A 119,719-nucleotide genomic window follows, 5' to 3' on the forward strand; every position below is an offset into this window, starting at 1 on the left:
TACATTCCTGGACTTCACTCTCTTCAAGGACTCGCTCTCTACCCATGAACTTTCTTCAAGACAACTTATGAATTCATGCTGTGTCCAGATATCGTCTGCTTTTTATAATTGGTATTATTAATTTCTCTCTGGGGTCCTGGATGGGAAGATACCTGCATATGATTTCCCTGTGTATAATTCCTATATGATTTGTATGTTTCCTTGTATTCCTGACCCTTTGCCCCCTTCTCCCTCCAAAGAAATATGTAAGGGGATCACCTGGCCTTCAGGAACAAAAGCCATTAGCAATTACAGAAACCCCCCAGCCAAAGACACTCTGGCATGGATAATAGGAAAGGATTCTTATCTCTAGCATCGGAGATGGCGCACTAGAGTAAAGAATTGTTTGGCAAAGTTTCTATCACTCTTCAAGTAAGATAAGGGGAAATCTTCCCCTCTGCTTTTTGTTTACTCCCCATTGATAGCATTAACCCCAGGCTGCCCTCATTGTTCTCCTGTCTGACAGCCAAGAAGGATCTGGATATTTTTACACATGTTGATTTACAACACTCAAAACACAATAGGTCAGCCCTGCTTGAGCTTTTTGTCTCACAGGCCACATAGCATTTCCTTTTTTTAAAGACTCATTCACAGATTCCTTTGTGTTCTATCGTCCCGCCTCCCTCTCTCCGGATTTGCTGTCGCCGCCAGGTGGCATTGGAACCTACAGACCAATGGAACCTACGGACCACTGGAGCTTCCTGATTGGTCCAGAGGCACCGGGGACGGGAGGGCCACCTCCCAGCTGTTCGCCCATTGCCCAATCACAGCGGGGAACATCAGGGAAGCCGGGGCGGGACGTTTGAACTCTGCAACTTTGAATTTACTATAAATATGACTGTATTGGTGTATTCTCCTCATACTCTGCTGGTGAATGATTGCAGCTCTGCATCCTTTTCAGCTGAATCGCAAATAAAACCTCGATGGCTTTTCTTCAACTTGGTGAGACCTTTCATTGGGGAATCAGGGAAAAATATTGGGTGCTTCTCTGTCTCGCCAGGGAAAAAGAACTCTTTGATTAGTCTAATTGGTCTCTGCCTCCTGGCAAAGACCCCTAAATTCCAGCTCTAGATCAGGGCAGTGTGGAAGGGGTCATAGGCCCCTTCTGCACAGTCCTATAATCCACATTATCAAAACAGATAATCCAGATTATCTGCTTTGAACCAGATTTTATGAGTCAATGCTGCCATATAATCCAGTTCAAAGCAGATAATCTGGGTTTTATATGGCAGTGCAGATTGGGGCCTTAGCTTCTCTCTTCTTCCTCATTCATCTTTTACCATTTTGACCATACTCTGATGTTGCTTAGCCACATATATCCCAAGCCAGATCTAAACTGTTCTATAATCCAAAATATCAAAGCAGATAATTCAGATTATCTGATTTGAACTGGATTATAAGAGTCTAAAGTAAAGGTAAAGGTTTCCCCTGACATTAAGTCTAGTCATGTCCAACTCTGGGGGGGGGGGGGGTGGTCATCTCCATTTCTAAGTCAAAGAGCCAGTGTTGTCTATAGCCACCTCCAAGATCATGTGGCCAGCATGACTGCATGGCGCGCCGTTACCTTCCCACAGAAGTGGTACCTATTCATCTACTCACATTTACATGTTTTTGAACTGCTAGGTTGGCAGAAGCTGGGGCTCACAGCAAGAGCTCATCCCACTCCGTGGATTTGAACTACCGACCTTTTGGTCAGCAAGTTCAGCAGCTCAGCAGTTTAACCCGCTGTGCCACCCATGAGTCTGGAATTTCTCCCATTCTCCAAGAACTCTCAAAAATGATTGCCAATGGTTCCGAGATTACTTCCGCTAGTTCCTTCAATACTCTTGGGTGTAGTTGATCTGGCCCTGGGGACTTGAACTTGTTTAGAGCAGCCAGATATTCCTAGACAACTTGTTTCTCAATTGGGGTTGGATGTCCTCTAATCCCTCATCTACTCCATCTTGCTGAGGTTGAAGATGACTTTCTTTTTGTGAGAAGACCGAGGCAAAGAAGGCATTAAGTAGTTCTGCCTTTTCCCTTTCTCCTGCCAGCATTGCCTCATCTTCTCCTCAAAGAGGCCCTGTTGCCTCCTTGTTCTTCCTTTTTCTACTGACATTAGAAAAGAAGCCCTTTTTATTGTTTTTAATGTTTCTGGCAAGCCTGAGCTCGTTTTGTGCTTTAGCCTTGTGAACCTTTTCTTGTGGGAAGTTTGGCCCAATTCTACATGAGTTGGCTATTTGTTTGAATTCTTTTTTGGTGATTTCTCCCTTTTTCCACTTCTTGTGCATGTCTTTTTTGAGTCTTAGCACAGTTAGAAGTTCTTTGGACATCCATTCTGGCTTCTTTGCACTTGTCCTATTTTTTTCTCTTTGTTGGCACTGTTTGCAATTGAGCCTTGAGTATTTCACTCTTGAAAAACTCCCATCCATCCATAACTCCCTTGTCTTTTAGTATCTGTGTCCACGGAATGCTGGCCAGACAGCCCAGAAAACTCACAGCAACCCGTTTCTGGTGTTGTTTTCAATTAAGATCAGGAACGAGGCAATTATAAGTTATAAAAGTTTTACTGCTGCAGCAGAAAACTAACAGGTGACTTGTGGAACAGCCAGGTGTACCACAAAGAACAAACAAAATGGCAAGAGTATTTACAAATTTTGGGAAAACACACCAAGCTCTACCTCTCAACTCCTCCCAGTTCTACAACCTGCTCCTGTCCCTCCCAGTTGCCACACTGAGCATGTCCAAAGTTCTTCAGACTGAGACCTATTGTTCATTCAGAGCTGCAACTGCCTTATCTTTATCGATTACTTCCCAAGACAAATTTAGCCTTGACTTGAATGAGTCCTGAATGTCCCTTTGTTTGTAAAGCTGACTGCTCACTCTTAACATCCCCCCCCCCCCCGAACCAACAGAAATCTAACAGATTTCATTTCAAAATTGCAATTAATACAGATTTCATTCTCTAACACAGCGTTTCTCAACCTCGGGATCAGGACCCCTGGGGGCATTGTGAGGGGGTGTCAGAGAGGTGGCCAAAGACCATCAGAAAACACAATATTTTCTGATAGTCATGGGGGTTCTGTGTGGGAAGTTTGACCCAATTCTATCATTGGTGGAGTTCAGAAAGCTCTTTGATTGTAGGTGAACTATAAATCCCATCAACTACAACTCCCAAACGTCAAGGTATGTTTTTCCCAAACTCCACCAATGTTCACATTTGGGCATATTGAGGATTCGTGCCAAGTTTGGTCCAGATCTGTCATTGTTTGAGTCCACAGTGATCTCTGCATGTAGGTGAACTACAACTCCCTAACTGAAGGCCAATGCCCATCAATTCCTTCCAGTATTTTCTGTTGGTCTTGAGAGTTCAATGCCATGTTTGGTTCAATTCCGTCGTTGATGGCATTCAGAATGCTCTTTGATTGTAGGCGAACTATAAATCCCAGCAACTACAACTCCCAAATGACAAAATCAATTCCCCCCCCCCCCCCAACCCCACCAATATTCAATTTTGGGTATATTGGGTATTTGTGCCAAATTTGATCCAGTGAATGAAAATACATCCTGCCTATCAGATATTTACATTTCGATTCAAAACAGTAGCAAAATGATAGTTATGAAGAAGCAACAAAATAATTTTATGGATGTGGGTCAACACAACATGAGGAACTGTATTAAGGGGTTGCGGCATGAGGAAGGTTAAGAAACACTGCTCTAACAGTTAATAAAAATTATATTACTCCACCCAGGTGTCTTCATTACAATCAAAAGGCTATATTTTAATAGTCTCTTTGCTTCCCGTCCTTCTCTTTGCATTCAGTGCACCTTTCTCCCTTCTCTCTGCTTCTCTGATTACAAAAATGTAATGTTTCTGGTGTTGGTTTTAATGCCAGTTTTTATTTTCATATTCACACTTTCCCCATTGCCAGAAGGGCACGGTGCCAGTTGGAAAGAGCAGCTGCAGAAAATCACTTTATGCTATCAGCTAACAGAACAGCAGTTTTGGCTTCTTCTTTTTCTCCCAAGCTTCATTTTCTATATTGCTGTTGTCCTTTAAACAAAGTGGCACACCAATGTTCGTAAACCCTGAAGGCATTCCAAAAGCCAGAAAGAAACAAGAGGTAGTACATTCCTATCCACTCTGAGGGCCCTTCCATACAGCCCTATATCCCAGAATATCAAGGCAGAAAATCCCACATTATCTGAGTGTGGACTCAGGGCCTGTCCAGACAGCCCCTTTATTGCGGAAACTTCCACAATAAAGAGGGGACTGTCCAGACGACGTTCTGGGCAGTCCCACATTAATTCAGCACAAACCAGGAAAACCCTGATTTGTGTCAAATTAATTTGTTAGTGGATTTATTCCGCACCTTCTTGGAAGGCGCAGGATAAATCCTGTACTTCCAGGTCTGGACTGCAAAATACTTACATCATTTATTTATTTTATTTATTTATTATTTAAACTTATATGCCGCCACTCCCCTGGGGCTCGGAGCAGCTTACAAGAATAGCTAAAATCTAACAAAGTTTAAAAGCAATTTAAAACAATTTAAAAACAACAATATCAAACATTAAAAGCCTGTCGGAACAGCTGGTAAGTCCCGCAGGGCACGAACCTCAGGTGGCAGAGTATTCCAGAGTGATGGTGCCACTGCTGTGAAGGCTCTGCGTCTGGTTGCCGCTAGACGCAAGGTCTTGACACTGGGGACCTCCAATAGATCTTGGTCCTCAGAACGGAGGGATCTCTGGGGTTGGTAGGGGGTGAGACGATCCCTCAGATACATTGGCCCCAGACCATGCAAGGCCTTAAAGGTGAGTACCATCACTTTGAAAGTGATCCGGTGCTCAATTGGTAACCAATGCAGCTGTAGTAAGATTGGTGTTATGTGGCATCTCATCGGAATTCCCGCAAGAAGCCGAGCAGCTGCGTTTTGTACCAACTTGAGCTTCCGCATCACTGACAGAGGGAGGCCAATGTAGAGGGCGTTACAGTAGTCCAGTCTTGAGATGACCGTAGCCTGGATCACCATAGCTAGGTCGTCCCTGGACAGGGAGGGGGCCAGCCGTCTAGCCTGCCGGAGATGAAAGAAGGCGGTTCTGCTCACAGCGGAGACCTGGGCCTCCATCGTCAGCAGAGGGTCCAAAAGGACTCCCAGACTCTTTACCAATGATGACGGGCGTAACGCCTCGCCATCCAGGGTGGGCAGATTGATGTCCCCTCTGCCCAGTCCACCCAGCCATAGGATCTCCGTCTTTGCTGGATTCACCCTCAACCTGCTGGCACGCAGCCATCCAGTAACGGCCTCGAGGCACTGATGAAAACAATCGGGTACAGAGTCCGGTCGGCCTTCCATCTTCAGCACCAGCTGAGTGTCATCGGCATACTGATAACACTCAAGCCCAAAACCTCGAACCAGCTGAGCAAGTGGTCGCATATAGATGTTAAACAACAGAGGGGAGAGAATGGCCCCCTGAGGAACCCCACAAGATAGATAAATAAGCCCGGTAAACTTTGGGAATACCCAACCCCGTTCCTCCAAGCCCCCAGGCCCTTTAGAAAAGTAGTAAAAACTTACCTAGCCTGAGAGAATGTCTGGAAGCCCTCCTACCCTCCCCCAAGCCCCCAGACCCCTTAGAAAAGTAGTAAAAACTTACTTGTCCTCCATTAGAAGCCTAAGCAAGCTCTCCCGGTGCACAGAAATGATGTGCCAGGAGAGCCGGGGGGAGGAAGCAAAATCACACACACCCCAGCCCCGCTCTCCTGGCACATCATTTCTATGTGCCTTGGAGAGCCATCCAACCCTGAGGAACCTTGTGGTCTCTGAACCTCAAGAGGAAGAAGTCCCTCTCTTTGTACTTTCAACCAACTCAACTGCCGTCCCCTTAAATCTCTCTCACAATCAACTCTAAATGGATTGCCTGTAGCCTCAATCTACTTCTGAGCCTTTTGTGGGTTTTCTTCTGGTGCCTATGCCCTTGACCCTCCCACCCTCTCTCTTCCTCCAAAAGATGTTGGCATTATTACATGCAAAGAACTGCTGCTTAGTCGTCTTCCTGTGTGTTCACTCTTTACAGGTCAAGTTTCTTTAAAACAGACTTTCTCAGAATAAGTGTGTGCTGCATTCTCATAAGGGTCCGTTTGACATTTGCAGCAGCCAGAGCTCTAAACTGGAATTCTCCGCTCACCTCATAATAAGAGAACAATCCAGGAGGATACAAAGGGATGCTAAGGAAGGTCACTTGGCAGGTCTCTGGGGAATCTCAGTTTCATACAAAAGGGGGGAAAATAACGAGAGTTGAAAGTTTCACCTTCAGAATTATATTGGTTCTGATTCTTTTGTAATTTCTTCATTTTCAGAACTGGGGCACCAAGTCACAGGGATGCTAATGCACTCACATTTTGAAAATATGCTATCAAGTAGGCCTGGGCGGTTTCGTTCGTTAATTTTGTAATTCGTTAAATATTCGTTATTTTTAACAATTACAAAACGACTACAAAACTTATTTTCAAACCCGGAAGTGTTTTTAAATATTGAAACGGCATCCTCCATCTTTTTTACGAGCTTCCGCCCGTTTCAGAAATGACGTTTTAGGGATGGAGGATGCTGGGTGCGCCGGGAGCCAATCCGGCGCTCCCAAGCACCGTGGCTCATTGTGATTGGGCGGGCTGCCCTTTAAAAGCGGCTCCGCGTGGCCGCATTGCTCATTGCGAAGGAGACGGGAGGTGCGGGAGGGAGGCTTGGTTGGCTCTTGGCTGCTTGCTTGCATTCATTCATTCATTCATTCATTCATTGCATTCATTCATTCATTGCTTGTGCTTGCATTCATTCATTCATTCATTGCCCTGCCCTGTTTTTGCCCCACAACAGGGCAGGGCAAGTGTTTTGTTAATTTTCCATTTTTAAATATTTCTGATAAATATTTCTTTTATTCTTAAAAAAATTCAAAAAATATTCTAAAAAAAGAAAAAAAGTGATTTGCGCATGCGCGGGGGGGGTCCGTCATCTTAACGAATCGATTCGTTAATAATAACGAAATTTCGTAAATACCGAACTTTTTTAAAGGAAAATTTTGTAATTCTTTTAAATAACGAAACGCAACCCCCCCCCCCCCAAAACGAATCGATTTTAGAAACAAATTTTTGCGTTGTTACCCAGGCCTACTATCAAGCTGTGTAAGGGTAATAAGAAGCTAATATGATTTTCAGCTCAAGTTCTATTCAGAAGTGCAGCATGAGGTGTAATGCAATATGCTCAGTATGAGGTTGTTGCAGGGCCGTAGCCAGAAAAAAATTTCGGGAGGGGTTGAAATTTTCTGGGGGGGGGGTTGAAAATTTTGCGGGGGGGGGGTTGAAACCTGCCTTCTAGCTCACGCTGAAGCAAAGAGCACAGCAGGGGGCAGAGTAGCCTTCCATAGCCTGCAGCTCTGCCCCTGTCAACCACCTCCACCAAGTCTGGCCTCCTTAATGAGAGCATTCAACACACACACACACAACTTGGTTGCTTCACTACATCAGCTATTGCTGCAAGTAATGACAGTGTGAATAAATTGTCAATATTTAAGGCCTTGCATGGTCTGGGGCCGATGTATCTGAGGGACCGCCTCACCCCCTACCAACCCCAGAGATCCCTCCATTCTGAGGACCAAGATCTATTGGAAATTCCCAGTGTCAAGACCTTGCACCTAACAGCAACCAGACGCAGAGCCTTTACAGCAGTGGCACCATCACTCTGGAATACTCTGCCACCTGAAGTCCGTGCCTTGTGGGACTTACCAGCTTTCCGCAGGGCATGTAAGACATATCTGTTTCGACGGGCCTTTGATCTCTGATATTGCTGTTTTTAAATTGTTTTAAATTGTTTTTAAATTGTGTTCGATTTTAGCCTGTTCTTGTAAGCCGCTCCGAGCCCCAGGGGAGTGGCAGTATATAAGTTCGAATAATAAATAAATAAATAAATATTTGCTTGAGATAGTGCTTGTAGTTCTGGAGGGACTTTTAATTTTTTGCATCTCCTAGACTTAGCTTGGGGATTTGGTTAACCAGTTAAAATTCATGTGTAAACTGGGTTTTAAAAAAAAATCTGAAAAATTTCGGGGGGGGGGGGGTTGAACCCCTAACCCCCCCCCCTCGCTACAGGCCTGGGTTGTTGTATCATACATGTTTAGCAGTGGTTCCCAACCTTTTTTTTGACCAGGAACCACTTGACCAAGGACCACCTTGACCAGGGACTACTTGACCAAGGACCACTTTGACCAGGGACCACTTGACTAAGGACCACTTTGACCAAGGACCACTTGACTAAGGACCACTTTGACTAGGGACCACTTTGACCACGGACAACTTTCCAGCATTAGTACCAAAAGGGTTCTCTGTATATGAACCCACAGAATCTCTTCGTTCATCTGGAGAGGCCCTGCTCTCGATCCCGCCAGCATCGCAGGCGCAATTGGTGGGGACGAGAGAGAGGGCCTTTTTGGTGGTGGCCCCTCGACTCTGGAACTCACTCCCTAAGGACATCAGGCAGGCCTCAACCCTGGCAGTCTTCAGAAGGAACTTGAAGACGTGGTTGTTCCAGTGTGCCTTCCCAGAATAATGATCCTTTAGCACTTTGTCCCTCTAAAGCACTTTACATTTTTAGGTCTGCTCGTATGTCTTTCCACAAACACCACTATCACCTTTTCGCCCATGTTTCAGCACTATTTCCAATTTTTAATTTTACATTTGGCCTTCCCACAGTTTTTAATTGTATGTTGTCTTATTGATAATGTTATATGTTTATTGTTTATGGTTTTATTTTAATTGTTTGTATTGTTGTGATTATTGCTTGTATTGTTGTGTTCGGGCTCGGCCTCATGTAAGCCGTCCCTTGGGGAGATGGTAGCGGGGTACAAATAAAGTGTTGTTATTATTATTATTATTATTATTATTAAGGGTTAAGAATCCATTTTTGGTCAACTTTAGATTCGGTTTGGGATGCGGAGAGGTGATTAGATGTGCCTGATAGTTTCCCCTCTGTTGTTGGACCACTCTAACCACCACCATGTCAAACTACAGAGAGAAGCAATTGAAATCCACAAGCACGTGGACAATTTCAACAGAAAGGAGGAAACCATGAAAATGAACAAAATCTGACTACCAGTATTAAACAACTCTAAAATTACAACAGCAAAACAACAGAGGGGAAACAATCAGGCACCTCTAATCACTTCTCAACAAAAGATTGCCCCAGGCACTGCCAGGCCATGAAATGCTAATTAAGGTGGTCAGTTGAAACATTCACACCTAGCTCCAGCAGACAAGAGTTCTTTGCCCCACCCTGGTCATTCCACAGATATATAAATCCATTTTCCTCACAACCTCTGAGGATGCTTGCCATAGATGCAGGTGAAATGTCAGGAGAAAATGCCTCTAGAACATGGCCATTTAGCCCGAAAAAACCTACAACAACCCAATAATAATACTAAATTTTTATTTTCAATGGTAATCTATATAAATAAAAATGTAATGTTCGTTTGTGGGATTAACAGAACTCAAAAACCAGTGGGCCAATTGACACCAAATTTGGACAGCATACAACTAACAACCCAATGTATGTCCTTCACTCAAATTTTTCGATGCCCAACAATTCACAAAATACAATGTACAAATTACAATATAGTGTCAACAGTTACTACTAGTTTAAACAATCAAAAACAATACCATAGCAGCAATAAAATCATCTTGTGGTCAATATTCGCCAATTCATAAATCCATAATCCATCTAGCATTATCATTGTCCTTTCCTACTCTGGTCGTCATTGTCTTTTGTCCAACTGCCAGCTTCCCCGAAGGCCTGGTCCCACATTCAGGTTTTTTAACTTCCTTCTGAAAGAGAGGAGGGATGTTGATGACCTAATTTCCCCGGGGAGTGCATTCCACAGGCGAGGGGCCACCACTGAGAAGGCCCTGTCCCTCGTCCCCACCAGCCTCACTTGTGATACAGGTGGGGCCGAGAGCAGGGCCTCCCCAGAAGATCTTAAACTCCGAGGTGGGACGTAGAAGGAGATACGTTCGGACAGGTACGCTGTGCCAGAGCCGTAAAGGTACCAGTAAGGCCTTCTTGGGAAGTCTGACTTGGCCACGGTGGTCCACGCTTTGGTTACATCCCGTTTAGATTACTGCAACGCTCTCTACGTGGGGTTGCCTCTGAAGACTGCCCGGAAGCTTCAACTAGTCCAACGTGCAGCAGCCAGATTACTAACAGGAGTGGGGTACAGGGAGCATACCACTCCTCTGTTGTGCCAGCTTCACTGGCTGCCAGTTAGCTTCCGAGCACAATTCAAAGTGCTGGTGTTAACCCATAAAGCCCTAAACGACTCCGACCCAGTTTACCTGTCCGAACGTATTCTCCCCTATGAACCATCAAGATTGCTAAAATCGTCTGGAGGGGCCCTGCTTTCGGTCCCACCGGCGTCACAAGTGCGTCTGGTGGGGACGAGGGACAGGGCCTTTTTGGTGGTGGCCCCTCGACTGGAACTCCCACTGGAGACTAGAACTGCCCCTTCTATCTTGACGTTCAGAAAACAGGTGAAAACTTGGCTCTGGAAACGGGCATTCGACGAATGAGTCAAGATCCTGTGATATGGATGGATGATGACCAACAATGATTTTAGGATGACGACTGACCACTGTAATTATGACTGTACTTTGCGATTTTAATGTTTTAATGTAATGTGGAGTATGATGTTTTAAGGATTGTAATATTGTTGTTGGAAACCGACCTGAGTCCCTCGATGGAGGTGAAAAGACCAATATACAAAACTGCTAAATAAATAAAATAAATATTCTCACGGACCACCATGAGAATTTCAGGGGGGGGTGAAGCCCCCCAAGCCCCCCCCCCCCCCCCCCCCGGCTACATGCCTGCCCACAAGCATAAAGAAATTACATATATTAGAAATCAACACTTTCTCATTACTGTATTTTCCAGATCACCACACTGGGCCACAGCAACACGTGGCCTGGGACAGCTAGTTCAAAATAAAAGGTTAAGCGGCTGAGAGGAAAGGGCCTGAGGCTGTTAGTTATTGTGGGAGTTGAAGCCCAAAACACCTGGAATATGGGCCCAAGTTGGCCCAGGCCAGATGTGCTAGAGCAGGATGTCCCTCCCACAGAAACTTTAAGAAACTTTTGCCCATGTTTTTATGATGGAACCAATTAAGAAATGGGCTTGACCACAAGCCAGGAACATAAACCGTGTTTGCATAGAGTCTAATCCAAAACAGGAAGCTGGGTAGATGCGGGGAATGCCGTGGATGTAGCGTACCTGGATTTCAGTAAGGCCTTCGACAAGGTCCCCCATGACCTTCTGGCAAGGAAACTAGTCCAATGTGGGCTAGGCAAAACTACGGTGAGGTGGACCTGTAATTGGTTAAATGGACGAACCCAGAGAGTGCTCACTAATGCTTCCTCTTCATCTTGGAAAGAAGTGACAAGTGGAGTGCCGCAGGGTTCCGTCCTGGGCCAAGTCCTGTTCAACATCTTTATTAATGACTTAGATGAAGGGCTAGAAGGCATGATCATCAAGTTTGCAGACGACACCAAATTGGGAGGGATAGCCAATAGTCCAGAGGACAGGAGCAGAATTCAAAATGATCTTGACAGATTAGAGAGATGATTGGCCAAAACTAACAAAATGAAGTTCAACAGTGACAAATGCAAGATACTCCACTTTGGCAGAAAAAATGAAATGCAAAGATACAGAATGGGGGACGATGCCTGGCTCGAGAGCAGTACGTGTGAAAAAGATCTTGGAGTCCTCATGGACAACAAGTTAAACATGAGCCAACAATGTGATGTGGCGGCAAAAAAAACCAATGGGATTTTTTCCTACATCAATAGGAGCATAGTGTCTAGATCTAAGGAAGTAATGCTACCCCTCTATTCTGCTTTGGTTAGACCACACCTGGAATATTGTGTCCAATTCTGGGCACCACAATTCAAGAGAGATATTGACAAGCTGGAATGTGTCCAGAGGAGAGCGACTAAAATGATCAAGGGTCTGGAGAACAAGCCCTATGAGGAGCGGCTTAGGGAACTGGGCATGTTTAGCCTGAAGAAGAGAAGGCTGAGAGGAGATATGATAGCCATGTATAAATATGTGAGAGGAAGCCACAGGGAGGAGGGAGCAAGCTTGTTTTCTGCTTCCTTGGAGACTAGGACGCGGAACAATGGCTTCAAACTACAAGAGAGGAGATTCCATCTGAACATGAGGAAGAACTTCCTGACTGTGAGAGCCGTTCAGCAGTGGAACTCTCTGCCCCGGAGTGTGGTGGAGGCTCCTTCCTTGGAAGCTTTTAAACAGAGGCTGGATGGCCATCTGTCAGGGGTGATTTGAATGCAATATTCCTGCTTCTTGGCAGGGGGTTGGACTGGATGGCCCATGAGGTCTCTTCCAACTCTTTGATTCTATGATATGATTCTATGAATGCACTGAGAGGAAATGGAGCCAAGGCATCCCAGAAGAAGGGTGGGGCCTTATCCCCTTTTCGGTTGCCAACAAGCCCTATGAGGAGCGGCTTAAGGAGCTGGGCATGTTTAGCCTGAAGAAGAGAAGGCTGAGAGGAGATATGATAGCCATGTATAAATATGTGAGAGGAAGCCACAGGGAGGAGGGAGCAAGCTTGTTTTCTGCTTCCTTGGAGACTAGGACACGGAACAATGGCTTCAAACTACAAGAGAGGAGATTCCATCTGAACATGAGGAAGAACTTCCTGACTGTGAGAGCCGTGGAACTCTCTGCCCCGGAGTGTGGTGGAGGCTCCTTCCTTGGAAGCTTTTAAGCAGAGGCTGGGTGGCCATTTGTCAGGGGTGATTTGAATGCAATATTCCTGCTTCTTGGCAGAATGGGGTTGGACTGGATGGCCCAGGAGGTCTCTTCCAACTCTTTGATTCTATGATTCTATGATTCTACGGGCCTGGCTGAGAGGAAAGGGCCTGAGGCGGTTAGTTATTGTGGGAGTTGAAGCCCAAACCACCTGGAAGGAGGGCCCAAGTTGGCCCAGGCCAGAAGTCGAGCAAAACGTGCTAGAGCAGGACGTCCCTCCCACAAAAATGAAGTTGTGCACTTTAAGAAACTTTTGCCCATGTTTTTATGATGGAACCAATTAAGAAATGGTCTTGACCACAAGCCAGGAACAAAAACCGTGTTTGCATTAGAGTCTAATCCAAAACAGGAATGCACTGAGAGGAAATGGAGCCAAGGCATCCCAGAAGAAGGGCGGGGCCTTATCCCCTTTTCGGTTGCCATGGTAACACCATCCCTGGTCCTTCCTGCGGGGAAGACTTTAGAGGGGGGAACGTGGACGCTCAGGGGAGGAGCCTCTCGGAAGCCACGCCCCCTCCGCCTCCTGGCTGATGCTGATGCTGATGCTGCTTCTCAGTCTGCTCCAGGGAAGCCAGGGAGGAGCGCCTCTGGCCGCGGATGGAGAGGAGGGCCTCCTGGATGTGCTCAGGTGAGGAGGGAGTAGGGAGGGAGGGAGGGAGGGCAATGCCTGGGGAAGCCCCAGCCTCCCTCTTGGGCAATCCTGCCTTGCCCCACAGAGGCTCCCTCTCGCGACGCCTTGGGAGCGTGGGAATGCGCGTGCACGTGGACACCCACCCACCCCATTGTCCCCTGCGCCTGTCTGTGCCTTCATCATATCATATTATATTATATTATATTATATATTATATTATATATATTATATTATATTATATCATATTATATTATATCATATTATATTATATCATTATTATTATGTTATATTATGAATTATACTCTGATTATTATGTTTTATTATAATATATTATCATTTTGTGATCATCTTATTCCATTATGATTATTATATTATATTATTATCTATGATTTTATTATTATGATTATGATCCATTATGATTATTATATTTTATTATTATACTAGCTTGGGGACCCGGCGCTGCCCGGGTTATTTGAGAAAGGAATTGTGTATAAAGGTTGGTCTGTATCAGTTATTTATATGGCTCGCAGTGGTCTCAGGAAGAGTTAGTGAAGGGACTGCGAATCCCATCATCTGTGGTCCATCCTCCTCCAAACTGCAGCATGATGGAGAGTGGGTCATGGGGGTCTGTGTGCCAAGTTTGATCTTTATTGGTCATTGTTGGGGGCCGCAGTGGTCTGTGGGAACTGAAGGGTTTGAAAGTACTATAAATCCCATCATGCATTGTGGGCCCTCCCCCAAACCTCACCAGGATGTAAAAGGGGTCGTGGGGGTTATGTGTGCCAAGTTTGGTGTTGTTCAGTCATTGGATGAGGGTCGCAGCAGTCTCGGAAAGCGAGTGGAGGTACTTCAGGTCCCATCATCCATGGTCTGCCCCCCTCCAAACTATAGTAGGATGTAGAGTGGGTCACAGGGGCTCGGTGTGCCAAGTTTGGTCTTCATCGGCCCTTGTTGGGGGCCACAGTGGTCCCTGGGAACCAAACTGTTTGAAAGTATTACAAATCCCATAATACATGGTCCACCGTCCCCAAACCGTACCCGGACGTAAAGGGATTCATGGGGGTTAGGTGTGCCAAGTTTGGTCCAGTTGTGTCACCTGTGTTGGTCACAGTGGCTTGTGAAAGTGGCAGCCAGTCAGAAAGCGGCCACATTCACTTCCGTCCTTCCTCCCTTCCGCCCTCTGCATACATACATACAAACATTCATTTTTAATATAGATATAGATTACTAGCCATCCCCTGCCACGCGTTGCTGTAGCCCACATGGGGGTTCTGTGTGGGAGGTTTGGCCCAATTCTATCGTTGGTGGAGTTCAGAATGGAAAGCCTTCAACAATACATTGAGTTCAGAAGGCTCTGTGATTGTAGGTGAACTATAAATCCCAGCAACTACAACTCCCAAATGTCAAGATTCTATTTCCCCCAAACTCCACCAGTGTTCACATTTGGGCATATTGAATATTCGTGTAGAGTTTGGTCCAGATCCATCATCCTTGAGTCCACAGTGATCTCTGGATGTAGGTAAACTACAACTCCAAAATTAAAGGACGCTGCCCACCAAACCCTTCCAGTATTTTCTGTTAGTCATGGAAGAACTGGGTGCCAAGTTTGGTTCAATTCCATCGTTGGTGGGGTTCAGAACGCTCTTTGATTGTAGGTGAACTATAAATCCCAGCAACTACAACTCCCAAATGACAAAATCAATTTTTTTGAGTGAAGGACACACATTGGGTTGTTAGGCGTCTTGTGTCCAAATTTGGTGTCAATTCATCCAGGGGTTTTTGAGTTCTGTTAATCCCACAAACGAACATTACATTTTTATTTATGTAGATTATTATTATATTATCTATGATTTTGTGATTATATTATTCCATTATGATTATTATATTTTATTAATATATTATGATTTTGTGATTTTCTTATTCTATTATTATTATATTATTATATTATAATGATTTTGTGATTATACTATTCAATTATGATATTATTATTATTATTATTATTATTATTATTATTATTATTAGCGGTCCCCTGTCACACGTTGCTGTGGCCCATTGTGGTGATCTGGAAAATAAAGTAATGAGAAAGTGTTGGTTTCTAATATATATAATTTCTTTATGCTTGTGGGTAAACACTATTTCTTGTTGTTACTTTGTCAGTGTTGATGTGGAGATTGTTTGGTTTGCCTACTCTGGGATATGCAACATATCATAGTCCTTCTTTGAGGGTCCCTTTCAAATCTATGATACTATATCTGTGTGTGTGTGAATCATATATATCGATCTATATCTATGGCTGGATGGCTCTTTGTCAGGAGGACTCTGATTACATTTTCTTGCCCTGGTGAAGGGAGTTGGACTGAATGGCCTTCAGTATTTTCTGTTGGTCAGGGGGGTTCTGTGTGGGAAGTTTCCCCCATTTCTGTCGTTTGTGGGTTTCAGAATGCTCTTTGATTGTCGGTGAACTATAAATTCCAATAAATAAAACTCCCAAATATCAAGATCTATTTTCCCCAAACTCCATCTGTGTTCATATTTGGGTATATGGGATATTTGTGCCAGTTTGGTCCAGATCCTTCATTGTTTGAGTCCACAGTGGGTGTAGGTGAACTACAAGTCCCAAATTCAAGATCAGTGCCCACCAAACCCTTCCAATATTTTCTGTTGTTCATGGGAGTCCTGTGTGCCACATTTGGTTCAATTCTATCATTGGTGGAGTTCAGAATGCTCTTTGATTGTAGGTGAACTATAAATCCCAGCAACTACAACTTCCAAATGACAAAATCTCCAGGGTCATGTGGCCAGCATGACTGCATGGAGTGGTATTGCCTTCCCACAGAAGCAGTACCTATTGATCTACTCACATTTGCATGTTTCCGAACTGGCAGAAGCTGGGTCTAACAGCAGGAGCTCACCCCACTTCCCGGATTTGAACTGCCAACTTTTTGGTCGGCAAGTTCAGCGGCTCAGCCGTTAAACCCACTGCGCCACCAGTGGGCCCACTAGAGAGTTTATATATTCTCTTTTATTATTTTATATTTTATTATTATTATCATTATTATTATTATTATATATATAAAAATGTATTTGTACCCCTCTACCATCTCCCCAAGGGACTTGGTGCGGCTTACATGAGGCCAAACCCACAGTACATCAATAAACAAAAGCAATAACAAAACAATCAAAGCAATAAAATTAATAAAAATCACATAACAAAAATAAACAATAAATCAACAGTAACACAAAAGCATTTAAAACCAATGGCTGGGCCAAATGCAATAGATTAAAATTAAAAATAATGCTGGACATGGACAAGGTAGGATGATCTGCGCCAGGAGCTCGACAGGGGGAGTGTGTCCCTGTTGGTGCTGCTGGACTTCTCAGCGGCCTTCGATACCGTCGTCCACGGTATCCTTCTGGGACGCCTCGCGGGAATGGGTCTTGGAGGTACTGTTTTACAGTGGCTCCGCTCATTCCTCGAGGGCCGGTCTCAGAAAGTGTTACTGGGAGACTCCTGTTCAACCCCACAACCTTTGTCTTGTGGGGTTCCTCAGGGTTCAATACTGTCTCCCATGTTGTTTAACATCTACAAGAAGCCGCTGGGTGAGATCATCCGGAGTTTCGGAGTGCGATGTCATCTGTACGCGGATGATGTCAAACTCTGTCACTCCTTTCCACCTGCTACTAAGGAGGCTGTTGAGGTCCTGAACCGGTGCTTGGCCGCTGTGACGGTCTGGATGGGGGCGAACAAATTGAAATTGAATCCAGACAAGACAGAGGTACTCCTGGTCAGTCGCAAGGCCGAACAGGGTATAGGGTTAGAGCCTGTGTTGGACGGGGTCACACTCCCCCTGAAGACACAGGTTCGCAGTTTGGGTGTGATCCTGGACTCATCGTTGAGCCTGGAACCCCAGGTTTCAGCGGTGACCAGGGGAGCATTCGCTCAGTTAAAACTCGTGCGCCAACTGCGCCCGTACCTTGGGAAGTCTGACTTGGCCACGGTAGTCCACACTCTGGTTACATCCCGTTTAGACTACTGCAACGCTCTCTACGTGGGGTTGCCTTTGAAGACGGCCCGGAAGCTCCAATTAGTCCAACGCTCGGCAGCCATGATACTAACTGGAGCGGAGCGCAGGGAGCATACAACTCCTCTGCTGCACCAGCTCCACTGGCTGCCGATCTGCTACCGGGCTCAATTCAAAGTGCTGGCGCTGGCCTTTAAAGCCCTAAACGGTTCTGGCCCAACTTACCTATCCGAACGTATCTCAGCCTATCAGCCCACCAGAACCCTAAGATCTTCTGGGGGGGGGGGGGCTGCTCTCTATCCCGCCTGCTTCACAGGTGCGGCTGGCGGGGACGAGAGACAGGGCCTTTTCTGTGGTGGCCCCGCGGCTATGGAACGCCCTCCCCATGGAGGTAAGATCAGCCCCCTCATTGATGGTATTCCGGAAAAGACTAAAACCCTGGATGTTCGAGCAGGCGTTCGGTTAACTCAGTGCAATAAGTGTAATGATTGAAGGACTGGCAATTTGGACGACGAAACTGGATCGCGATTTTAGTCAAGAGATGAATTGGATGGTTTATTGATATATGTATTGTGGATTGTGTTTTTATGCTTTTAAACTGTATACTGTTGTTTGTTATAAGTTGTTGTAAACCGCGTTGAGTCGCCGGCCAGGCTGAGAAACGGCGGTATACAAGTATAGCAAATAAATAAATAAATAGGATATAACTGGGGTAGAATTTTCAAGGAGAGATGAAGGAATGCAATCAATCCCAAATCAATGGTAAAGTGCATTTTGAGGGCATATTGCTGAGAGTTTTCCTTATTCTGGGAAGGCACACTGGAACAACCACGTTTTCAGGCTCCTCCTAAAGACTGCCAGAGTTGGGGCATGTCTGATGTCCTTGGGAAGTGAGTTCCAGAGTCGGGGGGCCACCACCAAGAAGTCCCTCTCCCTCGCCCCACCATTCTCCCTACAGGGAAAATCACCACTCCTCCAAACCCATGCTCATAGTGTCCCCAGCCACCTAACCCTCATCCCCGTCGTGAAAGCAGACAACACACTGATTCCCATCAAACTTATTATTATACTTATGATTTTTATTTATGTTCTCCCTTTCTCCCTGTAAAGACTCAAAGCATCTAACAAACCCACAATCTAAGCATAGCCATTTAACACAAAATAAATACGAAAAAATAAAAAAAATGAAATAGTATCAGGTGGCTGGGTATAGAATTAAAATACAATAAATACAATTAAAATTGCATGTAAAACTCTGTTACACACACACCCAAAAAAGCACAATGGTTTAAACCCTTGTCACAGCAGGACTGCTGACTGATAGGTCAGCGGTTCGAATCCAGAGAGAGTGGATTGAGCTCCCTCTGTCAGCTCCAGCTCCCCATGTGGGGACATGAGTGAAACCTCCCAGAAGGATGGTAAAACATCAAACATCCAGACATCCCCTGGGCAACATCCTTTCAGACAACCAATTCCCTCACATTAGAAGCAACTTGCAATGATGTCCAAATCTGTCCAAATCAGATGATGTCCAAATCTGTCACTCCTTCCCACCTGTCACCAAGGAGGCTGTCCAGACCTTGAATCGGTGCTTGGCTGCTGCGTCGGACTGGATGAGAGCTAACAAATTGAAATTGAATCCAGACAAGACAGAGGTCCTACTGGTCAGTCGTAAGGCCAAACAGGGCATAGGGTTACAGCCTGTGTTAGATGGGGTTCCACTCCCCCTGAAGACGCAGGTTCACAGCTTGGGAGTGATCCTGGACTCATCGCTGAACCTGGAACCCCAGGTCTCAGCGGTGGCCGGGAGAGCTTTTGCACAATAAAAACTTGTGCGCCAGCTGCGCCCGTACCTTGGGAAGTCGGATCTGGCCACGGTGGTCCACACTCTTGTCACATCCCGATTGGATTACTGCAACGCACTCTACGTGGGGTTGCCTTTGAAGACTGTTCGGAAACTCCAACTAGTCCAGCGAGAGGCAGCCAGAGTACTTACAGGAGCGTCATACAGGGAGCATATTACCCCCCTGTTGTGTCAGCTCCACTGTCTGCCAATCCGAGCACAATTCAAAGTGCTGGTTTTGACCTACAAAACTCTATACGGTTCCGGCCCAGTGTATCTATCCAAACGGATCTCCCTCTATGTCCCACCTCGGAGTCTAAGATCTTCTGGGGAGGCCCTGCTCTTAACCCCGCCTCTATCACAAGTGAGGTTGGCGGGGACAAGGAGCAGGACCTTCTCGGTGGTGGCCCCTCACCTGTGGAATTCACTCCCCGGGGAAATTAGATCAGCGACATCCCTCCTTTCCTTCAGGAAAAAAATGAAGACATGGATTTGGGACCAGGCATTCAGACAATCGGGCAGATAAAGAAGGACTTCGACAATGGACAGGAATTGACAAAATGGAGTGGAATTATGGAACTCTGAAAGACGAACGCTGAGTTTGAGATTAGTTTTTATTGATTGTGTTATATACTGTTTTAACTGTGATAATTGTTTGATTGCTGAATACGTATGTGTATTCTATGTAGGCATCGAATTGTGCCTTTTTGTAAGCCGCCCTGAGTCCCCCCTCGGGGGTTGAGAAGGGCGCGGTAAAAGTACTCGAAATAAATAAATAAATAAATTTGTCAAGTTGCTCCTGACATGGAAAAAAAGTGTAACAGGACCTGAAGGAACTCAGGCTTTCGATAGAAAGTTCTTCATCCAGGTTAGCCCCAAAGGTGTTTCTAGATTCCTTTTTTACATACCCCATTTTGAAATGATGTCACAAGGAAGAGAGAGCAGGCTTGTTTTCTGCTGACCTAGAGACTAGTACTCAGAGCAATGAGTTCAAATGACAGGAAAGGAGATTCCACCTGAACACTAGGAAGAACTTCCTGGCTGTATGAGCCGTTCAACAGTGGAACTATCTGCCTCAGAGTGCAGTGGAGGCACATTCTTTGGAAGCTTTTAAACAGTGTCCAGATGGCCACCTGTTGGGAATGCTTTTATTGTGCTTTTCCTGCATGGCAGAAGGGGTTTGTACTTCATCCAGTACTGCCCTTGGGATCTCTTCCAACTCTGCCATTCTATGATTCTCTCGTTCCCTTTTACACAGACTGACACATATATTGTATTTGTGTGAGAGAGAAATATCATATTTACTCAAGTCTAATACTCACCTTTTTTTGGCTAAAGGACCTTGCCAAAACTGGGGTGCAAATTAGATTCGTGTCATACACGAATAATAGTGCTGATCTCCCAGTGGCGCAATAGGTTAAACCCTTGTGCCAGCAGGACAGCAGACCAAAAGGTCAGCAGATTAAATCTGGGGAGCAGGGTGAGCTCTCATCTGTCAGCTCCAGCTTCTCATGCGGGGCCATGAAAGAAGCCTCCCACAGGATGATAAAACATCTGGCCGTCCCCTGGGCAACATCCTTGCAGATGGCCAATTCTCTCACACCAGAAATGACTTGCAGTTTCTCAATTCGCTCCTGACATGAAAAAAAAAGTGCTGAGCCAAAGCAAAAGTGGAAGTTGCTTCAGGAGCTCCTCTTTGAGCGATGTCGTCTCTAACTGTCTAGGGCTCAATGTTATGCCATCCTGAGATTTGTAGTTTGGTGAGGCACCAGGTGTCGCAACTCAGGGTACTTTCCACCTTGCTCAAGACACCACCACACACCAAGGCTGTAGGTTTTGTAGTTTATTGAGAAAAAGCAAAATCAAAACAGAGAAATAAAGATGCAAACGTTCAATAGGCAAAACAGAGTCTTAAATGCAAAGGCAAAGTTCCCAAGATCCAAAGGCAAATAACATGAAGCATAATCCCTTTGTAATGGTCAAACAAGAGTCCATGGTAGACAGATGAAATCAGGATCAAAATCCAAGTCTGAAAGAAGCGAGAAGCATTCTGCAAAAGCCAAAGTAATTTCACAGAAGGGAAGGAGCAACATTGGACTGACAGAAAATGCCTGTCGGCTACATCATTCAATAAGTTTCCCTGACATGAAAGCATTGCGTTGACCTTTGGCTTCACGCTTGCTGGCAAGATGAGTGCTTCTGCGCACTCTTAATTGTAAACGATCCTGTCTACCCATTAATTCACTATTATCTTCAAGGCTGGACAACTCCTTATCTTGGCCCAGCTGGGCCTGATCACCCTGGGAACCAAAAGGAGTCAAAGGAGTCTCCACCTGCAGTTATGGAGTTTCACTATCTTTATCTAAAGGCACATTCCTTTCTCCGGGGAACAGACTTGCTGTTTCTTCTTCAGAAGCCACACTATCAGCCCCGTCTGGAACATGTGCAGAAATCTGAAACCCATCAGCCTTCTCGTCATCCTGCAGAAAGTCAGGCTCAGAAGGTCCATCATAAGGCCCAGACAGTTCAGACTCAGACTGAGCCACAACACCAGCATTCTTTGTCAAACTACAACCTCCAGGATTCCGTAGCATTGAGCCAAGGCAATTAAAGTGGATTCATTCTACAGCATGGATGCACCCCAATGTTTTCTTTTCCATCGTGGGAGGTTTTGTTGTTCTAACACAATTGCTTATAACAAAGGAATTATAAGCAGGCAGAATAAGTAATACACACCCTTTTTTGGCCAAATAATGAAGAGTGCACTATTTACCACTGTGCACTGCATTTGGCAGCAAATACCTTTTTATTTTTTGTTTCAGGGTTTTAAAAAGTGAAGTGCACTGCACCACCAGGCCCACTGGTGGTGCAGTGGGTTAAACCCCTGATCTGCCGAATTGCTGACCAAAAGGTCGGCAGTTCAAATCTGGGGTGAGCTCCCACTGTTAGGTCCAATTTCTGCCAAACCTAGCAGTTCGAAAACATGCAGATGTGAGTAGATCTATAGGTACTGCTTCTGCGGGAAGGTAACTGCGCTCCATGCAGTCATGCTGGCCACATGACCTTGGAGGTGACTACGGACAACGCTGGCTCTTCAGTTTAGAAATGAAGATGAGCACCACCACCTAGAGTCGCACATGGCTAGACTTAATGTCAAGGGGAAACCTTTACCTTATTAGTTGTTGTTGTTCATTCGTTCAGTCGTCTCCGACTCTTCGTGACCTCATGGACCAGCCCACGCCAGAGCTCCCTGTCGGCTGTCACCACCCCCAGCTCCTTCAAGGTCAGTCCAGTCACTTCAAGGATGCCATCCATCCATCTTGCCCTTGGTCGGCCCCTCTTCCTTTTACCTTCCACTTTCCCCAGCATAATTGTCTTCTCTAGGCTTTGCTGTCTCCTCATGATGTGGCCAAAGTACTTCAACTTTGTCTCTAGTATCCTTCCCTCCAATGAGCAAAAGCTGGGTTGCAGCTAAACATAAAAAAAACCAAGATTATGGCAACAAGAATGATTGACAACTGGGAAATAGAGGGAGAAACCGTGGAGGCCGTGACAGACTTTGTATTTCTAGGTGCAAAGATTACTGCAGATGCAGACTGTGGCCAGGAAATCAGAAGACGCTTACTTCTTGGGAGGAGAGCAATGTCCAGTCTTGATAAAATAGTAAAGAGTAGAGACATCACACTGGCAACAAAGATCCGCCTAGCCAAAGCCATGGTATTCCCTGTAGTAACCTACGGATGTGAGAGCTGGACCTTAGGGAAGGCTGAGCAAAGGAAGATCGATGCTTTTGAGCTGTGGTGTTGGAGGAAAGTTCTGAGAGTGCCTTGGACTGCGAGAAGATCCAACCAGTCCATCCTCCAGGAAATAAAGCCCGGCTGCTCACCTTATTAGATCGATGGTGAATTAGACTTAAGCCAATACAGGTAGCTATTTTCACTATTGGGTCCCTTGAAGTCTTGTCTCCTGTCCAGGAAGGGAAGAAGGGAAGGGAGAAGATGGAAAACATAGACACCTGGATTGCTGCAGGTGGTGTTTATAAATGCAAGCATGATGCAGTGCAGGTTTTTGGAGAGAATGGACTCTTTTGCATCACAACCTGGTCTGATTTAAACTGATTCACTGAAGGGGATATTCCACAGTAAACAGTAGGAATATGGTAGGTTGAACTGTAATGTTTAATGTTCCATACAGTTCAATAGGAGGGCAAAGTGGTTATTTAGGTTTAGATCTATCGATCCACTTTCATACCCTTTGGCCTGAGTGTTCTGACCAGAATAGACCCATTAAAACAATGGGATTGACTCGTGTGTTGACTCACAATTCAATAATGGCTCCAGTGGGAACAAAATATTCTGGCAAAAGCTTTGTTTGTGTGTGCCAGGGGCTAATGGTTTCAGAAAAAGAAATCGACACATTTGTAGGTTTTCCCATTGGTCCACAGTGGGAAAATAGCATTAAGATAGCCCTCCTGAACTGATCATTCAAAGTGCTAGCTTTAGCCAATAAAGCTCTAAATCAGTGTTTCTCAACCTTCCAGATGCCATGGCTGCCTAATACAATTCTTCATGTTGTGGTGACCCCCAACCATAAAATTATTTTTGTTGCTACTTCATAACTGTAATTTTGTGACTGTTATGAATCGTAATGTAAATATCTGACATGCAGGATGTATTTTCTTTCACTGGACCACATTTGACACAAATACCTGATACACCCAAATTTGAATACTGGTGGGGTTGGGGGGGATTGATTTTGTCATTTGGGAGTTGTAGTTCCTGGGATTTATAGTTTATCTACACACAAAGGACATTCTGAACTCCACCAATGATGGAATTGAACCAAACATTGCACACAGAAGTCCCATGACCAACCGAAAATACTGCAAGGGTTTGGTGGATATTGACCTTGAGTTTTGGAGTTGTAGTTCACCTACATCCAGAGAGCACTGTGGGCTCCAACAATGATGGCTCTCGACCAAACTTGGCACGAATACTCAATATGCCCAAGTGTGAACACTGGTGGGGTTGGGGGTAAACAGACTTGACATTTGAGAGTTGTAGTTGTTGGGATTTATAATTCACATACAAAGAGCATTCTGAACTACACCAATGATGGAATTGAACCAAACCTGACACACAGAACTCCCATGACCAGCATAAAATACTTCGGGCCATATAGCCCGGAAAAACCTACAACAACCCATAAAATACTTTGTTTTCTGATGGTCTTTGGTGACCCACAGGATGAGAAACACTGCCCTGAACAGTTCCGGCCCAGCTTACCTGTCCAAATGTATCTCCTCCTATGAACCACCTATGATATTAAGATAATTAGGGGAGGCCCTGCTCTCAGTCCCACCACTTTCACAGATGCATCTAATGGGAATGACAGATGGGGCCTTCTCAGTGGTGACCCCTTGGCTGTGGAACTCCCTCCCAGTGATATTAGAGCAGCTTCCTCTCTCCTGGCCTTCAGATGTAAAGTTAAAACCTGGCTCTGGGGTCAAGCTTTTGGTCCAGATCCATCATTGTTTGAGTCCACAGTGCTCTCTGAATGTAGGTGAACTACAACTCCCAAACTCAAGGTGAATGCCCACCATTTCTGTTGGTTATGGGAGTTCTGTGTGCCAAGTTCGGTTCAATTCCATCATTGATAGAGTTCAGAATGCTCTTTGATTGTAGGTGAACTATAAATACCAGCAACTACAACTCTCAAATGACAAAATCATAATGTTTTGAGTGATGATCACTCCTTGTGTTGTGAGACTTTTGTTGCCAAAATTTGGTGTGATTTCGTTCATTGGTTCTTTTGTTTTTAAGGTACTCATTATGCACAGAGCATATATATATGCAGAGAGAGAGAGAGAGAGTATTATTATAATGTTTATATGTTTTAATGTGCATTTTAACTCTAATTTTAAATTTTAACTTAAGTGTATTGTACTTAAATGTATGCCTTATGTAAAGTCGCCTTGATTCCCCTTCAGGGTAGAGAAAAGCAGGATATAAATAGATTAAATAAATAATAAATAAATAAATTACCAGGATTTTCCATTATTGGCTATGTTGGGCATGGCTGTTGGGAGTTGCAGTCCAACCGCATCTGGAGAGCCACATGAATCCCACCCCAATCTATAGTACTTTGCGGTGCCTCTCTGAGTTTTCAGGTAAGATGCTTTCTTACCTTGGGATGTAGGGGATTGATCTGGCAAACCGTTCAGGTGCCCCATTATGGGTATAAATCTCCCCCTCCTAGTGTACGCTTTAAGAGACTAGAACATTTGTTGGTACAAATTGCTTCCTGGAAAAGGAAGCTTTCCAGAACGTCGGGGAATAACTAGATTGTGTTTCTGCTCGCATGAAGCGAATGTTTAATGGATTCACAAAATCTGGCTAGTAAACTGAGTGGGTGTACTTTGACAGCGTCATGTACCATTCAATGGCATCTGCTGTGCAAACCAAAACATACTGTTATTAAGACTCCTTCTTCTTCTCTTTCTCTCTCCTTCCCTCCTTACTTTCCCTCTTCATTTGCCCATTTTAGTCTTTTGCATCCATCTCTCTCTCATGCCAGGGGCCGCCGTCCGTCTCGGAGCAGGCCACAACCACTCTAAGCCGTGTAAGTAAGCTACCAATGTTTCAAGAATTTGTTGTCATATCTGTGTTGGTATTTGCAACCCACCAAACTCAAGGTAGAACATTCTCTTGAAACCTCTGTGAAGCAAAATATTTTTGTTGTTATTTGCTATCAAGTCAGGCTCGAATTATGGTAGCCCTGTGAATAGAAGACCTTGAAGAGCCCCTCTCCTCAGGTCTTCCAAATTCAGGGCCATGAGTTACCATATATAAGTATAAGCAGAGTTTTTCAGCCCTTCTTTTTTGGCTGAAAAAGCCCCCTTCAGCTTATACTCAAGTCAAAGTTATTTATTATTTTGCTCAATTATTATTATTATTATTACATTTATTATTTTACTCTAGTTATTATTGTTATTATTACATTTATTATTTTACTCTGTTTATTATTACATTTATTATTTTACTCTATTATTATTACATTTCCATTTTTACACTATTTATTATTATTTTATTACATTTATTATTTTACTTTATTATTATTGGAAGGATACGTAAGCACATTTACATTGAAGAAGGTGAGATTAATAGTTTAAGCAGAGTTGGACAGTCTTATCTTAAATTACAGTTACATGTAAATATTCATAAACATTTAACATTTAACAAACCCGAGGCACCTACACACCGCTCCCAAATTCATATAAGCCTGTGGACTCCAAAGATATGCAAAACCAGAGCTGCCGATATTTAGGAATGCCTTTAGGGTCGCAACATTTTCTCCTGGACTAGCTGTATGGAGAATTGCACATTACGATCAATTGCACGCAATTGTATGGGCTTTCTGCTATCAAATCTAATACAACACCCTCAAGTTCGAGACACTGAAGAGCAAACATGATTCCGATTTCTCAGATCTGCTCTTTTATGGTGGCTTAGTCCAAGTTTCCCTTTCCTTGGCTTCAAAAGAAAGCCAATTTCAATTCTGCTACGGCTCTGGAGAAGAGGTAGATTTCAACCCTCAGAGACCATTTGCTGGCAAGTAATACTTTAGCTGGAAGACGAAGAGGCTGTTGTTTATATGATACAGCACAGCTTCCATTCTTGTTCTGGCTGGTTGTCTGGTCCTGGCAGCAGTGGGCACCCGAGCAACAGGATAATAATGGTAAGTTTGAGGCCAAGTGACAGCATCCCATAACAGCAGTGGCAGAAGCTCTCAAGCATCTCTACAGGTTGTCCAGCTTCCTGGGAGCCAGAGGAGAGAAGTAGAATTATAGAATCATAGAACAATAGTTGGAAGAGATCACACAGACGATCTAGTCCTGTATTCTTCAACCTGGGAATTGGAACCGGGGGGGGGGGGGGTGGTTCGCAAGGGGGTGTCATATAATTCTGGTGGTCTTAGGAACCCTTTTGACAGAACCCTTCACCAACACCTTTTTGATGTTGGTGAAGTACAACTCCCAGAATTAAAAAACAGCCACCACCCCCCAACCCCACCAATCTTCAATGTTGGCCATGTAGGTAGTGTGCCAAGTTTGGCGCAGATCCATTGTGGGCTGGGTTTAGAGTGCTCTTTGACTATAGTTAACTATAAATCCCAGCAACTACAACTCCCAAATGCCAAGGTCTGTTTTCCCCAAAGTTCACCAGTGTTCACATTTGGGCATGTTGAGTATTTGTGCCAAGTTTGGTCCAGATCCATTATTATTTGAGTCCACAGTGCTCTCTGCATGTAGGTCAACTACATCTCCCAAACTCAAGGTCAATGCCTACCAAACCCTTCCAGTATTTTCTCTGGGTCGTGGGAGTTCTGTGTGCCAAGTTTGGTTCAATCCCATTGTTGGTGGAGTTCAGAATGCTCTATGATTGTAGGTTGACTATAAATCCTAGCAACTACAACTCCCAAATGTCAAGGTCTATTTTCCCCAAAGTCCACCAGTGTTCACATTTGGGCATGTTGAATATTTGTGCCAAGTTTGGTCCAGATCCATCATTGTTTGAGACTACAGTGCTCTCTGGATGTAGGTCAACTACATCTCCCAAACTCAAGGTCAATGCCCACCAAACCCTTCCAGTATTTTCAGTTGGTCATGGGAGTTCTGTGTGCCAAGTTTGGTTCAATCCCATTGTTGTTGGAGTTCAGAATGCTCTATCATTGTAGGTTGACTATAAATCCCAGCAACTACAACTCCCAAAAGTCAAGGTCTATTTTCCCCCAAGTCCACCAGTGTTCACATTTGGGCACATTGAGTATTTGTGCCAAGTTTGGTCCAGATCCATCATTGTTTGAGACCACAGTGCTCTCTGGATATAGGTGAATTACAACTCCCAAACTCAAGGTCAATGCCCACCAAACCCTTCCAGTATTTTCTCTTGGTCATGGGAGTTCTGTGTGCCAAGTTTGGTTCAGTTCCATCTTTGGTGGAGTTCAGAATGCTCTATGATTGTAGGTTGACTATAAATCCCAGAAACTACAACTCCCAAATAACAAAATCAATCCCCCTCCAACCGCACCAGTATTCAGATTTGGGCGTAATGGGTATTTTTGCCAAATTTGGTCCAGTGATTGAAAATACACCCTGCATATCAGATATTTACATTACAATTCATGACAGTAGCAAAATTACAGTTATGAAGTAGCAATGAAAATAATGTTACAGTTGAGGGTCACCACAACATGAGGAACTGTATTAGGAAAATTGAGGACCACTGATCTAGTCCAACCCCATTCTGCCATGCGTGAAAAGCACAATCAAAGCACTCCTGACAGATGGCCATCCAGCCTGTGTTTAAAAACCTCCAAAGAAGTAGCCAATACTAGACTTCGAGGCGGAGAATTCTACTTTTGAACAGCTCTTAAGGTCAGGATGTTCTTACTAATGTTCAGGTAGAATCTCCTTTCTTATCATTTGAACCCATTGGTCTGTGTCCTAGTCTCCACGGCTGCAGAAAACAAGCCTTCCTTATGACATCCTTTCAAATATTTAAACATGGTGATCGTGTTTCCTTTCAACCTTCTCTTCTGCAGGCAAAACATACCCAGCTCTTTAAGCGGCTCCAAGAGGGACCTTTGATCATTTTAGTTGCAATGGATACTCTGGCTTTGACCGAGTATCCAGTGCCAAAGTCAGGCAAGGATTGGGAACAGTGAGGAGATGGAAGCAGTAGCAGAGGGGAGGTGGGGACCAGCCTAAGCAAGGAGGGGTGGAACACCTCTCTTCAATGACTTATGAGTAAACTGCTTACTCACGATTTATTTATTTATTGTGTCAGGAGCACACCAGACAGTTGTATTTCATTTTTTTAACAAACAAAGGAACGAAGAAACAAAACACAGAGTTTGCAAACTTAGTAGTTGATTAAATGTCCTTTGACCAGTAGCTGGCCATTTGGAGTGCTTCTGGTGTTGCTGCAAGAAGGTCCTCCATTGTGCATGTGGCAGGGCTCAGGTTGCATTGCAGCAGGTGGTCAGTGGTTTGTTCGTCTCCACACTCGCATGTCGTGGATTCCACTTTGTGGCCCCATTTCTTAAGGTTGGCTCTGCATCTCATGGTGCCAGAGTGCAGTCTGTTCAGCGCCTTCCAAGTCGCCCAGTCCTCTGTGTGCCCAGGGGGGAGTCTCTCATTTGGTATCAACCATTGGTTGAGGTTCTGGGTTTGAGCCTGCCACTTTTGGACTCCCGCTTGTTGAGGTGTTCCAGCGAGTGTCTCTGTAGATCTTAGAAACTATTTCTTGATTTAGGTCGTTGACATGCTGGCTGATACCCAAACAGAGGATGGGCTAGAGATATCACTGCCTTGGTCCTTTCACTATTGGTTGCTACTTCCCGGTGGATGTCAGGTGGTGCAATACCAGCTGAACGGTGTAATTGCTCCGGTATTGTAGGGCGCAGACACCCCGTGATAATGCGGCATGTCTCATTAAGAGCCACATCCACTGTTTTAGTGTGGTGAGATGTGTTCTACACTGGGTGTGCATACTCAACAGCAGAGTAGCATAGCGCAAGGGCAGATGTCTTCACTGTGTCTGGTTGTGATCCCCAGGTTGTGCCAGTCAACTTTTGTATGATATTGTTTCTAGTGCCCACTTTTTGTTTGATGTTCAGGCAGTGCTTCTTGTAGGTCAGAGCACGGTCCAGAGTGACTCCCAGATATTTGGGTGCGCTGCAATGCTCCAGTGGGATTCGTTCCCAGGTAATCCTCAGAGCTCGGGATGCTTTTCTGTTCTTAAGGTGAAAAGCACACACCTTTCAAAGTGCTTTCTCACAAGTAAACAAAAACAAGCACTTCTCCAGCAGGAGTCTGCCAAGGAGATCCTTGCAGCAGTGATCCCAAGCAGAAAAGATAGCAAATCACGTTAGAGGAGAAGAGATAAAAACGGTGCTGATTCAGATTTGGGGTGTGGACAGCAATACCATTTCAGTGTAGGATATGTGGTGCTAACACAGTGAATCCAGGGCTGAATAATCTTGATTACAGCTGGGCTGTTTTGATGGTGTAAATAAGATCCTATTTAGTCGTTTCTTTATTCCACGGTGTCTTTTCCTGTGTGCTTTGGCTCACTGTGCTCTCCCACCCACAGATGAAAAGACCGCCCTGCCTTGCAAAAAAGAACAACTTCAGTGTGGCAATGGACCCTGCTTGATGAACTGGCTGCGTTGCCGCTACAAGAAGGACTGTGGCAAAGACAATGTGTCGATCACAGTGGCATGTTCAGGTGAGCAATTCTTTGGGTGGTTTAGTGCAGGGGTATCAAATTCATTTTAAATTCAGAATGCTCTATGGCATTCATAACCTTTTTGCAAAGAAAAAATGATGTCATATCTTTTTGGCAAATGTGAATCTCCATGAATATCTCGAGACTGCCTTTTGAAAACCACTAGTCAAGGAAAGGCATGACCTAGTTATTTATTTATTTATTTATTTATTTACGGCGCTTATATGCCGACCTTCTCACCCCGAAGGGGACTCAGAGCGGCTTACAATATGTATTTTCATACAATATATTATATTAACAAAGTACAATATCAGTATATATTACTATATTGCACTATACCATTATATTGTAATATTATTAGTAATATTACATGTAATTAAATATATAATCTATATATATAATAAAGAAGAGTGTTTGTATCGGACAGAGGAAGGGCGGCGGGCGGTGTATGTGGCAGCGTTCTGATTGGCTGCCGCTGTGGTGCTGGATGATGGGACTTGCAGTAACCTCACTCACTTTCTGAGACCACTGAGACCCTCACCAATGACTAATCAAGACCAAACTTGGCACACAGAGCCCCCATGACCCACCCTACATCCTGGTGCTGTTTGAAGGATGGACGATGGATGATGGGACTTGCAGTACGTTCACTCACTTCCTGAAACCATAGCGACACTCATTCAAAAACCAATAAAGACCAAACTTGGAACATAGAGCCCCCATGGCCAACTCAACATTCTGGTGAGGTTTGGGGAGTACAGACTATGGATGATGGGACTTCAAGTACCTCCACTCACTTCCCAAGACCTCTGCAACACTCATCTAATGACCGATCAAGTCCAAACTTGGCATACAAAACCCCCATGACTAACTTTCCATCCTGGTGCAGTTTGGAGTGGGAAGGACCACAGATAATGGGACTCACAGTAACTTCACTAACTTTCTGAGACAACTGTGAGTCATATAAATAACTGATAAAGACCAACCTTGATACATAATTCCTTTCTCAAAAAACCCGGGCAGCGCCGGGTCCCCAAGCTAGTATATAATAAAGAAGAGTGTTTGTATCGGACAGAGGAAGGGCGGCGGGCGTTGTATGTGGCAGCGTTCTGATTGGCTGCCGCTGTGGTGCTATTTGCATATGGTCTCTGATTGGTCAGCTTCAATAGGAGCCCCTGGTGGAGAAGAGGGTTCATGGCAGAAACGGTGCATGACAGAAGGAAATTTGCATATGGTCTCTGATTGGCCAGCCTCAAATCCAACATTCCGAGATGAGAAAGAGAGGAAAGGAAAGGCCAAAGGGGGCGGGGTCAGAACACTCCCAATACAGACCGAAATAGGCACACAGAGCCCCCATCACCCACTCCACATCCTACTGCAGTTTGGAGGACTATGAACCATGGATGATGGGACTTGCAGTACCACCACTCACATTCTGAGACCGCTGTTAACCTTATCCAATGACTGATCAGGACCAAACTTCGCACTGAGACCTCTCATGACCCACTTTATGTCCTGGTGTGGTTTGGCTGGGGATGGACCATGGATTATGGGACTTGCAGTACCATTGCTCATTCTTCAGACCACTGCAACCCTCATCCAATTACCAAAAAATACCAAACTTGGCACACTGAGTCTCCATGACGCACTCTACATCCAGGTGCAGTTTGAAGGAGGATGCACCATGGACGATGGGACTTGCAATACCTGCACTCCCTTCCTAAGACCATTATAACAGCCAACAATGATGGATCAGGACCACAATTTACACAGAGACCCAGCATGACCCACTCTACATCCTGGTGCGGTTTGGAAGAATTTGACAATGGATGATGGGACTTGCAGTCACTTCACTCACTTCCTGAGACCACTGAGACCCTCACCAATGACTCATCAATACTAAACTTGGCACATGGAGCTCCAATGACCCACTCTACATCCTGGTGCACTTTGGAGGAGGACAGACCATGGATGATGGGACTTCAAGTACCTCCACTCCCCAAGACTGCTGCAGAACTCATCTAATGACCAATCAAGACCAAAGTTGGCACACAGAGCCCCCATGACCCACTCTACATCCTGCTGCAGTTTTGGAGAAGGGTGGACCATGGATGATGGAACTTCCAGTACCTTCACTCGCATTCTGAGACCTCTGCAAACCTCATCCAATGACGGATCAAGACCAAACTTGGCACATAGACCTCTCGACCCACGTTACGTCCTGGTGTTGTTTGGAAAACTTTGGAGATGGATGATGGGACTTGCAGTCACTTCATTCACTTCCTGAGACCACTGAGACCCTCGCCAATGACTCATCAAGACTAAACTTGGCACATGGAGCTTCAATGACCCACTCTACATCCTGGAGCAGTTTGGAGGACGACAGACCATGGATGATGGGACTTCAAGTACCTACACTACCCAAGACTGCTGCAAAACTCATCTAATGACCAATCAAGACCAAAGTTGGCACACAGAGCCCCCATGACCCACTCTACATCCTGCTGCAGTTTTGGAGAAGGGTGGACCATGGATGATGGAACTTCCAGTACCTTCACTCACTTTCTGAGACCTCTGCAAAACCTCATCCAATGACGGATCAACACCAAACTTGGCACATAGACCTCTCATGACCCACTTTACGTCCTGGTGTTATTTGGAAAACTTTGGAGATGGATGATGGGACTTGCAGTACCTTTGCTCACTTCCTGAGACCACTGAGACCCTCGCCAATGACTAATCAAGACTAAACTTGGCACATGGAGCTCCAATGACCCACTCTACATCCTGGTGCAGTTTGGAGGTGGACAGACCATGGATGATGGGACTTCAAGTACCTCCACTCCCTTCCAAAGATTGCTGCAACCCTCTTCTAATGACCAATCAATACCACACTTGGCACACAGAGCCCCCATGATCCACTCTACATCCTGCTGCAATTTGAAAGGGGATGGACTTTGGATGATGGGACTTGCAATACCTTCACTCACTTACTGACACCACTGCCACCCTCATCTAATGACTGATAAAGACCAAACTTGGCATACAGAGCCCCCATGACCCACTCTATATCCTGCTGCTGTTTGTAGGAGGATGGCCCATGGATGATGGGACTTCAAGTACCTTCACTCACTTCCTGAAAATAATGCAGCCGTTATCCAATGACCAATAAAGACCAAACTTGGCATACAGAACCACCATTACCCACTTTCTCTAATAACCCGGGCAACGCCGGGTCCCCAAGCTAGTTATAATTATAATATTGAATTATTATTACTAGTATTATATTGTATTACATTATAATATTATAAATATTATACGTATATACAATATACTATATTATATTATTAGTAAAGACAAGATGGCAGTGTCTTCTGCTCCCCTCTGTCTTCCCTCTGGCCAGAGCAGTCAATTGGTGCCAGAAGGGGGAGGGGCCTCTGAAGTGATGATATAGGCAGAAGATGGCAGTGTCTTCTGCTCCCCTCTGTCTTCTCTCTGGTCAGAGCAGTCGTTGGTGCCAGAAGGGGGAGGGGCCTCTGAAGTGATGATATAGGCAGAAGACAAGATGGCAGTGTCTTCTCTGTCTTCTCTCTGGCCAGAGCAGTCAATTGGTGCCAGAAGGGGGAGGGGCCAGTTAGAAGTCAACCCTTTGAAAAAGCGATGTTCACAAGCATTCATGTAATGGCACACAGGTAACTCTTCTGTTAAACTGATAAGCCATGTCTTTGAACTGCCATGGACAAAGACATGCCACTGCACAAAAAACATATATTTATTTATTTATTTACTCTATTTGTATACCGCCTTTCTCAGCCAATTGGTGACTCAAGGCGGTTTCCAACAAATCAGTATACATAAAACGTAATAAATGAAAAACATTAAACAGTATAAAACATCATAAAAGCAATAAAAGCAACATCATCAGCATTGATCTAATCTCCCTAGGGAGGGTGTTCCATAGCCGAGGGCCACCACTGAGAAGGCCCTGTCTCTCGTCCCTGCCAAACGTGCTTGTGACAAAGGCGGGACCAAGAGCAGGGCCTCTCCAGATGATCTTAAAGTCCTCAGTGGTTCGTAAGGGGAGATACGTTCAGACAGGTAAGTTGGGCCAGAACCGTTTAGGGCTTTATAGGCCAAAATCAGCACTTTGAATTGGGCCTGGGAGCAAATTGGTAGCCAGTGGAGCTGGCGCAACAAAGGGGTTGTATGCTCCCTGAGCGCCGCTCCTGTTAACAACCTGGCTGCCATTCGTTGGACTAGTTGAAGTTTCCAGACCATCTTCAAAGGCAACCCCACGTAGAGAGCGTTGCAGTAGTCTATACGGGATGTAACCAGAGCTTGGACTACCGTGGCCAAGTCAGACTTCCCAAGGTACAGGCGCAGCTGGCGCACAAGTTTTAACTGTGCAAATGCTCCCCTGGTCACCGCCGAGACTTGAGGTTCAAGGCTCAGCGATGAGTCCAGGATCACTCCCAAGCTGCGAACCTGCGTCTTCAGGGGGAATGTAACCCCATCCAACACAGGCTGTAACCCTATACCCTGTTCGGCCTTGCGACTGACCAGGAGTACCTCTGTCTTGTCTGAATTTAAAATGTTTAGTCACTATCTTGACTATCTTGATAGTGACTAAACTGGGAGTTGTGATACAGCCTTCCAGATATGGCTGTATCACAACTCCCATCAGCTGTAGTTATGATGTCTAATGGCGAGGAATACAGGAGTTGTAGTTTAGCATCTGGAGAGTGACAAAAAAGGGCCTGGAGTGACAGATTTGGCCTGAGATCTTGAATTTGACACATGTGGTTTAATGAAATTGTTTGTGGCTCATCATATTTTAGCCATTACCTCTATCTAGCTATCTTATTTATTTATTTATCTTTCTTTCCTTCCATACAAACCTGGCCCAGAATCATGATAGGCAACTAGGCTACTTTTACACACAGGAATGCAGTAGTTTTACACACAGGAGTGCACTTTCTTAGCTGTTGTCAAAATGTGACCATAAGTCCAATCATTTGCTTTACAAGCACACATGCAGCACTCACATTGGTTTGTCAGCCAATCGGCGACTCAAGGCGGTTTCCAACAAATCAGTATACATAAAACATAATATAGATAAAACATTAAATATATGAAACATCACCAAAGCAGTAAAAACGTCATCAGCGTCTCATTATTATCAAGCATTGTCCAGTTCCATTGTCAGGTCATTCGATTTCCTATATTAGCTACTTTGTATTTGTGAACGCTTGCTCAAACAGCCACATTTTAACTTGCCTCCGAAACATTAAGAGGGAGGGAGCAGATTTGATCTCGCTAGGGAGAGCGTTCTCATAGCCAAGGGGTCACTACTGAGAAGGCCCTGTCTCTCGTCCCTGCCAAACGTACTTGTGACGAAGGCAGGACTGAGAGCAGGGCCTCCCCAGATGATCTTAAAGTCCTCAGTGCTTCGTAAGAGGAGATATGTTCGGACAGGTAAGTTGGGCCAGAACCATTTAGTTGTTCTATATCTCAGGATCTGATCCCAGATTATCCGGCAGTGTAGATTCATATAATCCAGTTCAAAGCAGATAATCTGGGATCAAATCCTGGGATATAGGGCAGTGTAAATCCAGAAGGTTAAAGCACTAAGCTGCTGAATTTGCTGACCAAAAGGTTGGTGGCTCGAATCCAGGGAGCAGGGTGAGCTCCCGCTGTTAGTCCCAGCTTCTGCCAACCTAGCAGTTCAAAAACATGCAAATGTGAGAAGATCAATAGGTACTGCTTCTGCGGGAAGGTAACAGCACTCCATGCAGTCCCACTGGACACATGACTTTGGAGATGTCTACGGACAACGCCAGCTCTTTGGCTTAGAAATGGAGATAGCACCAACCCCCAGAGTTGGACACAACTGAACTTAATGTCAAGGGGAAACCTTTACTTTAGATCCAGCCTAACATATCATGTAACACGCTGACATTTCTTTTTGCTTTGTTAAACATGACCAGGATATTGGTCATAGTTTCAGGTGGAGTGGGCAAATTTATGCACCCATTCAGTTCCATAGAAGGAGAGAGCGATTGCAAATGGTCAGGAGATATAAGGAGTATTCTGTGACAATCTAATTAAAGCGGAATGCAAAGCAAGCACAGTAACTGTTAGCAACCCTAGTAATTGACTATTGTGCCCTAGTAATTGACTATTATGTTATTACATAATTACACTATCTTTTGGAGAAAAAATACCGTATATACGGTATGTTGTTGTTCATTCGTTCAGTCGTCTCCGACTCTTCGTGACCTCATGGACCAGCCCACGCCAGAGCTCCCTGTCGGCCGTCACCACCCCCAGCTCCTTCAAGGTCAGTCCAGTCACTTCAAGGATGCCATCCATCCATCTTGCCCTTGGTCGGCCCCTCTTCCTTTTACCATATATACTCGAGTATAAGCCGACCTGAATATAAACGGAGGCACCTAATTTTACCACAAAAAACTGAGAAAACGGATTGACTCGAGTATAAGCCGAGGGTGGGAAATGCAGCAGCTACTGGTAAATTGCAAAATAAAAATAGATACCAATTAAATTACATTAATTGAGGAGGTTATATGTTTTTGAATACTTACAAAAATGGTAATTTAAGATAAGACTGTCCAACTCTGATTAAATGATTATTTACCTTCTTCAATGTAAATTTGCTTACTTTTCCTTCCAATAATAATAAAGAGAGCAACATAACAAATGTAATAATAACAATAATAAAAAGAGTAAAATAATAAATGTAGCAATAACAACAATTATAGAGTAAAATAATAAATGTATAATAGAGTAAAATGATAAATGTAATAATAATAAATAGGATAAAATAATAAATGAAATAATAATAATAATAATAATAATAATAATAATAATAGAGTAAAATAATAAATAACCTTGACTCCAGTATAAGCCGAGGGGGACTTTTTCAGCCTAAAAAAGGGGCTGAAAAACTAGGCTTATACTGGAGTATATACAGTATATTTCCCACAGGAGAGAAGTTCTGTTCTCAGAACAAAACAACATTGACAGCTCATTTTTATAATGTGGCTTCGAGTGAGGTTATTGGAGTAGACTTGCAAAAGAATGATACAGGTTGAATGGTGTTTTATATAATAATAAAAAAATCCCAAAGTGGGTTTGCATATGAGGAGGGAACAAGTTTGCTTTCTGGAGCAATGGATTCAAAGTGCCAGGAAAGAGATTCCACCAAAAAATAAGGAAAAACTTTGTGATGGTAAGAGCTATTCAACAGTGGAATATGCTTAGAATCATAGAATCATAGAGTTGGAAGAGACCTCATGGGCCATCCAGTCCAACCCCCTGCCAAGAAGCAGGAATATTGCATTCAAATCACCCCTGACAGATGGCCATCCAGCCTCTGTTTAAAAGCTTCCAAAGAAGGAGCCTCCACCACACTCCGGGGCAGAGAGTTCCACTGCTGAACGGCTCTCACAGTCAGGAAGTTCTTCCTCATGTTCAGATGGAATCTCCTGTCTTGTAGTTTGAAGCCATTGTTCTGCATCCTAGTCTCTAGGGAAGCAGAAAACAAGCTTGCTCCCTCCTCCCTGTGGCTTCCTCTCACATATTTATACATGGCTATCATATCTCCTCTCAGCCTTCTCTTCTTCAGGCTAAACATGCCCAGCTCCTTAAGCCGCTCCTCATAGGGCTTGTTCTCCAGACCCTTGATCATTTTAGTCGCCCTCCTCTGGACACTTCCAGCTTGTCAATATCTCTCTTGAATTGTGGTGCCCAGAACTGGACACAATATTCCAGGTGTGGTCTAACCAGAGCAGAATAGAGGGGTAGCATTACTTCCCTAGATCTAGACACTATGCTCCTATTGATGCAGGCCAAAATCCCATTGGCTTTTTTTGCCGCCACATCACATTGTTGGCTCATGTTTAACTTGTTGTCCACGAGGACTCCAAGATCTTTTTCACACGTACTGCTCTCGAGCCAGGCATTGTCCCCCATTCTGTATCTTTGCATTTCGTTTTTCCTGCCCAAGTGGAGTATCTTACATTGTCCCTGTTGAACTTCATTTTGTTAGTTTTGGCCCATCTCTCTAATCTTCCTTGGGGTCCGGTGTTGTTTCTTTCTCTGGAGGTTTTACGTAGAAGCTGGATGGGCATCTTTCAGGAGTGTTTTGATAGTGTTTTCCTGCATGGCAGGGGGTTGGATGCGATGGTCTTTGAGGTATTTTCCAACTTTGTGATTCTGTGGTTCTATATGAGTGTTTTCTGGAAATAGAAACCTTTAAAAATATATCTTACTAATGGTAGCAGAGTGGATTACCTCTATCTCTTACATGTCTCTGGTGACTGTTGTTGCCCTAGTTCCCAGAAAAGCATATTGATCTCTCTGTACATCTGTTTCCAGAAGACTGTACACCACAGTTCTCATTAGATTCAGTACTTGCTCTAGTCACTGCACAAAGCTGTATTTGTATTGGCTTTTCCTTCATGCTGATTTCAATTATAATGGTCATCACTATGAACCAGGGGAAATAAAATCCAGGCTTGGCAACATATATTTAAATTTATAGTAGAGAGTTCAACATTACGTAATATTGATCTTATTTTTCCCTGGATCTGTTTTCTCTTTTTCCTGTCTAATTCTTTTTTTTTTCCGTGTATTTCATACTTATTTGCTTCTCCATTCGGTTAAAATTATTTGTGTGTGTTATTGTTATGAACAGAAATGCTGATGTGAGGAGAAACAGATGCAAAAATGCAGAAAAGCAATCACACAGACTGTATTGTCGAAGGCTTTCATGGCTGGAATCACTAGGTTCTTGTGGGTTTTTTCGGGCTATAGAGCCATGTTCTAGAGGCATTTTCTCCTGACGTTTCGCCTGCATCTATGGCAAGCATCCTCAGAGGTTGTGAGGTCTGTTGGAAGTAGGAAAAATGGGTTTATATATCTGTGGAATGGCTGGGGTGGGGCAAGGAGCTCTTCCCTGCTGCAGTTAGGTGTGAATGTTTGGCTGATCACCTTCATTAGCATTTGAAGGCCTGCCTGAGCCTGGGAAAATCTGTTCTCTGTGTAGTCTGACATGGTGTAGGCTTCTCTGTGTAGTCTGACATGGTGGTTGTTGGTGTGGTCCAGCATTTCTGTGTTCTCAAATAATATGCTGTGTCCAGGATGGTTCATCAGGTGCTCTGCTATGGCTGACTTCTCTGGTTGAAGTAGTCTGCAGTGCCTTTCATGTTCCTTGATGCGTGTCTGGGCGCTGCGTTTGGTGGTCCCTCTGTAGACTTGTCCACAGCTGCATGGTATACGGTAGACTCCTGCAGAGGTGAGAGGATCCCTCTTGTCCTTTGCTGAACGTAGCATTTGTTGGATTTTCTTGGTGGATTTGTAGATTGTTTGTATGTCCAAAGCTCCTTGCCCCACCCCAGCCATTCCACAGATATATAAACCCATTTTTCCTACTTCCAACAGACCTCACAACCTCTGAGGATGCTTGCCATAGATGCAGGCGAAACGTCAGGAGAAATGCCTCTAGAACATGGCTCTATAGCCCGAAAAAACCCACAAGAACCTAATCACACAGACTTCTTTTTTACATTTGCAAACAGATGTGGAAATGGGTTGGAATGAACCTAAATGGGGTCAATGGGAATTTTAGAGAAAAAATATTTTTAGAGAAAACAAAAAGCAGGGATAAATCCAGCATTTAATGAGGAAAAGGGAAGCTACAGGGAGTACCTAAGCAAAGAAAAAGGTCATTGGAAATTGGCTTCCATGGCCAGCCATGGATTTAAACCCTGATCTCCTTGTGTCCTAATCCAGCATTCAGACCACTACACCCAGCTGACTCTACTATACTATTTCATTGCTTTTCCTCTGTCCGAAGCCCTTGGGTAAAGAAGAGACAGTATTTCCTGCCCATTTTACTGTATTGTTGCACTTTCCTGCACTCCTGTAAAAATGCATTGCACTCATTGAATCTGTACCTCAGCTATGTTTCTTTCAGCCGTATTGTTTTTATATTGCTTTCAATTGTGTTATTAGTTTTATCTCATGTTTTAATTGGTTAAAGTGTTTTACATGTTTGTTTTAATTGTAATCTTGGGCGTGTCCCTTGTAAGCTGCCCCGATTCCTCTAGGGCAGCGTTTCTCAACCTGGGGGTCGGGGGGTCACGAAGGGGTTTCAGAGGGGTCGCCAAAGAGCATCAGAAAACATATACTTCTGCTGGTCTGAGGAACCCCTTTGGCAGAGAAGGCTGAAGATCTCTCTGCCTATCCTTCTTTCCCTTTTCAGAAACAGGCGGTGAATCCTCCCATCAAAAGCCCTCTGCATGTTGTGACTCTAAGTGAGGAGGGGAGAGCAGGTATGCTCAGCGCATGGCGTGCATTTGCAAACGAGGAAGAGTGTGCAAGACTGGAGGGAGGCTCACATGAACAAGCCCCTTCAAGGCATGGGGGCTCTGTGTGCAAAGTTTGGCTCAATTCTCTCATTGGTGGGGGTCAGAATGCTCTTTGATTGTAGGTGAACTATAAATCCCAGCAACTACAACTCCCAAATGTCAAGGTCTATTTCCCCCAAACTCCACCAGTGTCCACATTTGGACATATCGAGTATTCATGCCAAGTTTGATCCAGATCCATCATTGTTTGAGTCCACAGTGCCCTCTGGATATAGGTGAACTACAACTCCAAACGTCAAGGTCAATGCCCATCAAACCCTTCCAGTATTTTCTCTTGGTTGTGGGAGTTCGGTGTGCCAAGTTGGGTTCGATTCCATTGTTGGTGGAGTTCAGAATGCTCTTAGATTATAGGTGAACTATAAATCCCAGAAACTACAACTCCCAAATGACAAAATCAATCCCTCCCAACCGCCAGTATTCAAATTTCAGCGTATCAGGGACTTGTGTCAAATTTAATCCAGTGAATGAAAATATATCTGGCATGTCGGATATTTGCTCTACTATTCACAACAGTAGCAAAATTACAGTTATGAAGTAGCAATGAAAATAACATTATGGTTGGGGGTCACCACAACATGAGGAGCTGTATTAAGGGGTCACAGCATTAGGAAGGTTGAGAACCTCTGCTCTAGGGGATATGGTTGGCGGGGTATAAAAATAAAGTATTTTATTATTATTATTAATATTATTATTATTAGAGAGGGCTAACTGAAGAGGAGCTCCCTGCTCCTCCCCATGTCCTCCTCAACTGTCTTCTCCATCTTCCCCAGTTGAAGGCAGAGATGGGAGGAACCCAAAATAAATCTATTTTCCCCTTCCATACCCCTAGAGAAGAAAGGAACTTGTGTGTACACTGAGTTGCCAAAGTACTCTGATTGTGACGGCATGCCCGAGCCTTTGGGAAAACTATACTGTCTGGCTTTACTCAGGGGCTATCTGTATACCTTCTGTTAAGATTGAGACCCTTAACACACAGAGGCACTTTGAGGCAAGGTGAAAAGATAACCAAATGAATTTACTGAAACAAGATGAACGAAGGGTTAACTCCACCCAGGAGTATCATAAGGTAACTCAAAACAACACATTACAAAGGGAGATCTTGTTGGTTGCAGGCATCTTTCTGGGGTCTTTGAAAGTCTCTTTTGCCTCTGGTGCAAAGCGATGGTTATAAATTGCCTTAATCTTCTTTTCTGTGAAGCTTAGGCTGGCCAAAAGCTTGTGTTGTCCTTTGGACTGTTGGTATAAAATACTTCTAAATGCTGCAGCAGAAGGTGCTAAGAATGCCTGTTTTGGATTGCTAGGCCTAGGATTCCAGACAATATCAAAACCTCTAAAAGACTGTAGTGCTTTCAGCACTTTTATCACTCTGTTTGTGTTCCGTCTCCCAGGAGACTGGTTTATATTGCTTTTTTGGTTGCTTGAAGTGGCTGCCCCTTGTCTTTCTCTTAGAAGCTGCTTAGAAGCTTCTCTTAGAAGCTGCTGCAGCCTTGCAGGGCCTGGAGTTTGCAGCCAAAGGCGGGGAAAAGCCAGTCTGCAAACTCTTTGCAGTGATTGGTCTAGGGAGCAGCTCTTAGAGCCCGCCCTTCCTCCTGGGGAGACTCTCCATTTTAGAATCTCCCTGCCCTATTCAGTTCAAAAGAAGCAATTGGATGTGCTGGAGGCCAAGAAAAGGTAGCTCTGACAAACCACCGCAAAAACAATTGAAATTTGAGAGTTGAGTTATAGTTAGGTAAGCTTAATTGAGAACAATTGAGTTAGAGAATTGAGGTAAGCTTAATTGAGTTATAGTTAGGTAAGATTAATTGAGAATTAAAATATTATAGTTAGAGTAGCTAAATTGAGTCATAGATAGAATTGAGTTTTATAGAGTTTATAGGGAGATAGACTGCATTGCTTTTCTCTAAGGCTAGTCTTAAGCCTAGATAGATAGGGAAAGGTTGGTTCTTTCTAAAGATAGAGGCTCTGGATTAGGGTGAGGGATTCCTGGACCCTTTGCCACTTGGAGAAGGCCGATGCAGTAACTGGTGGAGAAGAGAAAGAAAGAATATCTATTTGATTTTATCTATTGACTGTTATCCTTTCTGACGTTCAGAACTTGCAATAGACTCAATTGCTGATTATCTCAATTTTCTCAAGAAAGCCCCAGCAGTTTGCCCAGACATAGGGACATCACATCACAGTTTGTTTTTTATAAAGCATCTGGGTGTAACGGCACAGTTTGGTACTGTTTTATGATGTTATGTTTTATTGTGTTATGTTTTTTATTTGGTCTGTTTTGATGCTATCTTATTAATTTATGTTTTTAACTTTGTGCTCTCTGAGCTTGTCCCTTTGTAAGCCGCCCCAAGTCCCTTAAGGGAGATGGAGGTGGGGTATAAAAATAAAGTAGTAGTAGTAGTTATTGTTGTTGTTAGGTCTGCTGTAGAAAGAAGGAGGATTGCAGCAAAGAGCTTTGTGCAGGGAAAAGGAATAGACCAACTAAGATTGCCCTCTGAGGGGTGTTTAAGCTCCACCCAAAAACTAATACAGAGGAAGGTAACTACACTATTAGGAAAGCCTATGAACAGGGGAGAACTAAAGCAGAGGAGGGGAAAGCAGAACTAAGACTTCACACTGATGCTTAACACAGAATTTGAGACAATTTTGGTCTGTGTAAGAAGGATTAGATCAGATTTCTGGGGATAATCTTGGAGCATGCTTCTCCAGCCACACTCTAGGAAGGGTCAAAGTTGCAATACAAAGACACCTTGGAACTGACAACCAGCTAGAGAAACGTAGGGGGGAAAAACCCTGATGCCCCATAACTAAAATTCTTGGAGAATTTACAAACTAGCAAGTGCAGAGCACTGGTATCAGCAAGACGGTCAGAGATGGTTGATTTCATGCTGCCAGAAATGTGCCTCCACCTCATTTGAGTTCGGGCGCGCTAACAGTTTTGTTCCTGAGGTCTGAGGTGGTGGATCTGGGGTCTAATCTGTTAGCCATGTTGGCTACAGCTGAAGGGATGAAGTGAAGTCTAGTCCTTCAGCCTCTTTTTGGTTCCAGGAAGGGATTTTGAGCAGGTTATTCAGATCTCTTCCTCTGAGGTCTTGTACATTTCAAAGCTGGCCCAGCAAAGAAGGTAATGAGGCATGACGGATTCCGAACACAATCTGTATGCTCCACAGTCAGTATACCTCTGGATGCCAGCTTCAGGAGAAAAATAGATGGAAGAGGTCATTACTTCAGCAGACAGCTTAAGATATACTAAAGGACACATCTGATTGGCTGCTACTCATCACAGGAAACTTGGCCTGATCCCCTAAGACAGTGGTTCTCAACCTTCCTAATGCCACAACCCCTTAATACACTTCGTCTTGTTATGGTGACCCCCAACCATAAAATTAGTTTTGTTGCTACTTCATAACTCATTTTGCTGCTGTTATGAATAGTAACAGATTGGGGGAGGGTATTGATTTTGTCCTGTGGGAGTTGTAGTTGCTGTGATTTATAGTTCACCGACAATCAAAGAGCTTTCTGAACTCCACCAACGATGGGAACTGAATCAAACTTGGTACACAGAATTCCCATGACCAACAGAAAATACTGGAAGGGTTTGGTGGACATTGACCTTGAGTTTTGGGAGTTGTAGTTTACCTACATCCGGAGGGAACTGTAGACTCAAACAATGATGGATCTGGACCAAACTTGGCACGAATTCTCAGTATGCCCAAATGTAAACACTAGTAGAATTTGGGGAAAATAGACCTTGACATTTGGGAGTTGTAGTTGCTGGAATTTATAGTTCACCTACAACCAAATAGCATTCAAACCCTACCAAGGATTGAATTGGGCCAAACTTCCCACACAGAACCTCCATGACCAACAGAAAATACTGTGTTTTCTGGTGGTCTTTGATGACCCCTCTGACACCCCCTCGTGACCAGGGGTCCCAACACTGCCCTAAGACAAATCATGTCTTTTTGTATATTTATGCCTCCTTAGAATCATGATTCATAAAATCTACAATAATAATAATAATAATAATAATAATCTTTATTTGCACCCCGTTACCATCTCCCCAAGGGACTCGGTGCGGCTTACATGAGGCCAAGTCCAAAGTACATCAAACAAAACATCAATAAACACAACATCAATAAACAATCAATAAAATAAAAATCATATAAATCACATAAACAAAAATTATCAATAGTGACATAAACAATTTTAAAAATGGCCAGGCCAAATGTAATAGATTAAAATTGAAAATATGCTGACGTGAACAATGTACTATATAACTAGGATACAAAGAATACATTGTACTTATGACCAAGAGAAGTGTTTCTCAATCTGAGGGTCAGGACCCCTGGGGGGTCACCGGGGGGGGTGTCAGAGGGGTTACCAGAGACCATCAGAAAAAACAGCATTTGCTGATAGTCATGGGGGTTCTGTGTGGGAAGTTTGGCCCAATTCTATCATTGGTGGAGTTCAGAATGCTCTTTAATTGTAGGTGAACTATAAATCCCAGCAACTACAACTCCCAAATGGTCAAGGTCTATTTTCCCCCAAACTCCACTGGTGTTCATACTTGGGCATATTGAGTATTGCCAAGTTTAGTCCAGATCCATCATTATTCGAGTCCACAGTGCTCCCTGGATGTAGGTGAACTACAACTCCAAAACTCAAGGTCAATGTCCATCAAAGATGGAATTGAATCTGTTGTTCATGGGAGTTCTGTGTGCCAAGTTTGATTCAATTCCATCGTTGGTGGCATTCAGAATGCTCTTTGATTGTAGGTTAACTATACATCCCAGCAACTACAACTCCCAAATGACAAAAATCAATCTCCCTCAACCCTACCAGTATTCAAATTTGGGTGTATTGGGTATTTGTGCCCAATTTGGTCCAGTGAATGAAAATACATCCTGCATATCAGATATTTACAGTTATGAAGTTGCAACGAAAATAATGTTATGGTTGGGGGTCACCACAACTTGAGGAACTGTATTAAGGGGTCACGGCATTAGGAAGGTTGAGAAACACTGACCTAGAGAATAACAAATCAAGGTTCCACATACCTACACTCTAATAAAGGCAAGTTGCGTTTTCTCCTTGTAAATGCTTCCAGAACTGCTTTTCTGCTTGACTAATTCAAAGAATTAATCGATTTTCCTGTTCACCAAGACAGTCTGATGGTGGTAGCAGGTGCAATCTATGCGTTAAAGAGATTTTGCCAGAAGGAGGACAGTGGCGTAATATTACTGATGCTGATCTGAAGTAATGTACAAATCAACTCCAGTGAGTCATTAGGATTTAACCTAATATCCTGTTTTCATTTATTTAATGGATGGAGTAATGGGAAGAGCCTTTTTGTCCTGACTTTTAAAAGAAGCCAGATACTGTGTTGTCTGCTTGGAAAGGAGTCTTTGGTGCCCATCAGTTGCTGCAGAGGGTTTCAAGGGAAGTGATTCAGGAAGGCAGAATTGCCAAATAACTTCATAAAATAGAAACGAGAATGGTAGCCACCAGCTAAGAAGAAGGAGATGATAACAGTGGGGTGATTTGGTTCTCAGAAATAAACTTGAGAAACAGTTATGATAATATTTTTCCTGGGTTTTTTTGTGGGGTTTTTTTTGTTTGTTGTTTTGTTCTTTTTTGCAAACTTTGTCTCTACCCAGTGCTTGAAAGAACAGTTGGTTTCAGAAGGAAGACCTTGAATGCCTCTCCTTCTACCAGTTGCATAGAAGCTGGCTGCTAGTAGAGCAGGCATGGGCAAACTTTCTGAGGCATTAAACTTGATGTTCCAAAAGGGTAAAGAAAATATACATTACAGTCTCTGCTTGTCTTGGGTCCAAGGAGCTTTCCAGCTGAGTAGCTTCCAAGTTCCCTCTTTCTCAATGGCTATGAGGTCAAAACACTCACAACCCCAGTCCAATTGCCTATATTGAAGGCACAAAGTCTTCATCTTGATGCCAAAGGACTGGTTTGAAGGCGCTTAAGATTCCTCAACGTCGTCCAGATGACCTGGGCATGAAGTATGAATCCTAAGGGCATAAACTTGAGAACTGGTGGTAAGAAATGACTGGACCAAGGGCTTTGAGCCAAGCCTTTCGCACGTCCATTCGTTGAGCTTTTGGTGGTTAGAATGAAAACAAAAGTATTGTTTTTCTCCCTAGGAAGGGGTGGAGCCAAACAATTGAGCTGGGGGAGCAAGCCAATTGATGTAAAACAACATTGATTGACAGCTGTAGATAACCAATCAATTCAACTGTAGATAACCAATCAATTCAACTATCAAGACATAGTTTTCTTAGATCTACAGAGACACTCGCTGGAACACCCCAGCAAGCGAGAGTCCAAAAGTGGCAGGCCCAAACCCAGCACCTCAATTCATGGGTGATACCAGATGAGAGACTCCCCCCTGGGCACACAGAAGATTGGGCGACTTGGAAGGCGCTGAACAGACTGCGCTCTGGCACCATGAGATGCAGAGCCAACCTTCAGAAATGGGGCTACAGGGTGGAATCCTCGGCATGCGAGTGCGGAGAAGAGCAAACCACTGACCACCTGCTGCAATGCACCCTGAGCCCTGCCACATGCACGATGGAGGACCTTCTTGCGGCAACCCCAGAGGCACTCCAAGTGGCCAGATACTGGTCAAAGGACATTTAACCAAATACCAAATTTGCAAAATCTGTGTGGGTTTTTTTTCTTCCTTTTTTTTTCTTTTTCTTTCTAATCTCTGTGTTTGTTTTTGCCCTGTTAGAATTGTAATACAATGGTTGCTGATGAAACGATAAATAAATAAATAACTATACATTTACAAGGTAAACAGGCAAGTCTGGACATGTTACAACCGTTCAAAGCTTTGCAACTTAAAGTTTTACATACAGGTGGCACCAGTTGTGCCATCACAGTAACGGCCCTCCATGCAGTCATACTGGCCACGTGACCTCGGAGGCATTTATGGACAACACTGACTCTTCAGCTTAGAAATGGAGATGAGCATTACCCCCAAGAGTCATAGAATCATAGAATCAAAGAGTTGGAAGAGACCTCATGGGCCATCCAGTCCAACCCCCTGCCAAGAAGCAGGAATATTGCATTCAAATCACCCCTGACAGATGGCCATCCAGCCCCTGTTTAAAAGCTTCCAAAGAAGGAGCCTCCACCACACTCCGGGGCAGAGAGTTCCACTGCTGAATGGCTCTCACGGTCAGGAAGTTCTTCCTCATGTTCAGATGGAATCTCCTTTCTTGTAGTTTGAAGCCATTGTTTCACGACCTAGTCTCCAGGGAAGCAGAAAACAAGCTTGCTCCCTCCTCCCTGTGGCTTCCTCTCACATATTTATACATGGCTATCATATCTCCTCTCAGCCTTCTCTTCTTCAGGCTAAACATGCCCAGCTCCTTAAGCCGCTCCTCATAGGGCTTGTTCTCCAGACCCTTGATCATTTTAGTCGCCCTCCTCTGGACACTTTCCAGCTTCTCAATATCTCTCTTGAATTGTGGTGCCCAGAATTGGACACAATATTCCAGGTGTGGTCTAACCAGAGCAGAATAGAGGGGTAGCATTACTTCCCTCGATCTAGACACTATGCTCCTATTGATGCAGGCCAAAATCCCATTGGCTTTTTTTGCCGCCACATCACATTGTTGGCTCATGTTTAACTTGTTGTCCACGAGGACTCCAAGATCTTTTTCACACGTACTGCTCTCGAGCCAGGCATCCCCCATTCTATATCTTTGCATTTCGTTTTTCCTGCCAAAGTGGAGTATCTTGCATTTGTCACTGTTAAACTTCATTTTGTTAGTTTTGGCCCATCTCTCTAATCTGTCAATTGATGTAAAGCAACATTGATTGACAGCTGTAGATAACCAATCAATTCAACTATACATTTACAAGGTAAACAGGCAAGTCTGGACATGTTACAACAGTTCAAACCTTTGCAACTTAAAGTTTTACATACATGTGATGCCAGTTGCGCCAGCACAGTAACGTTCCCCCCCCCCCCCATGCAGTCATGCCAGCCACGTGACCTTGGAGGCATTTATGGATAACACTGGCTCTTCAGCTTAGAAATGGAGATGAGCACCACCCCCAAGAGTCAGACATGACTAGACTTAATGTCAGGGGAAACCTTTACCATTAGCTGCTTGCTTTCCTCAGTTTATTTCCCAGCATATCAAGAATTCCTTTGCTTGTATTTGTCCACTAAAAAAGAGAGCAACTTAGCAGCTGTATTCCTTGGAATAGCCCTTGAGTTGCTATTAATTAGGAGAAAGCATTTTATCTCTCCCAGCCATCTTCATGTTTGCCACTCTTATCTTTTCTCTAAGGGCTTGATTGAAAAGTTAAGGTTGAAATTGCACTTGAGCGGGGAATGTATTGATGTGAAGCAGATATGAAGGTAGGTCTCAGTAGGACACCGGGAAGATGAATAGAATGGACGTGAATTAATAATGTAGTCAATAACTACTGGCAAGGACAAATAGAAAGAGTCAAAGTCATGAGAGTTGTAAACTGTAGAGTTAAGCTTGTCAAATTGTATTGCGTTCACGTAGTATATCAGTATCTTTGGAAAGCTGAGAGTATATAGAAAATTCATATTTAGATGTCAGCCCAAATTGTAGTTCTGTAAATGGGAGATTATAGACAGAGCTTGGGATGTAACAGAAGTTTAGGATCGTGAGAACCTATGCTTTCATTTGTCTGAAAGGAGTATTTCTAGACCTTATTGATGTAAACATACATCTGGGAACACTTTCCAGTCTTGAAGGATTAGGTTATCTGTGATTAGAAGCCATAATGACACGATGACAAGATTTTCTTATAGTTGTATAAATTTACTTTGTACTAGCCGTCCCCTGCCACGCGTTGCTGTGGCCCAGTCTGGTGATCCGGAAAATAAAGTGCTGGTTTCTAATATATTTTATTTCTTTTTGCTTGTGGGTAAGCAGTATTCCTTGTTGTTTCCATGTCAGTGTTGATGTGGAGATTGTCTGGTTTGCCTACTCTGGAACATGCAACATATCATTGTCCTTCTTCAGGGGTCCCTTTCAAATCTATGATACTATATCTCTCTGTGTGTGTGTGTGTGTGTGTGTGAATCATATCTATCTATCTATATCTATGGCTGGATGGCTCTTTGACAGGACATTTTCTTGCCCTGGTGAAGGGAGTTGAACTGGATGGCCTTAAGTATGGTGGTTCTGTGTCAAAAGTTTGGTGGGGTTCAGCATGCTCTTTGATTGTAGGTGAACTATAAATCCCAGAAACTACAACTCCCAAATGTCAGGGTCTATTTCCCCCAAACTCCACCAGTATTCACATTTGGACAAATTGAGGATTCATGCCAAGTTTGGTCCAGATCCATCATTGTTTGAGTCCAAAGTGCTCTCTGGATGTAAGTGAACTACGACTCCCAAACTCAAGGTCAATGTCCACCAAACCCTTGTAGTATTTTCTGTTGGTCATGGGAGTTCTGTGTCCCAAGATTGGTTCAATTCCATCATTGGTGGAGTTCAGAATGCTCTTTGATTGTAGGTGAACTATAAATTCCAGCAACTACAACTCCCAAATGACAAAATCAACTTTTTGAGTAAAGGACATACATTGGGTTATTAGGTGTCTTGTGTCCAAATTTTGTGTCAATTCGTCCAATGGTTTTTGAGTTCCGTTAATCCCACAAACGAACATTACATTTAAATTTATTTAGATAGGTCAAATATTTTAGCAGTCTAATAGAGAAGGAAAGAACAAGGCATTCTTCTCTTCCTGTTTTTCAAGAGTCACAGCTGGAATCAATTGCCTGCCTCAGGCTGGATCTATACTGCCATATAATCCAATTTCTGAATCCAGATTCTCTGCTTTGAATTGGATTATATGAGTCTACACTGCTGTATTATCCAGTTCAAGACAGATGATTTGAATGTTGTAATTCAGCCAGTGTTTATCTCTAATGTCAATGAGGAAGTAGATGATGGGATTTCTGGACCTGCTGAAGCAAGTTCAGATGATAAAAGCCAGGTGGAGAGCCTAATGAGCCAAAAGATAGAAGGCACAGCTTTCATGACCGCCGAGCTGATTCTGTCTTGTTGAGGGTTATTTCCCTTATTAGAGGGAAAAAAAGTTATCTGTTTGTAAGGGTAAACTAAATGCATTCAAGGCTGAAAAGTATTTCTACCCAGTCTAGCCAATGTTGGATTTTAAGCAACATCTTGGGTTGAGCTCTAGCCAAGTTTTTCAAGGTATTTCTAGTTTCATGTCTTCAGTTTTTCAAGTTTAAACAATTCTTCTGGAATTCTGTGTTATGGATTTCATGCTGCCTTGTTGTATCCTGATTCTTTTGCATTCCTGTTTTTTTTTTATTCAACTTTAGTACCTTGGATTTTATGAGCTATTGAATATTCCTAGAGTTAAATGATTTTTACTATTTTGCTACTCTGCTTTGTATATATTCTTCAATAATAGCTTTGCTGATTTATACTGGACTGGAGTGTGGTGGTTAAGTAAAGAGGCATTCCTACTTTGGAGTACAACACTGAAATCAGAAACAGAATTATATGGCTGTATAGATGAGGCTTCAGGCATTTGGAGACCTGTCGTGTCTTCCTCCTCATCCTCTTAAGCTGCCTGCATCAGAGCTTGGAGAAGATACTTTTCAAAAGGAAATTACAAATATGGCATGTATACCCATCATGGATAGTTTTCTCTCTCATCTTTCCGCCAGAGATCTCAAAGTATGTTTCTCCCATATGCACACAAATATAGAAAAATATCTATCTTCACAATAAATTTGAGATGTCTCTTGGTCTGAATGGGACAGACCCATGAGAATACATGTGTTGGAATCACAGACACCTTAAAGGGCCACCTACAAATCCACAAGGAAACCCATCATGGAAGACCATCTTACTCGTCCAACGAGGGATCGCCTAAGTAAAAGTAAGTAATTAAAGGGCCAGACTCAAAAGTGGCTTCAAAACAGAGTTTACTAAAACAAAGGAAAAGAGACGCAGAGGTCCTTAAATGCAGTGCCACTGGTCAAAACTCAAGAAACAAACCAGATCTGGTCCAAAAAAGTTAACAGAAATATAATTGTGCAGGTACAGCTGTACCAGGAGCTCCAATTTTGTTTGCTTTGCATTGAATGTTTGTTGTAGTCCTAAGTTTCAGGGACTCTGCAGATAGGTGGCTTCTTTTGGCTGCAATCATAGGACAAGCCACCTGTCAATTATAGTTAGGTTCCCTGGTCCTGCCTCCTTTTTGGGTTTTTGGAGGGAATAGGAGCCATTTTGGGCCAGTCCACACAGAGAAGCCTTTCATGCAGGACATAATACCAAGAGCTCCTGTAGAAAGCTTCGTCTTCTACAGCTTGGCCAGGGAGATACAGCCCCACAGCTTGGGGGCTAAGTAAAAGAATAAATAACCTTGAGGGGAGCTTTTTCAGCCTAAAAAAGGGGCTGAAAAACTAAGCGTATACTCAAATATATACAGTATTTTCATGTTTATTATGTGTATAGATTGGTTATATATATATTTTTGTTAATGGGCCATGGTTCGTGTGGTACAAAGCAAAAGGCATTACTCTTTTCCCATTCTTCACAAAGTACATCTCAGGTTGAGTTAGGTCAGTACAGTTGTGCTTACCTGCATTCCCAGGTAAGAGTGCTTAGGCATCCAGCCCCATAGCCTCTTTGGCTGTTCCAGTGAAAATTAAGTCTTTAGTCAAAATCTAAGCAATGATCAAGGACAGAAAACAGCTCTTTTTAAAAATCCTGATGGAATAGCTCTTGCTTCCAACATGTAAGCTGCAGTGACAGCTTTAACAGGAAAGACATGTGTGTCTTTAGAGATGATTAATCAGGGTTGCGATGAAAGCTGGTAACAGTCTTCTCCCCAGATTAATGTTGGCTTGGTAACATTTCGCAGCAACAGCTGTGTAAGATGTTTCTATCTGTGTATACGTATGTGTTTGTGTCCCTTGGGTGTGTGTGTATATCTCAAGATGATGGGTTGATTATTAGAATGGTGGAGTTGCTTATTTTGGTGCTGGTTTATTTTTAGGGGGAAAAAACGAGTAAAAGACATTAAGGAAACAACATATTGTTAGGCCACTGGAATGGGCCAGGGTGGCTTTCTTGAACTCATGATATGCTGGCTGATTTCAATTGTGCCGTCGCGCCTGGGGGCTATAGCTCTTAGTGAAAGGGGCATGGACGTGACATCTTTCCCCAGGGGATTGCTTCTTGCTCTCCTTTAGGAAACTGGAACTCTCAAAGACCCAAAACATTGTAGATAACTCAAAATAAGTTTTATTGATCACAAAGAGTTATTTCTTTAAAGCAATGAGCTGGAAACTTTGGAGGGGTGAAGGAAAATATACATTACAGTCTCAGTTAGTCCTGGGTCGAAGGAGTTTGAGGCTGAAACTCCAAGTTTTCCAAGTTTCCTCTTTCCTCAATGGCTGTGAATGCCGGAGCAATCCACAACCCCAGTTTAAATGGCCTATGTTTGAAGACTCAGGATCTTCCTCTGGTGCCAAAAGAACCGGTTTGAAGGCGCTTGAGACTTCCAACATCGTTCAGGTTGGTCACCATGAAGCATAAGTCTCAAGGGTAAAAAACCTCAGAATTGGTGCTGAGAGGTAATTTAATCAGGGACTTTTAGAGCCAAGTCTCTTACTCACGTCCATCTGATAGAAACTCTGATGGCAGAATGAAAAAGGAAAGCACTCCCCTCCTCCAGGAAGAGGTGGAGCCAAGCAATACTGATTGACAGCTATAAATAACCAATCAATCCAACTATACATAAGCAGGATAAAAAGGCAGGATTAAGCATGAAACAACAGTTTAAATCTTGCAACTAACAGTTCTACTCGCGCCGTCACATCAATAATGGCAGAAATGTTTAAAGAAACTGTTTTGTCAGGTCTGAAAATAGAAAGTTGTGTCTCTCAGTCTGGTATTGTTGAGAAACCACGCTTTGTTTATTTATTTATTAATCAATTTTATATACCGCCACTCCCTGAAGGCTCAGAGCGGTTTACAATAGACATATGCGATACATTACATTTAAAATCAAAGAAAATTTTCAATCAACAAGATTCAAATGCCAGCCTAAATAAATAAGTTTTACAAGCTCTACGAAAAGATAGTAAGTCTCGGAGAGCTCGTGTTTCTGCTGGCAAAGCATTCCACAGGTAAGGAGCCACCACCGTGAATGCTCTACGCCTACTAGACATCAGGTGAAAGGTCCTAAAATTGGGAACTTCAAGGAGATTCTGATCGTCTGAACAGAGCGATCTCGGGGGTTGGTAGGGGGTGAGGCGGTCCCTCAGGTACTCCGGCCCCAGGCCATATAAGGCCTTAAAGGTAAGAATCAGCATTTTGAAGGTAATCTGGTGCTCAATCGGCAACCAGTGCCGTTGCTGCAAGATTGGAGTGATATGGCACCACACTGGGACCCCTGCAAGAAGCCGGGCAGCAGCATTTTGCACTTGTTTTAAGTTTTCAGATCACCGATAAAGGCAGGCCTATGTAGAGGGCATTACAGTAGTCCAACCTTGAGATGTTCAGGGATGGGAAATAATCCCTAAGTTCCCCAGTCTTAGAAATATCCTTTTCGCCCATGATCCTATACTAGGTTTGCTAATGCAGAAGAATTTGGGTAATGAACTTATGTTTTTGGCTTTGCTTCCTTCAAAGTGAAGGATGTATACATTATCATTGTTCCTGCCCCAGGCAAAATATCTTTCCCTCTTCCACTCCAATATCTTTTCCATTCAGGAATTGCATTTATTTACAGCTGACCATGCGGCAAATGCAGCGTGAGCTTTCTTCCAAGTCTGTGTCCTTTGCTGCAGAGCTCAATAAATGATGAATAATTTCAAAATCATTGCATAGTAGTGTGAGATAAATTCTGCACTGGAGCAGTTTAAATGCCATTCAGTTCCAGATCCATCAGAGGAAATGAGGTCATAACTAATATCGCCAGCAGTCATTACGACAAGGCTCATGAATTAATATATTACCCTTCCTCTTTCATTCAATTTGCAGCCATTGCGATCCCTTTCTTTTTTAACAGTTACATAGATTTTATTTTTCTTTGACAGATGAGTTTTGGGGTTAATCATATATCTGATAAAATAGAACTTTTCCAAGGAAACGTGCACCTTCTGTGAGATTATATGAGTCACTGGGAAGAGATTAATTAGGAGCAACTTCTTATAGCATGTCTATCCAGCATGAGAAAACATAATAATAGAATTTATTTGCACCTCCCTATTGTAAAGTGGGTTTCCTCTTAGATTAATTTGTGAATTACGCAAAATCTCATCACAATAATAGGTTTGATATCAGTTGGAGCTTCCCGCCAACATGCACACGTATGTTGATATACAGGTTGAAAATCTCTTACTTGAAATGGAGCCAAAAGTGTTTTGGATTTTGAAATACCTGTATTTACATATATGTACTTAATGAAACATCTTGGTGATGTAACTCAAGTCTAACCCACAGTGGTCCATGCTCACGTTACATCTCAAATAGATTACTGCAATGCACTCTTCATGGGGCTGCCTTTGAAGACTGCTCGGAAGCTTCAAATACTCCAACGGGCGGCAGCCAGATTTCTAACTGGAGCGGCGTACAGGGAGCACACAACTCCCTTGTTGCGTAAGCTCCACTGGCTGCCAATTGTCTACTGGACCTAATTCAACGTGCTGGCTTTGGCCTATAAAGCCCTAATGGTTCTGGTCCAACTTACCTCTCCAAACGCATCTCCTGCAAGAGCTTTAAGACGGTTCAATTCCGTCGTTGGTGGGGTTCAGAATGCTCTTTGATTATAGGTGAATTGGTATGATAAGAAACAAAGATGGCAGGGACCTAACAGAAGCTGAAGAGATCAAGAGAAGGTGGCGAGACTATACAGAAGATCTGTATAGGAAGGATAATAATATTGAGGATAGTTTTGACGGTGTGGTGAATGAATTAGAACCAGACATCCTGAGGAGTGAGGTTGAATGGGCCTTAAGAAGCATTGCTAACAACAAGGCAGCAGGAGACGACGGGATCCCAGCTGAACTGTTTAAAATCTTAAAAGATGATGCTGTCAAGGTGATGCATGCCATTTGCCAGCAAATATGGAAAACACAAGAATGGCCATCAGACTGGAAAAAATCAACTTATATCCCCATACCAAAAAAGGGAAATGCGAAAGACTGCTCAAACTTCCGTACAGTGGCCCTTATTTCTCATGCCAGTAAGGTAATGCTCAAGATCCTGCAAGGAAGACTCCAGCAATACATGGAGCGAGAGTTGCCAGATGTTCAGGCTGGGTTTAGGAAAGGTAGAGGAACGAGAGACCAAATTGCCAATATCCGCTGGATAATGGAGAAAAGCAGGGAGTTTCAGAAAAACATCTACTTCTGCTTCATTGACTATTCTAAAGCCTTTGACTGTGTGGATCATAATAAATTGTGGCAAGTTCTTGGTGGGATGGGCATACCAAGCCACCTTGTCTCTCTCCTGAGGAATCTGTACAAGGACCAAGTAGCAACAGTCAGAACTGACCACGGAACAACAGACTGGTTCAAGATTGGGAAAGGCGTACGGCAAGGCTGCATCCTCTCACCCAACCTTTTTAACTTGTATGCAGAACACATCATGCGATGTGCGGGGCTGGATGAATGCAAAGCTGGGGTGAAAATTGCTGGAAGAAACATTAACAACCTCAGATATGCAGATGACACCACTCTGATGGCCGAAAGCGAGGAGGAGCTGAGGAACCTTCTAATCAAGGTGAAAGAAGAAAGCGCAAAAGCCGGGTTGCAGCTAAACGTCAAAAAAACCAAGATTATGGCAACAAGAATGATTGACAACTGGAAAATAGAGGGAGAAACCGTGGAGGCCGTGACAGACTTTGTATTTCTAGGTGCAAAGATTACTGCAGATGCAGACTGTGGCCAGGAAATCAGAAGACGCTTACTTCTTGGGAGGAGAGCAATGTCCAGTCTCGATAAAATAGTAAAGAGTAGAGACATCAGACTGGCTACAAAGATCCGCATAGTCAAAGCCATGGTATTCCCTGTAGTAACCTACGGATGTGAGAGCTGGACCTTAGGGAAGGCTGAGCGAAGGAAGATTGATGCTTTTGAGCTGTGGTGCTGGAGGAAAGTGCTGAGAGTGCCTTGGACTGCGAGAAGATCCAACCAGTCCATCCTCCAGGAAATAAAGCCCGACTGCTCACTGGAGGGAAAGATACTAGAGACAAAGTTGAAGTACTTTGGCCACATCATGAGGAGACAGGAAAGCCTAGAGAAGACAATTATGCTGGGGAAAGTGGAAGGCAAAAGGAAGAGGGGCCGACCAAGGGCAAGATGGATGGATGGCATCCTTGAAGTGACTGGACTGACCTTGAGGGAGCTGGGGGTGGTAACGGCCGACAGGGAGCTCTGACGTGGGCTGGTCCATGAGGTCACGAAGAGTCGGAGACGACTGAACGAATGCACAACAACAACATAAATCTCAGCCACTACAACTCCCAAATGACAAAATCATAATTTTTGAGTGATGGTCACTCCTTCTGTTGTGAGACATTTTGTTGCTAAATTTTGTGTAATTTCGTTCATTGGCTCTTCTGTTTTTAAGGTACTCATTACGCACAGACATTTTTATATATGTAGATGATTCTGCAAACACAAATTGAGCATCTGTTAACCTGAAATCTGAAATTCTCCAAAATTTGAAATTTTTCCATGTGTGGTTGAGATTGGGATATCTTTGCCTTCTGATTGTTCAGTGCATACAAACTTTGTTTCATGAATAAATGATTGTAACGTTTATTTATTTACTTCATTTCTACTCCGCCTTTCTCACCCCGGAGGGGACTCAAGGCAGCTTACAAAATCCGGCAAAATTCAATGCCGCACAAACATAGCACTAAAATACATCCCATCAAAGTATTAAAAAATCCAAACACACAAGCAATTAAAACACACAATCAATGAAACAGATTAAAAACCATATAAAATGCCAAGTCATGGTCTCATACTTAATCATTTTCCAAAATCCATAGTCTGTTAAAGTCTAAATCCATAATTCCCTATTCACCAAACGCCTGTGTAAAAAGCCAGGTCTTAAGTTTTTCTTCTTAAGACCAGGAGGGATGGGCCCTGACACCTGATTCCAAATGTGTGGAACACAACGTTGTCACAACCTTGTCAGTCAGTGTCTAAGCAGTTTTTGAGAGCTCTAGTTGAAGAAAGTAATTTTTCCAAGTTGTATCTAACAGTTGCCCCTTAGAGCAAGTTTGCCTACAGTATATGAATTATCATTTGAATTATTTTAATTTGTCTTATTCTCTCTTCTGCAGAAATTCATCTAAACAAAACCAGCCCCATCAACGTGTTTACCCATTACACGGCAGTCATTGGCTGCGAGAGCATGCCAGATTCGTCTGTGCTGGTAGCTGGGGTTGTGATTGGCTTGGTGCTCTTCCTCTCCTGCGTGGCCATCATCGTTGGCAGCCTGCGGAAAAAACAGTGTTTTCGGCATCTCCAATTGCAGAGGGATGTGAGCTACAGTAAGACAGCTGTTCAAAGCCTCCTATTCTTAAATATATATATCAGCATCAGAAACTTGAAGAAAATAGCAATACAATCTCTCTTAATTTCTGCTTCTTTATTGTTCTGTTGCTGGCCTACTAAGGACAAGAATTGGATGTAGCAGTGGCAACATGGAACATCACCATTAGGCAGGATTGAGTGGACTCTTACTTTGCTGCCAAATAGAGGGAATGCAGCATCAAGAAAGACTGTAATTTGCATTAAAAAATTGCATATACTTATATATATGCATAGGGTATATTGAGAAGTAATGGTATAAAGAAGTGTACGATTTCAATCTCGCCACTGGCACCAATTATAGAGAAGTGCGAAGTTATATCTTATTATAAATCATGCCACTTGCCACCAATATAACGAAATGCGTAGTTATCTAACACCAAGTATCCCACAGCTGAACACCACTGTAAAGGATTATATATAATATCACACTACTGGACAATAGTATGGTAGCGATATGATGTTAGAGGTGTGTAATGGTAGAGTGAACACTGCTTCAGTCTTCTTTTGGTTTAATGCTGCCACCAACCCAAGCTGCCTTAGGATTTTTAAAATGAGTCTTTGAGGTAAACTTTTCCCTTTTCTGCCAACACAGCTCTCCCCTTAGCTCCCAAAATGACTGTTTGGATAAGAGACCTTTCTGTGGTATTCGGATGTTAAAGAGGCTAGAATTATCACAAAGGATTACTGATAGATTGAGGAACGATAGAGACCTTTTTGGAAGTTAAATAGAAGAAGATTTATTTATAAAAACAACAGACAACTAACTTCTTCTGAGAGGCACAAAACGCTTGACTTGTTACAAAAGTACAATAGCTTGATGGTTGCTGGAATACGTTTCTTCACTTAGTTACATACAGAGCTAATAAAACAGATATAGCTGCTGGTTACAAAAATCCCTCACTCTGCTTCAGAGAGATAGCAATGAGTTCCTGACTAACCTATCCTAGGCAGTCCCCTGAGTTATCAGCTAACTCTCCCAGAGTTCTTACTGCTAACTAACTCAGTCTGGAGAGCGAATCCCTTGTGCTATCTCCCACAAGAAATCAGGTCACTGTCAGACCTTTCCTGTCAGCTAATCAGCCCTGCCTGACACAGACGCTTTCTCTCTGAAAACTCAGTTTCCCAAAACACGTCTTCTCCCACCAGCTCCCAATTCTCCTCTCCACAGAAGTTGGAATCTTTTTCCCTCCTAAGACTTGGCTCCTCCCATCTGCTCTAGCCAATCCCAGAAGACCTCAAACTACTCCCATCTTCTAGCTATTCTCACTCAAGATGGCTGCTTCCCTGGAATACACTCTCAAAATAGAGGTTTGCCCTACTGTTATCCAGGCTTCCTTTTCAGCCTACTAGGTAAGAATCACTACAAATTGCAACAACTTGGCAGCAACTACCCCAGGATTTTCTTGGCTAGATTTGTTCAGAAAAGGGTTGCCATTATCTTCCTCTGAGTTTCCATGGCCAAGTGAGAATTGGAAGCCCTGGCTCATAGTCCAGCACTCAAACTGCTGTGTCAAATGGAACTAAACAGAGAAAATTTACTTAAATTGTGTTTTTTTTTAAACTTTTTTCATAACATATCCCATAATTGCTATAGAAGGACTTGGTTAAAAAGGAGTATGTGGCACTCATTTTAGAAATAAAACCAATAAAAATAAGTAAAACTATTAAAATTTACTAGGTGTTTTAAATTACAAAAATGTGAGTCAAGCACTTTTTTTTGTCGTGTCAGGAGCAACTTGAGAAACTGCAAGTCACTTCTGGTGTGAGAGAATTGGCCGTCTGCAAGGACGTTGCCCAGGGGACGCCGGATGATTTGATGTTTTATCATCCTTGTAGGAGGCTTCTCTCATGTCCCCGCACGAGGAGCTGGAGCTGATAGAGGGAGCTCATCCGCACTCTCCCCGGATTCGAACCTGTGACCTGTCGGTCTTCAGTCCTGCCGGCACAGGGGTTTAACCCACTGCGCCATCGGGGGCTCCTGAGTCAAGCACTGAAAGGGTTAAATGACTCAGAAAAAGCTGCAATTCTATATAAGCAGTGTGCCTGTAGCTTAGTAGCAGCCAGTCTGAGGTAAACCTCAGTGGGAGAAAGGTCTCAGTCTGTGAGAGAAGGCCTCACAATGTGAGGTAGGCCTTACTCTGTGAGAAGGCTCAGAGTGTGAGAAGGCCTGGTGTGAGAAGCTTCAGTGAAGGAAGCCCCAGGTTGAAGGCCTCATGTGTAAAGCTGTGTGTAAAGCTACTATGTGATGCTCCTGTGTAATTTCACTCTGAGAGGAAGCTCTGTGAGAGCCAAACTGTTTATCTGTGTGAGGAAGAAGCCCATCATGGAAGCAAAGAAGGAAGTATAAAAAACTTTATTTGTGTTGTGGAAACCTTGTTTTTGAAAATAGTGCAACTATATTATTTTACTAGGCACAGGCAATCCATTTATTTATTATTTATTTATTTGGAAGTTTTCTATACCGGCCTTCTCACCTCAACCGAGGGACTCAGGTCGGTTTACAGCATATATGCAATTACAAAATATACAAATACAACCGAGTGCAACATCATTAAGGATTAAAACCACACAATAAAATACAATAAAACATCATCATTACAATTACCCAGGCCAGAACATCAATACAATCGCAGTCGTAGTCACAGTTCATCAAAGATTCAGTCCTCAAAAGCCACATTCCAGACCCAGGTCTTTAGTAATTTCCTGAAAGTCAGGAGGGAGGGGGCAGATCGGATCTCCAGTGGAAGGGAGTTCCAGAGCCGGGGAGCCACCACCGAGAAGGCCCTGTCTCTCGTCCCCACCAAGCGCGACTGAGAGGGTGGTGGGACCGAGAGCAGGGCCCCTCCGGAAGATCTTAATAACCTTGATGGTTCATAGGGGAGAATCCGTTCGGACGGATAGACTGGGCCGGAGTCATTTAGGGCTTTATAGGTCAAAACCAGCACTTTGAATTGTGCTCGGAAGCTAATCGGCAGCCAGTGGAGCTGGCGTAACAGAGGGGTCGTATGGTCTCTGTACCCTGCTCCTGTTAGCAATCTGGCTGCCGCTCGTTGAACTAATTGAAGCTTCCGGGCAGTCTTCAGAGGCAACCCCACGTAGAGAGTGTTGCAGTAGTCTAAACGGGATGTAACCAGAGCGTGGACTACCGTGGCCAAGTCAGACTTCCCAAGGTACAAGCGCAGCTGGCACACAAGCTTTAATTGTGCGAAAGCTCCCCTGACCACCGCCAAGACCATGGTTCTAAAGTACTTGCAAAACAAGAGGGTACTTTGGTTCTAAAGTACTTGCAAAACAGTGGTACTTTGCTTCTAATGTGTTACTAAAGTTCTAGTGGTGAAAATTTCAGAACTCTAACAAAACTTTCAAAACTTCATTATTATTTCGTTGTTGGCAATTTTTATGACAATTAGGAACTGCAATTTATAACAAAATTCTGAAATTTTCACCACCAGAACTTTAGCAACACTTTAGAAGCAAAGCACCAGCACCCTCTAGTTTTGTAAGTACTTTAGAACCATGGATTGGCCATGCCTAGCCTCCTGTGGAAGAGAAAACATTTGTCTGTGTGTTTTTGTCCTTTTTATCACTTTGGGCTGGGTCGCACTCGGCTATACATTCATGGGGAGGGTCTTTTGTTAATAAGCCCACTCGCACAACTCATCTGATAAGGACTGTTCTCTATTGTTTTCCTCCAGCTCCAGATTGCTTCTCAATTGGAGAACTGAGGCCCGGCTGCATTGAGGAATTCCCCCCAGCATTTTATTTCAGCTCTTACATGGAGATGCTATCTCAGGTCAACATCACACATCCTGACTCTCCTCCACGGTAAAGGCCTTCTGAATATATTCTTGTGTTTACATCACAGCTGGGAACCAAATGATTTATGAGCCATCTAAGCTAAGATGTTTGTGGAGTAATGAATTTATTTATTTATTTCGGACATTTGTATCCCGTCCTATGTTGACCTCCGCAGAGGGACTCGGGACGCAGAGGGACTCGGGACGGCAATAATCTATTACAGTGTTTCTCAACCTGGGGGTCGGGACCCCTGAGGGGGTCGCGAAGGGGTGTCAGAGGGATCGCCAAAGACCATCAGAAAACACAGTATTTTCTGTTGGTCATGGGGGTTCTGTGTGGGAAGTTTGGCCCAATTCTATCATTGGTGGGGTTCAGAACGCTCCTTGATTGTAGGTGAACTATAAATCCCAGTATCTACAACTCCCAAATGTCAAAGTCTATTTTCCCCAAACCCCATCAGTGTTCACATTTGGGCATATTGAGTATCCATGCAAAGTTTGGTCCAGATCCATCATTGTTTGAGCCCACAGTGCTCTCTGGATGTAGGCGAACTACAACTCCCAAACTCAAGGTCAATGCCCACCAAACCCTTCCAGTATTTTCTGTTGATCATGGGAATTCTCTGTACCAACTTTGGTTCAATTCCATTGTTGGTGGGATTCAGAATGCTCTTTGTTTACATGTTAACTATAAATCCCAGCAACTACAACTCCCAAATGACAGAAGCAATTTCCCCACCAACCCCACCAGTATTCAAATTTGGGCATACCGGGTATTTGTGCCAAATTTGCTCCAGTGAATGAAAATACATTCTGCAGATCATTATTTGCATGGCGATTCATAATGTTAGGGTTATGGTTGGGGGTCACCACAACATGAGGAACTGTATTCAGGGGTCGCGGCATTAGGAAGGTTTAGAACCACTGATCTATTAGGATTGTTGTTGTTGTTGTGTGACTTCAAGTCGTTTGAGACTTAAGGTGGCCCTAAGTCTAAATTTTAGGGTGGGAGCTGGGTAAATGCCCTTGGAGGTCTGGGGGTTAACTTTCGCAAGGTCTTGCACAACGTTCAGTACTCCGCAGGCGGTATCCATGGCACAAAATCCCATTTTTCTTCTGTGGTTTTTTTCTTCCCGTTCTGAAGGGTGTCCAGAGCAGAAGTACTATTTATATAAAATTCTAATTGGGAAATTAATTTATAAATGTTGCCTTCGGGGTGCTAATCACTTAATTGCTTCCATGTGCAAGCTGCAAGAAATCTCATTTAGGACTCAATTTGATTATCTCTCTAGATGCATCTCTAATCGGTTCTCACACTAGATTTAAGAAAATTGCAAAGCCCTCTCTCTTAGATTGTCCTTGTTTTTGTTTTTTCAAAATCCCAGGTCTGCCATCCTTGCTGGGCCCTCAGATGGTGACCAAATTGTCTTGACAGCCCTAACTAGATGGTAATAGTATCCGTAAATGTTGCTTTAAGGGAATTAATGGCTTTCTAGTGGACCCAAGATCTGTGTGAGCGCATCAAATTGAGCTGACATGAGAGGCATTCAAAAAATGACAGGCACAAAATAAAATGTGTTTAGGTGAAGCAGGTATTGGGTTGCCCTGCATCTGCGGTTGAAATAATTTTCAAAAAGGTATCTGTTTTAGTTTCTTGCAGCTTAGAAAAGAGGAAGGGAGAGGGAAGGGAGAAGAAATGTAGCACCCCTTTAAGAAGGACTGACTTTTATTTTAGCATTAGCCTGGGTACCCGGCATTGCCCAGGTTATTTGATAAAGTAATTTATTTTATTTTACAAAATGCATAGGCTTGTGGGTGAACTACAATTCACATCATGCCAGGTTACCCCCTGAAACTCCATCACTAGTTAAAGTTTGCCATGATAGGCAAGTTTGCTCTAGATGCATCGTTGGTGGGGTTCAGTGTGATCTCTGACTGCAGGACAAACTACAGCTCCCACCGTGGTGGATCAGTCCACTATTTATTTATCGTGTCATCAGCAACTATACAATTATATTACATTTCTAACAGAACAAAACAAACAAACAGATTTAAAAAATACACAGATTTTTGCAAACTTAGTAGTTGATTAAATGTCCTTTGACCAGTATCTGGCCACTTGGAATGCTTCTGGTGTTGCTGCAAGAAGGACCTCCATTGTGCATGTGGCAGGGCTCAGGTTGCATTGCAGCAGGTGGTCAGTGGTTTGTTCTTCTCCGCACTCGCATGCCGTGGATTCCACCCTGTAGCCCCATTTCTTAAGATTGGCTCTGCATCTTGTGGTGCCAGAGCATAGTCTGTTCAGCGCCTTCCAAGTCGCCCAGTCTTCTGTGTGCCCAGGGGGGAGTCTCTCATCTGGTATCACCCACAGATTGAGGTGCTGGGTTTGGGCCTGCCACTTTTGGACTCTCACTTGCTGAGGTGTTCCAGCGAGTGTCTCTGTAGATCTAAGAAAACTATGTCTTGACTTAAGTCGTTGACATGCTGGCTGATACCCAAACAAGGGATGAGCTGGCGATGTCACTGCCTTGGTCCTTTCACTATTGGCTGCTACTTCCCGGCGGATGTCAGGTGGTGCAATACCGGCTAAGCAGTGTAATTTCTCCAGGGGTGTAGGGCGCAGACACCTTGTGATAATGCGGCATGTCTCATTAAGAGCCACATCTACTGTTTTAGTGTGCTGAGATGTGTTCCACACTGGGCATGCGTACTCAGCAGCAGAGTAGCATAGCGCAAGGGCAGATGTCTTCACTGTGTCTGGTTGTGATCCCCAGGTTGTGCCAGTCAGCTTTCGTATGATGTTGTTTCTAGCGCCCACTTTTTGCTTGATGTTCAGTTAGTTCTTATTGTAGGTCAGAGCACGGTCCAAAGTGACTCCCAGGTATTTGGGTGTGTTGCAATGCTCTAGTGGGGATCCTTCCCAGGTAATCCTCAGAGCTCGGGATGCTTCTCTGTTCTTAAGGTGAAAGGCGCATGTCTGTGTTTTAGATGGATTAGGGATCAGTTGGTTTTCCCTGTAATAGGCAGTAAGAGCAACTAGAGCTTCGGAGAGCTTCTGTTCAACCATCTCAAAGCTCCCTGCTTGAGCGGTAATGGCACGATCATCAGCATAGATGAAACTATCTGTCCCTTCTGGCAGTGGCTGGTCTTTTGTGTAGATGTTGAACATGGATGGAGCAAGCACGTTCCCCTGAGGCAGGCCGTTCTTCTGTTTCCGCCATCTGCTTCTCTGGCCCTGGGACTCAACAAAAAAGCTCCTGTTTTGTAGCAGGTTTCCTATGAGGCGAGTGAGGTGGTAGTCCTTTGTGATATTATACATTTTTCCCAGGAGGAGGCGATGGTTCACAGTATCATAAGCCACTGACAGGTCTATGAAGATAGCTCCTGTGATCAGCTGCCTTTCAAAGCCATCTTCTATGTGCTGAGTCAGGTTCAGCACATGCGATGTTCAGCTTTTGCCTTTCCTGAAACCAGCTTGCTGTGGAATCACAAAGGGGTTTATTTGTTCCATAATTCTATGCAAAATAAGTCTCTCCGGAACTTTGTAGAGGTGGCACAACAAGGAGACTGGTCTATAGGTTTTTGGATCGTTACGGTCTTTGCCTGGCTTCAAGACGGCTATGACTCTTGCTTTTCTCCAGATTTTGGGGATCTGACAGGATGCAGTGCCGTTATTCATCAGCTCCAGCAGCCAGTGCCTTGCTTTTGGGCCAAAGTTCTTGATTAGAATAGACAGTAAGAGCACCTAAAGCTTTGGAGAGATTCTGTTCAACTATTTCAAAGCTCCCTGCTTGGGCGGTGATGGCATGATCGTCAGAATAGATGAAACTCTCTGTCCCTTCTGGCAGTGGCTGGTCATTTGTGTAAATGTTGAACATGGATGGAGCAAGCACGCTTCCCTGAGGCAGGCCGTTCTTCTGTTTTCACCATCTGCTTCTCTGGCTCTGGAACTCAACAAAAAAGCTTCTGCTTTATAGCAGATTTCCTATGAAGTGGGTGAGGTGGTAGTCCATTGTGATATTATAAATTATAAGACATTCCCTGCCTTTAAAAAACCCTATGAAATTCATAGGGTTGTCATAAATTAACAATATCAGTTGCAAGCCTAACCTGTCTCTCATAAACCAGTCTCACTTTACAATATATTTCTTGAAAAGACAGTATAGCAAGCTACACACTAGGTTCTTGTAGGTTTTTTCGGGCTATAGGGCCATGTTCTAGAGACATTTCTCCTGACGTTTTGCCTGCATCTATGGCAAGCATCCTCAGAGGATGCTTGCCATAGATGCAGGCAAAACGTCAGGAGAAATGCCTCTAGAACATGGCCCTATAGCCCGAAAAAACTTACAAGAACCTAGTGATTCCAGCCACGAAAGCCTTCGACAATACAAGCTACACACTGTTGTTGCCAGGACTAAAGGTTTGCCACAAGGTATGCACTTCACAAAAGATTTGCATTTTAAAATTTACATACATATAATTTCATTGGTTCACAACTATTTTCCGTTGCAACCTTCCTGGTCGTTTCAGGAATTGGCTCAATAGTTAAAATATTACATCATGATCCGAAAGCCTTCAGGTGGGAAATTGACCTTGCATCTTCGCACTCCCTAGCCCTCTCCTCCCTCTTGTTCCCATCATGAGCTCCATCACCACACATTTTTATCAGATTATGTTGGGAATGGAACAGAAGTCTGGCCTCCCACTCCAAACACCCCCACAAATACCCCTTCTTGTCTCTGCTTTTCGCCTCGCCTCTGTATGCCTTGCTCAAAGAACTATATGCAGCTATATGTAGCTATAGCCATATTATGGTTTAAACACCAAGCTTGAAGAGGGCAGACCATCCAAGTAAGAGTATGTCTGAATAGAAGCCCTCCAAAAAGGGCACTGCCTCTGTTTATTATTATAATAATAATAATAATAATAATAATACTTTATTTGTACCCCGCTACCATCTCCCCAAGGGACTCGTGCAGCTTACATGAGGCCAAGCCCACAATACATCAATAAACAAAACATCAATAAAACAATCAATACAATACAATTCATATAAATCACATAAATAAAAAATAGGCAATAAACAATCAACAGTGACATACAAGCATTTAAAACCAATGGCCGGGCCAAATGTAATAGATTAAAATAAATAAAAAAAATACTGACATGAACAAGGTAGGATATAACTGAGATAGGATTTTCAGAGAGAATTGAGGGAATGCAGTCAGTCCTAAATCAGTGGTAAAGTTCATTTTGAGGGCATATTGCTGAGAGTTTTCCTTATTCTGGGAAGGTACACATTTTCAGGCTCCTTCTAAAGACTGCCAGAGTTGGGGCATGTCTGATGTCCCTGGAAAGTGAGTTCCAGAGTCGGGGGCCACCACCGAGAAGGCCCTCTCCCTTGTCCCCATCAATTGCGCCTGCGAAGGAGGTGGGAGCGTGAGCAGTGCCTTTCCATATGATTGAAGAGATTGTGTGGGTTCGTACACAAAAATGCGGTCACGCAGGTAGGCGGGTCCCAAACCGTTCAGGGCTTTGTAGGTAAGAACCTGCACCTTGAATTGGGACCGGAAAATGAATGGCAGCCAGTGGAGCTCCCTAAACAGGAGGGTTGACCGCTCTCTGTAAGAAGCACCAATTGAAATTTCCGGGCCGTTTTCAAGGGCAGCCCCACGTAGAGTGCATTACAGTAATCCAATCTGGAGGTGACTAAGGCACCTCCAGATTGGTTTTTTTTCGTGTTAGGAGCGACTTGAGAAACTGCAAGTCGTTTCTGGTATGAGAGAATTGGCCGTCTTCAAGGATGTTGCCCAGGCGATGCCCTGATGTTTTTCCAATCTGTGGGAGGCTTATCTCGCTCTGCACAAACAGCTTGCACTTCCTTTAAAGGTAGGTAAAGGTAGTCCCCTGACATTAAGTCCAGTCATGTCTGACTCTGGGGTGTGGTGCTCATCTCCATTTCTAAGCCGAAGAGCCAGCGTTGTCTGTAGACACCTCCAAGGTCATGTGGCCGGCATGACTGCATGGGGCGCCGTTACCTTCCCGCCGGAGCAGTACCTATTGATCTACTCACATTTGCATGTTTTCGAACTGCTAGGTTGGCAGAAGCGAGGGCTGACAGCGGAAGCTCACGCCGCTCCCCGGAATCGAACCTGCAACCTTTCGATCAACAAGCTCAGCAGCTCAGTGCTTTAACCCTCTGCGCCACTGGGGGCTCCCTGCACTTCCTTTACCTTAGTCCAATCCACAGTGTCATCCCCATTTTCCCCACTCTGTGACCCATCATCCCCAGAGAAATCCTCAAATGATTCCTCTTCTGTAGGTGCTGCAAGTACCTCTGTCGCTCCTCATCCAATTCCTGCTCCCGAGTAACCCTCTTTGTTCCTCTATTCCCATCCATTGTATCTCCTTCTTCTCCTTCACTCATTGACCCTTCGCCCCCGGAGAACCCCTCAAATGAGTCCTCATCTTTAGGTGCCATAAGTATATCCTGGATCCTTTTCCTCTGTTGTTCCTCATCTGACTCCTGCTCACGAGTATCCCTTTTTCCCCTTCTGGCACCCATACTACTGCTTGCAATGTATGTTACTTACAGGCTCTACTACAACAGGATGCATATATTCTGTATCAGAAACTAGAGCTGGTGTGGTCTATCCAATGCAATTTTCTGAATCAGCACCTCAGATAACCAAACCGAATCTAAAGTTGACCCAAAACTGTTCCATAACCCTTTTGGTACTAATGTTGTAGAGTGGTCCCTGGTCACATGGTTCCTTGTTAAAAAAAAAAAAAGGTTGGGAACCACTGGTTCTGAGGAATTGTGGGGACAAAGCAAAAATGCTGTGTGTTTTCTTTGTTTCAGCTATGATGAGTGTGTGGGACCAGAGGCAACCCAGATTTACATTCCTACAGACGATCCTCCACCTTATTCCCTGATAGACCCTTGTCAACAGAATGACATGACCCCTAACGTGGTCGGAGGAGGAGGAGAGATGGCTCCTGGAAGTGCTACAGAATGGGATGCTGGGCATTTGCTGAGATTTCAAGACTTGTCGCAGCCCATCCCTTCCATTTCCTTGTCGTCATCCTTCCCAATGGAGGCTGCTCCTCCGTATGAGACTGTGGTTCGTGAACAGACCACCACCCTTCCCTTAGCACAGCTGCACGTACTGAAAAACTCAACAGATGACTATCAGACTTCTTCCAACAGGATATCTTAAAGGGAGACATTGACCCCTGTATGCTACTCAAGGAATTCTTCAAGCTGAAGAAAAGGACAATAACAATTTAGTCACCCTTCTACTTAACAATACTTTTCCTTTTTTTCTACTTTGAACAGGGCTAGAATGGGTTGAGGTTGAGCATTGGGGTTTTGTTTACAGAAAAAATGTGATTGTTTGCCTACACATGTTTACCTTTGCATTTTTGATTCCCTAGCACCACCACCAATATAAAACAAAAGCAACTTTAGGGTATCTAGGCCTCTCAGTAGCATTTGAAAGCAAACCTGCTCATAGAATAGACACATGTATGGCCAGACCTAGCTCTTAGGTACATTAGGGTGTCTTGCATGCCTTAGAACAGAAGAAATGAGACAAAGTGTTCACAGACATCTTGTTGAGAACTGTACAGTAGTAATAATAATAAGACTGTTTTTGTAGCTTTGGAAAGAAGTGTGGATGCATTTAGATTTAGACTTTTAGCTTGTTTTCTTGTTCAAAAGATGCATCAGAATTACAGTAGAGTCTTGCTTAAACGGGCTGGCAGAACGTCGGATAAGCAAAAATGTTAGATAATAAGGAGGGATTAAGTCAAAGCCTATTAAACATCAAATTACGTTATGATTTTACAAATTAAGCACCAAAACATCATATCTTACAACAAATAAACAGAAAAAGCAGTTCAATACATGGTAACATTATGTAGTAATCACTGTATTTACGAATTTAAGCACCAAAACATCGCAATGTATTGAAACAGCTGTGGATCCAGGCAGGAGGCAAGCTGTGTTGGATAATACAGAATGTTGGATAATAATAATAATAATAATAATAATAATAATAATAATAATCTTTATTTATACCCTGTCACCATCTCCCCCAACGGGGACTCGGAGCGGCTTACATGGGGCCAAGCCCGAACCACAGATTACAATACAAAAAATACAAAATTAGAATAAAATAAACAACATAACATTAACGTATAAAACATTAAAGCATATAAACAATATACATAGAACATAAAAACCGAACATAAGGACAAAGAGCGGACTGCATGTACATAAAAAGATTTAAAAACTCCGGGTGAGATAAAGGGGTAAAACTAATTGTAGGGAAAACTCATGAGGAGACAGGATAATAAACAAACCTGTGTACAAGGGAAGAGGGAGAAACTCCTGGGACAAGAATTCTGAGGGAGCAATAGCATGAAGTTGTGTCACTCCGAAGGCGCAATGGCAGAGACTCTTTTTAAAGGTTTCTAAAGTAGGGGCTTTCCTAATCTCTCTGGGCAATGAGTTCTAGAGTCGAGGGGCCACAGAGGAGAAGGCTCTCTCCCTTGTACCCGCAAGGCGTGCCTGAGAGACTGGCAAGGGCGAGAAGAGGGCCTCGCCCGAAGATCAAAGAGTTCGGGCTGGTTCATGGAGAGAGATATGTTCACGAAGGCAGGCAGGTCCCAAACCATTTAGGGCTTTATAGGTAAGAACCTGAACCTTGAATTGGGACCAGAAGATGAACAGAAGCCAATGGAGCTCTTTAAACAGGGGGGTTGACCGCTCCCTGTAAGAAGCCCCAATTATTAATCTGGCTGCCGACCATTGGACAAGTTGTAATTTCCAGGCCGTCTTTAAGGGTAGCCCCACGTAGAGAGCATTGCAATAGCCCAGTCTAGAGGTAACTAAGGCATGGACCACCATGGTCAAGTCAGACTTCACGAGGTATGGTCGCAGTTGGCGCACGAGTTTTAATTGTGCGATAAGTGAAGGTTCGCTAAACGAGACTCTACTGTAGTCCCATTTTACTGACTCAGGATTTATGATGAAAGAGAAGCTTCTTGTACATGTGCTTAACTGGCCTTGGCCTTGAACAAAAATCCAAATTCAAGCATACTGGTTAGAGCTCTGTTGGTATCTTATGCCTGAGGAAGCTCCCCCATGGAAGTGGTTGGACTTTTTGTCCAGATAGCTGCATTCAGAGTTGTGTAGTATGGCCATTGTACACTGTTCTGCCTGGACACATATTTTCCACAGTTGCACATACAAATGTGCCTGTGCACTCTGTTGCACGATGTTGCAGCTCATTAACAAGTTGGCACTTTCCAAGTTCCCTCTTTCTCAATGGCTGTGAAAGCCTGAGCATTCACAACCCCAGTCCAATGACCTATATTTGAAGGCACAAAGTCTTCCTCTTGATGCCAGAGGACTGGTTTGAAGGCACTTAAGATTCCGCAACGTCATCCAGGTGAGCTGGATATGAAGAATGAATCTTAAGAGTACAAACTTAAGAATTGGTGATGAGAGATGACTTAACTGGGGGCTTTAGAGCCCAGCCTTTCTCATGTCCATCTGCTGAGAGGTCTGATGGTAGAATGAAAAGAAAGCACTGCCCTCTTCCCCAGGAAGGGGTGGAGTCAAACAATTGAGCAGGGGGAGCAATTCAACTGGTGCAAAATAACATTGATTGACAGGTGTAGGTAACCAAATAATTCAACTGTCGCATACAAGTGGGGCCTGACGCGCCGTCACAAGCATAAGGTTATGGTCTGCCTCCTCAGTGTAGAGGTTTAGCCACTTGATATTAAAAATGTCTCTTGCCCCTAGTATTTAATCATAACTTGGAACAGATTATCTTTTGGGATACATCTCCCTCACTCAGCATGCCTAAAGGTCAGTCTGCCTGGGAGATTTTGGGCACTATGGTTCAAAAGGCAGCTTTTCCAGCCTCTGAACGTATTACAATGCAGTAGTTTTACATAAAACCAAGAACTGTAATGGGCAGAAACATTTCCCCTCCTTTCTCTTATTGTAGTAGTTGCTTTAAACTTTAGACAACCAACAGTATGATGAAATTGATAGGGTACAGGACCACATGGAATGGCAAACATCCAAATTCTGATCCGTTCTTGGTTCCAAGGCTTCCAAGGTTCTGTTTTGAGCTCATTTAAAACAAGAGATTGTTATTTACTATCCAAAGATACATTGCCTCTGTTCTTGTAACTTCCTTTGGGCAATCACACTTGACTTAATACATTACCCACTCAGGGCCAAATGAGACATGGTGCAATATGCATCTTTGCATTTTATTTATAGTTAGACTATATACAAAATACCAATTGTATCAGATGGAGCAGGTAATAGTTATCAAGAGAGCAGTATGTGTAGAAGAGAACATTATCTCTCTATTGCTATCCCCATTGTGGTCTGAAGGAAAATTCCTTTGGTGGAGTTTGGATGTGCTTTGGGGAAATCCTTGTGAACATTATGATTTCTTCCTGATGCAAAAAGCTGTTTCAGAAGATTGGTTATGTGAGAAAGAGGTCAGGTAAACTGTATTGTCGAAGGCTTTCATGGCCGGAATCATTGGGTTGTAGGTTTTTTCGGGTTATATGGCCATGTTCTACAGGCATTTCTCCTTATGCATAGGGAAGCTGATGAGGAAACACAACATACAAACTATCTACAGACCCACCAAGAAAATCCAACAAGGACAAGAGGGATCCTCCCACTTCTGCAGACCCACCAAGAAAATCCAACAAATGCTACGTTCAGTTAAGGACAAGAGGGATCCTCCCACTTCTGCAGGAGTCTCCCATATACCATGCAGCTGTGGACAAGTCTACATAGGGACCACCAAACGCAGCAGCATTGCCCAAACACGAATCAAGGAACATGAAAGGCATTGCAGGCTACTTCAACCAGAGAAGTTAGCCATAGCAGAGCACCTGATAAACCAACCAGGACACAGCATATTATTTGAGAACACGGAAATGCTGGATCACTCCCACAACCACCATGTCAGACTACACAGAGAAACCATTGAAATCCATAAGCATGTGGAGAATTTCAACAGAAAGGAGGAACCCATTAAAATGAACAAAATCTGGCTACCAGTATTAAAAAACTCTAAAATTACAACAGCAAAAGAACAGAGGGGAAACAATCAGGCACATCTAATCACCTCTCAACAAAACATTGCCCCAGGCACTGTCAGGCCATCAAATGCTAATCAAGGTGGTCAGTTGAAACATTCATACCTAGCTCCAACAGACAAGAGTCCTTTGTCCCACCCTGGTCATTCCACAGATATATAAACCCATTTTCGTAGTTCCAACAGACCTCACTACCTCTGAGGATGCTTGCCATAGATGCAGGAGAAACGTCAGGAGAAATGCCTCTAGAACATGGCCATATAACCTACAACAACCCAATCAGGTAAACTGTTTTCAATTCCTTGGAGGAAGGTCAGGATAGAACGAATGGATTGGCACCTGGCTTAGGTCACTGCCAGGTAAAGGTTCCCAGAATGATCAGTGCAAAGGCATAATAATAATAATAATAATAATAATAATAATAATAATAGTTTATATTCCACCTTATCTCCCAAAGGGACTCAAGGCAGATTCCAATAATAAAAGCCAAACATTCAATGGCTGAACATAACAACAATACACACATAATAACAAAAATTAACAAAGCAAAAGCAAAAATTAACAACCCCAGAGCAAATTGTAACTTAACAACTATACTCTTTTCTTCTTTATTTTAAAGCAAAATATAAAACAATATGAAAATAATAATAATAATAACAATAATAATAAATTTATTACCGGCCTTTTCCTTTTTATTCCATTAAAGAAACAGTTAGAAAACATGGGATTACTATTCAATGATAATGAATCTGGACTACATTGTAAACTTTCACAAGGAGACAGGCCAGTTACAGAAGAAACCTGTGTCTAGCAGCTAGTCAGAACAGACCACCAGACTCAGTATGGTATAATCAAAGTATAGTTACCATATTTTATGATATAATAGTCACACGTTTTATCCCTTTTTTTGACCAAAAACGGGTGATGCGACTATTACGTGATGAGAAATGTCTGCCTTTGATTTTCTGATTTCTGGTTGGTTTTTTATAAAAGTAACAAACCTCTCTAACCTCCGAGACAGGAGAAGGGATGATTCCAGCCCCAAACAAACAGCTCCTTTTCTGTTTGTTTGGGATTTTTTTAAGTATCTTGCCTGAAAGGGGAAGGGAGATCCAAGCTCCAAAGAGATCCATTACATATTTTGTAAACTTCCTTCCCTTTGGAGAAGGAAGGAAGGGGGAATATGATCCCAAAACAACTGTATTAATTACATGCAACAATTACGTGAGGAAAGGCTGGAAGCCAAATTTTGGATCCAAAAAAGGGGGTGCGACGGCTATGCAATGACTATTATGTGGTGAATTGCAGTAATATCAATCCCATTTCTTTCCATTGGTTTTCTCAATGTATGCTCATGGTTCATTTGAGACTCAACACTATTGCCACATACAACAGAAATACTCCAAAGCAGTTCTATTCAAAGTGGTGGCTCCTGCCAGTCTTGAATCTATTGGGTGCCAGTCTCTGGCAAGTCATGAGGAAAGAAAATAAACATATTACCCAAAGATCACAAAGATGATACTGGTCCCTGGCACATAAAAAACCCTATTCCTTGATCCTCCATAGCAACCAAGAAATTCTGCCATAAAGGACATCCCAAGAGATCTATAACTTTGCTGTAGCCAGTACCTACAACAGTGGTTCTCAACCTTGGGTCCCCAGATGTTTTTGGCCTTCAACTCCCAGAAATCCTAACAGTTGGTAAACTGGCTGGGATTTCTGGGAGTTGTAGGCCAAAAACATCTGGGGGCCCCAGGTTGAGAACCACTAACCTACAAAGAGATAGATGCTCCAGGCAATTTTGGGGTTTCTCGCTATTTTGCTACATATTCCTCAATGAGTAGTAGGTTCATTTTGTGTTGAAAGTGAGACTTTATCAACTATAGCCTCAAAGCTCTGGAATAGACTTCTGCGGACTGTTTGCTTACCTCTCTCCCTGACCCAATTTTGTAAAAAGTAAAGACGACTTTGTTCTTCCATCCCCTCTTTTGTGTTTTGTTGTGTTTGTTTGCTCCTGCTGCCTCGATTTGCTATATATGTCATATTGACAAACTGGAGTGTGCCCAGAGGAGAACAACAAATGATCAAAGGTCTGGAAACCATGCCCTCTGATGAGCTGCTTAAAGAGCTGGGTATGAGGCTTGGGCGGTTTCGTTCGTTAATTTCGTAATTCGTTATTAATTCGTATTTAAATTAGCTTACGATCCAATATTGAGCCATGCAGGAATAGTGTGAGGAGTAAATTAGATTCGAAACAATTTTTTCAATTTATTTCGTAATTATTTCGAAATTATTTCGTAATTATTTTCGCATGTCTGGTGCAAGTTTTATAGTTGTTGTTTGTTTTATCACACCAACAGTCAACAACAGAGGGAGAGGGAAGCTTCAGAAGTTCCCCCTGTCCCATTTGGAGGTTTTTTTTAGCATATTGCGTAATCGCATCCGCCATTAACAAATCGATTTGTAATTATACGAAATTTCGTAAATTTTGAATTTTTTAAAAGGAAAATTTCGGAATTCTTTTAAAAAACAAAACGCGATGGACCCCAAAAAACGAAACGAGTTTAGAAACAAATTTTTCCGTTGTTACCCAAGCCTACTGGGTATGTTTAGCCTGCAGTAGAGAAGGGTGAGAGGAGACATAACCGCCATGGATAAATATCTGAAAGGATGCCTATAAAGAAGTATGACGATATATACTATTATAAATCATATAAATCCCACCGGTATAAAGGATCACCATATAATCTAACATCAAATATCAATATATATCACGCAGCTGAACACCACTGTAAAGGATTATATGTGTAATGGTAGAGTGAACACTACTTGTTTTCAGTCTTCTTTTGGTTTAATGCTGCCACCAATCCAAGCTGCCTTAGGATTTTTAAAATGAGTTTTTGAGGTAAATTTTTCTCACTTCTGCCCACACAGTTGTTCCCTTAGCTCCCAAAATGACTGTTTGGATAAGAGACCTTTCTGTAGGATCCGGATGTTAAAGTTACTAGAATTATCACAAAGGACTACTGATAGATTGAGGAACGAGAGACCTATTTGAAAGTTGAATATAAAAAGATTTATAAAAACAGACAACTAACCACTTCTGAGAGGCACAAAATGCTTGACTTGTTACAAAAAGTACAATAGCTTGCTGGTTGCTGGAATAAGTTTCTTCACTTAGTTACGCACAGAGCTAATCAAACAGATCTAGCTGCTAGTAACAAAAATCCCTCACTCTACTTCAGAGAAATAGTAATGAGTTTCTGACTAACCTATCCTAGGTGGTCCCCTAAGTTATCAGCTAACTCTTCCCAGAGTCCTTCCTGCTAACTAACTCAGTCTAGAGAGTTAATCTCTTGTGTTATCTCCCACAAGAAATCAAGTTGCTGTCTGGCCTTTTCTGTCAGCTAATCAGCCCTGACTGGCACAGACTCTCTCTCACAGAAAACCCAGTTTCAAAAACACTTCTCCCACCAGCTCCCAGTTCTCATCTCCACAGACGCTGAAATTTTTTCCCTCCTAAGACTTGACTCCTCCCATCTGCTCTAGCCAATCCCAGGAGACCTCAAACTCCTCCCATCTTTTACCTATCCTCACTCAAGATGGCTGCTTCCCTGGCTTACACTCTCAAAATGGAGGTTTGCCATACTGTTATCCAGGCTTCCATTCTGGCCTACTAGGTAAGATTCACTACATTATCCTAAGGAATAGGCTTGTTTTCTGCTGTCCTGAAAACTACAACTCAATGGAGCATTTCCACCTGAACTTTAGGAGGAACCTCCCAATTGTGAAAGCTATTCAAGAGTGGAACTCTGCTTCGGAGTCTGGTGGAAGCCCTTTCCACTCAACCTCTGGGTATCCAGATGTTTTGGCCTTCAACTCCCAGAAATTTTAACAGCTGGTAAACAGGCTGGGATTTCTGGGAGTTGTAGGCCAAAACACCTGGGGACCCACAGGTTGAGAACCACTGACTTAGAGGCTTTTAAACAGAGGCTGGATGCCCATCTTTCAGGGGAACTTTGTCCTTTTCCTACATGGCAAGGGGTTGGCCTGGATGGCCCATGTGGCCTCTTTCTATTCTATGGCTGGATCTACTCTACTATATCAAAGCAGACAATCCAAATTATCTGCTATATAATCCAGTTCAAAACAGATGGTCTGGATTTTATATGGCAATGTAGATGGGGCCTATGATTCTATGTTGTTTCTCTCATAAGATTAGTCTATGGGTATAGATACATTCCACGATTTGACCATCATTTTGAAAGGATCTTTTATGAGGATCCAAAAGATGCACGAGGACGTGCCTTGGCTCCAGAAGAAGAGGTCTCCAAGGTGTGTGTTCATCACAAGGATACATATGTGTTCGCAGTGTGACCAAAATTTGAGAAGGTGAGTGTAGTTTGGTGAGGTCTCTGCACTCTTTAGCAGAGAGAGAGAAAGGCCTTGTAAAATGACAGCTCCCAGGACTTCATAGCATAGTGTAGATCAGCGTTTCTCAACCTGGGAGTCGGGACCTCTGGGGGGGAGGGTCGCAAGGGGATGTCAGAGGAGGTCACCAAAGACACAGTATTTTCTGTCGTTCTTGGAAGTTCTGTGTGGGAAGTTTGGCCCAATTTTATTGTTGGTGTGGTTCAGAATGCTGTTTGATTGTAGGTGAACTATAAATCCTAGCAACTACAACTCCCAAATGTCAAGGTCTATTTTCCCAAACGCCACTGGTGTTCACATTTGGGCATATTGAGTATTCATGCCAAGTTTGGTCCAGATCCATCATTGTTTGAATCCATGTAGGTGAACTACAACTGCAAAACTCAAGGTCAATGCCCATCAAACCCTTCCAGTATTCTCAATACTGGAGTTCTCCTCAGTCATAGGAGTTCTGTGTGCCAAGTTTGGTTCAATTCCATCATTGGTGGAGTTCAAAATGTTCTTTGATTGTAGATTAACTATAAATCCCTGCAACTACAACTCCCAAATTACAAAATCAATCCCCTCCTACCCCACCAGCAATCAAATTTGGGACTATCGGGTGTTTGTGCCAAATTTGGTCCAGTGAATAAAAATACACCCTGCATATCAGATATTTACATTGCGATTCGTAGAAGTAGCAAAATTACAGTTATGAAGTAGCAACGGAAATAATGTTGTGGTTGGGGGTCAACATGACACGAGGAACTGTATTAAAGGGCCGCGGCATTAGGAAGGTTGAGAAACGCTGGTGCACCCCCAGACATACCGGCAATCACAATCTCTCCATCTGGAAATACTTGATGGAGTTGGATATGTCTGTGAGTCTTGCTGTTTTCTTTCAGAGCAATGATTTTCATTTAGGCAAATCCTTCCAATCCAGAACACTCTCCTGCTTTTTTCGTGGCCAGATGTGTTTACAGAAAGCATCGCAGTGCTCTTGAAGGACAAGTGCATAATGACTTTTAAAGGAAATTATGATCTTCATAAATAATGTTGCTAAACGCCACATGCAGATTGAGAGACATGCTTTGAATTCTCGTAAGCAGAGCTGTTGACATTTATAAACAGCATTCAATGGAATCCATTCATCTGATAACTGATATGTGGCACCCAAGTAATAATACGGGATCACAACAAAATTATGTCACTGATCCCAGCTCAAAATGAAATCTCATAGTTATACAGTCAATCACGTTTATACTTAAGGTGAAATGGCAAGGAGAAGGTTTGAGGAAAAGTGACAAAGAGAGTTCCGGAGGTCCGAAAAAGCACGCTTTTATTTCCAGCTAGGACTCTGGAGTGGAGCTATGTCCAAAAGCACCAGAGCACCGATATAGGCGTTGACTATGGCTTTTATACCCTCCAATTGTAGGCAAACAAAGAACATGCTTTTACATACATTGACATCATTCTCTGTGTCACTTTAGCATCATATCAAATTCTATCAAATTCTATCTTCCAACATACAAAATGATCAAGGGTCTGGACAACAAGCCCTATGAGGAACGGCTTAAGGAGCTGGGCATGTTTAGCCTGAAGAAGAGAAGGCTGAGAGGAGATATGATAGCCATGTATAAATATGTGGGAGGAAGCCACAGGGAGGAGGGAGCAAGCTTGTTTTCTGCTTCCTTGGAGACCAGGACGCGGAACAATGGCTTCAAACTACAAGAGAGGAGATTCCATCTGAACATGAGGAAGAACTTCCTGACTATGAGAGCCAGGCATGTAGCCAGGGGGGGGGCTCGGGGGGCTTCAGCCCCCCCCCCCCCGAAATTTTCATGGTGGTTCGCGAAAAGGCCTTACTGGTGCATTATTTAAACTGTTATGTTTATTCATATCATGATCTGATCACCATACTCAATATATCCCATATGCATGGGGGTATTGGGGTAACGATACAAAAGGTTTGCTAGGCTAGCCCCTCTTTCACTCAGACTCAGCCCCCCCCCCGAAACTCAGCCCCCCCCGAATCCCCCCCTGAAAAAAAATTCAGCCCCCCCCCCGAAACGAAATCCTGGCTACGGGCCTGATGAGAGCCGTTCAGCAGTGAAACTCTCTGCCCCGGAGTGTGATGGAGGCTCCTTCTTTGGAAGCTTTTAAACAGAGGCTGGATGGCCATCTGTCAGGGGTGATTAGAATGCAAGATTCCTGCTTCTTGGCAGAATGGGGTTGGACTGGATGGCCCATGAGGTCTCTTCCAACTCTTTGATTCTATGATTCTTACTGGGGGGGGGGGATCCTTTGTTGAGAGGTGATGAGCTGTCCCTGATGGTTTCTTGTCTGGAGTTCCCCTGTGTTTGAGTATTGTTCTTTATTTACTGTTATTATTTTAGTTTTTTAAATATTGGTAGCCAGATTTTGATGCGGGAAGGAGGTCATAGCGTTGCCTTGAGGGCCGCCTTTTGTTTCACTTTCACTTCTCTGGAGTCCCTTCCTGGTTCTGGCAGGGAGCAAAGTCAAGTCCCGCCCCTGCTTTGACTGACACGCGGCTGGGCCACAGGAACGCCGGCCCCGAAGGGCGTGGGCCAATCAGAGGCGGCGGGGCGGCCTTTCTTCCCCGCCCACCAAGTGTCTGTGGAGTTTCCCTCAGGTGGGAAGAAGAGGCGGAAGAGAAGGGAGGATGCTTGTCCCGTGGGGCCCCGAGGCCGCCCTGCTGTGCCGGGACCTGGTGTCCTTCTACCGGGCGCACTGGCTGGAAGGGCGGCTGTCCCTCTGCGAGGAGGCGACGCTGCGGGAGCGAGGCAGGCGCCTCCTTCCCGGGCCGGCCAAGAGGACCCTGGGGCTGGGCGGCCTGGCCGGGAAGGAGGCGAGGCTGGCGCCCGCCCTGGGCTTCCTGGAGCTGCTCTGCGTCCACCTCGCCCTGGCGCCCTGGAGGAAGGAGGCCCGCGCCCTCAAGGTCAGACACCAAGGGAAGAAGAGTCTCCCACAAGAGGGGTCGCCAGGCCAAACTTCCAGCTCAGCAACAGTCACTTTTCCCATCCACAAGTTACCAGCCCATAACAATCCCTTTGGTCATGAAAAAAGTTGCCAGTCAATAACTAATCCATAACTTTGGCCATTAAAAATGCAATTCAATAACACCAAACCCATGACTTTTGCCACCCACATGTTGCCAATCTGGTTGGAGCTTCCCCCATTTATTTATCTATCTTGTCTATCGTGTCAGGGGCAACCAGACAATTGTATTACATTTCTAACAGAACAAAATAAACAGACACAAAACACAAAGTTTGCAGGCTTGGTAGTTGATTTAATGTCCGTTGAACAGTATCTGGCCACTTGAAATGCCTCTGGTGTTGCCGCAAGGAGGTCCTCCATCATGCATGTCCTCTTGGATTCATCTCTTACGCTTGAGGCTCAGGCGTCGGTGTCCGGGAGGGCTTTTGCACAACTGAGACTCGTGCGCCAACTGCGACCATACCGCGCAAAGTCTGATCTGGCCGGGGTGGTCCATGCCTTGGTCATCTCTAGATTGGACTACTGCAATGCGCTCTACGTGGGGCTGCCCTTGAAAACGGCTCGGAAATTTCAGTTAGTTCAACAGGTGGCGGCCAGGATGTTAACTGGTGCTCCTTACTGAGAGAGGTCAACCCTCCTGTTTAAGGAGCTCCATTGGCTGCCCTTCATTTTCTGGTCCCAATTCAAGGTGCAGGTGATCACCTACAAAGCCCTAAATGGTTTGGGACGTGCCTACCTGCGTGACCACATCTCCATTTATGAACCTGCACGCTCCCTTTGTTCATCCGGAGAGGCCCTGCTCATGATTCCACCTGCGTTGCAGGCACGTTTGGTGGGGACAAGGGACAGGGCCTTCTCTGTGGTAGCCCCCCCACTCTGGAACGCCCTCCCCAAGGACATTAGACAGGCTCCCACATTGACAGTCTTTAGGAAGAACTTGAAGACTTGGCTATTCCGGTGTGCCTTTCCAGAATAGGAAACTCCAGCAACACGTCCCAGAAGCACTTTACTAGAGACCTAAGATTGTCAGCACGTTGCACCTATCCAAAAATCCTTATATTTCAGCTGTCACACTCAGCACTTTGCTTGCTTGCTTGCATGCTGGTTGCTGGCTGACTGGCTGCCCTGACACGAGAAATAAAAACTCGGCACTTTTAATCTGTACCCATTTACACTTGGCCCGGCCTTAGTTTTATTGTTTTATGGTGTATTGTTCTACTGTTTACTGTTATTGCTTTAATTGTTTTGATTTGCTTTATGGTTTATGTATATTGTTGTTTTATTGAGGCCGAGGCCTTGTAAGCCGCATCGAGTCCTTCGGGAGATGTTAGCGGGGTACAAATAAAGTTAATAAATAATAATAATAATAATAATAATAATAATAATAATAATAATGTGGCAGGGCTCAGGTTGCATTGCAGCAGTGGGTCAGTGGTTTGCTCTTCTCCACACTCGCATGTCGTGGATTCAACTTTGTAGCCCCATTTCTTAAGGTTGGCTCTGCATCTCATGGTGCCAGAGTGCAGTCTGTTCAGGCCTTCCAAGTCGCCCAGTTTTCTGTGTGTCTCACATTTGGTATCAGCCATTGATTGCGGTTCTGGGTTTGAGCCTGCCACTTTTGGACTCTCGCTTGCAGAGGTGTTCCAGCGACTGTCTCTGTAGATCTTAGAAAACTATTTCTTGATTTAAGTCATTGTTGTGCTGGCTGATATGCAAACAAGGGATGAGCTGGAGATGTCTCTGCCTTGGTCCTTTCACTATTGGCTGCTACTCCCTGGCAGATGTCAGGTGGTGCAATACCGGCTAAGCAGTGTAATTTCTCCAGTGGTGTAGGGCGCAGACACCCCGTGATAATGCAGCATTTCTCATTAAGAGTCACATCTGTTTTAGCGTGGTGAGATGTGTTCCACACTGGGCATGCGTACTCAGCAGCAGAGTAGCATAACGCAAGGGCAGATGTCTTCACTGTGTCTGGTTGTGATCCCCAGGTTGTGCCCGTCAGCTTTTGTATGATATCGTTTCTAGCACCTACTTTTTGTTTGATATTCAGGCAGTGCTTCTTATAGGTCGGAGCATGGTCCAGAGTGACTCCCAGGTATTTGGGTGTGTTGCAATGCTCCAGTGGGATTCCTTCCCAGGTAATCCTCAGAGCTCGGGATGCTTGTCTGTTCTTAAGGTGAAAAGCACATGTCTGTGTTTTAGATGGATTAGGGATCAGCTGGTTTTCCCTGTAATAGGCAGTAAGAGCACCTCTAGCTTCAGAGAGCTTCTGTTCAACCATCTCAAATCTCCCTGCTTGAGCAGTGATGGTATGATCGTCAGCATAGATAAAGCTCTCTGTCCCTTCTGGCAGTGGCTGGTCATTTGTGTGAATGTTGAACATGGATGGAGCAAGCACGCTCCCCTGAGGCAGGCCGATCTTCTGTTTCCACCATCTGCTTCTCTGGCCCTGGAACTCAAAAAAAAAGCTCCTGTTTTGTAGCAGATTTCCTATGAGGCAGGTGAGGTGGTAGTCCTTTGTGATATTATACATTTTTCTCAGGAAGAGGCGGTGGTTTACAGTATCATAAACCGCTGACAGGTCTATGAAGACAGCTCCAGCCGATAACAAACGCCCAATCAATCCCTTTTGTCATGAAATAGTTGCCAGTCAATAACTATTAACTAATCAATAACTAATTAAAATACCATTCAGTTACACCAAACCCATAACTTTTGCCACCCACATGTTGCCAGTCAGGTTGGAGCTTCCCCATTGAAGAGGGGCAGCTTGTTTTTGAACTTGGTTAGAAGGTCAACAATTATTCCGGAAGCAAGTGATTACTTAAATGAGAGCCTGTGCTCCAGGCCCAACAATGGCGCAATCACTGAGTTCATGTATTTACATGTACCGTATATAATCGAGTATAAGCCAACCCAAATATAAGCCAAGGCACCTAATTTTACCACAAAAAACTGGGAAAATGGATTGACTTGAATATAAGCCGAGGGTGGGAAATGCAGCCGCTACTGGTCAATTTCAAAGTAAAAATAGATACCAATAAAATTATTTTAATTTAGGCATCAGTAGGTTAAGTGTTTTTGAATATTTACATAAAACTGTAATTCAAGATAAGACTTCCCAACTCTGATTAAACCAGTATTCTAACCTTCTTCAATGTAAATATGCTTACATGTCCTCCAATAATAATAAATAGAGTAAAATAATAATAATAATGATAATAGAGTAAAATAATGGAATGTAATAATAACAGTAATAATAGAGTAAAATAATAAATGTAACAATAACATTATAAAATAGAGTAAAATAATAAATGTAATAACAACAACAATAATAAAACAATAAATGTAATAACAATAACAACAAAGTAAAATAATAAATAACATTGACTCGAGTATAAGCCGGGGGAGACTTTTTCAGCCTAAAAAAAGGACTGAAAAACTAGGCTTATACTCGAGTATATACAGCATATTAAAAGGAGGAGGATCAATTACTAAAGCAACAATGAAATTGAAGTGAAGTATTGTATTTCATTGGTTAATAATCACACTTTTTTCTCTCCCCACCCTTTTTTTGCTTTTATGAGATAGCAGCTATTAAGCGGTTAAAAAATGCCCATTTGAAGGGCTTCTTTCACTGAAAAAGTCCCCCTAGGCTTATACTCGAGTCAAGGTTATTTATTATTTTACTGGAGCCCCCGGTGGCGCAGTGGGTTAAACCCCTGTGCCGGCAGGACTGAAGACCGACAGGTCGCAGGTTCGAATCTGGGGAGAGGCGAATGAGCTCCCTCTATCAACTCCAGCTCCTCATGCGGGGACATGAGAGAAGCCTCCCAGAAGGATAATAAAAACATCAAATCGTCAGGGATCCCCTGGGCAACGTCCTTGCAGACGGCCAATTTTCTCACACCAGAAGCGACTTACAGTTTCTCAAGTCGCTCCTGACACGACAAAAAATTTTTTTTACTCTGTTATCATTATTATTATTATCATTTCATTTATTATTTTATTCTATTTTTTATTATTATTATTACATTTATCATTTTACTCTATTATTATACATTTATTATTTTACTGTATGTTATTGCTACATTATTTTACTCTTTTTTATTATTATTACATTTGTTATGTTACTCTCCTTATTATTATTGGAAGGATACGTAAGCACATTTACATTGAAGAAGGTAAATAATCATTTAATCAGAGTTGGACAGTCTTATCTTAAATTACCATTTTTGTAAATATTCAAAAATATATGACCTACTGATTCCTCAATTAATGTAATTTAATTGGTATCTATTTTTATTTCAAAATTTACCTTAGCTGCTGCATTTCCCACCCTCGGCTTATACTCGAGTCAATCCGTTTTCTCAGTTTTTCGTGGTAAAATTAGGTGCCTCGGTTTATATTCGGGTTGGCTTATACTCGAGTATATACGGTACATGCAGTGGGCTTGGATTTTGAAGTTTCTTAATAATTAACTACAAGTCTTCTAATTTTGGTTAATTAACTGCAGGCCTTCTATCTCTGGTCAGAAAGGGCAGAGAGCTATTGACAAAAAGAGAAAGAGAAAACAACCCCCAAGAGTTGAGAAGGGTGGGGTAAAAATGCTGTCAATAATAGATAGATAGATAGATAGATAGATAGATAGATAGATAGATAGATAGATAGATAGATAGATAGATAGATAGATGCTGTAAATAATAGGTAGGTAGATAGATAGATAGATAGATAGATAGATAGATAGATATGAAGTTCTGGAAGATAAGGATTTCAAGTGACACCTGTGCCTTCCTTCAACTTTCCTTTGATAATTTTATGGATATCATGATTGGACATGCTTGCTACATTTTAGAGAATAATAACAGCATACCTTTCTAACTGGTTGTCATTTAGATAGGAAGTCAGTATGGGGGTGTGGTTGACACGTAGGACTGGGAAATTCCAGCTCCGAGTCTCCACTTAATCACGAACCTCATGATGTGGGCAGGGCAGTCCCATGCTTTCTCAACTTGGTCCACCTTGCAGGGATATAAAAGTTTGGGGGATACACCCATCTCTTCTAAGGTTTCAAGAGGGAAAAACTCAATCACTACATCCCTCTTGACACACAAACAGAGAAAGATCTTAAAACACACAGAGAGAGATCTTAAAGCACACAGCACATGCTCTCCATACTAAAGTGTAAGAAGGCAGATTCAAAAAGGCTTGCAGTAGAAAATTATTCATGTTAAACAATCAAAAGAGAGCAGAAACAGAGAGGAGAGAAGAAATTAGATACATTCCAACTGTCATACAGGAGACATGGTGGAAGGGAATTCCCTCAGTCTATACCAGGCATGGAAAAACTTTACAACTAGGGGGATCACATGCTAGCACTACCTGCTACCAGAAGGAAAGAGAAAAAGAAGGAAGGAAGGAAGGAAGGAAGGAAGGAAGGAAGGAAGGAAGGAAGGAAGGACAAAAGAGAGGAAGGGAAGGGTGGAAGGAGGAAGGGAAGAGAGGGAAGGAGGGAGGGAGGAAAGAGAGAAGGAAGGAAAGACAAAAGAGAAGGATGAAAGGGTAGAAAGGAAGGGAAGGCAAGGAGAAAGAGGGAGGGAAGGAGGAAAGAAAGAGAGAAGGAAGAATAGAATAGTGAGAAAGAGAAGGGCCCGAGAAAAGAGCCAAAGGGGCCGCGTCTGGCCCTCAGGCTTGGGTTTCCCCATCTCTGGTCTATTCTGAACTAATTAAACCTTTCCTCATTGAGGACTTGAGACTTGGGCAGTATGGGGTTGAATTCCAACATAAATAAGGAGCTACATTGGCTGCCGTTTATTTTCCGGTTCCAATTCAAAGTGCAGGTTCTTACCTACAAAGCCCTGAACGGTTTGGGACCCACCTACCTGCGTGATCGCATATCTGTGTACAAACCCACACGATCTCTTCGATCATCTGGAGAGGCCCTGCTCTGGTTCCTGCCTCCCTCGCAGGTGCGATTAGTGGGGACGAGGGAGAGGGCCTTCTAGGTGGTGGCCCCCTGACTCTGGAACTCACTTCCCAAGGACATCAGGCATGCCCCAACATTGGCAGTCTTTAGGAGGAGCCTGAAAATGTGGCTGTTCCAGTGTACCTTCCCAAAATAAGGAAAATAATTCCCTGCAATATGTCCTCAGAATGCACTTTAACTTTTGGATTGGGTTGGACTGCGCTCCCCTCACTTCTTTTAAAACCCTCCTACCAGATATATCCTACCTTGTTCATGCCCAGCATTTATTTTTTAAATTTTAAACTATTACATTTGGCCCAGCCATAAGTTTTTAAATCCTTGTGTGTTATTGTTTATTGCTTATTGTTTATATGTGGTTTATATTAATTTATTGCATTGTATTGTTTTTGTTTATGCTTTCTTGTTTTATTGATGTGTTGTTGGGCTTGGCCTCATGTAAACCGCTCCGAGTCCCTTGGGGAGATGGTGGCGGGGAATAATAAAGTATTATTATTATTATTATTATTAAATAAAGGCTGATATGTTATTAGCCATATAGCCAAAACTTATGCTGTCATAAGTTCCTAATGTTCCTTTTTCCTCCCCTCCAGACTTTTACAGGAAACTTTGTCTACTACGTACGATCTGTTCTTCCAGAAGAGGTTGTGGAAAGATTACTAGGAAAAATTGGCTACGTCGCAACCACGGCCACAGAGTTCACATTAATTAGAAAGCTAAATCAGGAGGAAGCTGAACAAATTGCATTTGAACTGTTCCTTGCCAGAATTGAGTGTGAAAATCTTGATGTTGCTGAGGACACAAGTGACAGCGATTTGGGGGATCTGCGGCAGGAACGAGCTCAAGAGCACTGGAGTCCTGGAGAGGACCTTGATAAAAAGCAGCAGCCTACCCAGAGTAAAGAATATGTGTTTGCTAGAGGAGAAAGTGAGGCACAAGATGACCATGGTCCTCAGGAGACATACCTAACTCAAAGCACTCTGGCCCTCAAAAGGCCTGAGAATCCTGAGCTCAGAAGTGAAGTTTCTCACAGATGTCCTACTGAAGATTTGCAAACAGCTATTTCCAAACACTTTCCTGAGCCAAACACAAACCAAAGAAGTGTAGATGTTTCCTCAAACTTTTGTGTCAAAAGCTCTGACAGTGAGGATTTCTTAATTAAATACAGTGACATTGTCATTGGGCAGAAGCCTCTCCAACTCACAGATCTGTCTCCAAAAGCGTCAGCCAATGAGACTCGGGCCACGGGGTTCATTGAGACAGGACTGGGCCCAGCAGCCGACGGGGCACAGTTGGCCACTCTTCTGTCTCCTGATGCTAGTGGGCCACAAGCCTTGGCAATACTGAATAATGGCACTCTGGGAAACCACCGCCTATATGATTACAGAACCCAAGAGACAGATGAATCTAATGTTTGCAGTGCTATGAACTGCCTCGGCATTTATGGAGCAGATCCTACAGACCAACCCAAAGAACTGAAAGGTAACACTGTCCAACACAGCAATATGCATACAGGATGTAACTTATCCAGAGAAGAGGACCCTTGTGACTTATTCTGTAACAACAAACTAAAAATCAAGCTGATGTATCCTGTAGAGGAAACAACACAATTAGAGCAAAGAACTAGCAGGAGTGCAAACCAAGAAGTTCATCTTTCTGGAATGAAGCTTGAAGATCCACCTGGTAGAAAGAGAGGAGGCTTCAACATTAACAGCTATTCTTCACCAGACCTCTTCTGTAATATCACCAGCTGTGAATGTCCTGCTGTTGACTCAGCTTACAACAAACTTGTAGTCGGCAATCCAGGTACATCTGGAGCTGGGGAGATCTCTAGGAATGTTGGAGAGCAACCCACTTCATCTTACGCTGTTGCACCTAAGACCCTTGAACATGGCGGCCTTACAGCAATCCTTCAGTGCAAGCAGGAAGGATGTCCTCTCCATTCCTCTTTTGCAGACTTTAATACTTGCCTTGCACCAGTAAGTGAAACTAATCCAGAGGGTTATGTTATTATAAACAAGGACGACTAAGAAACAAGATATTACAAAAATGGTATCAATAAAAATGAACAATTCAAAAAACTATTTTTAGTTTTTCTTTACAGCCTCAACTTGGTACTAATTTATTATTCTGTAACTCATGAAACATAACCTACATAAATATCAAAAGGAAAAAAAGTCCAAATGTCTGGTATATTGTCATATGAGGTCTGCAGTTGATTGTGGTTGGTGATAGAAGGTTAATGTGAGTATTAGTTCTAGAGGGTTTGGTGATCTGTAAGTGGGAGTTCATGGGTGAAAGCAATTAGGGGTGGAGGTGTGCAGGAGTTGGGTTGCAGCTGGGTGTTACTGGATTTAAGGAGCTAACCTTGGGAGAAAAGTATCTGTTGCATTTTGGTGGTGGATGCTGGTGGTTTCCCCCCCAGGTCTGTTGGATTTTCGGTATCCTGACCTGTGTCCTGTAATCTTGTAACCCGAAACCTTGAACCGGCTTTTGACCAGGGATCTTCAAACTAAGGCCCAGGGGCCGGATGCGGCCCTCCAAGGTCATTTACTCGGCTCTCACTGAGGGTCAACCAAAGTCTGAAAGCACACAATAACAACAACAGTCCTACCTCAGCAGCCAAAAGCAGGCCCACACTTCCCATTTAAATAATAATAAGTTTATATTTGTTAAAATTGTTATTTTTAATTATTATATTACTTTTAAGTGTTTTTTGTACTACAAATAAGGTATGTACAATTTGCATAGGAATTCATTCATGCTTTTTTTCAAATTATAATCCGGCCCTCCAACAGTTTGAGGCACTGTGACCTGGCCCTCTGTTTCAAAGGTTTGAGGACCCCTGGTATAGACTCTTGAAACCTGGACTTTGTTTATTGAACTCTCGGCATTTGACCATTGGAGTGGACCCTTTTGACTACGAAGTTATTTTTGCTATCAGATTTTGTTTATTCTGTAGCTGAGTGTTATCTTTGTGTTTTATATTTTGGACTATAAAAACAGCCAGCAAGTAAGTGCTGTTTTAATTAAACTGTTTGTTAAAACTGGGAGTTTGATTCATCTCTACCTAAACAAGGTAGAGCCCTAGCAATGTGACATATATATTCATAACACAACAACAAGTAATTCCACGTACAATGTTCTTGTTTCAGAGGAATCCTTCTTCAGGTTATGTTAATTTACAAATGGTGTGTAACAGTCTTTTGATGTGTGGTATACTAGACTAAGGGTTTGTAGAACATATGGGGTGTTTATACATATCTGTTCTGGTTAATCAATTACCGTTACTATCAGTATGTGCCTATGTTTTGTTTATAAGATAAGTAGCATGGAAAAGCCTTGAATTGGAACAAGACCGAGCAAGTGTAATTAAAGAGACAGCGATATATCCATAACAACATACGAGAAGATTTTGAGACCACAGGTTTAAGAAGAAAATAACCACACATCAAATGACTGTTACTGACTATTTGTAAATTAACACAACCTGAAGGATTCCCCCGAAACAAGGACATTGTGCCTGAGATGACTTGTGTTATGTATATATACCAGACATTTGTACTTTTTTCCTTTGGATAATTATGCAGTTAATTTACTATATTTATATACTGCCCCTCTCAGCCCGCAGATGACTCTGGGCGGTTTATAGTCAGCATCAAAGACATAAAATACAATTAAAACGGTTAATTTAAATATAAAACCAAATAAAACAATCAATATCAATAAAAACATGTATCAGTTGAGTCTCCTAGTTAAAAGCATGATCCTGTAGCATCATCCAGTTGTTCCCTTTTTTTTCTCTATGTCTGTTATATTGTATCTGTAAACGCTTGCTCACAAAGCCAAGTCTTGGCTTTATTTCGGAGTGTTAAAAGGGAAAGGGCTGATCTAATATCCCTAGGGAGGGTGTTCCATAGCCGAGGGGCCACCACTGAGAAGGCCCTATCTCTCGTCCCGCCAGATGTAGTTGTAACGACGGCAGGATCAAGAGCAGGGCCTCCCCAGATGATCTTAATGGCTGGAATCCTGGGTTTGGGTGTGGTAAATTCAAGTTCAAATTACCGTTATGGTACGTTTCATGAGCTACAGTATAATAATAATTTAGTACCCAGTTGGGGCTGTAAAGAAAGACTAAAATTGTTTCTGAATTATTTTTATTGATACCATTTTTGTAATATCGCAATATAGATATCTGTGCCTAATTGACTAAGAAATAAGGCCATGAAAACATTCCAGATGTAAACACCAGTCTCTCAGGAGATGGGGGAGGGGGGCAGCCTAGTACCAAGCAGCTCTTGCCTCTATTCATTTTCTCCATACCCTGTTTCTCAGAAAATAAGACATACCCATAAAATAAGCTGTAGCAGGATTTCTGTTGCAACTCAGGGTAGTTTCACCTTGCTCCCAAACACCACCACACCAGAGCCGTAGATTTTGTAGTTTATTGAGAAAAAAGCAAAGTCAAAACATAGAATAAGAAATGCAAAAGCTCCACTAGCAGGACAGAGGCTTAAATGCAAAAACACAGTTCCCAAGATCCAAAGGCAAAAACAATAAGCATAATCCTTTAGGCAGTGATCAAACAAGAGTCCATGGTAAAACAGTGAAACACAAGACCCAAAATCCCAGATTCAGGAAGCCAAAAGCGTGCTGCTTAAAGCCAAGGTTAATCCATAGAACTTTGCATGGAAAGAGCCACATTGAACTGACAACTCCCGTTTGTCAACCAGAAAGCTAAATACCCTTTGCAGTCATGAACGCATTGCAATGACCCTTGGCCAACTTGGTCTCTCGCTTACAAGCTAAGCGAGAGCTCCTCCGAACCCTTAATTCTAAGCATTCTTGCCTGCTCATTAATTCACTATCTTCAAGGTTCTCTTTATCTTGGTCCAGATGGGCTAGATCACCATGGGAAGGCTGAGAAGGCGAAGACAACTCCACCTGGCCGTTATCTATCCCACTGACATTATTTTCCCCTGAGAACTGACTTGATGTTTCCCCTGCTGCATTGTCTGAAGCAGGCACAACAAAAATCTGAATCCCATAATTCTCAGGGAACTCTGGCTCACAAGACCCACAGGGTTCAGTTTCAGACTCAGAATCAAACTGAGCCACAACAATTTCGAAGCATTTGCACAATGTAAGCCATAACCTGAAAATAAGACATAGTGATGGGCATGGCTATGCAGCATACAAGGTCTACTCTCCCTGTCTAGTCCCGGTCCGTTGTTTTATGGCCACATTATTAGTCAGAAAAGACTTGTAATATGCCTCTCGTAAGGAAAGAAAGCCTTAAAAATATGTGCCATACCTTTTGCTATTCTTGTTATAACCCTTCTGCACACAACAAGGCAGAGAAGTGAGAAACCTGCATTCCTCCACTGTTTGAACTCCAGCTGCCATAGGTCCTGCCAGTGGTAAAGTATGACGGCAGGTATAGTCCTATAAGTTATATGGGGACAGATGAAAAGTTTCCTTCTCTCTCCTTGCTCTGATCACCTGGAATTTAAGTTTTAAGGAAATCGTGAATTATTCAGAATGTCAATGGGATAATACAATCTCTGCCAAAAAAAACATTTGTATGTGAAAATTTTAAAAATTGATATTTCTTGAATAAAAGTATGCAAAAAAGGAAATATTTGTTTATGGAATTAATGTAAATATCATGCTGTAACACCAACTAAAAAATATTGACAACATAAAGGGGCGCTATGGGTTTTGTGGGGCTAGATTAGACATAGGATACTGCTGGGCACCACAATTGAAGAGAAATATTGACAAGGTGGAATGTGTCCAGAGGAGGGAGACTAGAATGTTCAAGGGTCTGGAGAACAAAGCCTATGAGGAGTGGCTTAAAGAGCTGGGCATGTTTAGCCTGCAGAAGAGAAGTCTGAGAGGAGCCATGTAGAAATATGTGAAGGGAAGTCAAAGGGAGGAAGGAGCAAGTTTGTTTTCTGTTGCCCTGGAGACTAGGATGTGGCACAATAGCTTCAAATACAGGAAAGGAGATTCCACCTGAACATCAGGAAGAACTTCCTGTGAGAGCTGTTCAGCAGTGGAACTCTCTACCCCAAAGTGTGGTGGAGGCTCCATCTATAGAGGCTTTTTAACAGGCTGGATGGCCATCTGTCAGGGGTGCTTTGAATACAATATTCCTGCTTCTTGGCAGGGGATTGGACTGGATGGCCCATGATGTCTCTTCCAACTCTATGATTCTATGGGCAGAACAAATATATTAGGGGACCAAATGTAAACAGTATTAATCAGCTTCAAAACAATTGCGACTGAAAATATTTACACGTTTTAAGACCAAATTTCTGCATGAAACACATCTGATTGGTGATTATAGATGAAAAACACTTCATCCTTTCCTTTAAAATGCGAACACAGCGCCACTGCTTTTACCTGAAGCTAACTTCTGATATACCCTTGGATATTTACCTATTCTGTCCTAAATTAAAGGTTATTTAAATTAAAGTTTTCATCCGTTAAACAACGGATGAAAACTTTAATTTAAATAACCTTTAATTTAGGACAGAATAGGCCACATTATTAGTTAGAAAGGACTAAATTAAAGTTTTCCCGTGACATTAAGTCTAGTTGCATCAGATTGGGGGGGGGGGGGGGGGGGAATCTCCATTTCTAAGACAAAGAGCTGGCATTGCCCATAGACACCTCCTAGATCATGTGGCCAGCATGACCTTCCTGCAGAAGTAGTACCTATTGATCTTCTCACATTCGCATGTTTTCGAACTGCTAGGTTGGCAGAAGCTGAGGCTAAAAGCAGGAGCTCAAACCGCCAACCTTTCGGTCAGCAAGTTCAGCAGCTCAGTAGTTTAACCTGCTGCACCACCAGGGGGTCCTATGGTGTTCAAGTTCAGGATATTTTGGGGTAATTTGAAATAATCTCAAGAGTGCCCTCATTAAGAAATATACTGGTGCCATTATTTTTTGCCTAATGGTTGGCATCTTGCGAGTCATTTGTGATATCATTGAGAATTACGATTGCCGAGCTGTTTCCTATTCACACACACGAAGCCATTACCATCATCACAAATGCCAATACACTCTATCTTAAAAACCAGCCAAGTGACAAGTGAGTAAAACATGGAAAGTTTACTGAAACTGCAAAAACTTTGTTTCTGTGGGACATCCTGCAGCACATTTTCCTAGTTTTTCAATGAATATCTCATCGTGTAATCATCTATTAAGCCTCAGAAATGTTCTAAATAGAATAAGCAGAGGCGTTTTAAATCAGTTCCATTTAATCTGAATAAATAATGATACAAGTTTCTAAGGTGTTTTTAAATAGTGCCAAAGATCTCAAGTTATAACAGAAAGAACATTAAAACATTTCAAAGATGCTCGTGTCTCATCTGCCATCTTCCATCTCCCTGATAAATGGTAGGAGTGTAACACATACTTTCCATAAACATTTCAAACAGTACATTTTATACATATTCCTTAATAGAAAAATACAATGGAAAGAAATGTAGCAGTAGCTATCACAATAATCAGTGAAAGAGAAATGTGACCCTCAAAGGAGAAACAAGACGGATCAGCAGATCATGGTAAGTCAATGCTTTTGAAAATTGTGTTTTGATCAGGAATAAAATGAAGAAAAGCCAAGGAAGCAGCCCAGACCCTGAACCGGTGCCTGTCCACGTTTTGAAATTGAACCAAGACAAGATGGGAGGTCCTCCTGGTCCTTCTGGGTGCTTTGAATGTGATTTTTCCGCTTCTTGGCAGGGGGTTGGACTGGATGGCCCACAAGGTCTCTTCCAACTCTATCATTCTATGGTCAGTCAGAAGGCAGATCAGATATAGGGTGGCAACTTATGTTGGATGGGGTCACACTCCTCCTGAAGACACAGGTCCAAAGTCCGAGGGTCCTCGGACTTTGCTAAGCCTGGAGGCCCAGGTGTCGGCGGTTGCCAGGAGAGCCTTTGAACAATTAAAACTTGTGCGCTAAGTGTGACCATATCTTGAGAAGCCGGACTTGGCCATGGTGGTCCATGCCTTGGTTAGATCCCATTTAGACTACTGTAACAGGTTCTACGTGGGGCTGCCCTTGAAGAATATCTGGAAACTTCAATTAGTTCAGAGATCTGCAGCCAGGTTATTAACGGGTGCTAGACCCAGGGAGCATACTAGCCCCCTGTTAAAGCACCTGAACTGGCTGCCAATTCCTTTCCTGGCCCAATTCAAGGTGCTGGTATTGACTTTAAAGCCCTAATGCAGTGTTTCTCAACCTGGGGGTCGCGGGAGGGTGTCAGAGGGGTCACCAAAGACCATCACAAAACACAGTATATTCCGTTGGTCATGGGGGTTCTGTGTGGGAAGTCTGACCCAACTCTATCGTTGGTGGGGTTCAGAATGCTCTTTGAGTGTAGGTGAACTATAAATCCCAGCAACTACAACTCCCAAATGTCAAAGTCTATTTTTCTCAAACTCCCAATAGTCTTCACATTTGGGCATATTGAGTATTTATGCCAAGTTTGGTCCAGATCTATCATTGCTTGAGTCCACAGTGCTCTCTGGAGGTAGGTGAACTACAACTCCCAAACTTGAGGTCATTGCTCACCAAACCCTTCCAATATTTTCTGTTGGTCATGGGAGGTCTTGGTTCTATTTCAGGGGTCAGGAACCTTCGGCTCTCCAGGTGTGGTGGACTTCAACTCCCACAATTCCTTGAGGCTCGGCATTCACCCCAAAGGCTTACCTTGGCCTCAAGGAATTGTGGGAGTTGAAGTCCACCACACCTGGAGAGCCGAAGGTTCCCCATGCCTGTTCTATTTCATTGTTGATGGAGTCCAGGATGCTCTTTGATTGTAGGTTGACTATAAATGCCAGCAACTACAACTCCCAAATGACAAAATCGATTCCCCCCCCCCCCCAACCCCAGTGGTATTCAAATTTGGGCCTATTGGGTATTTGTGCCAAATTTGGTCCAGTGAATGAAAATACATCCTGCATATCAGATATTTACATTACAATTCATAACAGTAGCAAAATTACAGTTGTGAAGCAACAACACAAATAATGTTATGGTTGGGGGTCACCACAACACGAGGAACTGTATTAAGGGGTCGTGGCATTAGGAAGGTTGAGAAACACTGCCCTAATGGTTCAGGTCCTTCTTACTTATCTGACCAATCGCAAATGTGGTTGGCGGCGATAAGAGAGAGGGCCTTCTCGGTGGCTGCTCCAACTCTGGAACTCCTTCCCCAATGACGTTAAAACATCTTGTAAAAGATGTTCCCTGACATCTTGTAAAAAGCAGCTAAAGACCTTCATGTTTGCGAAAGCTTTTGATGAAGACGCTTAACTATAATGACAGAAAGGCTAACTGTTGTCATGTTAGCATTTACCATCTGATTTGTGGAGTTGCCTGCACTAATTGTATTAGACACATGTTTTTTTGTGGCAAGTTTGGTTCAATTCCATCGTTGGTGGAGTTCAGAATGCTCTTTGATTATAGGTTAACTATAAATCCCAGCAACTACGACTCCCAAATGACAAAATCAATCCCCCAAACCCCACCAGTATTTAAATTTGGATGTATTGTGTATTTGTGCCAAATTTGGTCCAGTGAATGAAAATACATCCTGCATGGCAGATATTTACATTAGGATTATGGGTCGTGGCATTAGGAAGGTTGAGAAACACTGCTGTAAACAACAGTCTATAACCAGTAACATTTTATAAAGACACAACCACTGTATAAACACAAAAGGGAAGTATGGGAAAAACAAGCCATTTTAAAATCTTGTTAGGTGCCTGGCAATAGGAGTCATAGTTTACATAGAGGGGGGATATATATATCACATATTACAGTCTCCAAAATAGTGTCATTCTGGAACAACAAAAGGACCCACTAAGTATAAACATGCACATTATAGGTGCTCACACTTTTCCCCCTCAGGGTTTCCTGCCAGGAATTGGTCATTGGACAAACGTCCACCCCTTTCTTTCAAAGTGCCTCAAGTTCACCAAACAATCTAGGACTGGGTTGTTGTAGGTTTTTTCGAGCTATATGGCCATGTTCTAGAGGCATTCTCTCCTGACGTTTCGCCTGCATCTATGGCAAGCATCCTTAGAGGATGCCTCTAGACCATGGCCATATAGCCTGAAAAAACCTACAACAACCCAGTGATTCCGACCATGAAAGCCTTCAACAATACATAGTCTAGGACTGAATGGAAGAGCTGCAGGAAATACAAACAAGAATAAGAGAATAGGAAATAGCTCAGGAAAGTTTTAGAAACTACTTATTTAATCTTTAAACTGCCTGGCAGGAGTTTCAAGGAAACCAAAAAAGAGCTATTTCTATTCAGATGTGTGAAGCATGTACATACTAAAGTTCTAGGCATGGGCAAATTTGGGCCCTCCAGGTGTTTTGGACTTCAACTCCCACCATTCCTAACAGCCTCAGGCCCTTTCCTTTTCCCCCTCAGTTGCCTAACCCGCTTAAGCGGCTGAGGGGAAAAAGGAAGGAGCCTGAGGCTGTTAGGAATGGTGGGAGCTGAAGTCCAAAACACCTGGAGGGCCCAAATTTGCCCATACCTGCACTAAACCATTCATAACACAAGAAATCTGTTTCTATAGACAATATTGCATATTGTAGGGTGTTAGGATTCGGTCCTGGTTTTCTTCATAGGTCTCCAGCATATCCTTTAAGTCGTGATCAGCCTGCAGTACCTTCAAAACAGAACAAAATGTGAAGAGTTAGTGATAATAAGGTTCGGCATGCAATTTTAGCAGTACTATTTAGGATAGGACAGTAATATAATATAATAATAATAATAATAATAATAATAATAATAATAATAACTTTATTTATACCCCACCACCATCTCCTCAAGGGACTTGGAGCAGCTTACATGAGGCCAAGTCCAACAGTACATCAATAAACAAAAGCAATAAACAAAACAGTAAATACAATACAATTAATATAAATCACATAAAAACAATAACCAAAAAAACAGTAACACACAAAGATTAAAACCTATGGCCGGGCCAAATATAATTGTTTACAAATTAAAAAATAAACCCTGGGCATGAACAGGGTATGATATAATTTGTATAGGATTTTCAAAGAGAGATGAGGGAACGCAGTCCATCCTAACCCGGTAGTAAAGTGCATTCTGAGGGCATATTGCTGAGAGCTTTCCTTATTCTGGGAAGGCACACTGGAACAACCACGTTTTCAAGCTCCTCCTAAAGACTGCCAGAGTTGGGGCATGCCTGCTGTCCTTGGGAAGTGAGTTCCAGAGTCGAGGGGCCACCACCGAGAAGGCCCTCTCCCTCGTCCCTACCAATTGCGCCTGCGAAGGAGGTGGGAGTGCGAGCAGGGCCTCTCCAGATGATCGAAGAGATCGTGTGGGTTCGTACACAGAAACGCGGTCAGAGAGCTGCCAAATACAGGTGTGCCTCAGTTAACAAAGTACTATATGTGTTGCCAGGCATTGAAAGTTAAAAGTCTGAAACCTTCAGGAAAAGAGATGCCAGCTATTAGAGCTTCCTTACAGTAAGAGCTGTTTGGCCGTGGAATATGCTGCCTTGGAGTCTGGTGGAGTCTCCTTCTCTGGAGGTTTTTAAGCAGAGGCTAGATGGCCACCTGTCGGGAGTACTTTGATTGTGTGTTCTTGCATGGCAGGAGGTTGAACTAGACAGCTCTTGAGGTCTCTTCCAGCTCCTATGATGCTTTCAGATGCAGAATCATAGGATCAAAAGCTGGAAGAAACATTTTCCTCAGTCCTCTCTGAATGCACGTGTCTTTCTCACTGTATTCCCTTCTCCCATCTCAGTGATGAGGCAGAATAATTCCCAGGTTGTATGCTCTTTCTTTTAAGCCCCCAAGGCCTTGTGGTCCTTTCTCTCTCTTCTCTCATGTCTTTGTGTGAGAGCAGAATGCAGAATATAGTTTTTGAGACCTTCCTTTGTTTGGCCTTAGATTAAAATGGAGATGGTAACACATCTCTATTTAGACTTTGATAGTCTAGAGGCCCCCTGGTGGTGCAGCGGGTTAAACCGCTGAGCTGCTGAACTTGCTGACCAAAAGTCAGACACGACTAGACTTAATGTCAGGGGATACCTTTACTTTTACCTAGATAGTCTAGACCCCATCTTTTCTATTTAGAAATGTAGTTCTTTATGTTTTAAAAAAACTTTTTGAAACTTTAAGGTTGACTGCGACTCAAAGCAGCCGTTAGGAATTGTGGGAGTTGAAGTCCAAAACACCTAGAGGGCCCGACTTTGCCCATGATATTTGGTCAGGTGGAATGGGGAGAGAGGACTCCTTCTTCTATCCTTTTGCAAATGTGGAATCATTCCAACCTAAACATGTTTTCTGCTCCTGACAAAACAAAACTATTAATATATACTTACAAGCACCGGAGAAGGAACTTTAAACAGGTTTTTTTTAATCAGCCACTCTTCATAGAGTAGATGGATAGCTTCTAAATATTCCTAAACACAAAAAAGAGAATTACTTTTCATTCGTCTAGTTTTGTCAGATCACTAAAACCAAGGAAGCAATGAGTGACTAATCTTAGTAAATATTGCTGCAGTAGATGTATCCAATTATTGTTCCATCTGTATTTACCATGACATTCCACATTCTAAATATGTTATAACTACACTTTAACTATGCTACTGGTTTTGTTATTTATTTTCTAGTCTGGGACTGAAACAAATAGACACATTCATTCACTCTTCCAGTGGACACAGAACTCTTTTAAGATTCAGATTATGTTTGATCAATAAACATTCCAACATTTCCTTCCCCTTTGATTTTCTCCCCAGATATGAAATTGATATGCAGAGCTTCCATTTCAATTGCTTAGAGTGCTAACAGTGATCCTAACAGGTCATGATCCATTATTCCCAGTAAGGACTTCTCAGCCCAACATCCCACTTCCTCTCAGCAACCTGTCAGATGCTTCAGGAAAACTCACACACAACAGCAATCCTGCTAATCAGTTTTCAGGTTGACACCCCTTACTGACCCATAGCTGCTGATAATAATAACAGTAGTAGTAATAGTAATAATATTATAATAATAACAATAAGTACACTTATTACATGCCTCTCCCTACAGCTCGAGGCACGGTACCATGTTATTAAAATAAGAGAGAAAACACTATGAAAACACAACAAGGTACACACAGTTAAAATACAAGTTAAAATTCTATATTATTATTATTATTATTATTATTATTATTATTATTAAATGTTGTCTATGCTCTCCTCAAGGAGCCCCTAATGGCACAGCGCGTTAAACTGCTGAGCTGCTGAAGTCCCTGAACTGATAGGTCGGCAGAAGCTGAAGTTGACGACTTGAATCCAGGGAGTGAGGTGAGCTCCTGCTGTTAGGCCCAGCTTCTGCCAACCTAGCAGTTCGAAAACATGCAAATGTAAGTAGATCAATAGGTACCACTCTGGCAGGAAGGTAACGGCGCTCCATGCAGTCATGCCGACCACATGACCTTGGAGGCATCTATGGAAAACGCCGGCTCTTCAACTTAGAAAGGGAGATGAGCACCAACCCCCAGAGTTGGACACGACTAGGCTTAATGTCAAGGAGAAACCTTTACCTTTACATATGCTCCCCTAAATCCTTCCATGCTCACCCCAAGTTCTAGTACAACTGCCTTTTAAAAGTCATCAGGGCAATTCATTCGACACACGTCAGAAGGCAGTTTCTCCTTACCATAGGAATGACTTTTTCTTCTTCCCTACACCGCCTTTTCAGTCTCTCATAACACCTCTCAGGAGAGGTTTGTAGATAAACTGCCATTAACAAAACAAAAAAGATGAAGAAAAAATTATTACATGCTGCCATAGTTATGCCCTGTTCCTGTAAACATGAAGAGCAATTATGGTTCAATTTTCAAGGAGCAAAGTATTTATTTATTTATTTATTTGCTGCATTTGTTAACCGCCGCTTTCAGCCCTAGGGCGACTCGCGGCGGTGTACAACATATAAAAAACATATTTCACAATAAACTACAACGACAACAAACAACATATCACTAATACACTATCATCTAATTACACTAAAATAATCCGCTTCGTCTTATCATAGAATCATAACCAATCTCGTAGTCTACATTCCGTTCCAGTTGTCATTTCCAGTTACTGTAGCATTTAGTTAAATGCCTTCTCGAATAGCCATGTCTTCAGGCTCTTCCGGAAGGACATAAGGGAGGGCGCCTGTCTGATGTCAACAGGGAGGGTGTTCCACAGCCAGGGGGCCACCACTGAGAAGGCCCTCTCCCTTGTCCCCGCCAGGCGTGCCTGTGAGGCAGGCGGGATCGAGAGAAGGGCCTCCCCAGACGATCTCAAGGTCCTCGTGGGCTCATAGGCTGAGATGCGGTCCGAAAGGTATTTTGGGCCGGAACCGTTTAGGGCTTTGTAGGATAACACCAGCACCTTAAATTGGGCCCAGTAGCAAATCGGCAGCCAGTGGAGCTGGAACAACAAGGGCGTTGTATGCTCCCTGCGTCCTGCTCCTGTTAGTAACATGGCTGCCGCGCGCTGGACTAGCTGAAGCTTCCGGGCCGTCTTCAAGGGCAGCCCCACGTAGAGAGCGTTGCAGTAGTCGAGGCGGGATGTGACCAGAGCGTGTACCACCGTGGCCAAATCAGACTTCCCAAGGTACGGGCGCAGCTGGCGCGCGAGCCTAAGCTGTGCAAATGCTCTCCTGGTCACCGCTGAAACCTGGGGATCCAGGCTCAACGATGAATCCAGGATCACACCCAAGCTGCGAACCTGCGCCTTCAAGGGGAGTGCGACCCCATCCAGTACTCAATCTCCCCTATTTTATGTGGTATCTCATGTAGAAATCTAAGGGACTTTGTACTCAAGAGGTGGATTAAAACAATAAAATTATTTTTGTTGCTACTTCATAACTGTAATTTTGCTACTGTTGTAAATCGTAATGTAAATATCTGATAGGCAGGATGTATTTTCATTCACTGGACCAGATTTGACACAAATACCCGATACACCCAAATTTGAATTCTGGTGGGGTTGGGGGGGATTTATTTTGTCATTTGGGTGTTGCAGTTTCTGGGATTTATAGTTCACCTATAATCAAAGAGCATTCTGAACTCCACCAACGATTGAATTGAACCAAACTTGGCACACAGAACTCCCATGGCTAACAGAAAATGCTGGAAGGATTTGGTGGGCATGGACCTTGAGTTTTGGAGTTACAGTTCACCTACATCCAGAGAGCATTGTGGATTCAAACAGTGATGTATTTGGACCAAACTTGGCACAAATATTCAATATGTCCAAATGTGAACACTGGTGGAATTTGGGGAAAATAGAACTTGACATTTGGAAGTTGTAGTTGCTGGGATTTATAGTTCAGCTACAAGCAAAGAGCATTCTGAACACCGCCAACGATGGAATTGAACCAAACTCGGCACACAGAACTCCCATAACCAACAAAAAATATTGGAAGGCATTGACCTTGAGTTTTGGAGTTGTAGTTCACCTACATCCAGAGAGCATTGTGGACTCAAACAATGATGGATCTGGACCAAACTTGGTACAAATACTCAATATGCCCAGATGTGAACACTGGTGCAGTTTAGGAAAAATAGACCTTGACATTTGGGAGTTTTGGTTGCTGGGATACACTGATCTAGAATGACCTAAAAATTCATCAGGCCAAAGAGGATCCTGAGTAGAAAAGTTTAAGAAGCCCTGCTCTAAACTATAGTAAAAGTGCCTTCTGAACTCTACAGATGAAATAGTAACTCAGGAGACAGTCTACATAATGCCAATATTATTCCAAAAAGGGAGCGGGAGATGGAACAGAAGCAGATTACAGTATATATTATGTCACAATATATTGTTGTGGTATAGAACAAACTACTATGGCGAGCTGGTTTAGAGATCAGCAAGTGATTTTGTTGCATGGGAAACTTACCTATCAGATCAACCGAAACACTCAAGTTCTTTATGATCCATTCAAACCATTCTGTCAAAACGACATAATCCACTTCTGGCATTTTCCCACTGTAACAGAAAAAAAACATGTTTCAATAAATACCATAGCTGTGCAAGTAATTGAATTAAAAGATACTTTCAAAGAAAGTCTGGCCTGTTTGACTGGAGATGCTCCTATTAACCTGCTCTAATGATTTGTTTGTAAGGTTGCTATAAATTAAAACAAGATGAACTGACACCTGTAATTATTTAGAAGTCCACCAAACAGGTACGGAACTCTACTCTTTATTCTGGAGTAAATACAGCTTGTAAGAAATGACATTTGTGCATTAATTGCCCACTTCCTCTAACAGCCAGAACCCGCCTAGTGACCATTACCCAGAGGACCTTTTCATGGGCTCCAAAAGAAGACTGCGGAATGACCTGCCAGAAGAAATCCAACAGCTAAAGGAGCTGTTGGAATTTAAAATGCAATTAAAGATCCACGTCTTCTGGCAGAAGGTCAACTCAGTCGACTTTCAATCATGAGTTTTGATTCACATTCTACTGCTACCATAGATCAATTCAGTATCTGTGTTTGGTGCAAGTTTTTTTATGTTTTTGTGTTTTTAGCTATGTAATTTATGGTATATATTTTATGTTCATTTGTTTTTTACTTTGTTGTACCGCGCGTGGAGCCATCAGGAGAGGCAAGTAATCAATATTAGTAGCAGTATATTACTGCTACTAATTGTAAAGGTTTGGCCACTAATTTGTAATGATGCCACCAAATTGTAAGGATGCATAAATATAACTACTATCAATATATAGAGAGTTGGTAAAAAGGAGCCACCTCTTTGTGAGGGCTTATTATATTGATGACACAACCAATAGCTTGTAATGCTGCTTTGATCTTTCTTCAATATGTAGTGTGACTTGATTTGGAAAGGAATGGTAACATAGGCTTGACTTTAAAAAGAAACTGTAACAAGTTTATTGAGGTACAGAAGCTTGATGGTTTCAAAGTTTCCTTTCTCTTAGAGGTGCAGATCTTCAAAGGTTACATTCATAACAGTTATTAAATAACTCTTAGGCGGTCTAATTCTTCTAACAAACAGGTCTCAAACTTAGTTCCTTTAAAAAGATGTTTCTTTCTTTAACAGATTGGTTCAGGCACACACTTATCCTTTCATTATGATGGTTCTGTTACAATAAAGATGCATATTAGTATTTCCCTCACTTTTAGTATAAATAAGTCACTTGACTTATCTAAACTATATTGGCCCAAAGCCAAAACCTTCCTGATTCTTAATACCAAAGAATCAGCCTTCCCCTGTAGTTCTTTAACTATAGAATACCTCACTGATTCTCCACACACAACAGAACCAGCCACTTCTGCAGTTCACCGACCACAGACTGACTGCTTTAAAATGGCTCTGCTAAGTGGCAGCTGGCTCCACCCCTATCTCCATAGCAACTCAGCTCAAAGCAAGCTAAGCTGGCTACCATCCCCCAATGTTATGCAATACTATATACTTACCCTTACAAACACTTATCTATAACAATACATAACTGTAGATAAAAATTTATACTTCATCACAGTCCTGTATCTTGATTCACTGCAAAAGGCCTCTACTGAAACCTTCGGGGGTCCTTGCAGCACATCCAACTACAGGACAATAACAGGGCACATCCCCATTCCCTCCCACTGTTCAACAAAGAAATGGCCATAATGGGAGGCTGCCCTGCTTAAGAGGTTCGTTATGGAGGGAAACATACACCAAAAACCATAACATGAGTTGCAATGGCCTTAGCTCAACTTATGAGAACAGACTTCACCAGCTGGACCAAGCATGGACAAACTTCAGCCTTCCAGCTGTTTTGGACTTCAGCTCCCCCAATTCCTAACAGCAGGTAGGCTGTTAGGAATTGTGGGGGTTGAAGTCCAAAACACCTGGAAGGCTGAAGTTTGACCATGCCTAAGCTGGACCCATCTCTAGGTTGCATATTCTTATTTTATTAACCATATCTCATGCCTCAAGTGAACAGCACAAATTTGAACCAGAAACAGAGATTTCCAACCAGATGTTGCTGAACCTCCATTCCAGAAGCTACAGCCAACATAGTGCAGAATTCCTAGTTTAGTGCAACATGTGAGACACACAGTTTGTAGACCACTATGTGATATTATTCTTCAGAATATGTTCTCCTTGTATTATGAATCTAGTCCTCGCCTTCAAAACATAAAACCCGAAAGCCCAGTTCGATTAGTGCAATGTTTAACTTCACTATATTTACCCTAATCCGTTACACTTAAAATATTCATCTCAATGCTTTTTTTCCATCTCAATGCTTAATTCTTCATTGTAAGTTTACTGTTGTGTCTGTGAATTATCTTTAATATTTTGATGTGTTTGTATTCATTTGAGGCATTGAATGTTTGTCTTTTGTTTTCTTTCTGTAAACCACCCTGAGTCCCTTCGGGGAGAGAGGGCGGTCTAGAAATAAAGTTTTCTTATTATTATATGAATATATTATCAAAGTTGGTTAATATAGGACAGCAGAAACATAGATACAAACATAAGTTAAAATTACAACACAAACCAAGCTCCAAAATCAGGGAGAAAAAAAAACTCTGGATACTGTACCTTCGATACAAGTTTTCTACAAAAATGTACTTTGCACTGTGAATGGATCTCTCCATCATTTTTACGGGAGAAAGCTGCAAATTAACATTTCAAGAGTCATTTGATAGTCTGACACTTGTAGCATTTAAGATAAATGGCTACCTGACTCAAGATCCCTATAAACAACATTTCACCAATGGAGAAGTCAACAATGGAAGAAAATGGGTGAAAAAGGAATGGTGGTAAACCTAAGCAAAAACAAATTCAACACATTGAGGCTTTATATAATATTGTACTATGCTAATAATACAATATATTGTATATACATATAATATTATCCTGAGATGGAAGAATTTATAATGACTGTTGGTTTTCACTGATGGGTCTATGGAGCGTAATAAAATGGTCATGTTATAATATTGATAATAATATTATAATGTAATACAATATAATAGTAATAATAGTACAATATAATAATATAATAATTATATTTTAGATGTAATAATACTAATGATATTGCAGAATGGTATAGTGCAATATAGCAATATATAATGGTAATATTGTTCTATGCTAATATAATATATTGTATGTACCTATGATATTGATCATAATATTGTAATACAATATAACAATAATACAATATAATAATATAATAATTATCTATTAAATGTAATATTACCAATAATATTGCAGTACAGTGGTATAGTACAATATATTTATTTATTTATTTATTTTATTTCTTGCATTTATTGACCGCCCCTCTCAGCCCGAGGGCGACTCTATATACTAATATATAATACTAATATTCTGCAATGCTAATAATATAATATATTGTATGTACTTATAATATTGATCATAATATTGTAATACAAAATAATAATAATAATAATGATACAATATTATAATATAGTAATTATATATTATATATAGTGTATAATATTACTAATAATATTGCAGTATAGTGGTATAGTACAATATAATAATATATAATACTAATATTGTGCTATGCTAATAATATATTGTATGTACATATAACTTGTAAGCTATTCTGAGAGGGCAGGGTATAAATATAGTAAATAAATAAATATTTCGACGAAGGCTTTCATGGCTGGAATCACTGGGTTGGTGTAGGTTTTTTCGGGCTACACGGCCATGTTCTAGAGGCATTCTCTCCTGACGTTTCGCCTGCATCTATGGCAAGCATCCTCAGAGGTTGTGAGGTCCTCACAGCCATATAGCCCGAAAAAACCTACAACGACCCAATAAATACAGGGTGAAGCAGCATAACTTCCTTTTTTAAAATACTCGCCATTCATTGGGTTGATCTTCAAAACAATGTAAAACAAAATTTTAGGTATGCGCCTACATTATAAAAAAATTAAAATTTCTGATTCATACAATGGGTTTTATTAAGTTTTGAAAAAAGGAAGTTATGCTGCTTCACCCTGTATTTCGGTCAGAAATTAAAACTGCTGCATTATAAGAAATAAACTTTTCTGAACATACCGTTGTCCTCATATGCTGGTCCAACATAGTAAGCTGCACATATGTCTGTAACGTTATGCCCCATCTTGTCGGATCTTGATACATTAAACTCTGAAGTAATGAGAAACATTTTTCCTGGTTATTTTATTGTCTTTTTCACCATAAAACATTTAAATATACACTTTATATTTACTTTTTTTACAATACTCAAGTTGGTTTTATTCTATGCTGAACTGAGATCTTTAGATTGTAAGTTGAGATATAAATAGTGTGATTAAATTAACTGATGTACACAGATGAGAGCTTGCAACAAAATGTTGCAGTATTTTTTTTTCCGTGTCAGGAGAGATTTGAGAAACTGCAAACAGCTTCTGGTGTGAGAGAATTGGCCGTCTGCAAGGACGTTGCCCAGAAGACGCTTGGATGTTTTCTCATCCTGTGGGAGGCTTCTCTCACGTACCTGCATGGGAAGCTGGGGCTGACAGCCAGGAGCTCACCCCACTTTCCAGATTCGAACCACCCAACCTTTCAGTCAGCAGTTCAGCTCGCACAAGGGTTTAACCTATTGCACCATCGGGGGCTCAATGTTGCAGTATGAAGTGCTGCTGCTCAGACTCCCATTCCCTTCAATCAACTGCACATCAGTCAGTCAGCTTTCTGACATTACTAAGTATATTTCTTCAATTCTAAGAGGCACTTTTTCCTATATAAATAAACATTAGAATTGCAAGTGTGTCTTATGTATTTTTGATGGTGGTGGTATTGAAATTAGGGTGCACCTTACAATCAATGGCGTCTTACAAATGAAGAGATAAGGGTATGAATTACCGGATGTGTTTGTACACACAGTGGGAGTCCTTTACTGAGGTTTCTTTGCTATGGAAAATCCTAAAATTTAGGATTCTCACAAGGTTGTTGATACCTTTGTCTTACCATTTTGCCTCTTCAATTATCAGTCTGCAGACCTGGTAATTGACAGCTTAAAAATGGTTGAGAAATTTATCTTTTGGAAACTTACCAGAGGATTATGGCCGCATACATTTCTCCACTTAGACACCGGTTCAGTCAATACCTGAATTTGAAATACATATTTAAAGGCACATTCTCTAGCATAACACGTTTTCAACTGAAGATACTTAATGTCAAGGAAAACCTTTACCCTTTACTTATATTTTATGGGAGAGTAGATGTTTTTGGGCAAATGAAATAACACTTCTGAAGATCTGCTATATATTTTATGCATTGTTCCTATCAGTTCAAAGAGATAACCAGGCATATCAGTCTAACAACTGAGAAACCTCAGTTGTTAGAATACTAGTGGATATTTACTACTAAGGAGAAGATTCACTCAAACAAGTATTTAACTCTTTCTTCTCAGGAAAATCATACTTTACAAAAGGTTATGATTATTCCAAATAGTGTGAACACCAATTAATCTCCAAAATAGTCATGTTTCCAAAAGGCTATGGTCTATTAAAGGCCATGTATAAAAAGACTTAGGGCACTGAACTCAAACTTGTTAAAGGCAAACTAATCTTCAGGCCGCTGCCATCAGTTAAAGTACTATGCTGAGGTGATTCCTATAGAGAAACTTTTAAGTCTTCACTGCCACCAAATGTATAGAATCTGTTTCTCTAACTTGTTTAGAGATTCTTCAGTAAAGCTGCTTTTAAAACTTCACCCAGAGGCACACGTGAGGCAGATGTTGTGAGCAATAAAACAATGATGTTTATTTGAGAGAACTTGAACAAATCAGATATAAAGCTTAGTTGGTTTCAAAGTACTGGCATAAAAAGCTTGTGGTTACTTTAAGCAGTTCCATTCTTAGTTACACAGGAACACTTCTTGGTTGCACTTAAACACTTAACTCACGAGAATCTAGCAGACTTTCCTCTGATTAGACTTCTTTGACTACACACAGTCCTTTCTCTAGGATCTGTTCCTCTTCAGTATTCCAGGTATTCTTTCTCTAATAGCAATCTGAATACTACTCTAATCTACCTTCCTTAAAACTCAGAGTCTATCTGACTCAAGCACCAGAACCTATCTCTTCAATACCTAGATTTAATCTGCCTGATTCAATCCACCCACACTCTCTCTCGGCCAGTTACTAACTCCCCTCATTTCCCATGTTTAGAAACCTTTCTTTCTAAACACACAACCTTTGAGTAACTAAAATGGATTCCCCTGGCACCCTTTCCAAAATGGCTGCCGAACTTCTTGGGCCTACTTTTTCCTAGGCTTTTCCTAACTTAACAGGTAGGGATTTCACTACACCATGCCTTTCAAAAATGCTCTGCCCCTTAACCCTAGGAAAGCAATGAGTGGGATCTTGCAAAGATTTCAGAACTATACAAATCTTGGCCTAATCGAGAGGTCACACAAGCAAAATATAATAAAATCTAAAATTGGGCTTAAGCGGCTGAGAGGGGAAAGGAAAGGGCCTGAGGTTGTTAGGAATTGTGGAAGTCCAAAACACCTGGAAGGAGGGCCCAAGTTTGCCCATGACTGATATAGCAGAATTCACAAACACATTACCTCAATGTTGGTGTTTTTAGCAAAATATTCCAGGCATGTAGTTTTACCACTTGCAATGTTTCCTTCAATGCAAATCTGATAAAAACAAAAGCAAAACAGTATAGTCAATCAATGCTAAATGAAATGCTAGGTCAGAAAACTAAAGACTTCTGCTTTTTTTAAAAAAAAAAGTGATACACATATAACATATGGAACATTGGGGAACATAATCAGCCATACGAAAGGAAAGATTTTACCCATTTTGTGCATATTTATAATTTCAAATCCCAATCTTGTATTTAAGAATACACCAATGCTTTTTTGGCTTATGTTTTACTTGTGTATTCTTTCACTACATCATATGCAATTAACTTTGTGTTTTATCAAAGGCTTTCATGGCCAGAATCACTGAATTACTGTGAGTTTACTAGGCTGTATGGCCATGTTCCAGAAAAATTCTCTCCTGACATTTCTCCCACATCTATGGCAGGCATCCTCAGAGGTTGAGGGGTCTGTTGGAAACTAGGCAAGTGGGATTTATATCTGTGCTAATGTATACAAGCTAATACCTTCCAACAAAGGATTCCCCCAGGCAGGAATCAGTTAGGTTTTGAAGTTGCAAGGTTATTCATTCATTTATTTATTGATTTGCCATATTTGTACCCCGCCCTTCTCAACCCCAAAGGGGACTCAGAGCAGCTTCGCATATCGGCAACAATTCAATGCCTTAAAAACATACAATTGGTAAAAACATCTACATTAAAAACAGAGAATTAGAACACATAAAAACAGTTACATCAATAATAAAATCACATAATACAATGTCGTAGGCCAGAGCCATTCCAAAATGTCATTGCACAGATGCTTTGTTCATTTATTGTACTGCAGTTGATCTCCTAAAGCTTGGTCCCATCATAATAATAATCATCATCATCATCTTTATTTAATACCCTGCCACGATCTCCCCAATGGGGACTCGGGGCGGCTTACATGAGGCCAAGCCCAACAGCACATTACAATAAAGTAAAATCAAAACACAATAACAACACAGTAAAATACATACAACATGTGAGTACAAAAATGATAAAGCAAGATCATACACAGTAAAATAACATAACATAACAATGAGCGCAAAATAAAACTAACATACTAAAAATACTAAAATCAGGATGAGATAGGGATGGAGCGGACTGTTTGTGGGGGAGAAACTCATAAGGAACGGGGTCATAAATATAGACCTTCATACAGGTGGGGAAATATACTCTGGGGACATGTTTTAACTTACTTCCTGGAGACTAAAAGGGAAGGAGCTGATTAAATATCACTGGGGGGGGGAGAGTTCCACAGCCAAGGGGCCACCACCGAGAAGGCCCTGCCTCTCACCCCCGCCAACCACGCCTGCTGAAGAGGCGGGACCAAGAGCAGGGCCTCTCTAGAAAATGTTAATCTCCACGAATCAGTGCTGATCAAGGTCTAAAATTGCAATGTTCACAGTTGCCTCCAACAGACAAGAGTTCTTTCTTTCTCCCACCATGGACATTATTCCACTAGGCAAGCAGGTATATAAACCCAGCTTGCCTAGTTTTCAAGAGACCTCACAACCTCTGAGGATGCCTGCCATAGATGTGGGAGAAACCTCAGGAGATAATGCTTCTGTAACATGGCCACAGTCCAGAAAACTCACAGCAACCCAATTAACTTTGCCTTTGTTGGCATCATACTTACAGTTGTCTTCTTTTTTCCTCCATTGTCTTGGTGTTTATCTTAAAAGAAAAAGAGGGGGAGGGGAATATTTAGGAAGTAACTCAAGACTATTTGCGTTCAGATTATATTTCAGTGATACCCACATTTGGTATAATAAAGGGGGTAATGTCTCAACCTGGTATCCTCGAGAGATTTTGCAGTGCAAAACCAGCAGCTCGAGCCAGTCTGGCCAATAACTGGGGAATTACATAAATTGTCATGCAAAGAAAGCATGGAGTATTGTCGAAGGCTTTCATGGCCGGAATCACTGGTTTGTTGTAGGTTTTTTCGGGCTATATGGCCATTTTCTAGAGGCATTCTCTCCTGAGGTTTCGCCTGCATCTATGGCAAGCATCCTCATAGTTCGTGAGGATGAGGATGCTTGCCATTGATGCAGGCGAAACATCTGTGCCAGCTCCACTGGCTGCCGATTCAGTTCCAAGCACAATTCAAGGTGCTGGTTTTGACCGGACCTATACGGTTCCGGTCCAGTGTATCTGTCGGAACGTATCTCCCTCTACGTCCCACCCCGGAGTCTGAGATCATCTGGGGAGGCCCTGCTCTTGACCCCACCACTGTCACAAGTGAGGCTGGTGGAGACGAGGAGCAGGGCTTTCTCAGTGGTGGCCCCTCACCTGTGGAATTCACTCCTGGGGGAAATCAGGGCATCACCATCCCTCCTCGCCTTCAGGAGGAGGGTGAAAACGTGGTTATGGGACAAGGCCTTTGGGCACTCTGGCGATTAAATCAGACAACCAGACGAGTATGTCCAACAGGATTGAAGAAGTGGAAAGTAAAACTAGATCTATGAGTTAGCGAACGCTGACCATGTAAGAGGAGAAAATGGGTTTGTATTGGTTTTATTGATTTTATTGATTTTATGGTTATAATGCATGAATTGTTGTTAACTGTGAATTGATGTAATTTTGTATATGATTGTTTTATGATGCAGGCGTCGAATTGTGCCTTTACTTTTGTAAGCCGCCCTGAGTCCCCTTCGGGGTGAGAAGGGCGGGGTAAAAGAACCCCAAATAAATAAATAAATAAATAATGCCTCTAGAACATGGCCATATAGCCCAAAAAAACCTACAACGACCCAAATAAATAGTTTCGTTCTTGCACACCCCTGGTGGTCCACAGACCACTGATTGGGAACCACTGCTTTACATTATGGAACGTTGGTGGACAGGAAAAGAGATTGAAAGATGGCCTCAAAGCCAACCTTAAAATCTCTGGCATAGACACTGAGAACTGGGAAACCCTGGCCCTTGAGCACTCCAGCTGGAGGTCAGCTGTGACCAGCAGTGCTGCAGATTTCGAGGAGGCACGAGTGGAGGGTGAAAGAGAGAAACGTGCCAGGACGAAGGTGCGTCAAGCCAACCCCGACCGGGACCGCCTTCCACCTGGACACCAATGTCTTCACTGTGGGAGAAGATGCGGGTCAAGAATAGGGCTCCACAGCCACCTACGAACCCACAAGAATATTGGAAGACCATCTTACTCGTCCAACGAGGGATCGCCTAAGTAAGTAAGTAAAGTATATACCTCTATGAATTTTCCTTTTTTTTCAAATGATAATCCGGCCCTCCAACAGTTTGAGGGACAGTGACCTGGCCCTCTGTTTAAAAAGTTTGAACATGGCCATATAGCCCGAAAAAACCTACAACCCAAAGCATGGAGTGTTGGCAGTAGTCAAGCTAGAACAGGCCTGGGCAAACTTCGGCCCTCCCTCCATTTGTTTTGGACTTCAACTCCCACAATTGTGGGAATTGTGGGAGTTGAAGTCCAAAACAAATGGAGGGAGGGCCGAAGTTTGCCCAGGCCTGTTCTAGCTTGACTACTGCCAACACTCCATGTTTTCTTTGCACGACAATTTATGTAATCCCCAGTTATTTATGTAATCCCCAGTCCAAGACACCTGGAGGGAGGACCCAAGTTTGCCCAGGCTTGCCATCAAGCAAAAGGCCCTCACCTGGACCGGCCCCTTCCTGCGTCTTCGGAGGGCAGGAGCTCATGCGGAACCCGAGGCTCCGGCACAGGAGGGACCCAGGCCGGCAGAGCCACGCAGGAAGCCGCATGGCCTACATCTGGGCGCTCCCCCTTCTCCTCGACTGCTACTTCCGGCTGCCAGCAGTTTCTGACTACAACTCCCAGAAGGCCGAGCGGCAGGCAAAGGGGCGTGGCCACCGCTGCTCCAGGCACTGCAGGAAAGCCCCTCCCTTCCCTTTGAGGAAGATCACAAATGCTCTGCAGGAGAGGAAGTGTCTTTCTAACTTCCCAGTTTATATGTCTAAACTGGGATCTAAAACAGCCAATGGGATTTTGGCCTGCATCAATAGGAGTCTAGTGCCTAGATCCAGGGAAGTCATACTACCCATGCTCTATTCTGCCTTGGTCAGACCATACCTGGAATCACACTGTGTCCTGTTCTGGGCATCACAATTGAAGGGAGATGTTGACAAGGTGGAATGTGTCCAAAGGAGGGTGACTGAAATGATCAACCGTCTGGAGAGCAAGCCCTATGAGGAGCGGCTGAAAGAGCTGGGCATGGGTTGTTGTGGTTTTTTCGGGCTATAAAGCCATGTTCTAGAGGCATTCTCTCCTGACGTTTCACCTGCATCTATGGCAAGCATCCTCAGAGGTTGTGAGGTCTGTTGGAACTAGGAAAAGAAGTTTACATATCTGTGGAATGACCAGGGTGGGACAAAGAACTCTTGTCTGTTGGATCTAGGTGTGAATGTTTCAACTGACCACCTTGATTAGCATTTCATGGCCTGGCAGTGCCTGGGGCAATGTTTTGTTGAGAGGAGATTAGATGTTCTTGTTTTTTCCTCTCTGTTGTTTTGCTGTTGTAATTTTGGGCAACATCCTTGCAGACGGCCAATTCTCTCACACCAGAAGCGACTTGCAGTTTCTCAAGTCACTCCTGACACAAGAAAAATAAATAAATCTTTCCTTGGATTCCGCCCTCTCCCCCCGAGGTGACTCAGGGCGGATTCCAACAAAAAATGGCAAACATTCAATGCCAAATACATTCATAGATACAAGTACAAAAACAAACCATGCAGATCTCAACTGTGGCGACCAGAATTGGACACAGGATTCCAAGTGAGGTCTAACCAGAGCAGAATACAAAGGCAACATGGCTTCCCTTGATCTAGACCAGGCATGGGCAAACTTTGGTCCTCCAAGTGTTTTGAACTTCAACTCCCACAATGTGAAGTTTGCCCATGCCTGGTCTAGACACTACACTCCTTTGGATGCAGCCCAAAATCCCATTGGCTTTTTTAGCTGCTGCATCACACTGTTGGCTCATGTTCAACTTGTTGTCCATGAAGATTCCAAGATCTTTCTCACATAGACTGTTGTCGAACCAGGCGTCATCCTTTTTGTTTTTTCTGCAAAAAGTGTAGCATCATACATTTGCCCTTGTTGAGATTCATTTTGTTAGTTTTGGTCAATCAGCTCTCTAATCTGTTAAGGTCCTTCTGCATCCTGATCCTGTCCTCTGGAGTATTAGCTCTCTCTCCTAATTTGGTGTCATCTGCAAACTTGATCAGCACACCCTCTGAACCTTCATCTCAGTCATTAATAAAGATGTTGAACAGTACAGTACTAGAAATATACATTTCTATTATGTCTAAAAAATATGTACATTTAATACACAGACCGAAGTACTGAGGGCCCTTCCACATAGTCCTATATCCCAGAATATCAAGGAAGAAAAATCCCACATTCAAAGCAGATATTGTGGGATTTTTCTGCCTTGATATTCTGAGATATAGGGCTGTGGGGAAGGGGCTTGTGAAACTGTTTAGCAGATACCTGGGTTTATGGATAGGAAACTTAAGGGCCCTTCCACAAACATACAACTCAGAATACCAAGGCAGAGAATCCACAATATCTGCTTTGAACTGGGTTATCTGAGTCCACACTGCCGTATAATGTACAGAGTGAGGCAGCATAACTTCCTTTTCTAAAATGCGCACCATTCAGTCGGTTGAAGTCGTAGTGGAGCACTAGTGGTCTCGTTCGAGAGGCAGGAGTATAAAGTTTTCTCCTGACACAATTCAGTTGCCATCATGCATTGGAACAGTGAGGATTGTGCTTTTGCCGTTGAGGCCTACTTTTCGAGCAGATTTGGAGTGGCTGGCCCGCTCTCCAGATTTGGCCCCTTGTGATTTTTTTTCTATGGGTTTTTTTTTTTAAATTGCGTGTTTACGTGAACCGTCCAAGGACCCTACAAGATTTGAAGACCAACATCCAGGAAGAAACTGCCAACAGAACGCCTGCTATGCTGGCAAGAGTCATGACAAACGCCAGAAATCAGTTTACTCAGTGTATGGAGAATGGGGGACGTCACCTACCTAATTTGATCTTCAAAACTATGTAAAACAAAACTTTAGGTATGCACCTACATTATAAAAATTTTTTAAAAAAATTCTGATTCATACTAGAGGGGATGTGGTTTTAAAAAGGGAATTTTCAGAGATGCTCCCAATGCTCATATGCCATGAGTTACTGCCATATTGGCCTATTTCTGCAGTAGGCCTATGTTTACAGAAAATGCTGATTGTTTGAGAAATCAGTGCTCCAAAGAAGTTACTATTCAAGGATAACAGTATATCCAGACAAAACCAGCTTGCTTGTGGCTAGTTAGAATCCCCAAATTTCCCAGTAGCTCTGGAGCCATGTTTGCAACAGACTAACAGATAAGATACAGTCATGGCCAGAGAACAATGGACCATAGTTATGTTTATTTATTTTATTTATTTATTTTATCTATTTACTTTGCTTTTATACCGCTGTTCTCAGCCCTGGGGGCGACTCACAGCGGTGTACAGCATAAAAAGAACAAGTACAAAATTCGAGACACAACTAGAATATCAGTCTAACATTAACCTAAACATCATCATCAAAACATCAACAATGTCAATAATACAAAAGGCCATTCCACTTCGTCTCATCGTTTTAACCACAATTCAGCATCATTTCAGTTGTTCCATTCCTGTTGTCAATTACCAGTTATTGCACTATTTGTTCGAACGCCTTCTCAAACAGCCAGGTCTTTAGCATCCTGCGGAATATCATCAGGGAGGGAGCCATTCTGATGTCCACGGGAAGGGTGTTCCACAGCTGAGGAGCCACCACCGAGAAGGCCCTGTCTCTCGTCCCCGCCAGGCGTGCCTGTGAGGCAGGCGGGATCGAGAGCAGGGCCTCCCCGGACGATCTCAAAGTCCTGGTGGGCTCGTAGGTCGAGATGCAGTCAGAGAGGTATCTTGGGCCGGAACCGTTTAGGGCTTTATAGGCCAGCGTCAGCACCTTGAATTGAGCCCGGTAGCAGATCGGCAGCCAATGGAGCTGGTACAACAAGGGCATTGTATGCTCCCAGCGTCCCGCTCCTGTTAGTAACATGGCTGCCGCACGTTGGACCAATTGAAGCTTCCGGGCCGTCTTCAAGGGCAACCCCACGCAGAGAGTTTATAGTTGTGCCATTGTTAGGATCCCACATGTGCTATAATGTCAATCAAAATCATAAACAACTAATGAACAACTGTATAGCTAGCTTAGACCAATGAAATGATTTGTCTTTGGGAACCAATGAAAGTGTATATTCCATTTACTATAAATGCTCTGCAGCCCCATTGGGGGTTGCGACAAACCCTTTGATTGCATCCCTATATGCTTGTTTGTCGTTATTGCTATGGCCACGCAATAATAAATAGTTTTTTGCAGTTTAAAGGATTCAACTTTCATGGTGTCCATCCTTGCCCTCCCTATTGGAAAGGGGGCTTCTGCCTTTTGGGAAATATTTTGGTTTCGTTGCCCCTACACTACAAGAGAGGAGATTCCATCTGAACACGAGGAAGAACTTGACTGTGAGAGCCGTTCAGCAGTGGAACTCTCTGCCCCGGAGTGTGGTGGAGGCTCCTTCTTTGGAAGCTTTTAAACAGAGGCTGGATGGCCATCTGTCATGGGTGATTTGAATGCAATATTCCTGCTTCTTGGCAGAATGGGGTTGTACTGGATGGCCCATGAGGTCTCTTCCAACTCTTTGATTCTGATTCTATGGTGGCAGGGTATAAATAAAGATGATAATGATTATTATCTGAGTCCATACTGCCATATAATGTAGTTCAATGTGGATTTCATGCAGCTGTGTGGAATGGCCCTAAAATAACAGTCTAAGGCCATGATGGCGAACCTATTTATTTATTTATTTATTTATTTACCTTACTTATATACCGCTGTTCTCAGCCCGAAGGCGACTCACAGCGGTTCACAACAAATACGAACAGCAAAAATTCAGTGCTACAGTATAAAAACAGTTATCAACCTAACACATTACACAATTAATAAACAGTCACTACAATACCCATTCACTGTCGTCTCGTCATCAAAAACATGTTCCAGATTCGTCATCCATTGTTCCATTCCAGTATTCATTAACCAATCATTGCACTAATTATTCGAACGCCTGCTCAAACAGCCAGGTCTTCACCTTTTTGCGGAATACCATTAGAGATGGTGCTAGTCTAATGTCCATAGGAAGGGCGTTCCACAGCCGAGGAGCCACCACCGAGAAGGCCCTATCTCTCATCCCCGCCAGCTGTGCTTGAGAAGCAGGCGGGATCGAGAGCAGGGTCTCCCCGGAAGATCTCAAGATCCTGGTGGGTTCATAGGCAGAGATACGTACTGACACGCGTAGCCATTTTTGATGACACACAGCTGCATGCAGCTGCATACAGAGAAGATGGGGCTGCATCCCAAGGACATTTCATCCTCAGCTCATACACCAGCATTTTTCTATAATGCCAAGATATATGGCATTATAGAAAAAGCAGGGAAGTTAAATAATTAGTTTTTGGTTTATTAAATATAGTTATATATTACAATAATAATTTTTTGTTATTAAACTATAAATATCATGAAATTATGGTTTTTTTCTCTTAGTGACACCCCACTCGAGTTATGCTCGGTTTTTTGGCGAGTATTGACACACCAAGCTCAAAAGACTGCCCATTATTGGTCTAAGGCAGTGTTTCTCAACCTGGGGGTCGGGACCCCTGGAGGGGTCGCGAGGGGGTGTCAGAGGGGTCACCAAAGATCACCAGAAAACACAGTATTTTCTCTTGGTCATGAAGGTTCTGTGTGGGAAGTTTGGCCCAATTCAATTGTTGGTAGAGTTCAGAATGCTCTTTCTTTGTAGATGAACTATAAATCCCAGCAACTACAACTCCGAAATGTCAAGGTCTATTTTCCCCAAACCCCACATTTGGGCATATTGAGAATTCATGCCAAGTTTGGTCCAGATCCATCATTGTTGAGTCCACAGTGCTCTCTGGATGTAGGTGAACTACAACTCCCAAAACTCAAGGTCAATGCCCACCAAACCCTTCCAGTATTTTCTGTTAGTCATGGGAGTTCTGTGTGCCAAGTTTGATTCAATTCCATCGTTGGTGGAGTTCAGAATGCTCTTTGATTGCAGGTGAACTATAAATCCCAGCAATTACAACTCCCACAGGACAAAATCAATACCCTCCCCCAATCCCACCAGTACTCAAATTTGGATGTATTGGGTATTTGTGCCAAATTTGGTCCAGCGTATGAAAATACATCCTGCATATCATATATAAATAATAATAATAAAAATAATAAACTTTATTTATACTCCGCCTCCATCCTCCCAAGTAGACTCGTGGCGTCTTACATAAGGCTACGCACATCAATACAGTAAACACAATCTAAACACAAAGAACACAACAGATAATCAAAAAATAAATTACATAAAATGTAAAACCATAGAATCATAGAATCATAGAATCAAAGAGTTGGAAGAGACCTCATGGGCCATCCAGTCCAACCCCCTGCCAAGAAGCAGGAATATTGCATTCAAATCACCCCTGACAGATGGCCATCCAGCCTCTGCTTAAAAGCTTCCAAAGAAGGAGCCTCCACCACACTCCGGGGCAGAGAGTTCCACTGCTGAACGGCTCTCACAGTCAGGAAGTTCTTCCTCATGTTCAGATGGAATCTCCTCTCTTGTAGTTTGAAGCCATTGTTCCGCGTCCTAGTCTCCAAGGAAGCAGAAAACAAGCTTGCTCCCTCCTCCCTGTGGCTTCCTCTCACATATTTATACATGGCTATCATATCTCCTCTCAGCCTTCTCTTCTTCAGGCTAAACATGCCCAGCTCCTTAAGCCGCTCCTCATAGGGCTTGTTCTCCAGACCCTTCATCATTTTAGTCGCCCTCCTCTGGACACATTCCAGCTTGTCAATATCTCTCTTGAATTGTGGTGCCCAGAATTG

At 43.0% G+C, this 119,719-nt stretch overlaps 3 protein-coding genes across 3 annotated transcripts; 2 read left to right on the forward strand and 1 right to left on the reverse strand.

Annotated features, from left to right (window-relative positions):
* Positions 1 to 13,378: 13,378 nt before the first annotated feature.
* On the forward strand, positions 13,379 to 75,656 carry BEAN1 (brain expressed associated with NEDD4 1). Its single transcript, XM_060788376.2, has 6 exons — positions 13,379 to 13,515; positions 25,930 to 26,004; positions 30,540 to 30,674; positions 58,481 to 58,690; positions 62,429 to 62,558; positions 69,393 to 75,656. Exons 1-6 carry the CDS (start codon positions 13,485 to 13,487, stop codon positions 69,748 to 69,750), a joined length of 939 nt encoding a protein of 312 aa, XP_060644359.2. The 5' UTR covers positions 13,379 to 13,484; the 3' UTR covers positions 69,751 to 75,656.
* Positions 75,657 to 80,696: 5,040 nt separating this feature from the next.
* LOC132783191 (spermatogenesis-associated protein 2-like) lies at positions 80,697 to 92,712 on the forward strand. The gene is made up of 2 exons (XM_060788281.2): positions 80,697 to 81,044; positions 87,683 to 92,712. Exons 1-2 carry the CDS (start codon positions 80,769 to 80,771, stop codon positions 89,117 to 89,119), a joined length of 1,713 nt encoding a protein of 570 aa, XP_060644264.2. The 5' UTR covers positions 80,697 to 80,768; the 3' UTR covers positions 89,120 to 92,712.
* Positions 92,713 to 97,583: 4,871 nt separating this feature from the next.
* On the reverse strand, positions 97,584 to 113,545 carry TK2 (thymidine kinase 2). The gene is made up of 10 exons (XM_067471043.1): positions 113,382 to 113,545; positions 111,392 to 111,429; positions 109,688 to 109,762; positions 108,168 to 108,221; positions 107,171 to 107,260; positions 105,686 to 105,759; positions 103,039 to 103,127; positions 100,807 to 100,886; positions 99,483 to 99,563; positions 97,584 to 97,793 (listed from the first exon to the last, which is right to left on the reverse strand). The coding sequence occupies exons 1-10, from the start codon at positions 113,485 to 113,487 to the stop codon at positions 97,695 to 97,697; spliced, it is 786 nt and encodes a 261-aa protein (XP_067327144.1). The 5' UTR covers positions 113,488 to 113,545; the 3' UTR covers positions 97,584 to 97,694.
* Positions 113,546 to 119,719: the final 6,174 nt, after the last annotated feature.

This window comes from Anolis sagrei, chromosome 8 (assembly GCF_037176765.1).
Source record: "Anolis sagrei isolate rAnoSag1 chromosome 8, rAnoSag1.mat, whole genome shotgun sequence".
In the NCBI taxonomy this organism is placed as follows: Eukaryota; Metazoa; Chordata; class Lepidosauria; order Squamata; family Dactyloidae; genus Anolis; species Anolis sagrei.

What these genes read in the sequence shown, in the direction of transcription:
- LOC132783191 (XM_060788281.2), top strand. Translation starts at nt 80,769, where the DNA reads ATGCTTGTCCCGTGGGGCCCCGAGGCCGCCCTGCTGTGCCGGGACCTG. An exon ending in AGGAGGCCCGCGCCCTCAAG is followed by an intron (nt 81,045 to 87,682) that starts GTCAGACACCAA and finishes CCTCCCCTCCAG; the next exon opens with ACTTTTACAGGAAACTTTGT.
- BEAN1 (XM_060788376.2), top strand. Translation starts at nt 13,485, where the DNA reads ATGGAGAGGAGGGCCTCCTGGATGTGCTCAG. An exon ending in GGCCTCCTGGATGTGCTCAG is followed by an intron (nt 13,516 to 25,929) that starts GTGAGGAGGGAG and finishes TGCCCATTTTAG; the next exon opens with TCTTTTGCATCCATCTCTCT. An exon ending in GCAGAGGGATGTGAGCTACA is followed by an intron (nt 58,691 to 62,428) that starts GTAAGACAGCTG and finishes GTTTTCCTCCAG; the next exon opens with CTCCAGATTGCTTCTCAATT.
- TK2 (XM_067471043.1), bottom strand. Translation starts at nt 113,487, where the DNA reads ATGCGGCTTCCTGCGTGGCTCTGCCGGCCTGGGTCCCTCCTGTGCCGG. An exon ending in CTAAAAACACCAACATTGAG is followed by an intron (nt 108,222 to 109,687) that starts GTAATGTGTTTG and finishes TTTCAAATTCAG; the next exon opens with GTATTGACTGAACCGGTGTC. An exon ending in TGTTTCGGTTGATCTGATAG is followed by an intron (nt 100,887 to 103,038) that starts GTAAGTTTCCCA and finishes TGTTAATGGCAG; the next exon opens with TTTATCTACAAACCTCTCCT.